Genomic DNA, 144,179 nt, shown 5'->3' on the forward strand with positions numbered 1-144,179 from the left:
GTGAAGAATAAAAATGCTCCATTAAATAATAGCAACTCTTGTATATACCACAAACAGAAGCCATATACTTGTATGCCATAAACTAAAACTCAGAGGGTTCTAGAACTAAGAAGAGGATGTGGAAAATGAATCCTGTGGGACAATCAGGGGTCTGTACCAGAGTCTGTACCAGACCCAATGTTTCCGGGAGTCCCCAACACCCTTTACATGTGTCCCCAGTTCTGGTGGACAAAGGCTGTCATGGCTAGAGGAGCTGGGATTCCACTGCTGAACCAACACTGGAGCCGAAGGTCTCAGCTGTGCATTCATATCAAAATTTCTCCACCATTTATGCTCCAAAAAAAAAAGGCACAGGGCGCTCCTTCCCTCTGTGTTTTTCTCAGCAGGAGAATGAACCTAGAGAAGGGCGCTTGGGCTGGGCAACACTGCAGTTAGTTCAGTTCATGCACGCAGGCTTTGTTCTCAGGGCAGAGCACACAGCCTTGGCGGCTCAGGCCGGGGCTGCTCTGGCACTGCCGTGCAACTGTATTATTCTCACAGTGGGGCAAAACCATCACCTCCTTTTAACCCTCAGCTGAGACTGGCTTACTGTACCAAGCTTCTCTTTCCCTTATGACAAAATCTCTCTCAGTGGTCCTGCTGTTTGTTCATAAAATATGACTTTTGTCAGTTCCCCTTCCCCATCCCCAGCAACCCTCTCCACTCATTGACCCAAGTATAGCAGACAGTCATTCAACCAAGTCTTTATTAAGCATTTATTATTTGCCAGGCAATGTGCACACTGTGTATACGTGTATATAAAACGTCACTGGGGACATGGCTTGAGTTTTTCTTTTGTCCTAAGTTGCTCCTCAGCAGTGTATAAATCAGGGGATGGAATTAGGTGGTAGAAATATGTTGCTTAAATCTACCTACCCAAAGAAGATTCAAGGCCCAGGCTCAAGTCAGCCAAAATGCTCAGTTACATTTCCTTATAAGAGAGAGAAAACCTAGAATGTTCCACATGGAAAGCCTGTCCTTTATCCAAAGGTAATATGTTCATAGCAATCCCAATAACTGGTTACCAGAAAACAAGCCAGAGTTCTAAAGCTAAGATTGAAAAGTAAGTGTGGTGGGGGAAGGAGAAGGGAGAGAAGGGGAGGGGGAGAGAGAAAGGGTAAAGGGGAGAGTGAGTGAGTTCTTTCCATTTGACTTTTTCTTGTGCCAAAATCAGCAGCACAAAATTTATCAGAATTGAAAAAGAGTTAATAATGTAAGGGTACTTCAGGCCAAATATATTTTGATGAGCATGTGATTCAACCTAATGTATGACTCACTTCCAATGAGGACACACTTAAAAGTCTCAGAGGGAAAGAGCCCCACTCCCACGGAATTGGCAAAGTCAAATTGTTGAGACAATTGCTTCATGCACAGAGAATCTCAGGTATTTCACTGAAGTAAGTGGTGTGTCACGACAAAATCCTAGTGCTCCGACATTTTAAACAGGCTAGTCTTGTCCAGTGTTTCTAATCCCTGGATGGAGATTAGAATTACCTAGGGAGTTTTGTTAAAAAATAATGACTCCTAGGTCTCACCATCCATAAATTCTGATTCAAGCAGACTAGGGTGAGGTCTGAGCAAGGTCTAATCCCATAGATCAGCCCTGTGCCTTAGAAGGTTGGGGAATAAATAATCTGTCGTCCACATTGGTTTAAAAAAATAATAAAGGGAATAAAACAACAATCCATCCATCAACTGAAATTCCATAACTCCAGGAATCCTAGGGGACCTTGACATCAGGTATCATGCTCCAGGCAAACATCCTTAAAGACCAAACCAAGGACAAAGGTCATCTGCTCAAAGCTGGGGTATAAAACTTAATCTCATCAAATTTCTACAGCTGAGATGGGCGAGTTCCATCCCATTGCTGGAGATGAGACAGGGGGCTCCCTCAGAGGAGACCTAGAGATCAGATACAGGCACATGCTTTTGTCAAAATCCCTGTTTGTGACAGTTACACTGAACTCAGGAACATAAAGAAGCAGTCCATTAGAGAGTCCTAACTTCACACAGTTGTGAACTTGTCTGCTGCCAAGCTCACCTAGTCCTCCTTCTGTAAACGATCATAATCAGTTTTAGCTTGGTTTTAAAACCATAGACTTTAGATCAATTTAGAACACTAAATCTTTTTTTTTTTTTTTTGGTGTAACAATTCAAAAGACCCTAAAAATTAGACGCGTTTTAAGTGGTGATAGCATTCGACATACACATGCACACACTTTTACACCTACCATACACATTGCTTCATTTATTTCATTTCAGCTCCCTGGGAGAGAATATGTGGAAGAATTAATTTCCAATTGGGGGAGTAAGGCATGGTCTGTAAGAACTTTCATCCGGGCACACACAATGATTCTGGGGAAAAATGGAAATCTAAGCAGACAGAGTCCATCTTTCTTGTGTCCTATATTTCTCTATGAATGGACAAAGATTCACATTTCCAACAGTAGAAGTATATGCAATTTTTTTTATTGAGGTATAATTGACATACAACATATTGGTTTCAGGTGTACAACATAATGATTCGATATATGTATATATTGCAAAATGATCACCACAATAAGTCTAGTTAATATCCATCACCATACGTAGTTACAGAATTTTTTTTCTTGTAATGAGAACTTTTAAGATCTACTCTCTTAGCAACTTTCAAATATGTAATACAATATTATAAACTATAGTCACCATGCTGCATATTACATCACCATGACTTATTTATTTTATTACCGGAAGTTTGTACCTTTTGACCCACTTCACCCATTTGGCCCACCCCTCAACCCCCACCTCTGGCAACTATCAATCTGTTCTCTGTATTTATGAGCATGGTTTTTTGTTTTCCTTAGATTCCACATATAAGTGAGATCATACATACATCAAACATAAGTTTTTCTCTGTCTGACTTATTTCACTTAACATAATGTCCTCAAGGTCCATCCATGTTGTCACAAGTGAAAAGATTTCATTTTTTTAATGGTCGAATAATATTCCATTGTGTGTGTGTATCACATTTCCTTTATCCATTCATCTGTTGATGGATATTTAGGTTGTTTACATATGTTGGCTATTGTAAATAATGCTGCAGTGAACATGGGGGTGCAGATATCTCTTCAAATTAGTTTTCATTTTCTTTGGATAAATACCCAGAAATGGAATAGCTGGAGCATATTTTTAATTTTTTGAGGAACTTCCATACTGTTTTCCATAGTGGCTGCACCAATTTACATTTCCACCAACAGTGCACAAGGGTTCTCTTTTTCTCTACATCCTCACCAACACTTGTTATTTCTTGTCTTTTGATAATAGCCATTCCAACAGGTGTAAGGTGTTATCTCACTATGGTTTTGATTTGCATTTCCCTGATAATTAGCAATGTTGAGCATCTTTTCGTGTACCTGTTGGCCATCTGTATGTCTTTGGGAAAATGTCGATTCAGATCCTCTGCCCACTTTTTAATTGGATTGTTTGGTTTTTTTTTCCCTATTGGGTTGTATGAGTTCTTTATATATTTTGGATATTAACCCCTAATCAGATATGATTTGCAAATATTTTCTCCCATTCAGTAGGTTGCCTTTTCATTTTGTTGATGGTTTTTTTTTTTGCTGTGCAGAAGCCTCTTAGTTTGATGTAGTCCCACTTCTTTATTTTTGCTTTTGTTGCCTTTGCTTTTAGTGTCAAATCCAAAAAATCATCACCAAACTGATATCAAGGAACTTATCATCTATGTTTTCTTCTAGGAGTTTTATGGTTTCAGGTCTTACATTCCAGTCTTTAATCCATTTTGACTTGATTTTTGTGTATGGTGTGAGATAGTGGTCCAGTTTGATTCTTTTGCATGTGGCTGTCCAATTTTCCCAACACCATTTATTGAAGAGACTATCCTTTCCCCACTGTATATTCTTGGCTCCCCTGTCATAAATTAATTGACCATATATGCGTGGGTTTATTTCTGGGCTCTCTATTCTGTTCCGTTGATCTGTGTGTCTGTTCTTATGCCAATACCATAGTGTTTTGATTACTATAGCTTTGTAATATAGTTTGAAATCAGGATGTAACAAAGATTCACAACCCCAACAGCACAAGTACGTGCAAATTTTAATGCCATCATTTTGTGGGGTTTTTAAATGCAGTAAACAGTGTTTTATTTATTTTTCTTTTACTTATTTTTTTATTGAAATACACTTGACATACAACACTGTGAAATTAAGGTGTACAACATATAAATTTGATAATTTATATATAGTAATATATTTGCTATTGTAGCAATAATTAGCACCTCTATCGTGTTACATAATTATCCTTTCTTTTTAGTGGTTGGATTAATGCAATAGTTTTAAAAAACTCTTATGACTGAGAAAGGAATAATGAAATAGTTACTTTTGGTATGTTGTTGAGGAAATCTCTATAATTATGTTTAAAAATCAAAGCGGAGGGCCGGCCCCGTGGCTTAGCAGTTAAGTGCGTGTGCTCCGCTACTGGCGGCCCCGGGTTCAGATCCTGGGCGCGCACTGACGCACCGCTTCTCTGGCCATGCTGAGGCCGCGTCCCACATACAGCAACTAGAAGGATGTGCAACTATGACATACAACTATCTACTGGGGCTTTGGGGGAAAAAAAAAAGGAGGAGGATTGGCAATAGATGTTAGCTCAGAGCTGGTCTTCCTCAGCAAAAAGAGGAGGATTAGAATGGATGTTAGCTCAGGGCTGACCTTCCTCACACACAAAAAATAAATAAATAAAAATAAAAATGGAAATTAGATTATGATTCCATTGTATTAACATGAGGTTCACTTGGGTCTAATTTAGATTTTTGAAAGTCAACATTACAGAGCACTCTTATAAATGAAGATTTGTAGCAACATTGTGAAAACTAGATCTGGTCTGGATGCAGCATTCGATGAATCAGTTTGGAGAGCAGGGTTAGGGTTGGGCACCTAAGATAATTTGATGTCTTTACAACCTTTAAACTTCTTTATTTGGAAATAATTGTAGACCCACAGGAAGTAGCAAAAGAGTACATAGAGTCCCATGAGCCCTTCATTCAGCTTCCCCCCAATGGTTATATCTTATATAACTGAAGTATAATACCATGATATCATTTTGTATTAATAATGGTTTTGGGTTCAGTCAAGATTTCCAGCAAAGAAAACAAACTGATTGACCAAATAATTTCATCTGGCTCCACTAAAGAAGACTGCATAAAAAAAGAGTTGGTGGCATGCTCTTTTAAGATAAATAACCTGTAATCTTATGAGAAGTGGTAATTCATGTATGCAAGAGAGCCCTTCACTAGTTAGAACATGTTTTGTTTGAGCTTCATCTCCTTTAAATTTAACACAGTGCATCATAATGGTTAGCTGATTAACCTTTGATTCTCTCTAAATTCATATATCCTCAAAATTTCAGTTAAACGTCTTAAACGTCTTCTATATTCAGTTGCCTATAATTAATGTGACAATCCTTAAGTCACATAATAAGACATTCAATTCTGTAGAATAAATTGTTCTAAGAGATGATATGGCAGTTTAAAATCTAATGATACTCCTACACATTAATATCTCAATATAAATAATCATTATATTCACTATTTGATATCTGCTTTATTGAAGTATATATAAATATTTTGGCAAAGCAGCTGTAGGGGAGGAAGAACTATTCCTCTACCCTCTAGGTCCTTCTGGCTTGTCCGAGAATTAAATTGACATGAGACAGAATAACAGGAAAAAATCAAACAAAGTTTAATAACACATATACATGGGAGAAACCCAGGAACACTGAGTAACTCACCAAATGATCAAAGCCACCACCTTAAATACCATCCTCAGCTAAAGACAAAGGAGGATGTTGGGGGTAGTAGTTTGGGACTTCAAAGGGGAGGAAGGCAATTCACAGGGAGATGGAAAAGCAAATGTTTGGTAAACGAATGTTTGCTGGGCCATCTATAGACAGTGTGACCCGAGAGAGGACTTGGATAAAAATGGTCTTGGCACGGATCCTCCCAGCCTGCCATACCCAGAGTTATCTATGGTGATGGCTCCTTCCTGGGACAGGCCTTCTATCTTAATTTTATTTATTTATTTATTTATTTTCCCCTCAAAGCCCCAGTAGATAGTTGTATGTCATAGTTGCACATCCTTCTAGTTGCTGTATGTGGGACGTGACCTCAGCGTGGCCGGACAAGCGGTGCGTCGGTGCGTCGGTGCGCGCCCGGATCCGAACCTGGGCTGCCAGCCGCGGAGCACGCGCACTTAACCGCTAAGCCATGGGGCCGGCCCCAGCTGTTGGAATTTTGATAGGAATTGTGTTGAATCTGTGGACCACTTTGGGTAGTACTGGCATGTTAACAATATTAAGACGTCTCATCCGTGAACATGGGATTTCTTTCCATTTATCTAGGTCTCCTTTAATTTCTTTCTGCAATATTTTGTAGTTTTCAGTGTACAAGTCTTTCTTTTAAATTTATTCCTAGGTGTTTTATTCTTTTAGATGTTATTGCAAATGGAATTGCTTTCTTAATTTCCTTTGCAAATTGTTCATTGCTGGGGTATAGAAACAATTGATTTTTGTATGCTGTTCTTCTACTCCCACAGCTTTGCTAAATTTGTTTACTAGTTTTAGTAGCTTTTATTTGAAATTTTTGAGATTGTCTACATATGGGATATGTTATCTGAGAATATAGTTTTACTTTTCTTTCCAACACGGATACCTTTTCTTTTTCTTGTCTATTGCTCTCGCTATAATGTCCAGTACAATATTGAATAGCAGTGGTAAAAGCAGGCATCCTTATCTTGTCCCTGGTCTTAGGGAGAAAGCTTTTAATCTTTCACCATTGACTATGATGTTAACTGTGGGTTTTTCATAAATACCCTTTATCATATTGAGGAAGTTCCCTTCTATGCATAGTTTTCTGAGTGTTTTTTTATCATGAAAGGGTGTTGGATTTTGTCAAATGCCTTTTCTGCATCAGTTGAGATGATCGTGTGGGTTTTTTTCTCCCCCTTTGTTCTATTAATGTGATATATTACATTGATTGATTTTTCTTATGTTGAACTACTCCTGCATTCCTGGGATAAATCCCACTTGGTCATGGAGTAATAATCCTCTTAATATGCTGTTGGATTCAGTTTGCTAGTATTTTGTTGAGGATTTTGCATCTGTTGCATAAGGGATATTGGTCTGTAATTTTCTTTTCTTTTGATGTCTTTATCTGGCTTTGGTATCAGTGTAATGCTAGCCTAATAGAATAAGTTAGGAAGTGTTCCCACCACTTCTAGCTTTTGGAAGGGTTTGAAAATAATTGATGTTAATTCTTCTTTAAATGTTTTATAGAATTCACCAGTGATGCCATCTGGTCCTAGACTTTTCTTTTTTGGGAGGTCTCTGATTACTGATTCCATGTCGTTGCTTGTTATTGGGTCTGTTAAGGGTTTCTATTTCTTTGTGAATGAGTTAGGTAACTTGTGTGTTTCTAGGAATTTGTCCATTTCATTTAGGTTATCTAATTTGTTGATTGCAGTCATTCACAGTATTCTCTTATAATCCTTTTTATTTCTGTAACATCAGTAATGTCACTTTTACTTTTGATTTTAGGTATTTGCATCACTTCTTTTTCACTTTGTCAATGTAGCTAAAGGTTTGTCAATTTTGTTTTTCTTTTCAAAGAGCCAACTTTTGGTTTTATTGTTTCTTATTTTTCTATTTCCTATTTTACTTATCTCTGCTCTAATATTTATTTCCTTCCTTCTGCTAGCTTTTGGTTTAGTTTGCTCTTCTTTTTCTAGTTCCTCAAGGTGTAAAGTTAGGTTATTGATTTGAGATCTTTGTGTATTTTTTTAATATAGGCATTTACAGATATAAATTACCCTCTGAGCACTGCCATCACTTCATCCCAAAAGTTTTGTTATGTTGTGTTTTCTTTTTCATTCATCTCTAAGTATTTTCTTATTTCCCTTGTGATTTTTTTTTGACCCGTTGGTTGGTTGCATATGTTGTTTAATTTCCACATATTTGTGAATTTCCCAGTTTTGCTTCTTTTATTGATTTCAAATTTCATTCCATTATGGTTGGAGAAGATACTTTGTATGATTTCAATCTTTGAAAATTTATTGAGACTTGTGTGGCCTAACATATGGGCTGTCCTGGAGAATGTTCCCTGTCATTCCACTGTTGTTGGATGCAGTGTTCTATGTGTCTGTTAGGTATAGATGGTATATAGTGTTGTTCCAGTTCTCTATTTCTTTATTGATCTTCTATCTAGATGTTCTATCCATTATTTAAAGTGTTGTATTGAAGTCTCTAATTGTTTGTATAACTATTTCTCCCTTCAATTCTGTCAGTTTGCTTCATATATTTTGTAATAATAACGATAGTTTTAAAATAGTAATAATAACATACTGATAATAATAGCTAACAGCTTTTGAGTATTTAAAATATGTTAGGAACTATTCTACATGCTTCAAATATAATAATTCACTTAATCATCTTCACAACAACCCAGTGAGGTAGAATGCTTTTATCATCCACATTTTACAGGTGAGGTGACTGAGTTGGAGAGAAATAAAGCAATTTGTAGAAGATCACACAATAAGAAAGTTGTAGATAGGACAGGTAGTCCACCTACACAGCTGGAACCTTAACCATTAATAGTCCAGGCACTTCTAACTCCTTAAACTAAGACAAAACACTGTAATAGGAATTTGTGTAGCATAAAAAAATGTAGTGAGTGAGTGTGTGTGCTTTTCATTGGAGGAATATGGTTATTTTAGAGAATAAACACAAATGGAGTGTTTCATTCATTGTGCTTCACTCACTGTGGCCATTCAGAAGATAAACGTTTGTTTTTTGTATGTAAATGTTAACCCTGAGAGTAATTCATATTTGCTATTGGAAACTAGCATATTGATGGGGTAGAAAGACACATTTGTTCTTTTGTTTATTTAGTTTAGTACAAATTCTTTAGTACAAGTTCTCCTTCTAAAATGAAAATATTTTGTGATACAATAGCAGAGATTCTAACTTTATGTCTGGCCCTCAAAAAACTTCTGTATAAAATTTTAAAAAACTGAATATGAATAAAATTGACAAGACTTGATAAGCTAGGGAAGCTACAATTTTCTTGATGATCTGTGGACATCCTGTAATTCTCTCTCACAGACTTCTAATTCAAGATGTTCCCATACAACATCACCTCTTCATTCTTTCTTAGACTTCTTGATACTTGTGATTATAAAATTATTACATGACCATCATAAATAATTATAATTCCAAAAATTCAGTCAAGGTATAGAAAATAAAGATTATCTATAATCCTGTCAATTGGATATTATTTAAACTAAACTATGACTTTTGAAAAAAATTAATAGTATCATGTAGATCTTTCACAATTTATTTAACCAACCCCATTAGTGATAAGTTGTTTCTAATCCTTCACTGCAGCAAACAGTACCTTGACCAGTTGATATATACTTCTTTGTACACCTGTCTAATGATCTCCTTAGGAAAAAATTTCTAGAACTGGAATTGCTAGAGTTGAGGGGTATCCACATTTAGACTTGGATACATGTTGCCAAATTGATCCCTAGCAGTGTGGATAGGTACGCAAGCACTGGGCAGTGCTCGGTTTTATGTTTTTCATATTTGTTACTCTAGTATTTATTCCAATAATGGAAACCAATACCAATAGAAAATACATAACCTTTATTACAGGTGTAGTTTAAAACTAGGAAACAACTAAACCACAACTAATGCAGGACAGAAATAAGAAATAATGATCAGCAGTATAGGAACTGAGTTTGTGGAACTGATTACATAATGGCCAAAGATCAGGCAGTGAAATAAGTCAATGTAAGGGAAAAGTATGCTGGGGAAGGGTAGTAGTTAATGTCAGATAATTCTACATTTTCTGTATCCATTAGCAAGGAAAAGGACCACTGTGAAACTACCACAATAACCAAATGCTGTGGTTTAGTACATGAAGGAACTTTAAAATCTAAAGCTTATAGATACTCAAGTATAAAATGATTAATACATTTGCCTTCTGATTGCTTAAAATATTTACTTATAATTGAAGTTAATTTCTTACCTTTTATGTAAAATAACACACCAAATTCAGAAAACAAGGGATTTACAGTATGCACTAAGTTTATATTTAGAAAATCCTTTTTAGAACATAATATTCATTTTTTAAAAGTACATAACAGGTATAGGATTCTCAAAAATTTTCAAAACTCAGTATATTTTCCTTATTTTCAGCAACTTAACAATCTATTAAAAATGAAACAAGTTGGATTGAATTTTGAAATTGTCTTTTGGCAAGATAGAAACACCAAATAGCTATTTAAAATCCATTTTGAAAATGTAGTCTCAAAACAAAAGCACTGCCCTTTGGTTTCCTCCAGAACACTGAATTCTTCTTTTTTTTTTTAAAGATTTTATTTATTCACTTTTTTCCCCCCAAAGCCCCAGTAGATAGCTGTATGTCATAGGTTCACATCCTTCTAGTTGCTGTACGTGGGACTCGGCTTTGGGTTGGACGGAGAAGTGGTGCCTTGGGGCGTGCCCGGGATCCGAACCCGGGCCGCCAGCATCAGAGCGCGCGCACTTAACCGCTAAGCCACGGAGCCGGCCCAGAACACTGAATTCTAAACAAACATATCAATTATACCTCAATAAAGCTGTTAAAAAATCATACACAGTTTTCTAGTTTTAATGAGAAGCTTTCCTTTTATCCTTCATTAGAAAAGTTACCTCCAATTGAATATGTTAAGAGAAAAATAGCACAAAAATCTTGGTCAGAAATGTGAAATTTCATTTTCTTCCCCATAGGTTATGTATTGGTCTATGGGCTATACAAAGAGCTACACTCTTGGGCTGACATTATTATAAATTTTGCTTAAATTTTGAGGAGAGAAGAATAACAAAAATCTCACATCAAAACTAAATCATATTAATAGATTATATGTTGAATGGATTATAACACAGACACTACCTAAATAAATGAAGGGCAATTCTAAATTACAAAATAAAAATAGAATTAAGGCAAAGTAAAAAATAAGTAAATAAATTTTAAAAATTGTGTGTAAATGGCAAGATTTCATCTTTTTTTATGACCATTTTATTTATATATATATATGTATATATATCACTTCTTTATTGGGCACTTAGGTTGCTTCCAAGTCTTTTGTGAATAATGCTGCAATGAACATGGGGTGCATATATCTTTTCAAATTAGTGTTTTCATGTTCTTTGGATAAATACCCAGAAGTTGAATAGGTGGATTATAGGGTATTTCTATTTTTAATTTTTTGAGGAATCTCCACACTGTTTTCCATAGTGGCTGCACCAGATTACATTGCCCCCAGCAGGGTATGAGGGCTCCCTTTTCTCCATATCCTCTCCAACACTTATTTCTTGTCTTGTTAATTATAGCCATTCTTATGGGTGTGAGGTGATATCTCATTGTAGTTTTGATTTGCATTTCCCTAATAATTAGTGATGTTGAGCAGCATCTTTTCATGTGCCTGTTGGCCATCTGTATATCTTCTTTGGAAAAATGTCTGTTCATATCCTCTGCCCATTTTTTGATCAAGTTGTTTCTTTTTTTGTTGTTAAGTTCTATGAGTTCTTTATATATTTTAGATATTAACTCCTTATCAGATATATGATTTGCAAATATCATCTCCTAATTGTTAGGTTGTCTTTTCTTTTTGTTGATGGTTTCCTTTGCTGTGCAGAACCTTTTGAGTTTGATGTCGTCCCATTTGTTTATTGGTGGCTACCAGAGGGGAAGGGGTGGAGGGAGGGCAAAAGGGGTAAAGAGGCACATGTGTACAGTGACAAATGGCAACTAGACTTGGTGGTGAACACGATGTAGTCTATACAGAAGCTGAAATATAATGATGTACACCTGAAATCTATACAATGTTATAAATTAATGTGACTTCAATAAAAAGAGATTATTAGAAAAACACTGAACTGTACACTTAAAATTTGTGCATTTCAATGTATGCAAATTTTATTCCCTCAAATAAAAAAAAAGAACTTTAATAAAGAAAAAAAAAGCTCTGTGGTATCTAGACTTGAAAGCCAAAAATCAAAACAATCATTGCACAGTTAAGATGCAGCACCAGGTGCTTTTACTTCAGTGAATGCAAGTTTTACCAGAGGTATTTATGTTTACTAACAGAGATATTTGAGCAATTCCGTATTCCTCACAAAGTCAGTATAACTGTTGCAAAACAAAAAATCAACTCTACTCCCCAGCTAACTACAACCAAGCATCTGATGTAGGAGACTGATAAGTGGTCAAGTCACTTCAGAAAGCTTCAAATCCCTAGTTTCTGATACAGGACGTTTCTGTACGGAATCTTGTTCACTCAAAGCACTGGAATCTAGAGTTGTGTCTGTTCCAGAATGGACTTTCATTTTATGCTTTACACTTTTAATAGCTTTGTAAGAATTTCTACATCATAAGTGGCCTTTCTCATTGAGATTGCAAGTTTTTGTTGAGCTAAAGTTCTCCCACAGATAACCACCTATGTATGTATGGTTTTCCCTTGTATGTTTCGAGTAAGTCTGATAGGAGAACTAGAGACAGCAAATGCCTTCTCGTGGGGATGATGCATGTAAGGCTTTCCTCTGGTATGCCTATGATGTGACAGGTCAGCGTGCTGGCTTGGGCAAATCTTGTCTGCTTCTGTCATAGACACACGGCTTCTCTCCACCATGGATCCTTGCATGAATCTTGAGATCGCTAGAAATCGTAAATTGTAAATCACATCCATCCCATTGATAGGGTTTTTTTCTCACCACAATGCATGTGGCTATGGATGAATAGCTGGCATTTTTGAGCAAAGTCTCTATTAGAAAGTTCACATTTGAATGGTTTCTCACCTGAATGACTTCTTATACGAGTTTTCAGCTGATTACACTGGGTATCTTTCCACACATGTGGCAGACATAGTGTTTGACTTCTTTATGTATACTCATTTACTTTCTTAAGGTGCTGGCTTTTAAAAACACTTTTCCATATGTATTACACATCAGCTTGGCCTTGAAATACCTCTGATCCAGCTCTTCCTTGGAGCTCTCCAGCTCGTAAGGATTCTTGACACTGGCCATATTAGACATAGCATGTTCTCTCAGAGTATAGTTGAGCTGTGATTTTCCACATTTCTGTTTCACTACTGGAATTTGCACAGACATCTTGTGCTGGAAATGTATTTTGTCAACTCAAGTTCAGAATTATCATTTCTTTGAGCAACTTGTTCTGATACAGGTGTGGACAATTTATTTGCATCTAGAAATAATTCAACAGATGCAGTCTCTAAAATGTCACTGAGATACTGCACTTTTATTCTGCCTTGTTTTCTGGGAATTGAAAGTCTTTATTTTAGTTCGAGATAATGTCTTTGCTCAAGCCCCTTGTTGAGGATTTGCCTGAACTAAATCTGACTTTATTTTTAATTCTAGTGTTTAATCGAGTTATTTAGAAGAGTTTTAAGTTTTCTTCCAGGTGGCTTGGTTTCAATATTTAGATTTAATGTCTTGCAATCAGAAAAATGTGGCCTATAGAATTGTTCTCAAAATTGAAGTTTTCTTGATTTTTTTTTTTGCAAATGTTTGGTGGACATTTGAAAGAACACAGTTCATGTGAGATACAAAATCTTATTATATGGAGATTTAACCAAGCTGATTTTAATCTTCACTTTGTTTTTTTTTTTTTTTGTGAGCAAGATCAGCCCTGAACTAACATCAATGCTAATCCTCCTCTTTTTGCTGAGGAAGACCGGCTCTGAGTTAACATCTATTGCCAATCCTCCTCCTTTTTCCCCCCAAAGCCCCAGTAGATAGTTGTATGTCATAGTTGCACAGCCTTCTAGTTGCTGTATGTGGGACGCGGCCTCAGCATGGCCGGAGAAGCGGTGCGTCGGTGCATGCCTGGGATCCGAACCCGGGCCGCCAGCAGCGGAGCGCTCACACTTAACCGCTAAGCCACGGGGCCGGCCCTATTGCTGATTTTTAATACAATCCTTAGCTTTTAAATATACATGCTGAAAACATTATCGATGAAATGAAATGATGTCTTGGATTTGTTTCAGAATAATGAGGGGGGAGGCAATACCTGGGGATGGATGCAGGTTTGGCCCTGAATTGATGGTTGTTGAGGTGGTACATGAAGACTCATCGTAACTTTGCCTACTAACTCTCCATAACAAAACATTTTACCAAAAATAAAAGATAATTGCTCCCTGTAATCCAAAGCTAGGCCAAGCCAAGTTTTTTCCTCCATGTTCATGTGGCAGCTTGAAGTTACGCCCCTCATCTATGTGCCAAACCACTCCCATTAAGTGCCTTCCTTATTTAATGAACCATGGTGCAAGTGACATAGACAGCAAATGTGGCCATCTCTGTGCTTCCTGTCTAGCAAACAGATTCTTCCATTTGCCTGCTGCTCAGAGTTTGGGGTCTTCATGGGCTCTTTGGGGAGTCCCATAGACCTACTTTGCAGGTTGACCTTCACTGGCAGCTGGAATTGTGGGCCGGCTGACACTGGTTGCTATAGCCCTCAGTACGTCCCCATCTGCACATTTCCGACTCCCTGAGAACACCCTTTCCTGTTCTCCAACACTTAAAAATGTTTCAGTGGAATTTGGGAAGACAAACTCAAACTGTAATCTTGAAATAGGAGTCCCCCTACCATGTGTGACCATTTGGTTCACTGTCAAAGTGTACAGGGATTGCAAGCTATTTCAATGTGCTAACCCCATTATTTCTTCCCCTCAAGCCCAAATGCCTTTCAAATAATTATCTTTTTTTGAATCATGCACACCCCAAACAGACTATTCTTAGTGATTTAAAAGAAATCAGAATTGGGGGATGGGATTTACAAATGGCTGTTAGTGGTTCTTGATCCAGGGAACAGAAAACCTGAAAACAGCCTCAGTCCCCAAGAGAATAAATGCACAAATAAGTCAAAAGAAAGCAAAGTAACACAGAATATAGTAACTAGCATTATGCTCCCAACCACAATGCAAAACTCTAGGAAGCTAGGCTGCATTACCTGACTTCCCACACTATATATTTCTCACCACCAGAATGTCATGAAAGGGTGGTCAAAAGCATCTCCACCACTGTTCAAGAGGCAGGACAGGTGAGATGATTTGACCGCTCTGAGAATCTGAAACCAGCAAACCAAACTCTCACCCACATATTACATACCCTTATTAGAACCTTTGAAACCTCCATAATGAAACATCACCTGGGCAATGACCTAGAAAAAGGCCAACAGGCCAAAGTCAAGTCAGGAAGTCTCTGGAGAAATGCAGGTGGGAGACAAACATTGGGTGTCCTATATGTAACAGTCTTCCACACTTTGTGTAGGAAACTGAGCTAATCAATTCTTAATGAGAAATCACTTTATGAATAGTGGGATTACAAATCGATAATGTAGTTCTCACAGATGCCTCTCTAATTACCAAAATGAGCACCATAATGAATCACTATTGTGGTAACCAAACAGATTTGAAGTAATTTTCTATTTCAAAATAAATCGTTTAAAAGGGACAACCCATGGGGCCAGCCCCGCGGCGTAGCAGTTAAGTGCGTGTGCTCTGCTGCTGGCGGCCCGGGTTCGGATCCCGGGCGCGCACCAACGCACTGCTTGTCCGGCCATGCTGTGGCGGTGTCCCATATAAAGTAGAGGAAGATGGGCACAGATGTTAGCCCAGGGCCAGCCTTCCTCAGCAAAAAGAGGAGGATTGGCATCGGATGTTAGCTCAGGGCTGATCTTCCTCACAAAAAAATAAAAAATAAAAGGGACAACCCAGGAGATGGGAAATGATAAGGGGAGGAGGGGAACACGAAAAATACTTCACGTACTAAGTTATCTTTGATGTTCTTTCTATGCATTACTTTACTGTAAGAGGTGAAGGGTAACCAAATAGGTGAGGGAAAGTTTCCTTATGATTTCTGATATAGAGGGAGAGAGGAAGGGAAAATATATATACAGATTAAAGATGTAAGAGACATAACAATCAATTTCAAGTATTCCAGTTGCATTGTAATTTAGATGTTTGCAAAAAAAATTTGTGAGACTCCTTGGTAAATTTAACACTGGATATTTGGTATTAAATTATTTTGTAAGGTGTGATATGAGTGTATGGTGCTTATGTTAAAAAAGTTTATACATGAATTGCTATGACGTCTGGGATTTGTTTCAAAATAATCAGGGAGTGGATGAAAATATGGATGAAATAAGACTACTTATATATGGATCATTTTGGAAGCTGGGTAATGAGTAAATGGGGGATCATTATATGACTCTTCTGCACTTGTGTATGTTTGCAAACTTTCATACACAGTCATGTGTCACTTAACGATGGGGATATGGTCTGAGAAATGAGTCATTAGGCAATTTCGTCATTGTGCGATCATCGAGTGTACTTACACAAACCTAGATGGAATAGCCTACTACATACCTAGGCTATATGGTACTAATCTAATGGAACCACTGTTGTATATGTGGTCCATCGTTGACCTAAACATCCTTTTGCAGTGCATGACTATTCAAAAAATGTAGTGGAAATGATTTTGACTTTAAATATGCTTAATCACTGAAAAGCCTATCCACTATAATTCATCTGTGGTGATTTCTGTGCAGGAGTAGGGAAGGTTGACTACAGACCCTAGCAAGATGAGGTCAGGGGGCCAGCCAGCGGCATAGTGGTTAAGTTCGTGCGCTCTGCTTTGGCGGCCTGGGGTTCATGGGTTTGCATCCCGGGCGCGAACCTACACACGGCTCATCAAGCCATGCTGTTGTGGCCTGCTACATACAAAAAACAGAGGAAGATTAGCATAGATGTCAGCTCAGTGGCAATCTTCCTCAAGCAAAAAGGCAGAAGGTCGGCAATGTTGGCTCAGCGGCAATCTTCCTCACCATAAAAACAATACAGAAAAAATTAAAAAAAAAAAGAGGGTCAGGCCCTCCATGATTATTTGTCTTTTTTGAAAAACTAGCTACAAATGACATAAAGATAAAAAAAGAAAATTACTCATTCTTCTGTAAATAACATATTCCACCTTTTATATAAAATTTGCTTATATATACTTTTGCCCAATTTTTAAATTAATGTACACTTAATAGCCCAAATCTAATATTAATGTTCTAATAGAGGAACAGAAAGGAAAGATTAGGTTTCTGAGACAGCATATTTCAGTTCATATTTCAGAAACTAGGACTAGTTTAATACTATAAATCATTTCTAACTACACAGAAAAGATGCAGAATGTAGTGTTTGCTTTTAGTTTATTAATTTATTTTGCAGGAATCTTTGACTTTCCGAATATGTACTGTTTGGAGGTACGATGCATGCATAGCCTTTTAAAATGCCTTTGTACAATTCCACCTCAAAATAATTTGATTCACAGCATACACAGAAATCTAAAAGAGACTGGTATTTACAAGATTTAATAAGTTCTTGCTGTTTTAATGAAGAAACTGATCAATTCTTTTACAGTAGAGAGACATGGACATTGGATGTCATTATAAATAAGAATTCAGAATTGTTCAGTCTCAAAGCAATGTTTCATGGCTTTAGAAACTAAAATTGAGTCATCATTCTATTCATCTCTGAATGCCCAAGCCATGCAAAATCTACTTGTATTAAATATTTGGGGATGCAAATAATACAGAAAAAAAATGCATGTCTGGTGAATGTGAAAATGTCATCAGAATTAACTTTTACAATAAGAAAATACTGTTAATTCTTTCAAAAAGATACAGTAGTGGTGCAACAAGACAGTGCCCAATTTATTCTGATTTTGTAAAGTAATATTTCAATTGTCATTTTTCTTTCCCTACAGATATACAGACACACTGTAACATGGACTCATTCAAAGTCTGAACAACAATTACAATATTAAAATAAATCAACTTTAACTATAAAGGGACATCTTCACATTCCAGGATACATCGTTTTTTATGCCTTATCTTCTTGCTTTTTGTTTATACTGTCAAAGACCTTAGAATTACCTTTCAAAGTACTATATAAAATTGAGTTGCCACAGAAAGTTGGATACAAACCCTAGATAACTGGGAAAAGCAATGACAAGATATAAGGAAACATTTATTTCTTTTAATAATTAAAAAGTACTAAAATTGAGACCAGCTCCTTAAAAATTATTAAACTGCTCATCACACTTTCCATTTCTTTCAGGGAAATAAACAAATTAACAACACTTTCCCCACCATCATTAATCTGCTCTAAAACTACCTTTTTTTTTTTTACAATGCATTTCTTTTGTTTCTTTAAAACTCCCCCCTCTAGACTCTCCCAAACAAGGTCACTACCAATTTGAAACATTTTACAATGCTTAGAAAGTTTCTGGCTCCTCTATTACCACTTTAAACTTTTAAGACCTACTCCAAAATTTAAGGGGCAATGTACTTCAACAAAATGGCAAATATGCTTTCTAAAAACCCAGTTTACAAAACAGTGAAATAATGTAAAATGTGGAGTCAGGTCTATGTGTTACCAAATACATCAAACTAGTCATATTTTAAGAAAAAAATTTTTTACTAGAAACAGGAAGTACAACAACTGATCCAAAGAGCATACGCACCTCAGCAGGCAGGCATCATCCAATTTATACCCTACCACTTAAATGCCAATTGTCTGTACTTATCAATCCGACTGGGAGATCCTTTTGAAAAGGCACCTTGAAAGGTGACTGAATTCTTATTCAAACTGGTCATAGGCAGGAAGTAGTCTATATATGAGACACAGTTAACTATATCAAATTTATCAGCTCCAAATAATTTTGCTTATTTTAAAAACTGAATATAGCCTCTGTTGGTGTATGAAACTTGTGCACAACCAGAAATGAACACATACAAAACTTCCTTAAAATCAGTCTCTGATGTCTCATACCCCACCCTCTACACCTATCAAATAGACTGGTTTCTCATTTTCCTGGCAGGTGAAAACAATGATTTACTAGATATATCACCAAAGGAGTGGAACCATGCATCTACTGTATGATAACAGCTTAGTAACCTGGATGGATGGTCATGCAATAGTTTAAAAGTCATCTACATGGTTTTAATAAAGCATCAAACTGTTTTCATACATGCTACTTTCATTCTCAACTGACAACTGCCAAGTTAATTGCTGCCACTTCAGCATATCACTAAGAATACTGGTAAACCTTTAGCTAGAACACCAAGCAGTATATATATTTTTCCCCTAAATTGTTACTTAATACCAAGTGGGGTTGACCATCACTAAAGAGATATGAAACCATACAAAGACAAAGGTATTGGCATATTATAGAATAGTAGGACTGACAGACTGTTACTGGAGACTGACAGACACCAGTGTTACAAAAGCCTTTAAAGAATGCTGTTTTCAGGGTAATGCTTTTAAGCCCATCTGCTTTCTCACCATTATTTTCAGTTTTGCCACAGTTGTTGCATGAGAGATGTTTTATCAGTGTAATTACATAGCCATGCTTACTCTGTGAGACAAGTGGATATTTTTGAGAATTTTCCACATATGATAAAATGTTTCAAGGTTGTAGGTAGAGTGTGAAATTATGATTTTGATGGAAAACTATGATGAGTTATTATGCCTTTGGTTTCGTTATGCTATTAAGTGCAGCTTGTTTTTCCAAGTCTGCCAGAGATTACTGCTAAATTAGAATACAATGACAGCTTGAAGAGTGTGTGTGTGTATAGCGGGGGCAGCTGGTATGGGAGAGTGGATATTCCTAAGGTCATATCAGGTAAAATCCTTTAGGATCAGAAAACCTACCAATTTTATTGCTGTTTGTATTCACCCAAATAAGGGGAAGATTCCAAAATCCAATTCTGAGCTAGAAAGGAAATTCAACCATGGTAGAGACCTTAATTAAATGTTCTATTAATAATTTTCCAGTGTTGCACCCTAGTGAGTCATACGATTTTATATCTCTTCAGTTATTCACACCCTAAAGTTCTGGTTTCGTAAATAAGGAGTGCTTTCTTATCACCTGAACTACTTGAAGGAACTCAGTATTATCTCTGAACACGGTATGTTAAATTTTAAAAGTTCTTAGTTTCAAAGTCCTTTGTAGTCACCTTTCTTTTTATTTCTTGACTAGCCTTCTCTTCCTCCCCAAATAACGCAGTGTGCAGCTTTATGATATTGGCCAACTGTAATTTCCCTCACACTGGCTTATTAACATACATGCAAATAAATCTTGATTGAACAGGTAACTTTTTTTTCAGCTAAGTTAGAATTATGGCACAAAGTATTATCTGTGCTGTAAACATCATGAATTTATCACAAAATTGGAAAGAGGGGAAAAAAGAGGCCCTATGGACTACACTATAGAACCACAGCTGAGCTCAAGATTTCCAAATGGATTTTGGAATAGATTTACATTTGGCATACATTCACTGTGCTATTGGCAAAGCGCAGTTTTACGAGAAGGTCCTTCATAAAATCATACTTTGTAAGGACTTGTTTGTTATTTTTAAAACCAATGGCCTAATAAAAGCATGCAGTAACTTAAAAAATATATCTATTATGTGGCGTAATTAGGTCTTAGTTACCAGTGTTGATATAGCTTGACGAATCATTGTACAAGCAAAAGGGATCTTATCACCTCTGATTGTACTTTCAAATAAAGGGCACCATATGCCTAATTCCTGACTGCTACAAATCACATTTTAAAACATCTTGTTTGTGTGTTTGAAATTACCCCTGAAAAAAGCAGCAATTACAAATACCCTTATAATTTTGCAGAAAAAAAAAAAAACACACCCATATCCTGGGTGCTTTCTCCTGTCCTTCTCTTCAGTAGGAAACAATGGGAAGAAGCAAGGGGAGCCTTTGTTTTCCAGAGAGCTGTGACCAGGTAAGTCTGCTCTGGGAATTCACAGCTTGTTTGCATCAATTGTAACATGTCACACTGTGATTCAGAGTTCTAGTTTAAAAAGTAAGGGTCACTCAGCAGTAACTTTAACATTTAGGATTCCACAGAAGAGCTCTTGGCTTCTCTGTGTACATTCTTTCAGGAGTGAATCCTTTCCCAGTTTCAAGTATCTCTCACTCTGCAATGAGTTAAGAAAGGAAAAAAAAACCCTCCCCATTTTTCCTTTAGTGAACGAACACAAGCGGCTACAGTGTCATTCCTCCTCCCCCCACCATGTAATCTGAAATGAAAAGGCCGAACAGATTCCCGGGGTTTCCTTTTCTTCTAACGGGTGCTCAAAGTTTCACTCTCAACCTGGTGCAGACTCTTCCGAATTCAAGTGTACCGTGGCATCTCACACTGCTCACAGCGATTTAGTGCTGGGTGGTTCAGAAAGGTGCAACTATCACAATTCCATGGAGCCCCTTCATAGTCTTCATCTCGAGGTTGTGTCCGAGGACTCTGTTTGGAGCCAGTTAGATGCTCTGAGGGAAGTTAGGATTAAAAGAGAGAGAGAGAAAATAGATTGAATTTTTTCCAGGTATAATCCAAACTGAAATTAAAAACTACCAAAAAGAAGCAAGGGAGGTAGTTTCCTACCTTACCTAATGTGAAAGCCAATTAGTATACAGAACTACTGGAAATGTAGAACTGAACAGGAAGTTCATGATATATACTTTGTTCTAAACAGTTTACTTTTTTGCTATAAGAAGATAGACAGAAGTCTAGCATAGATTACCCTCCTAGCTCATTATCCACAGATAGTGGAAAGTTATGCTATAATTCCAGCCAAATGAAAAAAATGAGAAATGTTATATTCTGCCTCCTCCCTAAGTTGTCCCTGACAAGTTCAGCCCGCCATGACTTCCCCACCATAGTACTAGCTACACTATATTAAATGTGTGCCTTTTTCCGTGAGATCTTCAGCTCCACAATATGCAAGTGTTTAATAATGGTTCATAAATGGCAGTGACATTTCATGAGTTTTTCCCAGAATGGTAAAAAGATAAAGACTCTACAGTCGGTTTCTCATAAAGCTAAATTAATTCAATATAAAAGATTATCTTTTATTCTCCGATTCTTTCCTACCTTTTTGGCATTAAAATATCCTTCAGATATTAGTTTTAAAAAATGTCTATACCTGGCAACCTTATGTTGGTTCTCAGGATTTTATTTAAAAAACCTGAAACTCATCTTATATTCCTCCTAGGTCCTCATTCTCTCTGGCCTTGTGCTCAAAAAGGCTCTTTGTTTCTAGTGTTAATTTGTAAATCCTCCTTTTAGGAACAGTCTCTACTGAAAGGGAGGTCAGTGACTAGAAGGCTAAAGATCTCCGGAAGGAATTCATCCTGGAATCTGGAGCAAGGTCAGGAGACCCAGAAAATCTACTTGTAAAAACACTGGAAATCCTCACTGTGAACTGTAAATGAGATTAAAATCTAAGGTAAGCAGCCTTCCTAAGCAGGTAACAAAAAACACTGAGATTCGGGGAAGCTTTAATCAGTTACCATTTGGGGTTAAGCATATCTTCCACTGGAAATTAATGAGCTGACCTGTGGTTTATCAACTTGTCTTTCATGACAAATGGCTGGTGTGAACATTCCCAAGAGGTAGAGAGAACTGAGTTTTAGACCCTTAACCTTACCGTAGGCATAATAAAGCTCAGGCTCAATCAGGAAGGTGATTTTAGCCTTACAACAGAACAGAAAACTACTGAGTTCCTCAGCCTATTCCTAGGACTTGTTTCTCTGGCCTCAACTGTCGCTTTTAACTGCCATTATCATCCACCTTGTATCTTTTGGCTCATGACTCCAAAATATGTAGATTTAATAGTTTTCCTTCTTGTCTCATATGGAGGAATAAAATGCATATTGTTAAAGCTTTCGGTTAGAGAAAAAATGTTCTGTGTGCCATTTCCAGTAAAGGTCCGCTCTCGTATAGTAGTCTTTACCTTTCAAAAGTACCAAATGCTCCAAAAATCGAACACTTAAAAAAAAACTTATCTTACTGCTGTTGGTTTTTAATAGACAGGCTCTAAAAACTCACTTTTATACTTTTCTAGGGCAGGCGACTTTTTATGTCATGAAGTATTTATCACAGAATGAGAAAATTTAAGATATTAAACCATTAAACTGTTACATTCTGTCTTTCTACGCTAACTCCAAACACAGCCTTCAATTTTAGATTGTGGCAATGCAAATGTTTAATACGAAAAGGTTTTTCAAACTCCTCTTTTTTCCAAACTACATAAATAACTGAAAAACTTTTTAACCTAACTAACTAATCCAGGATACCTAGTGATTCTCTTGATTGTTTAATACTGTAGGGAAGGAAAAATTTTTCCTTCTACCTTTCTGAGTTCTTGGCTGAGACTCTCCCTGTAATAAAAAGACATTAACAAGAGAAAAACAGTTTATTAACGTGTATACCTCACATATACATGGAAGAGACCCACGAAAACTGAGTAACTCCCCTAGACGGCCCAAGCCATCACCTTAAATACCATCTTCAGCTAAAGACAAAAGAAAGATGTTGGGGTGAAGGGAGCTAGTTATGGGAGGTTACCAGGCAAAGCACAGTAAATAAGGGTAAGGTTTGTTATGTAGATTTAAGCCAGTGCCTTTCTCCATTGATTAAGATTCTCTTGTGATCTCGAGTCACAAGACTCTCTCTAGTACAGAGAGAGACACTTAAAAATGGAGATTGCCTTTATAAATGTAAATGTTCCTTACAAAAGGTTAACTTTACTCTGTTTTCAGAGCTTCTCTTGAAGTTTCTCAAAATAGTCCTAATGCCAAAGGCATATTTTAGGGTGGCATATTCTGCTACCCTTCAGTACCATAACAATTTAATTTGGAATAATAAATTACTCTGAAGTAACTTAAAAAATGTATTTAAAAGGCATCTAATTGGTCCTAAAAAAAGATACTTCATTTCATCACAAGGAAGTACCGTTTAAACAGAAGCATCTAAAACCCAAAACACAGTTTAGATGTCTGCTTTCATTTGATTTACAGGTGTGAAACCTTTTCTTTTTTATGGAATATTTTAAAAATTAAGATATTTCAGGGGCCAGCCCGGTGGCGTAGCGGTTAAGTGCGCGCACTCCGCTGTGGCGACCCGGAGCTCAGCGTGCACCGACGCCACCGACGCACCGCTTTTCAAGCCATGCTGTGGCGGCATCCCATACAAAGTGGAGGAAGATGGGCATGGATGTTAGCCCACGCCCAGTCTTCCTCAGTAAAAGAGGAGGATTGGCAGATGTTAGCTCAGGGCTGATCTTCCTCACACACACACAAAAAAAGATATTTCAGCTCTCATGGAAAATAAAAACTCAAAAGAATATGCATATTTATATACAAATAAGAACTGAAGTAAATAGGTTTTTCCTTTAAGACTATTTTTAAATGGATTAATAGGCAAATTTCCATTAAAATGACTGTCCTCACAAATATCACAAATCAATTTATCAGTTTAATTAATATTGTTTATATTATATAGTAATTAGAACATAGAAGAAAAATTGCTCAAAAGGATGCAACTAAAATTTTCAAAAATTCTAAATATTTTCTACACAGTTTCAAAGATAAATGAAAAACTCATAGAAAAGCTGTTATTTTTCCAATAATGGGAAATACGCCAACAGTAAAGGAGGAAGGATTTGTTTTTTAATTATATGAAGTATAACATAGTTTCATGCTTGGTTTCTTTCCACCTTGTTATAAAATATTCTTTCTGCACTAAGGGGAATTTCAGAAATATCAAGTATAATACTTACACAAACTCAAAGATATACATTTTTAGAAACCTTATTTCAACTGAATCCCAGGATAAAGTTCAAGAAGCATTAGAAAGCTTCAGTGAGAAGTTATAAAGTCCAGAGCTTTCAAGTTTTTTTCATTATTTACTTGGCCTTGCTTTCTAGATACTGTTATATTAGAGCGATCTGTCCAATATGGTGTCCACTTGAAATGTGGCCACTCTGAATTGAGATGTGCTGTATATGTAAATATGTATCAGATTTCAAAGATTTAGTATGAAATAAAGAATGAAAATATCTCACTAACAATTTTATATTGACTTCTTATTGAAATGATAATACCTTGTATATACAGTCATGCACCACATAACAACGTTTCAGTCAACGATGGACCGAATATATGACAGTGGTCCGATAAGATTAGTACCACATAGCCTAGGTGTGTAATAGGCTATACCATCTAGGTTTGTGTGAGTACACCCTATGACGTTCATACAACAACGAAATTGCCTAATGACTAATGAATGCATTTCTCAGAACGCATCCCTGTCGTTAAACGACACATGACTGTACTAGATTAAATAAAACATATTAAAATTAATTTCACTTGTTTTCTTTTTTACTTTTTTAATGTGGCTACTAGAAAATTTTAAATAATGTATGTGGCTCGTATTATATGTCTATGGGACAATGCAGCCTTAGAAACTCAATAGAGTAATTTTTTAAAGGAAAAAAAAAAGTCAGCTTTTTCGTGTAACTCTGCATGGGTTAGCACGTGTCTTTGGATATTTTGCAAAAACTCTGGACACACAAGTACAAACCATCTGCAGCTACTGCCTGGGTGTCATGGACGTCCGCCTGTACTTTGGAGGTCACGCTAATTCTTCGGGCTTTCCTCTCAATTGTGCAGGGGTCTGACGAGTCTGCATAAGAAGCGAAGCCAGGAAGAAGGGATCAAGCCATTCATTAGAAGAGTGGACAAGCTCACAAGGATCTCTCATGGGACTCGCACAGTTGAGGGTTTACACTTTCTATTACTTCATGTTACTTTTAGTTCTCCTCTGAGGGCATATTTAATACTGCTTTTACAACCTATACAGAGCAGTGGCTCTTACAACTTTTTCCATCCTCTCCAATTACTTGGAATAAATGTCTTATTTCACCAGTTTCCCACTTTCTTGTGGGTTACGGGTGGAAACTTGGTGATAGTAATTAAATGTCAATGTGAAAGCAAAATTTAGGAGATTATACTTTAGCAATTCCCTGATTAAGCAAGTTACTAGAAAATTATCAGTTGAAAGTATACTATCCATATAAGGCTAACTAAAGAACCCACTACAGTAATGATTTAAACTACAACATTTTATAATTAAAGAGCAAGAATAGCAGTACTTGAAAAATCAGAACTAACTCAAAATAATACTATGTACTGATAACATGTGCTCCCCAATCATTTCATAAATTCCAATTACCTATGTGTGTAAAAGCCCAGTAGACACTTTACAACATGGACTGCAGGCATCCCAATTTCTTGCTAGAATACTGTTTCTATTAATTAATAGGTTATCAGTAAGTAGTCCTTTGTTTTAAGTAAAAACAAAAAATGGCAGACTTCATATTATTTGCCATTAAGAACCAAAAGAAGATCTGGGATTTTCTAATCAGTTCTGAGCCCAAAAGCAGCCCCCCAGGAAAACCCACCTTTGGAAATCAATGCTCCAGAATCCTAAACTGGTGCTCAGGCACTTAAAACACTCCATTATCAGAGCAAACAAAAGCAGAGGAAACATCTCCTTACGCTCCAAAGAATAAGGTGAAGTTCTATTTCTTAGATTTGTAAAGCACTTTTATAGCGTCAGACACCTCCTTTCACTGACTCTTACAACAACCCTATAAAATACACAAGCTAAGTATTTGGATTGATCACCTCTCTGGTGCACAGACTGGATCTGAACAAGGTCAGGTGGCCAAGACAACCAGGACGTGGGACACCAAGGTCAGTGCTCTCGCCACACGAGGTACCAGCGACAGGGTGGGGGTACTTTCTGAATCAGCTGAGGAGCTTACACGCACACTGTACTGCTTAACTACAAAGTCCAGTCCAAAAAGGTTTCTCTGTTTCCCTTTCTGTCTCTCTTTCTCTCTAATTGTCACACTTATTATTCAGATCAATATCTATATTCCTCTTGGATTTCTAGCATATATCTAATAACTCCAAGACATTTATTCTAACCAATAAACCAATTCTACTAGTTTACTTGCTTTTTAAACTTAAGTGGTACTGCAAGATGATCTGCATTAAACTAGATAAACTTTTAGAAAAGGCCAATTTAGTTTAAAAGAAAACAAATTTGACTTCATAGAGAAAACCAAATAGCTTTTATAAATCTGTGATAAAAGGCTTCCTAAAGAATTACAGAATTTAATCAAGTTCTAGCCTTTCCAAGTTTTAACAGAAAAAGGAAAAAAGGTTTGAAAACTATATGGTATATAACAGCACCATTTTATACTCTCACCAACAGTATATATTATATAGTAATTAAAGCTCAATTTGATTTCTAAAGAAATTCATAGCGAGGATATTACTTTAAATGGCTTTCTAGTCTACTTTTTATTAAAATTCTGTATATGCTACTTCGGGTAGGAGTCATGTTCTACCTTTGCAGCATCAAGCATCTATCTACATAATTCATCTACATATTGAGCATTTAATGCATATTTAAGAAATTGATTGAAATTGGAATCCCATTACAACTAACTCTAAGGGACTATCCAATAACAGTTTTAGCAAATTTTGTTAGAATTAAAAGTGCTATGGAAAAGAGCCTTTTTAGTGTAAAGGCACCTGGAGAGAGCGAGATGAAGCTTGATATTACTGGCATATTAATGCAAGCACTGCACAATTCCCCGCTGAGAAGTATACCAAACAGTAACCTCTCACCTCAAATACGTGGTGTTGGTCTCAAAGGCAGAAGGACATACCTGCAACACTAATATGACCACTGCTAGAGAACTCTTATGGGCTCCTGGCAGCTGATCTATCACATTACCTCAAGAAATTCTCCTTTTCTTTGTGAATTTTTGAGGTAAAATTTATACAATGAAATAAATACACAAAGCTTAAGTGTACCATTTGATGAGTTCTGACAAATGCAAATGCACCTGGATAGTCCAAATCCCCATCAAGACTTAGAACATTACTATCAGCCCAGAAAATCCTCCCATGCCCTTTCCTAGTTAATACCCAACCTCAACTCCCATGGAAAACCACTGTTCTGATTTTTCTTTTTTTTTTTTTTTACCATAATTTAGCTTGTTCTAGAATTTCATATAAACAGAATCATACAGTATGTATTCTTTTGTATTTGATTTCTTTTGCTCAGCATTATGTTGTTGAGATTCATCCATGCTGTTCATGTATCAATAGTTGAGTTTTACTGCTGAGTAGTATTCCATGGTATGAATATATCACAGTTTATTCATTCACCTGTTGATGGATACTTGGGCTATTTTCCATTTTTCATTATTATGAATAAAATTGCTATGAGTCTTCTAATATAAGTCATTTTGTGGACATATGCTTTAGAGTCTCTTGGATAAATCTTTAGAAGTAGAACTGATGGGGCTATAGGGCAGGTGAATATTTGGTTTTACAAAAAATGGCCAGACCATTTTCCAAAACGGTTACACCATTTATACTTCCATCAACAATGTATAAGAATTCTGATTGCTCTATATCCTCACTAACATTTCATACCTTTGGAATTTTAGCCATTCTGGTGGGTGTGAGGTGGTATCTTAGGATTTTAATTTGCATTTCCCTAATGTCTACTCAAGTTGGGCATTTTTCATGTGCTTATGGCCATTTATATATATTCTTTTGTGAAGTGTCTGCTCAAATGTTTTGCCCTTTTTTGGGGGAGGGTGGTCTTTCTATTATTGTGTTACAGAAGTTCCTTATATATGTTGGATACCAGTTCTTTACCAGATATGTTTTGCAAATATTTTTTCCCAGTCTGTGGCTTGGCTTGTCTTTTTTTTTTTTTTTGTGAGGAAGATCGGCCCTGAGCTAACATCTGCCAATCCTCCTCTTTTTGCTGAGGAAGACTGGCCCTGGCCTAACATCCATGCCCATCTTCCTCTACTTTATATGGGACGCCTCCACAGCATGGCTTGCCAAGCAGTGCGTCGGTGCGCGCCCGGAATCCGAACCAGCGAACCCCGGGCCACCACAGCGGAGCGCACACACTTAACCGCTTGCGCCACCAGGCTGGCCCCTGTGGCTTGCCTTTTCACTTTCTTAGTAGTGTCTCTTGATGAGAAGAAGTGTTGAATTTCTTTTTTTATTGATGTTTTAATAGTGTATAACACTGTGGAAATTTTGGGTTGTACATTTTTGTTTGTCCATCACCATACATATGTCTCCCTTCACCCCTTGTGCCCAACCCCTACCCCCAGTGCCCCTGGGAACCACAATACAGTTTTCTCTGTCCGTGTGTTGGTTTATATTCCACATATGACTGAGATCATACAGTGTTTGTCTTTCTCTTTCTGGCTTATTTCGCTTAACATAATACCCTCCAGGCCCATCCATGTTGTTGCAAATGGGACGATTTTGTCTTTTTTTATGGCTGAGTAGTATTCCATTGTATATAAATATACCACATCAAGAAGTGTTGAATTTTAATGAAGGTAATTACCAATTGTTTTTCTTTTCATTGCTTCCTCTGTCCTGTCTAAAAATTTTTCTCTACCCCTAAGTTGCAAAGATATTCTATGTTTTATTCTGGAAGCTTTATAGTTTAGCTCTTACACCTAGGTGTGTATGACCTATCTCAAATTTGTGTGTATAGTATGAGGTAAGGATCGAAATTTGTTTTTTTCCATATGGATATCCAGTTGTTCCAGCACTGGTTGTTGAAAAGACTTTCCTTTCTCCATTGGTTGCTCTGGTGCTTTTTGTCAAAAACCAATTGGCAGTGAAGTTCTACATCTGGGCTCTCTATTCTGTTCCAATTATCTATTTTTTTATCCCTATGCCAATACCATACGGTGATTACTGTGGCTTTATAGTAAGTCCTAAAGTTGGTTAGCATAAGAATTCCAACTTTGCTCTCCTTTTTTGAGATTGTTTTGGATATTCTAAGTTTTCTGCATTTTCATGTGAACTTCAGAATCAGCTTATTAATTTCTACCAAAAAAAGAAAAGCCTAGTGGGGTTAAAATTGGTATTGCATTGTATCTACGTATCTACAAATCAATATGGGAAGAATAGGTATCTTAACAATATTGATTTAATCACAAACTGGTATATTACTCTTTATTAGGTCTTCTTTAATTTCTTTCAGCAATGTTTTGTAGTTTTCAATGTACATATCTCTGGTTAAATTTGTTCATGTGTCATATTTTTTGATGGCATTGTATTTCATTTTCCAATTGTTTGCTAATATACAAAAATACGGTTTTTGTATACTGACCTTGCATTCCCAAGACCTTGTTAAATTGACTTAATATTTCTAATAGTTGTTTTTCAGTATTCTTAGATTTTCTTTGTAAATAATGTCATCTGGAATGGCTGTTGAATTCTGTCAGATGCTTCTTCTCCATGTAGTGAAACGATCATATGCTTTTCCTCCTTTACTTTAATATTGCATTCCTGAGCTAAACCCAACTTGGTCATGATGTATTATCTTTTTTATATTTTGTGAATATTTTATTAAGGATTTTTTTTACTTTTATGTTCATGAGGGGTACTGATCTGTAATTTTGTTTTCTTTTGGGGGAATGAGTAGGTAATGTCCTTCTGAGGTTTTGGAATCAGGGTTGTGCTGGCTCCATTTAAAAAAAAATGCGTTTTCCTTCCTCTTCTATTTTCTTGAAGAGATTGTATAAAATTGGTATTATCTCTTCCTTAAATGTTTGATAGAATTCAACCACTAGTGGAACCATCTGGGTTTGGAGTTTTCTTTGTGGAAAAATTTTTGATAATGGATTCAATTTCTTTAATAGATATATAGCTACTAATATTTCCTATTTCATCTTGTTTTCAGTTTTAGTAGGTTATATTTTTTGAGGAATCTGTCAATTTCATCTAAGGCATCGAGTTTATCGGCATAAAGATGTTAATCACATTCCTTTATTACTTTAATGGATAACCCATCTTCATTTCTGATTTTGGTAACTTGTGTTCTTTCTCTTTTTTTCTAGATCAGTCAAACTTAGGGTTTATCGATTTTGTTTATCTTTCAAAGATCAAATTTTTGGCTTTGTTTACTCTGTTATTTCTGTTTTCTATCTCACTGACTTATCTTTCTTTTACTTACTTTGTTCTTCTTTTCTAGCTTTTTAAGGTGGAATTTTAGGCCACTGATTTTAGACCTTGTCTTATATGAGCATGTAAAGCTATAAATTTCCTTCTAAACACAGCTTTAACTATTGTGTAGTAAAGAATTTGGCCTTGCCCAAAGAGAGGTGCCCCCAGCTCCTGGGAGATAACCTTTAAAATCTTGAAATTTCCAAGTGATAGGAGTGTCTTTGTTATTTATGGTGGGCCCTTCAGACTACACCTGAGAGTTTATGCTAATACAGTGGCTCCTGATGGACATACCGTCCACCATTTCTTATCAACTTAGTCCTCTGTTCCCAGGTTAACAACTTTTCAATGCACTCCCTTAAATCAATTAAGTGAAGTTTATCTGTTGGATTACCAGTAGGTAATACTTCTTGAGCAGACACTCAGGCAAAATCAAACTTAAAGACTCATATATTATTAATTCAAATGGTTAAGGTAATCAGTGATATATAACCCAATGACTTTCAGCTTGAAACTGCATATAATGTCACCACAGCACCAAATCTGGTGCTTGGCAGTCATCCACTAAGATTCTTCTTTGTACCATTTTTAGAAATCAGTAGGCTATTTTAAATGCAGATCAGATGAAACATCCATGGTAGTATTAAACAATAAAAAGAACAGATACTGCATTGCAACCTATAAATGAAACACTTAAAAACATTCTGTATTGAGCTTAAAATACACAGAAAGCTGTTCAACCAAAATTTAAGTAATTTAGGCTAGGTAACGTTATTTGGATAGAATTTATACATTCCCTGATTAAAAATAAGTCTGATGAGACTTTAAAATGTTACATCCTTAGGTAATTTTTTTAAAGTAAGGCATTCTCCACTATTCCATATGTCTTCATGATCAATCTATCTTGAGTTGCTTAAAGCAAAAAGGATTAAGATATGAAATGCATATACTTTAGCTCAGTCTTGAGAATTTATAAAACAAAATAGGCCATTAATAAGAATGGGGCAGAAGTTTATCTAAATTCAATGACTCAACATTTACTGAGAATTATTACTTAATTCAAATTAATTTTTTAAGGTATCGAAATGCCAATTAAACATTTGGTATGTAAAAACAAGGAGAACAGATTTGATACCTTTAATATTACATAGAAGTGATTTAATAATTATCCAAAAATGATTCCTCCAAATCTTGGTTATGTAGGATTTATTTTGTTTTTGATGAAAAAACACCTAGTCCCTATCTAATTGTTATGCTCACCTGTTGAGAACACAAGGATTCTTTTGTGGCCTGTCAATTAAATAATCTTAGATTTACTGCAGATCAAACTTTCCATTATAACATAAGACCTTTAAAATTCTCATTATTTTATAAGAATTATCTTTCAGGATTATAGTTTTTAGAGTGCTGAATAAATTTATAATGTTAACCATATAATACACTGTTTCCACTTCTTTTTTAAAAAATAGATTATATATCCTATTTAATTACCTTTGACAATAATTCCAGGAATTATTAATTTTAGTGCTTTTTAGAAATTTAAGTTTGGGGATATTTCATTATTGCCACAGTAACATCAATATGGTAACTTTTTTTATGCTGAACAAGTTTCTTCACCTATCTGTGAACTCCTAAAGAATTTTGATATTTATTTCTATGAAGTTGGTAACATTTCTCTACTCACCTTTTTTAGATGGCTTGGGTGGTACAACTGGGCCAGGTTCTATGTTGTCATAAAAATTATTCATGGCTTTTGGATCAAAGTTTCCTGTAAAGAAAATCAAATCACCAGGCATTTAGGACTCTCTCTCCTGCTATTTGAATTTTCTGTTATTTATGTAAGAAGAGAAACTGTTTTCTAGGGTTTCAAAACTCATTATTATCATCCTACCCTCCTCCCACTGAAATTGTTTTCCTTCTCATTGTGAGAAAAGATCCAAGCAAACTACCACACCAGTGTCCTGTCTACAACCTATCACCTAAGGAATATTTTTCTAACTGTAAAGCTAAGTCTCTTCAGGCAGGATTAAGCATGTGGCGCATGTAGGGAGGTAAATGAAGAAGAGAAATGAAAGGATGGCTGAACTGTTTTCTCTTTCTGTTTGTTTTGATTTTAATAAACAAACCATGAAAAAAATTTAAATAGTGAAAGCTCACTTGCACGTCTTTCATAATTTACCTTAAAATTTTATCCATTATGAATTCAACTAGGGAAGAAGCTAAATATATAAATTTACAAAGGTTAATCAAGTTGTAATGACAGCAGTAGCTCATGGATTTCTACCTTCAAGAAAAAGGAAATCTTAAATGCTGCTTACAGATTTATCAGTGATAAAAGATGATATGGTGCCAATTTCAGAATAATAGAACAATCCCTGAGAATTTTGTCTTGCCACAAAGTTTTCACCTCTCCTAAAATGTTCACTCCCTGACCTAGTGTCTATTTCAGCCCCAACTCCTGCCGTGACTCCTCTAAGGTCAGTTCTGGTCCAGTGTCAGCTTTGGGTCCTACCTTCACTTCTGTGAACCTATCATTGCGATCTGCTTGTTTGCACAATTCCAATTAAGCTTTATAACTGTACCCTTGCTTATTTACAGAAGATGCTATATTGTACTGATGGTTCAAAGACATTGGATCTCTTGATTTATAGACCTAAATTTTTCCCAACAAAAGTCTTCCTCACCAAAACCAACAATAAAGCTGCTTTTCATCAAATCATGCACTGATTTACATCTAGTCTAAATGTCCCCAAAAATGTCTAGATTCCTTCTCTCGCTTAAAAGTTTAGATTGGAAATTCAGAATAAAATTTTTCCAGAACATGAAAGAGTAGAGTTTAATATAAAATGGATATATTTGGACCCTTTATGAAAGGAGATTTAGAAACGCTTAAGCACCAAAAAGAGCTCTTCGTTGCCCAATGGAGACCAAAAACACAGCTTTTCGCTTATAAAACCTTAATAGTGGTTTCCGTTGCAGGTACTATTTATTACAAATGCTTTTATCCATTTGGATATGCTATTTTAAGATAATTTTCTGAAAGTAATTCCTATCATGGCTCATGAAAGCCACAATGCTATTTGATATATTAATTGGATCTTTTTATACTTTAAGATGCTACATATGTATTTCTTCAATTACTTAAGTTATAGCTGATGTTCTAATTTCTAGATCCCATAAGGCTTACTATAAATATCCTAACCAAATGTTTGAGTGTCTCTTTGCTTCAAAGAACACAGAGCAAAAAAGAAAAATTGATGAAATCTTCTAATATAGTAGCAATAGTTTGTATAACCCCCACATTATGCATACTAATTCTTTCATTGCTTAAAACTAGTAGGCTGTAGAGTGACTAGGCTTCTGAAAATGACTTTAAGGGTACCTGACTAGATTGCTCAACTTTCACATTCAAATTGGCTTCTGCCTATTGTTCAGATAGTTCCATATCTTTCAGGTTCCCCTGCTTCTACTGTTTAATCTTGCCTAAAAATGGCGATGGGGTACTTTGTTATATACTCTTAGAATATAGTAGAAGCTCTCTTAGCTGCCATGGTAAGGGGGGGCCTGATTAAAACAAGGAATTGTTAAGAAAAATTACATGTCAACTTTAATCTAACAAAACATATAAACATAGCAATATTTTAATGCTGGACCAAGACCTTTTCCTTACGTGTCTGTTGACTGAAGTTCTTTATTGTCTTTCTTACATAAACTACACCTATGATGACCTAAAATGGGAGCGGGCAAACTTTTTCTGTAAAGGGGCAGATGATAAACATTTTAGGTTTTGTGGACCTGTAATACAGTCTCTGTTGCAAGCCCTCAACTGTGCTGTTGAAGCACAAAAGCAGCCCAGACAATATGTGAACAAATGGGCATGGCTATGTTCCACTAAAACTTTATTTACAAAAACAGGCAGCAGGCTAATTTGCTTAACTCTGATCTATAATTTCCTGTTTTGATTTCTTTAGAATGGAGCAAGAAAGATACTTTAAGAACATTTAATTTGAGGACAGAATCCTCTTAGATTTTTATGATTTTCCCCCTTAACCTTTTTCAGTTGTTTTCATCCATATCTAATTCAGTCCCTATTTTTCTTAGTGATTTGCCTTTGATTCTTTAAAAAGCATTTGCTTTTGGTTTTTATAGAAAGAACTTCTCCTATATTCATGTCACTTTAAGAGACTTTAAATTAAATTACGAAAGTACAGTAACTGGCATAAACAGGTTTGGGAAGAGGCACAACTGACTCTTGCTAAGTAGACAATTCAACTGATGGGAGCGAAAGCACATGGACACGTCAGAATACAGCCTCCTAGTCAGGAGTGTGCAGTGGCTGTGGACTCAGCCAGTTTATTTTACAGAGGAAATGAACATCTCTAACCTGGTGAGCTGGGTAAATGGAGTCAGTTAAGAGAGCTTCTACTTACTGTGTAGTACACTTCTATAAGAAATCCAAAAAACAAAAACTCTTTAAGATATAGTTGGATGTTTTCATGCAACAGATAACATACTAAAAAGTGGCATATGGAATTTATTTTAAAACTGAGAAATCTGATATTCTGATTTGGGATCCCTATTTTTACAGATATTTTAGATGAATATCACATACTATGAATCTACTAAGTTTTAGATTTAAAACCCATGAATTTATAAAATATTCACAGTAAATGACCAGGGAGGATAAATGCAGAGTAACAATACAGAACAATCTTAATGATAAGAACTTAAGAATGAAACTGCCAAAGTAAAACTATTTTTTGATCCCTCAAATCTGATCTATTGACCATGGGGTGGAGGGATCTCTTTACCAGGGCTGTAATCTTATAATGGATAAAAACTATCTCTTAAACTTGTAAAACAAAAATGATTGCTATTTAAGCAGCTTAAAACACCACACTATTACTTATGGTTTACCAAATAATCAAGTCTATACCTCTAGATTGAAGGAGGTCAACTTCTTTCAGTGTACAGTCAACATTTATCTGGAGTTGTCTGTTCATGCTTCTCAATCTTGTCATTTCCTCAGGCTAGTAAGAAAGGACCCAAAATAGCAATTGTGGGAAAGTCATTATCAAGCCCAACATTTAAGAACTGCTATTCATGTTAATCGTTCTGATTGGTTATTACCAAGAATATGGCCTTAGTCCACAAGAGGGCATGTTTAAGAAATCCTATATGTTACGTTTTTCAAGGAATAGTCAGGTATAAAGGGGACATCAATATGGCCACATATAAACAAAATCTGCATATAATGTGGCAGACTATAATACTAGACTATGTTCTATCATACAAAATACTACCATTTTAATCACAGAGCACTGAGAATATTTTATTTCTGTTTTCATGATAAGGGAAAACTGTAAGAATCAATCTTTTAAACAAGCAATATCCATGATTTTAGTCTTGTCCAGGCTGGTAAAAATTACAATAGTACTAATTTTAATTAGCACTTACTAAGTGCCAGGCACTGTGTTCACCAGAATTCTCTCACTCCTTTCCTCAAAACAATATTTCGAGGTAAATACTAATATCACTCCCAATTTATAGATAAGGAAACTAAGGCACAATGAGGTTATATGATTTTCCCAAAGTTATAAAAGCTAGTAATTGGTAGAGCCAGGATTTACACAGAAGTTTTCTATATAAATTTATATAAGAAATCATTTTGTCTTCTTTTTTTCTAGATTGAAGTAAGCAATTAACGTAGTACATGAAAATTTCAGGAACAAATGGACTCTATTCTTTCTCCAACTGTGTTTCCTTCTGCCTCGACCTTTCCAGCCTAGCCTACTCCTTAGGCCTCTCAGGGACATACATGAGACACTGAAATGTGAAGAGAGCCCTACTCTTCAGTTAAATAAAGCTTTTTGGAAGACTTTATTTCCCCTGACATTCTGAATTTCTTTACTATTTACATATATATAGTTATTTTAAGTTGGGTTTAGACTCCAGAGGCATGGGTACTGAAGTCTTCAGCACAGGCCAGGTGTTAACTCAGTTACTAAGTTGATTTCGACTATATATAGTAAAAAGTAAATATCTGCTATGATAGGAAGACAATAAAATCCTATTCTGTTAAAAATATGTATTTTGCTAAAAACTAAATATATTAATATAACAGTGAAGAAACATGTGCAAAAAGGCTATCTTAATCAACAATACTGCAAGATCTTATGCTATGTTAGGAGGTATCATCAAATACCTGGGAATGCCCATTACATTAACAGGTATCAAAAGTTTATAATAAGTGATATAACAGGCAGCATATAATAAGAGCTATATGCCAGGGGAACACAAAAGTCATTTAGAAGTATTTGTTAGGGATTGCTTTTCTTTTCTCATTCCTACGGGCAAATTTTATGTGACATTAACCTGTAAAATGTATATACCCTGTCTGTCAAGTAATATTAAACGAGTTTAAAACATAACTGAGCATTTATATTAAAGATAAAACACTTGTTCAGGGGTTTCAAAGAGTTATGCTGTCTTCCTAGGCATTTGTGAAAGAACCTATTTTCTTTACAGAATCATATTGGGGAAGTCAACTACCTGAAGGAGCTTATCCTTACTACATATTTTGGGGTTGGGGGGGGATGTTGCGGCCATGGTGGTCCCAAATAGCGAAGCTCAATAACTAAGTACAGAAATACAATAATACACTTTATAGTCAAGAGGCTATTGCATATTTGCTTATAACAACAACAACAAAACGCTCTTGTCAACAGGCTCATTTCGAAAGACAGCAGAAGCACTGGAACTTACTAAATGAACAGTTTATCTGTAAGATTCCTATGTCCGGGCCGGCCCCGTGGCTTAGTGGTTAAGTGCGCGCGCTCCGCTGCTGGCGGCCCGGGTTCGGATCCCAGGCGCGCACCGACGCACCGCTTGTCCAGCCATGCTGAGGCTGCGTCCCACATACAGCAACTAGAAGGATGTGCAACTATGACATACAACTATCTACTGGGGCTTTCGGGGAAAAATAAAAAAAAATAAAAAAAATAAAAAGATTCCTATGTCCTTTTTCATAGCTTCTGATTAAATTGAGGGGGGAAAAAAGCTGTTTCTGAAAAGTTACTACCATTTGTCAAAAAATACACTGTATTTTCATGGAGGAAGGGTTTCAAGATTGGCTGTGTGTAATTTATTAGAGTTGTTGTAAAATACCAGGATGTTTATACCTGACATCTCAAAGTAAAAAATTCTAAGTTTTTTTCAAAAGGTGGCCAGAAATACCTTAAGTCAACTGTTTCAGCACTTTAAGAAGTTGTCTCACAGAGACCAAGGCCGAAGACCAGTGATATTTTTTGGTGGCTTGGCCCCAAAAAACTGGGGACTCAAAGCTGTGGGTTAGTCTAAAAACCAAATTAGAACAAAATGATTGGGGGGAAAAACTTGGGGCAGGGGGTAATTGGCAGCTCTCTGCTTATTAAAATCTTATTTCCCCTTCAAAGTATAAGTTAAATTTCCCCCCTCCTCCATGAAACTGTCTCATCTTTGAACCCTATTAGCAAAAAGCTACTTCTATCTCAGAACTCTGAAAGTACATAACATCATTACCATTTAGCTAGCCAGCACTTCTGATTTACTGTCTTGCATTATCTTCTCTCTCTCTCTCACATACACACAAATACATATCTTTTCACATACAGATCTCTTTAAGAGATGACATCTTCCACAGCATCTAATACAATGCTTTGCAAATACCAGATTGAGAAAAATGATGGCCCTCATGCATCTTGCACTTCTGCCCTCCTTGGAAAGATTATTTTAAATTCCTCTAAGTTTCTGCAACTGCACATGTCACTGGTCACAAATGTGCATTCCAGTCTCATTAGGCACACACGTTTCTAACCAATTTTTTATACACTGCTTGATAAGAAATTAATTTGTTTGAAAACCTGAAGGTAGCAATATGTGCTAAGTAGCAAAAAAAGTCAATTCTCTATTGCATAATCCTATATGAGTGGGACAATAATAAGGATAGCCATTTACTGGGCACCTACTCCACACCAGGCGCTTTACATACATTGTCTCTTTATTTTGACAAGATTAAAATGTACTTGTTAGAATTCTCTTTTATAGATAAGGAAAATCAAATGCAGAGAAGTTAGATATAGCCAGCGAATGCCAGAGCTATTCTGGCTCCACAGCCTATGTGGAAACACTTTCAACTACGTCATTGTGCCTCACGTGAGCCTCTATGAACAAAAGGGGAATTCGAACTAAATATTTATTTCTTGATTAATTTCCTACATAATCTACCCTTATGCTTATACATGCTCCTAAAGCTAAAGGAAATCAAAGATTTGCAAAATGCTTCAGATTTGTGTATATATATAGATATCTCAAGTAGATTTTTCAACATTTATAAGACTTACTATTTGTTGGGCATTGTATAAATTGTTTACTGTATATTATCTTATTTAATCCTAATAAAAATCCATGAGATGGGTACTCACGTACTATAGATAAGAAAACAAGCACAGAGAAAGTTACTTATCCAAAGATACGAGTGACACATAAGTAGCAGAAGTAGGATTCAAATTCACACCTGAATTGAAAGCCCACTGTCTTCACCACCACATATAACTGTCCCTCAGCCATGCACTCCTAATAGTCCTCCATTTTACTTTAGGCCTGGCAGCAGAAACACATGGGAATCACACACTCAAATTTCTCATCTGTCAAATATTATCACCCACATGAGCTACCAATTTCTGAAGCTGGGTGATGGCTACAGGGGGGCTCACTATATTATTCTGCCTATTTTATATATCTTTGAAATGCTCTATAATAAAAAGTTAAAAATAAATTACAGCCCAGGGCAGCAGTTGCACCAACTTCCCTCTTTTTCTAAAGAAGTCTCATCAATATAAGCTCTCATCTAAAAGCCATGTTTTTTTGAAGCACTAACCTATACTACACTAGACAGCTCTCCACTTCTAATAACAACAAAATCAACAGGGCTTTATTTAGTAGGGATTATCACACAGCAAGAGGTCATTAAACAAAGCTTATATGATTATTCTAGAGAAGATGACTTCCATGCTAAAAAGAATTTGTTTATGCCTAAAGGACTCCAAAGTGCCCAACCACCATAGGTGGATTCCCATATGGGTTATGTTCTTCAGTATCACCCCCAATCAGGGGATTCAGTTAAGGTTTCAAGTGAAGAAAAAATGAGGCAGAAATTTGATTTACACTAATATCACCTTTCAGTTAAAGATAGTTTTGTAATTTTCCAAGTGTTTTAAGTAACTAGAACCCTCCCTCCTTCTAATACAGACTATACTTAGGAATTTAGTCAATATTAGAAAAAATTTCATTAAAAATATTAAATACGCCTATTTCTCAATAATCTCCTCAAAAACTTTCACTGGTTCTCCATTACCAGCAGAAAAAAGTTCAAACACCTTAAGCTTAAGGTCTAAGCCCCACTCTACCTATGCACATTAACCTGTTAAGACATCAGAAATCTTAGCTTAAGTGAGAGAACTGTATTTGCTGCCTCCCTAAAGTCAGTCTCTGTCTTGACTTCATTACCTGATGTTCTTTTTCCCTTCTAAAATGCCTTCTCCTTTCCTCTCTGCCTATATAGCAATATTATATCACTTAGGGAGTGGTTCCTCATCTTTTTTTCCTTCAACCTAATAACCTTATGAAAATCAGATGAAAGCTACAGACTCGCTTCCATATAAACACACGTATGAAACTCTGCATATAATTTCAGGGATTCACAGATCTCCTTTGAAGCCATGAACCTCAGTTAAAAACTTCTCTAAAAACTTCTCAGACATGCTGTCTGCAAGCAGCCTGACATATATGCCTACTTCTCTAAACTTGCAAATTCTGAGAGAGGGATTACTCTCCGTTTAGAGAAGGTAGAAAAATAAAGAATGGCTCTGTGGAAAAAGTAGAGGTTAAGGTGAGCCCTGAAGAACAGAGAGGATTTATACACGCAGAGCTTTAGAAGGGCATTCCAACAGGAGGATAATGTGAGAGAGCGGAGAAGTGCATTGAGTATATACAGAAACTACTTGATGTATGAGTTCTCTCATTACCTGTAAGCATACACAGCACTTACCACTGTATTATAGTTATCTGTTGATGGATCTATTTCTCCCACTAGCAGGTATGCAGTAAGTACCTAGCATAGGACCACATTCATAAACTGTACAAAATGCTTGTTGGATGAATGAATGTTGAAAGGTGAAATGATAGGTTGGCTCATAGAAAGCTTGTGATGTCACAAGATTTTATAAGACTGGTTTCAAAATTTTCAGAATTGTTTAAGATATTAAGAATTCATAAATATTAATCAACATGTTAAAAATATATTATCCGAATCTTTTCATTAGAGCAGTTCCTGTTAGGACTGCCATCAATACTGTTATCTTAGTCTTAGTTTCTATGATTATCTACACTTAACAAAATTGCTCTGCCTTAAAGTATTCTATAGTCAACACTTTTCCAAAATTCATATTAATCTCATTCTAACTAATTTGAATTAATATACTTAGAAAAATAATTTTTAAATGTTTGAAAAAAATATATAATGTGCTTAGAAGAATAAATGAATACATGAGAACAATTTATAAAATATGTGGTCAGGGTGCACTTTTCATTTCTATTTTGACAAAGCAATTTATTGTAAACGAGATGCTATACCTTGATTATAATTGTCAGTATTTAAAAATACTAATGAGCCTATGGAATTTATACATGTGAAAAAAAATAAAGCATCAATTTATTTTGATGAGAACTACCAGAGGCAAAGTCCTTCATCTATTGTTTAAAAAACGGAAACAAAACTCTGCCAGCAACAGAACCTAAAAGAAAAACAAACGGCCTGGACAGCCAACTTGCTCACCTTCTTATCCACACATCCCAACAGATCACTTACCGTTGGGATTGCAGTGGTGCAGCTGACCCTTCTGAGCCGTCTCTGCATCAAGTCATGCTCCATACCGTTCACTTCAGCCTTCAATCGCTCTAGCTCCTCTTTCTCAAGTTTCAATTGCTTTGCTAACCTCTCCATCCTTGCTCGCTGATGTAACAGCAAGGCTATAGCATTACAGATAAAGTCATTGCAGAGAATAACATTGAACAAGTGACCGGGAAATTTTTATATGCATTGCTAATTATAAAATACCCACAAGGAACCCTGTCATCCAACTTGAGTTGGCATTTATTCTCATGTCTTCCTAATGCTATTCTGCCTCCATATCTGCTTTAACTTAGCTCTTGTAACTGCTGCCAAAATGACATCATCTATACATCCCTCTTGTTCTGTAGTCCTTAGTTTCCCTAAGATTCTCTTTAACTATACCTGTGTGTATTTTAAACAGGCTCAATACCAGGCATATTGAATTACAATCATAATCACTTCCCTTCTTATATACTGAAAGAATACTAAATTCTCAGATATCTTGAAATAGACTTCTAACATACTCTATTCTTTATATTTAGTTAAGTCCACTATTAACTAATTCAACAGTGTTTTTCATTACTAATCCCACTTCTTATAAATATATATTACTAATAAATATCATTATACCCTTCAGGCCATCTCTTTAGAAAAGATTCAAATTCTTTCACCTTGATGAACATTAGTCCACTCTCTATGAATCTCTTTTTCCCATTGTGTATTTTGTATTTTTGACAATACTGATTTCACTTGTCTATATTCTTCTCCCAATGAATGTTTTTCCTAAAATAAAGTCGTATTTTGTCACTATTATCATGTCTACGTTTTCATATTTTAAAACAAAGTCTATAGAGGACTCTGAAGCACTAACCCTATTCTTAATAGTAATGCTATTGCCCAACATTTAATAAATACTAAATGTTTAATTTAAACTATTTTATTTTGAATAGGAGATTGCTGCCTCACCACAAAGATTAAATTTCATAAAAGGGCAAAAATTACCTTGTGTATAGGCATAGTCATCTGATCCAGAACTAGAACTCCTCTGATATTTATGGCTTCCCTTTTCTCCCCCAGAGCCTGGTATCACTGAAATGGGCTGAATAGGTTCTGGGGCCGCAGAACGCTCTTCTTGGTCCACTAAATTTAAAAGATTTTCAGTCGTTGCTCGACCTACAGTAATTTTAAAAACTGTAGTTGGGTTTGGCATCACCCGAGGAGATGGTGATGGAGCGCATGAAGGTCCAGTTGGCTGTGTATATGTAATATACACAGGATTAACACTAAATGGAGGTTTTGGTTGAGTGGATATCCCTCTTGAAGGAGAACTTGAAGGTGGCGTGGTGGCTGTGTACAGAGAGTGCTGATTCCGTGGAGACGGTTGATTACTGATAGGTGAAGGACTCCTATTAATTGCTGTCCCAGGTCTTTGAGAAGGTTCAACAGTAATTTCTATCTTCTTCATGGATCCTTTGGGTAAGCTAGATGTTGTGTATGGCAGATAGGCTACTGAATGGCTTCCCTGTTTCTGATAGCTAGGAGGTCCTTGTTGATACGGATGGGGTGGAGTAGTTGAAGGACTAGGTGGCATAAAGACATGGGAACTTGGGTGGCCCAACTGGGAAGGTTGCACTTGATGCTGTGGAGAGCTGAAGGGTGAAGGACATTGAGAAGGAGGTGGTGAATGGTAAGCAGCTTGAGGAATCTGCTGTTGTTTGGGAGAATACTGAGGAGGCTGATAGTTCTGTTGATGCGGATAAACAGGTAAAGGACGTTGGCTATAATGAGTCACTGGGCCCTGTGGTGAGGACTGCCATGGTGTACTCTGAGGAGTTTGTCTTCCTGGTGAACTCTGAGATGTCTGTCTAATGTAAATAGAACCAGGAGACCCATAGAGACTGCTTGGAATTTGTGGAAGAATTTGTAAAGCTCTTGGCACAGTCTGTCCAGAAGGTAGGTTTTGGGATACTGTAACAGTAATTGGATTTGTACTATACGGAGGTATGTGCATGTATGAAGGAGGTGGAGGCGGTGGTGGTGAAGGCCCTTGCATAGCAGATGGAGTCATTCCTGTTTGCATGGAAGATGGCTGTTGAGGTGGCTGTGAAGGAGGAGTAGCTGCACTTCTGTTCTGTTCATTCATAAAAAATGGATTGTAATTGGGAGTAGCAGCCACAACAGCTGGAGCTGAGTGTGGTTCCTGAACTAAACATATCAGCTGTTTACCCGCTGCATGCTGTGGATCAATATGTCCATCACTTGAGCTATGTACCAGTGTTCGACCACCATTAAGTTGAGCTCCATCTCCTGGGTGGTAGCTACTAGGAGAATGGATACCCAGGTTAATATGCAAAAGGCGATTTCTATTCATCCTGTTGTCATCTGGACTATGGTATTCCATATATAAGTATTTGCTACTCTCCTGTGAAAGGGCTCGGCAACAGGCTTCAAGATTGTTGTTATTCTAGGGAGAAAAATGGCAAAAATAACATTGGCAAAATTAACAAATCCTAATAGTGGAAGTCAAGCTTTGACAGAGAGTTATGCAAATACGACTGTCATAGACTAAGTAGAGAACAGCATTTTAAGAACAAAAAGCTTCATGGTCATCTATCCTGAAAAGGAGATTCCAAACAATTCATATTATTTCACAGACATTTAGCTCACATGACTAGTACTACCGCTACTGCTACTGCTACAGAAATGTAAAGTACCTACTAATGAACATTGTGACTCAACCCCAACTTTTCTGATTCCAAATCCAGGACTCATTTTATACTGTTGCATCTCAACAAATTAAAATGTTGGGCTAATCTTGGATTCACCACAATTGCTGTAATATACAAGTATAAGTAATATCCATCATTAATATTTAAACTGATAAACATGAAAATAACCATGCTTTAGTTTTCAAAAGGCCACAAAAGGTAAAACCACAATAGGAGAAAAAAATTATAATAAAATTCCTAAAGAGTCAAAACAATAAAAATTCTAAAGCAGCCTTCACTTTTCTTTTAAGCAAAGTTATAACTGTCTGTATCATTATGAAAAATTAAGCTAAACAAAGAAATCAGTAAAAGAACAAGTCCACTTTTTGAACTATGGTTCCATAACTTTACCAAAGCTATGGTAATTTAACACAAAACCAGGTCTTGACTGCCTTAATGAAATTCATTCACACTCCCAGAGTCTCAAAAGTTTTTACCCACTGAAAGGTAGCCTGGTAAACTTTCAAAATCATTTAAGGATTTGAATTTTTTGAGTTATACACACACACAAAGATGGTAATAGCAAACTAACATTTTAGATGTTCCAATCAACAGTAGTCAAACTAATAAAAGGTTCCCTCTTTTTTAAATTTTAGGATATTATAGGGTAGCTTTCCATTAAAATACAGAATTCGGAGCTATTTTATTAGCCTAAAACACTATTATTCATTGCCTTGGAAATAACCTATGAAAGTTTCTCAATCATTGTTACCTTCTCTGTAGTTCATAAATATACATAGATACGCACATACATACATACTACTATATATTTATTTTAGGGAAAAATACATTTTATATAACAACGAAACACTTCACTTCTCCTGAGAATCAAATAAGGTTAAACCTAAAACAGGAGATACAATGCCACAACCTGAGAGTGAGGAGAACGCTTAGGGTTCATTTACTCCAACTCAAGTCATTTACAGATGAGGAAAGAGATGCCTGGGAAGTTACATGGCTTGACAACAAGCACTTAACTAGTTAACTGGAACGCCAGTTCTACATTCTTGGTCTTCTGACTCCCACTGCTCTTTCCATTATGACAGTAATTTCAAAGGAGAGGATGTTAGGCCAAAAGCACATTACTATACTGAAGCTTTAGGAAGTAGAAGAGATTCAGTCACCAAACCTTTGCAAAATGAATTCTCAGAAATTTAAACAATTGGCTTTATCAAAACTCAATAGATAACTTTTATCCTTTTCCTTACATAAAAGTCTTTGATACTAAAATTCAAATACTTCTAAAAATACTTTCCGAGCCACAGAAAAAAATGTAATTGTTGAAACTTAAGAAAAAACATAATGAGAACTCAGTTTGGGCTTTTTCTTATCCTTCTTGAAAATCATGCTGATCAAGGGAGAGAAGCTAGATATTAAGCAAATTTGGAGCCAAAGGATTCAAACTGATTGCCAACTAGAAAATGCCACTGACAAATATCTGAAGAAAAAAATATAAAAAGTGAAAATAAAAGTATCTCCTTCCAGTTGTTTATAAACCTATAGGTTAAGGGGAGAACAAAAACTAGAGTTTTATTTGAAACCTGAAGCAGTCATGGACACTTCGACATTTTTATTAATGATCCTGAAATTTCATGTTTTCTACACTGAATTAGGCAGCCTAACAAGTATCATCACAAAAAGGATCCAAATTCAAAATGATACAAAGCTGGATTTCTCAGCCTATTCAAGTGCACGTCTACAGTGACAAGTTGAATAAATTTTATGAAAAAAAATTTAAAACCACAAATATAAGATATTTAAGTATAATCTTTACAGAAGTATTTTAAAAAGAATACCACCAGAATAGATTTAAATGTCATATTTGACCTGCTAAATGTCTTTAAAAGAATGGATAAATAATTTATCAAACAATAAATATGAAGAATAAAGAAATCAAAATTGTTTAGTTGGATAAAGAGGTCAGAATTTTTAAGAAGACATATGAACACTCTTGAAAGGACTGAGGCAAATAAGCATCATACTCCTAAAAAGTGATCCTCAATTGAGGGATGATAGCCCAGAGAGGCTTTAAGGCCTGTGTATGAAAGGCAAACTAGTGAGTCTCATATTTTAATGCAAACAGAAACTTTCCAGAGCCAGCAGGTGGTAAGTCTCCATATCAATAAACTCTATTAATCCCAAAGGAACAAAAAAAGTAAAAGACTTAGGATAACGTAAGTTATCAACAGATGTTCACTGAGTTGAATTTAAAGTTCCATTCTTTCAGTTTACTAAGTGAGATGAAGACAATAAGCCATGAAAAAATACAGGTAATAAAGGGCTAAATAAAATTAAGTTAAAAAAAAAAAACAAGGTTAGAGCTAGGTGGGGCTCTAGGATAGGTGAGGAAAGTGCCTGCTAGGAAGTGGTTTTAACTAGAAGCCTCACTCATGCTTGGTTTCACATCAATGGGAAGCACCTTTGCTCTACCAGAGACCAAAATGGGGCTAAAATAAAGAACGTACATTCAGACTGGGAATGTGTGTTAGAAAAACCAAAAGCAAGCTACAGCACAAAAACCATAAGCCCAAAGGTCTAGACCTAGTAGAAGGGCTTGCAAATAAAGGAAGCACCTCTGTTACTACCACTGTTCGGCGAGTATCTATTTCTGATTAATCTCAACTGTATATAGACTTAGGTTATATCTTGAGCCACTCACACTGCAATAAGGTACAGTTTGCATATTATGCAGTAAGGGAGAATTTGAACTGATTGTGTGTGTGAGGAAGGCCAGTGGGCAGGATAGAAGTGCTGCTCCCAAAATCAACCAAATAGGGAAATGCTATAACCCCAAACATACTGAGATCCTGTGAAGGATGATACAAAACTCAACAGGGGGAGTGTTAGGCCTGTTTCTCTGCTGCCCCTTGAGTGGGAAGACATATTCTATCAGAGATGAAAGACTTATTTCAATAAAAAACAAGACAAAAAGAATGTGATGAAACTAAAGAAAGTGGCCTTACACTTAAAATTAGATATTAGTAAGCATTTACCAACTAGAAAACAGTAAGAAAAGGAGTGGACTCTCTACAAATTTTTAAAAATAAGCTCAAAAGAATATAGTCTAAGAAGTTATAATGATAAATTTGAGATTCAAAATTCAATTCTAAGGACTTGGGAACTGATGACACAGCCCCAAAAATTTAAGGAGTGAAATGTGAGGAGAGGAGAATCTTTTTTTTTTTTTTTTTTTGCTACATGCCTCTACTCTTTTCTCGCAATCAGTGGTTCTCAATGGGGGAGATTTTGTCTCCCATGGGACACTTGACAACGTCTGGAGACATTTCTGGTTGTCATAACTGAGAGGACACTATTGGCATCTAGTGGGTGGAGGCCAGGGATGCTGCTAAACATCCTATAATGCACAAGTGAGACTCCAACAACCAAGATTATCCAGCCCAAGATGTTGACAGTGCCAAGGTTGAGAAATCCTGCTCAAATGCCGCCCCTCCCACAACACACAAGGAAACTTAACTGAGCTCTAATCACAACACAAAGCCAGCTCTAATAAAGAAAACTGTAACTTAACATCACTATCATTGGTGGGCAATCTACCTGTAACATGCATTGAGACACCACACCCTCTGGAATCTCAGGGAAACGTTGTCGGAGGTCAAGGAGAACCTGCATATCAAGCTGTGGACTGCTTTGCGCCATGCCAGAGCAAATGGTGGTCAAGTTTCTCTTAGGAAATGGATGCTAACCGGCCTTCCAATAGTAATGATCTTCCAACACTGCAGTCATTTTCTATTAAAAGAAATTAAAGTATGGTTAAATTTAATTACATATTTCACTTTATTCAAATAGAAACCATCAATATGTTAAAATGGAGAGAACTAAAATAAGTAGACCTAATTCCAAAGTTGGAAAATTGACAAATTTAGCCAAAGACTTTTCTGATGTAATATAGCCAATCACTGGTATATAAAAAAAAAAAAGCCAAAAAAAAATTTCCCGAAACTTCAGTTTCATTTTAATGTTTAAAGAAACAAAAGCAGCAGCTAGATTAAAAATACAGAGTATTATTCTTCTGCAACCATATTTTTCTAGGCTTGAGAAATCCTACCTGTGTATAATCACTCATGTTTTCCCAAAGGCTACCACATCCCTCTAAAGCAGAGTAATCCTTTTGTCATCTAAAATAATAAAATAAGGAAACAAGGACTTGATAATAATACCACAAAGCACACTTGTCCTGTATGCCTTATAATCTCCCTATACTTTGAAGCCAAAAGGTTTGAATTTGAAGTCTGAGTAAAGGAAACTCAATGTCTAAATGAAACAACTGGGCAAAGAAAAATGAAAATGGAGAATCCTCTGTTTTCAAAGATGATACTGGTAGCCCATTATCAGCCAGACCTGCCTAGCTAAGCTTTCACCTAGTTCTAGTACAACTGGCACAGGTGCTAAGATGGCAGGATTTGGGGGTAGTTTAAGCAGAGGTAACTGACTCCCAATCTCACTGGTACTCGTCGAATTGAGCACCCATGTAAGTAAGGCAACTACAGTCATGTGCTGTATAACGACGTTTCAGTCAACAACAGACCTCATATACAGACGGCATATATAAGGCTGGTCCTGTAAGATTAGTATCATATAGCCTACGTGTGTAGTAGGCCATACCATCTAGGTTTGTGTAAGTACACTCTATGATGTTCGCACAACGACGAAATTGCTTAACGACGCATTTCTCAGAATGTATCCCCATTGTTAAGCCACACATGACTGTAGTGAAGTAATAACGAAATGATAAATCAACTGGCAGCATCGAGGGTCAATTAACCGATCCACTTTTTAATCTATATTTCCCATTTCTAAAAGGGGAAAAAACATACAGCGTATACCATACAATCTCATAATATTTCTGCTGTGTTCACTCACTAGATAGTCAAATATCTTTAAGAATGAGAAGTAAACACCTGCATATACATAGGATGCATGGAAACCATGATAATAAGATAACATGTCTAAACCACACACATAAGGGAGGATCATCCCACACCAAATCTTCTATTTCCTGCAAATAGGCCCCAAAACTTTAAATCATACCATTACTTGGGGCAATGTAGAGAACTAGAGAGAATATTCTAAAAATAAAAAATGTTTAAGGAAAATGTTGAATTACTTCTGCTGATTTATAATTAAGTAGATAATTAAAAAATAAAAACCATGTAATCTCAAACTTGACTTTCATTATAGGCAGGGAATTTCATGTGGCACGCAATCTACTGACTTCTACTGGGCATCTAGCTCTCTCTCTTCTTCCTTCCAAGCCAAGGCTGTCAAGAGTTATGTACACTCTGTGTCTACAAGGTGGCCACAAAGCCCCTATGTATAAGACTCTGTCTAACCACAGGTAAAAAGAGCTATTAGGGACTGCTTTAATGACTTCCAACCATCAGATGTCTAAGAAACATAAGGAAAAATTAAAATGTGGGAAAATACAGATAACTTTCAATTTGCACATATAAGGACTTTCCGCTCACCTTGTTATTCTCCCTGCAATTCATTCCTCAGTCTGCTCTAATCTGGCTCATATCACTGTTCCACTGAAATACTCTCTCCATCATCTATCTGCTGCTAAAACCAGAGGATATATCTTCTGGTCCCTATGCCCTTTGACCTCTGCAGCATCTGACACTACTGATCATTTCTTCATTTTTTCAGCCTCTGTGACATCACACTAGCCTCGTTTCTTCCCACCTCTCGTCACGTTACTGTTTCCCTGGTTTTTGTCCTAAGCTTCCTCCTCTTCTCATTCTACATCCTTTTGCCCAGTGATCACATCCACTACGCAAGTTTCAATAACATTTACAGGCTGATGATTCCCAAATTGGTATCTTAAGCATCATGCTCTCTCCAAGACTCCAGACATATAGCCAACTGCCTACTACAGAGCACCATCTGGATATGCCCAAAGATATTAGTCAATATGTCCAAAAAGGAACTCCTCACCACAACCCTTCCCCATATGCTCTCTGTTCTCTCCATGAATGTTACCACTATTCACTCAGTTAACAAAACTAGAATCCAGGGTGTGATCCTTGACTTTCCATTCTTGCACAACCAACTAAACAGAGTGTGAAAACAAGTAGGTCATGGTTCGCACCCTGGTGCTGCCATTTAGTAGTCTCTAGGAAAGATACTCAATCCTTATGCCTTTGAAGCTTCATCTATAAAACGGAAATAATAGTAGGGTTGTAGTAAAATTTAAATGGCAAACACTAATAAGTCAGAAACCATTAGTTATTATTTACAGCATGTCTGAACATTCTCATCAACATATAGTAGCAACCTCCTGCTGCTCTTCCTGCCTATGGTCTTGCCTTCTTCCACATCACAGCTAAAGTATTTGTTTTCTAAGATGCAAATCTGATCACGTCCCCTTCAATCTCTGCATCCCAGCCAAATAGAACCATGTGTGATCCTGTGCATGGATGTCCTGTGCTGCCTCCTCTCAGGGCCCATGATCATCCATCTGCCTGAGGTACTTTTCTATCTTCCTCCTTCCCTCCTGTTTCTCCAAGCCACATTGATCCTGTACATGTCGGTATTGGTGGCACCTCCTCTGAGGAGACTTCCACTGACATCCCCTCTTAGTCCTGCTACCTGCCATGCCTCTCCCTCTACCTATGCTGGGCTAGAGGATCTTCCACTACGCTGCCAAAGCAGGCTGTGCTTATGCTCACAGGAGCACCAAACATACTATACTGAAGCCACTTATGTATCCAAAGGTCTCTCATATAAAACTGTAGCTCCATGTGGAATGTGCTGTTATGCCAGAGAGTGAGGAAGTACTCAAAAACTGATAGGAGAGTCAGAGGCTCCCACTGGCTAAATCTGTGACAATTTGAGCACCAAAATAATTAAAGACAGTAATGAATTATAGGCCTGTAGAAAAGAAAAGCCATGAGTCCATATCAATAATAAGTAGACAGTTAAATATACACATACATAAACGGAGAAGGGAGGGCTTTTGCTTACACTGGAATCCAACTTGTAAATGTGCAGAAAGTGCTGGAGCTGGAAAAATCATTTTGCAGCCATCACAGTACAGACTACTTCAAGCAAGAATCATCAACGGATGCTAAATCTAGGGGAAAATCTGGATGAAGAGTAGAATATATTAATGGTCTTAAAGTGTCTCCCCAAAGAATGGCTTATTAGTTGCAAGGGGGAAAAATTTAACTATACAGTGGATAAATCGAACAATATCTTGACTGGGTAATCCAAACATCACCAATGAGGGACAAATGGACAGCATACACCTCCCGATGTGATACTCTGAGAAGAATATATCACTATACAGTATTCTGGCCAGAAATGCATAACCCGAAACTACTCATGAGGAAACAGATAAACCCAAAATTAGAAATGTCCTATTAAAAAGAAAGCAGGGAATAAGGTGGTGAGAATGTCATCTTAAAATTGCCAATGTCATAAAAGGCAAAGGCTAGAAAAATATCACAGATTAAAGGAGACAGAGCCATATAACAACTAGATCCTACACTAAATGGAGAAAATACTATAAAAAAATTAATGGGTCAACTGACAAAATTGAAATGTGGACGGTAGATTAGGAAAAGTATTCTATCAATGTTAAATTTATTGAATTTACTAAGCTTACTGACTTGATAACTGTGCTGTGGTTATATATGAGAATATCCCTACTTTCAGGAATTAGACAATGAAGAAGCATTTAGAGGTAAAGGGCGTGACATATGCAACTTACTCGCAAATTGTTCAGGGAAAAATATATATGTACATGTGTGCATGTACACAAACACGCATGCACACACATGCACATAGAGAGAGGGAACAAATTATAAAGCAAATAGGGAAAAATGTTAACAACAGGTGAATCCGAGTAAAGGATATATACAGTGTTCTTTCTACTATTTTTATTCTTGTAACTTCTGTAAGTTTGGAATTATTTCCAAATAAGAAGTCAAAAAAAAACAAAAACCAAACAGAAAGCCTGTAATTCTATTCAGGGGCTATGCCTTGTTCACCACTGCATTTCCAGAGCCTGACCTAGTACCTGCTCAAATGTTTGTTAAATGATGAAGAATCAATTTTACAATACTAAACCAATCTAGCTAGTAAGATTTAAAAATATATAGAGGAACCTTGCCCCCTACCTCCTGCACACACCCTCAATAAAAATTTGGGAGGATCAGGGATCACCTACGTAGAGTGATTTGTGAATGCTTAGGAAAGAAGAAAAACAGGTTTAGGCTATGGATAATGAGTATATTTTTCCAGTTTGCCCCTTTTAAAACATCCCAAATCTGAAATGCTAAGAGATTCTACCAGATTAACAATCTAGGCTTTAATTTAAAATGTAAATTATTTCAAAGTCCTTAATGTTAGCTTGACTTTTTTCTCAAACAAGGTTTGAATTATTCACCTTTTTGATCAAAGCAAACATTACCTGCCATTTTCACAGTAAGGTGATCTATAATTTGCACTAGCCACTGGAGTCCTAACTAAATGAGTAACCTCGCCAAGTCACTGAAGCTCTAAGGCAGCACTGTCCTGTAAAAACAACGCAAATTATTTAAATGTTCTAGTAGCCACATTAAGAAAGTAAAAAGAAATGGGTGAAACTAATTTTAATCTCTTATTTAACCCAATATATAAACAATACTGTTTACTGTTTTAACATGTAATCAATACAAAAATCATTGATAAGATATTTTACATATTTTTTTCAAATTAAGTCCTTGAAATCCAGTGCGTATTTTATAATTAGAGCACATCTCAATTCAGACTAGCCACATTTCAAGTACTCAGCAGCCAACTGTAGTTAGCCGTGGCTACCTTATTGGACAGCACAGCTCTAAGGCTTTAGGATTTTCATTTAAATGACAGGCTAAGACATACAACTCTTAGATTCTAATTCAATATCTCTTTTAAGGGTATACAACTGACTAAGACAGGGCCTAGCACAGACCAGGTATTTAACGAATATTTGTTAGGTGAAATGAAAAAAAAATGGAATTCGTTGAATATTTAATGATAGGAATGGCCTTAGGTAATCAAATCTGCTTGTGTTTACAGAAATGATAACAGCTTTCCTACCAGGAATGATTCCTCAATATTTGAGGGGCTAACCACATTCAGAACACTTGATGACTATTTAATCATTGTCAATAAAGAGCTTCTGAAGCACCCAAAGGCTTAACTTGAGCTTTCCTAGTGGCTTCAAAGAACAGTTTTATTCATTTCTCAACCTTAATTTCAAGTCTTTAAAATATAAGGGCAATATAGTTGCCTTTTTATGAGGAAAAAGAAAAGGCAACAAGGGTCAACAAGAACAAAGAGGCTTCGGCTGTCAAGAGCTTGGGCTTCATATAGCTCAGAGACCCTGGGAGCCGCTAGCTCTCAGACAGCTTTGTCAGCCATCAGAACCTCAAGTGCTACCCAGGCCAAAGTTACCATTAATTTTATCACTATTAGTGTCAGCTACCATTTACTAAACAACTATGCCCTGAAAGGTAGCTATTATTATCTCCATTTTACAAATAAGAAAAAAACCTCAGAGAATGGGCATATGGCAGAAACATGACTCAAATACAAGCCTGCCTTCTCAAAATCTGTGTTATTTCCACTATGTCATTGGTAGGTATCAAGGACATTCCCAGTAGAGTGACGATGAGTGCCCTTCTTTGACTGGCTGGGAAAAAAAGACAGCAAACCCTCATCAGTTTATCATCCAAATAGGAGGTTACAGGTATATGGGAGGTGGAGGGCTGAGGGGGAAGGAAAGAATCCTTGTAGAAATAAGCTGTTTTAGGACATACAAGAAGCAGAGCTAAAGGTAAGAAGTTGCCATTTTTTAAAAATGGTTACAAATACTTGCCTTTGAAAAAACATATTAAGAAGCATCTTTAAAATCGAAGCCAACAACTTACACACTCACAAGGATGGCTATCATCTGAAAAAATGATTAATAGTAGACCTACTTTTCACAAGTAGGAATCTAAACTGATAAAAATGTAATCTCCCTAAGGGATTATGTCTGTAATCTTAACAGTGGTTAGCACTCTGCCCTGTACAAACATTCACTCACATAAGCACTAACTGACATGGATAATCATTAAGTATTTCAAAATATATAACACTCTCAAATAAACTTAATAATTTCTTGATGATTATTAAAATGTTAAAATACTTCTTTTAAAAAAGCAATTTCCTTTCTCCTCACTGGGAGATTAAGCCAACAGATAGTTAACAAATAGAATATATTCCAGCCAATGAGATGGGCCTGTTTCCTTAAAAAACACTTGAAGTTTTACAGTAAAGTACTACACTATATTTTTGCATTTAACTCCATAGAATACAACTAAAATAGAACATTGTCATATAGGATACTATAGATTTGGATATGGTGCAGATCAAAATACATCTATTCTAGTCCATATATATCAACGTATGCAACAACTATGCAAGATACATATGGACTTTGTTTCTTAACAACTTTATAATAAAATGATGGGTGATGAGTTGACACCTTAAAACCAGGCAGAGGACTCCAGCAGTATCTGAACTGTACTGGCTAGGCTAGGATGTGACCAAACTCCTGGAACACCCTTGAAACACCTCCAGTAAAGTATAGATGGCCACAGCTGTGGAATGTGGAGCTATGTAGGCAGTAACCCTAGATCAAGAAAGCAGAAACATGGAAGGCATAAATTCCATGATCGTCACACAGTTCTGAAGCCACCTAAACCAGGAGACTGTAGGGCGGAGCCTTTACTGCCCGTCAGCTTTGTAGGGACTCTTTTAATTTCTGAAGGCAGGAAGGAGAAGGGGGTCCAGGATGGTATGCTTAGCGGTAGAATCACTCCGAGGCTTCCTCCAGTGATGCAGCTACCCACCTAATTCAGGACTGCCAGCACCACAAGGCACAGGGGGTTCTGTTCCTCAAAAAGCAAGTGCTGGGATTTCTCCCAACAGAATTCTTCCTCCCAGTCGGAGAGGAAGCCCCCCCTCCAGAGCTCTGCTCCAATGCCGCAATTCTCCACACTCTAGAAAATGACCTCAACACCAAGTGCTTTGTTTCCACAGCCTTTTCTGAGCTCAGCAAATGTGCAGGGCAGTGCTGTTGTGACCCTGACTGTTTACCTCTGCCAGAATTTTACCTCACTTCCTAAAATAATTATACCACAGGTTACAAACCAATGGTCTGTGGGCCGCATCCAGCTCACTGATCTGCTTGGTTTGGCTTTGGCAGTGTTAAAAATAAAAAAGTTGAGCCACACTTTAAAATAGGGAAATTTTACATAAAAATGTGGATATCTAGCCTTTCTCTGAAAAATCAGAAGATGTAGCAACAGTAGGCAACAACTGGCTGAAGCTGACACGTTGCTCCCCTGTTTAGAAAGGACATGCTCTCCAGCTTGCCTAGTTCCTCCACTCCCTAGGATGTCCTAGACACTGAGGCCTGGTCTTGCTTCACTCATTGATATACTTGCTGGGTCTGTGACACCTGAAATGTGTTCGACAGAGAGGTTTAAAGATAATACTTTATCAGTCTAGTCTAACTGTGTCTCAACAGTATGTTATTGATGAGGTAATTTGGGGTGCAATAATTCTTCATCATGCAAACTTGTTTCATGTGTTGCAAGGTTCTTAGCATCCTGGCCTCTCCTATAAAATCCCAGTAGCACCCCCAAGTGGCCCCTAGAGAAGCAACAGTATCTCGGGCTGACAACCACTACCAGCATGTTAAGTTTGGTGAGGTGAGCATTTCCCAGGTTTGAAGAAAAGTTAGCTTTGTCTTGAGAGGATTTTCAAGATTAAAAATAAACAAATCATTCATTTTTCTGATTGGTCTGGTCCAAGTAACAACTGTTGAACAAAAACATGTATACTTTATAAATCTTTGGAACTTTCATCCATCTTCTTGCTGCATTAGAGGTTCTAATTTTAGATAGTATTTGTTGAGCCATATCTATGTACCAGACGCTGTGCTAAGTGCTTTATCTCATTTAATCTCTGTTATCATCCCATGGGAGATGTAATAATATCATCCACTTTTTACAAATGAGGAAATGTGAGGCTCAGAGAGGGCAAATAATTTGTTGTGGTCACACAGTTAACAAGCAGCAAAGCTAGGATACGAACTTGAAGTCTATGCTTTATTCTCCTGTACTGTTGGCTACATGATAAGACTTTGATGATATCACAAGTCTTAAAGACAGTGTCAAGTTTAAACCAAAACCTGCTTTTAGAACAGAACAGTTTTTGTACCAAGTTGTGAATTCTTCAAGGTAAACAGCAACAAGAAGTAGCTTACACAGGAGCATAACAAATGATCTTTTACTGACAGAGGTAAGGGTTCCAATTTCAGGATTTTTCATGTATACATGTAAAGGTGCTACCAAAATAACAACAGCGAGATAGGAATATGATAGTTATTATTTCCCCTAAATGAACTTTCCAAATAATTTCTAAAACAATCGTCCTATATGATCATTACAGTGGAAACCATTTTGAAATAGTCACATATTCACTGCATCTATCTCATATTGTTATATTCTCAAAAGAGATATACTATGGATCAAAATAATGTTCATATTAAAAGAATCATCAAAAGCATTTTCAAGTTAAATATAGCCCCCAGAAACAAACAGAAACATATTCAAATTAAATTTAAGCTTAACACCCCCCCCTCAAGTGAATATCTGTTTGCCAGCTGTCACCTATACAGGACATATCATACATGCCACTCCCTGCCTTCCTCCACCAACCTCTCCAACGAAAATAAAAATAAAGATACTTGAGATCTCCTCCCAACTCGGAGGTTGGTAACAAAGAGGTAAAATATTAAAAAATAAAGTTTAATAACCTTATATAGTGGTATATGAAAAAAGAAATGGGAAAGCCTTGATTCTTATTAGAAATATTTTGTTCAATTAAGAATACTGAATTGGTGGTTGGGAAAAAATGGTATCTAGGTTAGAGAAATCAAAGGTTTCCTTCATAAAGTGACTAAAAATATCTCTAGAACATTCTGGAAAAGTAAAACTACAGAGAAAGTAAAAAGACCAGTGGTTGTGGGGAGGAAGAGAGGGTTCATGGGTGAAGCATAGGAGATTCTTAGGGCAGTGAAATTATTCTGTACAATACTATAATGGTAGATATATGACATTAGACACTTGTCAAAACCCACAGAACTTTGTAACACCAAGAGTGAACCTTAAAGTATGCAAATTTTGAAAAATATTTTAGGAGGTCAGATGATCCCAGAAAGGAATGGAGACTGTATGACAGAATCTAACTGTATTATAAATGTATGAAACAATATCACTGTAGGCGATGAGGGAGGAAAATGCTGATCTAAATAACTTTGGAAACGAGTGGAGTCTATACGACTAAAAGCAAAAGGAACTGTACATAAGCATTGTATTCTAGTAACGAACTACAGAAATGATCCCTGAAAGAATAGTCTATAAGCATTGTACTCTAGTTGATAAAATTGTATCCCATGGGGGTACAGGTTAACAATTCTGATATATATCTATACATGTATACTAGGATTGAACAACTAAGTAAATGAATGGTGAATGGTAGGAGCCAGGTTTCTCACTGTTGTAGTGGGAGGTTACAGACAAGCAAGGGGAGAAGGCTAGAATGATAATGGATTAGAGTTGGAGACATCAGTATGAACTCATGTTTAGTTTAACATTGATACAAACAGATATATAGAAATGGATACAGAGAAATATTTATAGATATGCATAAATGTACGGATAGTATATACACAGGATTTCAGCTAAGAGGGCCTAAAAGCAGCAACACTCCACTAGTCATGAGCACACCTAACACCTAGATCTTGATTTCCAATAGCATTCTCTAATAAAAGGAACCCGGGCTTTGTGGAGAAATTGCTGATTCTAGAACTGGGATAAGGGATATACAGGATGAGCCTGGACTACCTTGTAGTGCCAGAAAGTATGGACGTGCTCAAAAAAGAGCCCCATTACAACTGGGGCATGTCTAAGTGACACAGGAGCCAAAAGAAAGAGCTTCTAATGGCCAAAGCTGGAAACATTTTGAGCCAAAAAATAAAGTAGTATTGGATTAGGACTCAAAGGATAAAATAAATATCCATGAGCCCATACTGATATAAATAAATAATTGAATGAATGAATGAATGAATGAATAAATAAATAAATGCAGGAGAAGAGACAATCTCCCATGCAGAAGAATTCCCAATAATCTATGTATTAACACCCTTCAGGAGATGGAGCATAACTTCCCACTCCTTAAGTGTAGACTACACATAATGACTTCTTTCCAAACAGCACAGTACAAAAAGAGGTTTTAAAAAAAAAAAAGTAACTTTACAGTGGAGAAACCTGACAAGCACCTTCTCAGCCAGGTGACCAAAGTCAACATTAACAGTGATAAATCATGTTGATGGTAAGTACTCTTGATATGATGTGATGAGAATGTGAGAACGGCACTTTACCTGTGGTCATCCTCCCAAAAACCCATAAGCCCAGTCTAACCACGAGAAGAACATTCGACAAATCCCAACTGAGGGACATTCTACAAAATACCTGATCAGTTCTCCTCAAAACTGACAAGGTCATCAACCCAAGGAAAGTCTGAGAAACTGTCACAGCCAAGAGGAGCCTAAGGAGACATGACGACTAAACATAATATGGTATCCTGGTGGGATCCTGAAACAGAAAAAATAGATTAGGTAAAAACTAAGGAAATCTGAATAAAGCATAGACTTTAGTTAATAACAATGTTTTAATACTGGTTAATTAATTGTAACAAATGTACTATGCTAATGAAAACTGTTAATAATAGAGGAAACTGGGTGTAGGATATATGGGAACTCTGTATTATCTTCTCAATTTTTCTGTAAAAATTAAAACTGTTCTAAAAAAATAAAGTCTATTTAAAAGCTTTTTTTAAATTACCTCAAGATGGTTTATGAGCCCTGGCACAGGAGTCTTACACACATCTCCAGCTCTGAAAGCACCTTCTTTTCAGTAATCTGGAAAACTGACAAAATGAGGAGACAGTCATCCTTTTGTTAACTTCCCAACTCAATATGGAAAAATGACAAAAACTCATAGACTTCTGGTGCCTTAAAGTAATAACAGAAGACAGGATGCTAGACCATACTTTTAGGGCAGGTAGTTCTTTCCCAAGTATCATCATAAGCTGAATTTTCTTCTTTTCCTTTAGGTCACAAATATCTTCTACAGTAATTAAACTCTACATTATCCCACAGTAGAGAGCAGTTCAAAAAGACAAAAAGATAGTCCATCGCTTTTTTTCTTAAGGCTTTTGTAGCACACCTGGTTGTGACTTACCATCCTGAGCCCCCCGTTCTATTCAGAAAAGAAAAGATGAAGCCTGGTCCTATCAAGCATCTATAAAATTTTCAACTGCATAGCCAAAATAGTACATAACTTTTTAAAAAATATTATATAACCCATTTCTGTTCCATGAAAAGCAATTTATATCTAGAATAGTAACCTTAATAGCTTATTTTGACAGACAAGCATTCTCTCTCCACATCATTTAGAAATTATCTTCACTCTGAATAAACCTAGTAATTCAAGGTTAACTTTATCATTTTAGGGCAAATACTGGCTTATATCAAAAGCCATCACGCGTATAACTTTCTAACTAATCTCCTGACTCAACCTCCTTTTATAACCACAGTAGAGCTAAAATGACATACCCTGTTTATATACTGTACATTTTCAGTGCTTTACCATACTTTCTATTTTTTAATTTCTGTTACTTTATCTTAAACATTATCCAAAAAATAAACTTCAACTATGAATAAGCAGTACTGTGCACCTACAGGAATGCTGTTTTCTACCGTGCATAATAGCTTTTTCTAATCTCTGATATGACAACGCAAACTCTAGCCCACATTCATGTTAGCCTTCTCCCATCAACTTGAATCAACACAACTTTCTTCCCTTCCTAAATGTCTACAGAAGTCACTGTGTGTTATTACTACTTTCAGCACTTGAAATAATGTTTATTAACTTTTTATTCTCCTCTAGGCTTTATCACCATAAATCTTGAGAACGAAAGCCAAACATGCTCTTTGAGCTACAGTGCCTTGTGCACACTAAATACTTAGTATAAATGACAAAATATAGGACTTTAAAATAACTGGAAATCTAACTTGCTCTGGTTGAGGTGTTCCAAGGTCTTTGTTCAGGTCAACTCTTAAATGACATTATTTAAAAAGAAAGACAGGACAACCTACTGGTAACATATGCCAGAGGCAGATCATCTCCACATTTTATTACTTAAGGAGATTACTTAGAACAGAGTTTTTCAAATGGTGGACTGTGACCTATTAGTGAATTGTATAATAAATTTACTGGGTGATAACAAGTATTTAAGAAAAAAAAAAAAGAAACAAATATAATAGAAAATATCAGAGTGCTTTACACATAGTATGGTAAATATTGTTTCAAAAAACTTGTTTGAGGTGTTTACCTACTAGATCATGATTAAAATGTATTTCTTACTGTGGGTTGCTTTGAGAAATAGTGACAGAATATGGTGAGGTGTTCTAGGTTACGTAAGAAAAATATTCGCTACCTTTCCTTTTTTACTTTTATCTGAATAGATGGCAGCTTTCTAATTAACAAAATGAAGTTATTTGAGAAATGTCTGGATATGAAAGCTGAAACAACTTAATTCTTTATGTTATGAATTTTTGTGTGACTTTATTTTCCTCAAATGCAGCCTTGATGTGTTTTTTGTAGCTCTCACATAGTATTGGAGGCTCCTGCCTTCTAAAAGATTAAAAAAATGAGTAACCAGTCTCATTAACCCAGAAATTCAAAATCACAAACTGTGGGAATTTCCTACTGGAAGAGTTGGAAAGATTAACAAAAATGCCATTTATAATCATTTATTTAACAATGTCTAACTTGATAATACTCCTGAATTCACTGTTCTTTCATTTAATAAAATATGAGCATTTAGCTTGGAGATACAGGAGGCCCATGCCCTTGAAGTGAGAGAAACACACTGATAGTTATAATAGAGTGGGATTAAGTCCTAAATTGTAAGAAAAAGAAATAATTAAGTTAGGACAAGGAAAAAGAGCACCAAGGAAAGCTTCATGGAAGAGAGAACATTTAAGATGGGTTGCAAAGAACAGGATTTTTAAAAATAAAAACAATAGAATTATAAAGCTAGAAGGAACTCTACACATCATCTAATCCAGTCATTCTCAACTGAGGGCAATTTTGCCCCGCAAGGCAAATTTGGCAATGTTTGGAAACATTTTTGGTTGTCATACTGGGGAGAGGTGCTATTGGCACTTGGTAGACAAAGACCAGGGATACTACTAAACATCCTACAGTACACAGGACAGCCCCTGACAACAACTATCCAGCCCAAAATGTCAACAGTGCCAAAGCTGAGAAACCCTGAACCCAACGTCAGTACAATCCCCTTGTTTTACACAAGATAACTGAAGGCCAGACGGATTTAAAAACTTGCTAAAAAGCTAAGATTATAAAACAGGCCTCAGAACATCTTGTCCACTGTTTAATTCACAACACACACCCACATATGTTATTATACTAGGAAACAGATGTTAAAAAGAGTGGGAACATTTTTATAAGGTGGAAAAACAAACTATCTAGAAATCAAAGCTGATATCGTTATATAGTCTTTCTTGATATAAATCTACCAATGGCTCAAAGCAAGAATTATACTACAATATCATTTTAAAAATTATATCATTTGTTCATTAATACTAGATTTATCATCTATACAACTGAGTTATTGAATATAGATCTGAGAGTAAGAAAAATTACAATAAATACTAGAAAGTTGGAAGATCAGCATATGCACACACACCCAGTTACTCCTTGGGGCAGGTCTTTCAAGCTCCACCAGCTTTAGGCACTGAGTGTCTGGGACCTGGATGGGATTAGCCCCTTTCATTCCAAATCAACTGCTAAATTACCATTCCATTTGCTGGTGAGGTTTCTAGTAGCAAATAAATTGTAGAAAGAACTTGCTTAGGGTCCTGATTTAGGGCCTAAATCTAAACATGAAATCACCTGGACATCTTTTATTTTCTCATCCTTGCTCTTAAATGTACAAAAGGGATGGGGATGAGGGGGTGGGGTAAACAAACATGTTAACAGCAATACAGATTAGTTTTCAAAAAGTTTTTTGCTCTAATATGACTACAAAAATACACAGACACAGATATATACTCCTTACCTCTAATTTTTCACTTGGTGAAACTTCAACTAGGATACCTTGTCCAGTTTGACACGCAACAATTCACCGTGAAAAACTTGAAGAAAAGCTAAAGACACTGTCCTAAAAAAATGAAAGACCAAAGAGGTAAGATTCAAACTGAAAGGTTTCAAGAAGACAGCGTGACCAAGTGATATAGTATACGAATAAAAGGTCATGAAAAAGAAAGCCATGTGTACACCTATACTAACTGAAATGTTAGTGAATGAAGTTTATGTTCGACAGATACTACAAGAAAGTTCACCTGACTGCCTGAGTCACCTTGCTCCCCTTTCCAGTCAGTGACTTCTTCTTCTTATTATTTTTTTTTAATAATTTTATTTATTTATTTATTTTTTCCCCCAAAGCCCCAGTAGATAGTTGTATGTCACAGTTGCACATCCTTCTAGTTGCTGTATGTGGGACGCGGCCTCAGCATGGCCGGAGAAGCGGTACGTCGGTGCGCGCCTGGGATCCAAACTTGGGCCACCAGCAGCGCAGCGCAAGCACTTAACCGCTAAGCCACTGGGGCCGGCCCCCGGTCAGTCACTTCTAGTGCCTAAGGCACAGCTGGCAAAGCAGAGGGGACGGCCAAAGCTTTTCTGAGATTTTGGTTTCAGAGAAAGCTAGCAAGAGGAATTTTAGTTGCATCCCTGGCAAACCATCAGAGGTCCCTGCAGCTCCCTATAATATACTAGTCATTAAATTTTAATAAGTTTGATTACAAAACTGTCCTAAGGCCCTTTAAGGGCCAGAGGTCTTTAAATTTAAACAACTCCATACTGAGTCTGATTTATTCTCTGGTAGAGTAGAGGAACTTTTAAAACTTACACACCCCAAGTGAGCACCACAGCCTCACTGCAAGGCCCAACAGCAAAGAGGGTGCATGGTTTTTTTCTTTGTCACCTCACTACACCTCAATAGAATCGGAACTGCTCACTCAGGACTGGGAGGCCCTCCATAACCCAAGCTATGAAATCATTCATCTACCATTTAAGAATAACTTTAACTTCCTCAAGAAGGAACAAAAGTACTTATCATAAGCCTTAGTGAATTAATAGTCTTAGCTAAAGAAGAAAGCAGAGTCTTCAGTTCCTCAAGAACTGACTAGATATTTCAGGTTAACCAAACAGCCCTAATGAATGAGGAAAAGTTCTTCCATAGAGAAAAATTTCAGCTAATAATGGCAGAACTGACCAAATTAGAACAATCACAATTTTGCAACTTTTAATTGAACAGCTAATCCATGCAATGGTAATCAATGGATGGTAAAAGCATTAGGTGAAAAGTGGACCTTTATGAAGGGAGCAGGCTGTCACCCTCTGATGAATCAAACAAACCGACTATAAAAAAAATTTCTTTTAGGGGCTGGCCCCATGGCGGAGCGGTTAAGTGCGTGGGCTCTGCTGCTGGCGGCCCGGGTTCAGATCCCGGGTGCACACCAACGCACCGCTTGTCAGGCCATGCTGTGGTGGCGTCCCATATAAAGTGGAGGAAGATGGGCACAGATGTTAGCCCAGGGCCAGTCTTCCTCAGCAAAAAGAGGAGGATTGGCATGGATGTTAGCTCAGGGCTGATCTTCCTCACAAAAAAAAAAAACAAACAAATATTTTTTTAGACAACTGGAAAAACTTGAACATGGACTAAGTATCATATATGCTATCAAGGAATCATTATGAAGTGTGTTGTATATAACACTGCATTGCAGTTATGTAAGAAAATGTGTTGTTTTAGAGACATTATTTAGAGATTAAATAATGTCTTGGATATGCTATAAATTCTCAACAAAAAAAGGGGTGGTGGAAGATGAAACAAGTATGGTGAAATGTTGACGACTGCAGTATCAGAGGCTCACTGAACTTTTTATTTGTATACATTTGGAAACGTTCATGAATAAATGTTAAAAATAAAAACAGGGGCCGGCCCGGTGGCGCAAGCGGTTAAGTGCGCGCGCTCCGCTGCGGCGGCCCGGGGTTCGCTGGTTCGGATCCCGGGCGCGCACCGACGCACTGCTTGGTAAGCCATGCTGTGGCGGCGTCCCATATAAAGTGGAGGAAGATAGGCACCGATGTTAGCCCAGGGCCGTCTTCCTCAGCAAAAAAAAAAAGAGAGGAGGATTGGCGGATGTTAGCTCAGGGCTGATCTCCTCACAAAAAAAAAAAAATAAAAAAAAATAAAAAAAATAAAAACAATCAACTAGGGGTCACTCTAGAGTCCTTTAAGGAGAAAAAAGCAATGTATTCAAAATAATACTTAAAAGCTGATGATTTTCATTATTTTGTACAAAGACTGCAGAAAAAGAAGCTAGAAATATAAAACTACTAGGAGGGTTCTTAAAGTAGTCCAGAGATAAAATCCTTAAAAAGGCAAAATCATTATATTTCAATATTAATTTAATATTATTATTATATTAATTAATAACTATAAATGTCAACATATTTTGTAATTAATTATATTAATAATAAATATAAATTTAAATATTTATTGAAAATATTACATGCAAGGCCCTGCAATAAGTGATAAAGCAAAAGTGTTAATGGACTAAAGCCTCCAATCAAAAGACACCGAGTGGCCAAATAGATAAAAAAAAAAAGACCCATCTATATGCTGCCTGGAAGAGACTCACCTCAAAAGTAAGGATTCACACAGACTGAAAAGAGAAAAGATGGAAAAAGATATTCTATGCAAATGGAAATGAAAGAAAGCTGGTGTAGCTATACTCATATCAGACAAAACAGACTTTAAAACAAAGACTGTAGTAAAGGACAAAGAAGGGCATTACATAATGATAAAAGAGTCAATCCAGCAAGAAGACATAACATTTATAAATATATACTCACCCAACATAGGAGCACCAAAATATATAAAGTAAATATTAATGGAACTAAAGGGAAAAAGTGATAGTAATACAATAATACTAGGGGACTTTAATACCCCACTTACATCAACAGATAGATCATCCAGGCAGAAAATCAATAAGATCATCCAGGCAGAAAAATCAATAAGGAAACACTGGCCTTAAAGGACACATTAGACCAGACAGATTTAATAGATATATACAGAATATTGCACCCAAAAGTAGCAGAATACACATTCTTCTCAAGTGCACATGGAACATTCTCCAGGACAGATCACATGTCAGGCCACAACACAAGTTGCAATAAATTCAAGAAGACTAAAATCACAACAAGCATCTTCTCTGACCACAATAGTATGAAACTAGAAATCAACTACAGGAAGAAAACTGGAAAAATCACAAAAATGTAGAGATTAAACAACATGCTACTGAACAACCAATGGATCATTGAAGAAATCCAAGAAGGAATCAAAAAATGCCTAGAGGCAAATGAAAACAGATACAACACAGCAAAGTCTATGTGATGCAGCAAAGGTAGTTCTAAGAGGGAAGTTCATAGCAATGCAGGTCTATCTCAAAAAAAAACAAGAAAAATCCCAAATAATCTTTACACCTAAAGGAACTAGAAAAAGAAAAGCAAATGAAGCCCAAGGTCAGTAGAAGGAAGAAAATAATGGGTTAGAGCAGAAATAGATAAAATAGAGAATAAAAAAATAGAAAAAAGGTCAATGAAACTAAGAGCTGGTTCTTTAAAAAGATAAACAAAATTGACAAACCTTTAGCTAGACCAAAGAGGAACAAAAGAGGGCTCAAATAAACAAAATCAGAAATGAAAGAGAAGTTACAGCTTATACCACAGAAATAGAAAGGATCATAGAGACTACTACGAAAAATTATATGCCGACAACCTAGAAGAAATAGATAAATTCCTAGAATCACACAATCTTCCAATATTGAATCATAAAGAAATAGAAAATCAGAATAGACCAATTACTAGGTAAGGAGATTGAACTAGTAATCAAAACCCTTCCAACAAATAAAAGTCCAGGACCAGACAGCTTCACTGGTGAATTCTGCCAGACATTCAAAGATTTAATGCCTACCCTTCTCAAACTCTTCCCAAAAACTGAAAAGGAGGGAACACTTTCAAACTCATTTTATGAGGTCAGCATTACTCTGATAGCAAAACCAGACGAGGACATCACAAGAAAAGAAAATTACAAGCCAATATCTTTAATGAATATAGATGTAAAAATCCTCAACAAAATATTAGCAAACTGAATTCAACAATACCTTTAAAGGATCATACACCATGATCAAACGGGATTTATTCCAGGGACACAAAGATGGTTCAATGTCTGCAAATCAGTCAATGTGATACACTACATTAACAATATGAAGGATAAAAATCATATGATCATCTCAATAGATGCAGAAAAAGCATCTGACAAAATTCAACATCCATTTATAACAAAAACTCTCAACAAAGGAGGTATAGAGGGAACACACCTCAACATAACAAAGGCCATATATGACAAGCCCACAGCTAACATCATACTAAGATCAGGAACAACACCAGGATGTCCACTCTTGCCACTTTAATTTAACATAGTATTGAAAGTCTAGGCCAGACTAACTAGGCAAGAAAAAGAAATAAAAGGCATCCAAATAGGAAAGGAAGAAGTAAAACTGTCACTATTTGCAGATGACATGATACTATATATAGAAAACTCTAGGGCCAGCCCGGTGGCTTAGCGGTTAAGTGCGCACACTCTGCTACTGGTGGCCCGGGTTCGGATCCCAGGTGCGCACTGACGCACCGCTTCTCCGGCCATGCTGAGGCCGCGTCCCACGTACAGCAACTAGAAGGATGTGCAACTATGACATACAACTATCTACTGGGGCTTTGGGGAAGAAAAAAAGGAGGAGGATTGGCAATAGATGTTAGCTCAGAGCCGGTCTTCCTCAGCAAAAAGAGGAGGATTAGCGTGGATGTTAGCTCAGGGCTGACCTTCCTCAAAAGAAAAAAAAAAGAAAACTCGAAAGACTCCATCAAAAAACTGTTAGAATTCAGTAAAGTTGCAGGATAGAAATTCAATACACAAAAATCTGTTGCATTTCGATACACTAATAATGAACTATCAGAAAGAGAAATTAAGAAAACAATCCTATTTACAACTGCATCAAAAATAATAAAATACCTAGGAATAAATTTAATCAAGGAGGTGACAGACTTGGGCATTGAAAACTATAAGACACTGATGAAAGAAATTAAAAATGACATAAATAAATGGAAAGATAGTCCATGGTCATGGACTGGAAAAATATTGTTAAAATGTCCATACTACCCAAAGCAATCTCAAGATTCAATGCAATCCCTACCCAAAATTCCAATGATATTTTTCATAGAAAGAGAACGAACCATACTAAAATTTGTATGGAACCACCAAGACCCCAAACAGCCAAAGCAATCTTGAGAAAGAAGAACTAAACTGGAAGCATCATGCTCCCTGATTTCAAACTTTATTACAAAGCTAAAGTAATTAAAACAGTAGGGTACTGGCATAAAAACAGACACATAAATCAATGGAACAGAATAGAGAGCCCAGAAATAAACCTACGCATATGATCAATTAATTTACGACAAAGGAGCCAAGAATATACAGTGGGGAAGACAGTCTCTTCAATAAATGGTGCTGGGAATTGGACAGCCACATGCAAAAAGTGAAACTGGACCACTATCTGATATCATACCCCAAAATTAATTCAAAATGGATTAAAGACTTGAATGTAAAACGTGAAACCATAAAACTGCTAGAAGAAAACACAGGCGGTAAGCTCCTTGACATACATCTTGGTAATGATTTTTTGGATCTGATACCAAAAGTAAACGTAACAAAAGCAAAAATAAACAAGTGGGCCTACATCAAACTAAAAAGCTTCTGTGCGGCAAAGAAAATCATCAACAGAATGAAAAGGCAACCTACTGAATGGGAGAAAATATTTGCAAATCATATATCCGATACGGGAATATTATACAAAATATACAAAAAACTCATACAACTCAATAGCAGAAAAAACAATCTGATTAAAAAATAGGCAAAGATATGAATAGACCTTTTTCCAAAAAGGACATACAGATGGCCAACAGGTACATGAAAAAATGCTTAACATCATTAATTATCAGGGAAATGCAAATCAAAACCACAATGAGACACCATCTCACACCTGTTAGGATGGCTATTATCAAAAAGACAAGAAGTAAGTGTTGGCAAGGATGTGGAGAAAAGGGAACCCTTGTGCACTGTTGCTGGGAACGTAAATTGATGCAGCCACTAAGGAAAACAGTATGCAAGTTAATAAAAAAATTAAAAATAGAATTACCATATGATCCAGCAATTCTCCTTCTGGGTATTTATCTGAAGAAAATCAAAACACTAATTCAGAAAGATATATGCATCCCTGTGTCAATGCAGCATTATTTACAGTAGTCAAGACATGGAAACAACCTAAGTGTCCATCGATGGATGAACGGAGAAAGAAATTGTGGTATATATACATACACAATGGAATACTACACAGCCATAAAAGGAATGAAATCTTGTCATTTGTGACAACAGGGATGGGCCTTGAGGGCATTACGCTAAGTGAAATAAGTCAGATAGAGAAAGACAAACGCCGAGTGAGCTCTCTTACATGCGGACTCTAAAAAACAAAAACAAACTCATAAATACACAGAACAGAATGGTGGTTGTAAGAGATGGGGAGTGAGGGTGGGAGAAATGGATGAACTGAGGTTTTTTTAGTTTAAATAAATTCAACAAAAAAATTTTTTTTAAAAAGAAAGAGCAGGGGCCGGCCCCGTGGTGTAGTGGTTAAGTGCACGCGCTCCGCTGCTGGCGGCCCGGGTTGAGATCCTGGGCGTGCACTGATGCACCACTTGTCAGGCCATGCTGTGGTGGTGTCCCACATAAAGTGGAGGAAGATCGGCATGGATGTTAGCTCAGGGCCAGTTTTCCTCACCAAAAAAAAAAAAAAAAAAAGAGGAGGATCGGCATGGATGTTAGCTCAGGCCTGAATCTTCCTCAGCAAAAAAAAAAAAAAAAAAAAAGCGAGCAGGTATATTCCTTAACTCATTTTACAAGGCCACCAAAACCTCACAAGGACAGTAACAGAAAACAAAACTAGAGGCCAATCTTACTTAAAAACAAAGATCCAAAATTCCTAAGAAAAATAAAAAGAAAATGTGATAATGACCAAACTGGGTTTATTTCTGGAATGCAAAGTTGATTTAGCAGTAGGAAATCAATTGATATAATTTGATTCAAGGAGCAACGTCATATGATTATATTAAGAGTAGGGAAAGCATTTGATAAAATCCAGCATCATTCATGATATAAGCTCTTACCAAGAACAGAAACTTCCTTAATCTAATAGAGTAACTGGGAAAAAATTAAAGCAAATATCATATTTAGTGGAGAAATGTTGAAAGTTTTCCCTTTGAGAAAGGGAACAAAACAATGGTGCCCTCTATCACCATTTCTATTCAATATTATAATCTAAGTACTAGTTAGCACAGTAATAAACAAAAGTATTACAATTTGAAAGGAAGAAACAAAAACTATAGAAAAACTACTAAAAGCAACAAACGTTTAGCACAATTGCTAGACTTTAGTCGATATACAAAAGTCAATTGTATTTTTATAAACAACAAAATGAAATTTATAAAAATTTACAATATCAAAAAATATCAAATATCCAGGAATAAAACTCTCAAAAGTTGTGAATGACTTTCTGGAGAAAATTATAAAACATTATTGAGAGAAATTAAAAAGGATCTAAATAAATGGAGCAGCATTTCATGTTCATGAATTAGAAAACAATATGATAAAGATGTCAATTCTTCCTAAATTGCTCTATAGATTCCATACAAATACAATCAAAATCACAACAAGTTTTTTTTGTGCGTGCATGTGTGGTCTGTGGAAAGTGACAAGATGATACTAAAATTCATATTAATGTGCAAAAAGGGGCCAAGAATAGCCAAGATGCTCTCAAAGGACAACCAGGTGGAAGAACTTGTTCTAGTGAACATCAAGACTTATCATAAAGCTACAGTAAAGAAGACAGTGTGGTATCAGTGCAAGGACCAATGGAACAGAATAGACTGCCAAGAAACAGAACCCTAAACATAGGGATATTTGATTACTGACAATAGTAGGGAAAGATAGTGTGCTGGGACAATTAGCCATCCATGTGGAAAAAAATAATATTGTCCCCTTCCTCACACGATGCACAAAAACCAATTTCAGGCAGATGCTAGACCTATACGTGAAAGCCAAAACAATAAAGCTTCTGGAGGATGGGAGAGAATAGGGAAGGATATTTTAAATTGAACCTGATCTGATGTCTAGTTTAAACATAAAGGAAAATAATGATAAATCAGACTACATTAAAACTAAGAACACTGGTTTATCAAAAGACACATTAAAAATATAAAAGCAGGGGCGGCCCCGTGGCTTAGCGGTTAAGTGCACACGCTCCGCTACTGGCGGCCTGGGTTCGGATCCCGGGCGCACACCGACGCACCGCTTCTCTGGCCATGCGTCGTGGCCACCGCGTCCCACGTACAGCAACTCGAAGGATGTGCAGCTATGACATACAACTATCTACTGGGGCTTTGGGGGAAAAAATAAATAAATAAAATTAAAAAATATATATATATAAAAGCATGCCCTTGCAACCAGTAAGGGCTCATTTCTAGCATATAATAAAGAACTTCTACAAATCAGCAAGTCAAAATAGGCAAGGAAGTACATGACACATTTTTGAAGCAATTCCACCCAAAACAGCTATGAAAGCACAAACCTCAGTCAGCTAGATTTAGTTATAAATACTGACACTTTCCTTGAGATTTACAGAGTAAAAGGTTTTATTATATATTAACTCAAAATTTTTTTAGATGCCCATATTAAAATAAACCAGTTCTCCCATTCTTTCTCTAGTCAGAATTCCAAAAGAAATACTTATAACTGAAAAAGTCCTTTTTTTTTTTTTTGTGAGGAAGATCAGCCCTGAGCTAACATCCATGCTAATCCTCCTCTTTTTGCTGAGGAAGACCGGCTCTGAGCTAACATCTACTGCCAATCCTCCTCCTTTTTTTTTTTTTTTTTCCTCCCCAATGCCCCAGTAGATAGTTGTATGTCGTAGTTGCACATGCTTCTAGTTGCTGTACGTGGGACGCGGCCTCAGCGTGGCCGGAGAAGCGGTGCGTCGGTGCGCGCCCGGGATCCGAACCCGGGCCGCCAGCAGCGGAGCGCGTGCACTTTACCGCTAAGCCACGGGGCCAGCCCCCTGAAAAAGTCCTTTTAAGAAATCTGGCTACTCCAAGGTCAGAAAGACATGCTCCAAAAACTGAAACCTACCTACATATCCGTCAACAACAGAATAATATATAGTGTTATATTTACACGATAGAATACACAGTAATGAGAGAACAGTCTACAAGTACACACAATGTAGATAAATCTCACATTCATAATGTTGCACAAGAGATCACAGTAAGATTCCATTTATATAAAGTACAAAAGTAGGCAAAACTAATCTGTGATGATAAAAATCAGGGAAATAATTGGGGGATAGGGTGGTAAGTGACCAGAAGGGCACATAAAGGGGCTTCTAAGTGGCTGGTAACGTTCACTTTCTTCATCTGGGTGCTGGTACACAAGTGGGCTCAGCAGTGAGCTGTTCACTACTGATGTGGACTTCTGCACATATATTAAACTTTAATAAATTATTTTTTTTAAAGATTTTATTTATTTATTTTTTCCCTCCAAAGCCCCAGCAGATTGTTGTATGTCATAGCTGCACATCCTTCTAGTTGCTGTACGTGGGACGAGGCCTCAGCATGGCCGGAGAAGCGGTGTGTCGGTGCGCGCCCGGGATCCGGGCCGCCAGCAGCGGAGCGCGCGCACTCAACCGCCAAGCCACAGGGCCGGCCCTAATAAATTATTTTTTAAGTGTGAAGGAGTACCTATTTTTCAAAATTGCTTAGGGGGCATGACAGCAAAAATGTGTGAAGTCCACTGCTTCAGGTCAAAGCCCAGAAATCAAATAACTAACAAAAACTAAAAAAGCAGGTATTGGACAACATGCTAATTACCAAAAAATATTCATAGAGGTGTCAAACCAACTAGTGACTCTCAAACTTACAGTAACATTGGTTAGAAACTATTTCAACTCAAAAAGATAAATTGACTTATATCTAGATTTAGTGACTAGTGTTGATTCATAAAGATCTAAGACAAGCAACTTGATCTTACAGGTTTTTATTAAATAGGAGGGTCTTTCAAATCTCAGAAATTAACTAATAAATTCACACATCTAGTCAAATCTCCTAATTTTACAAATGAAGAAACCAAGGTCCTTTGAAGTTGAGTGATTTGTTCAAGGTCATAAGCAGCTCTTGATAAGTAGAAACAATAGAAGTTATTTAAGTTCACACCTCTCCCAATTTTCTGTCAGTTCTAGGGGATTTCCACCCACCAAGAGCATTTATTTACTGGCAGTGTGCCTCAATACATACCATACTCAATTGAAATATTTTTATCCAAATGTTACCAATTCAAAATTAATTTCTTTGCCATCCATGACTAATAGCCAAAAGCTATTTCTGAGGCAGAAAAGATAAGACTTATTGGAAGTAAAGTTCATGATGTGCAACCCAACAGATAACTTTCTGTTTACACTAAATGATGACTTGGACATCAAACTTAAGGCATATGTGATAATTTAGAATGACAATGGCACCTACAGCATATGGTACTCCTGAAAAAGACTTAAAAGAATCAATCATGACCACAAACTGAAACCAGTATATATAAACAAACAAATGTGCTAAATTATTGACATTAAATTATTGTACTAACTTAATATTAATTTCTTATTAAATCAATCATAATTATAAGTACAAAAAATTAATTTCTCCCATTCATTCCAATTAGCTAGTATATCCAATATGAAGAAAGTATGCTTTCTATCCAACTTTAACATTTTTAAAAGGAAGGATGAGTTGTCATTTTGAAGCTAAATTCATTAAAAGTGAACAGTACATAAAAGAACTCATTTAGGGCCAGCCCCGAGGCTTGGCGGTTAAGTGCGCATGCTCCGCTGCTGGCGGCCCGGGTTCGGATCCCGGGCGAGCACCGACGCACCGCTTCTCCGGCCATGCTGAGGCCGGATCCCGCGTACACCAACTAGAAGGATGTGCAGCTATAACATACAACTATCTAATGGGGCTTTGGGGGGAAAAAAATAAATAAAATTAAAAAAAAAAAAAGAACTCATTTAGTCCTGTGAAAACATATTTTTAAATTATAAAAATGCTTTAGTCTCCACCTTATCCCTATAGCATTCTTTCCACTATCATAGGTCTCTCTACTTTTATTTCAAACTATAAAGTTCAGTGCTAAGACAAATCCCTGCATGTGCCATCACCAGCGGAAACCCCTGGCCTTTTGAGGACCTGCAGAAAACTTAAATCAGAAAATGGCTTTATGTCCACAGAAACTCATTCACTAAAGAACAGGAGATCTCAATGATATAAATGCAAACAATTAAAAATGACTTAACAACTTAATGCAACATGGTATCCCACATTAGCAAGAAAACTGGTGAAATCGAATAAAACTGCAGTTTAGCTAATCTTAATATACCAATGACCGTGTTTTAGTTTTGACAAAGGTACCACAGTTATGTATACCTGGGTGAAGGATATATGAGAACTCTGTATTATCTTTGCAACTTTTCTGTAAATCTAAAATTATTCCAAAATAAAAAGCTTACTTAAAAAGAAACGATTTAGCGAAAACTACCAAAAGTTGAGAAGTTTGTACCTCTATTCTGACCCAATCAAACGTCCACAGTCAGTATCTTCAAGTAATGTGTCTCCATTCCCACAAGGCCTAAATAGGAGATGGGGGTGGGTTCACAGAAGAAATGCTACCTATTTCTCCAATATTACTAAATAAAATAAACCCCAGAAAAGCCTCTCAAAAAAAGGTGCTTACTTTTGGCAGGGATGAAAAAAAAAAGCTATGAAACCATTTCTCAGTGGATAAGGGAGAACAATCCTATTTAAGTACAATAGATATGGGCGTGGAGAGCCAAGTAAAGGGGGGTAATTCCAGAGGTCCTAAAACAGTAAAGCTTAATAATAAATATATAACATTTCTTATGCATTCACCTATAGGCCAGGTGCTGTTTTAAGTGCTTTATATATATTAACACATTTAACCCTTCCAAGAGCCCTGTAAGAGAGGCAGTTCTTTTTTTTTTTGGTGAGGAAGATCGGCCTTGAGCTAACATCTGCCAATCCTCCTCTTTTTTTTTTTGCTGAGGAAGACTGGCTCTGGCCTAACATACATGCCCATCTTCCTCCACTTTATATGGGACACCGCCACAGCATGGCCTGACAAGCGGTGCGTCAGTGCGCGCCCGGATCCGAACCAGTGAACCTCGGGACGCTGCAGCGGAGCGCGCGCACTTAACTGCTTGCGCCACCGGGCTGGCCCTATTTTTTTTTCCTTTCTTTTTTCTTTTTTTTTGTGAGGAAGATCAGCCCTGAGGTAACATCTATGCCAATCCTCCTCTTTTTGCTGAGGAAGACTGGCCCTGGGCTAACATCTGTGCCCATCTTCCTCCACTCTATATGGGACGCCACCACAACATGGCTTGACAAGTGATGCCTCAGTGCGAGCCCGGGATCCGAACCCGGGCCGCCAGCAGCAGAGTGTGCGCACTTAACCGGTATGCCACGGGGCCAGCTCAGAGAGGCAGTTCTTATACCTGCATTTTACAGATGAGAAGTTCTGTAAGCGATGGAACAGAGATTTGAGGGCAACCACTATACTATACACCCTGTTGAGGAGCCAAGACAGGAAAAAGCTCCTGCCTTCTAGAGATCAGGTCCCACTACTCACCCTCTCCTCAGCCTCCACCAGAGAAGAAAGCCCTTCTGCCCAATGCTTGAGAGTCCTTGCTAAGATTGTGAAGGAATGTGACTCCACTGCCCCATCTTCAAGATTGTTTTCATAATCTTTCAGTACCTGATGCTCTCAGCGCATGTTCTTGTTGAGACACTTATACACAGAAGTTAGTTTTTAGTACTACCAGTCTTCAAATTCAGATACGTTGGGCTGGACTGCGAATCTGAAGGCCACATATGACATTATTTCTGTGGGAAAATGGTGCTGATTTCCAAAAAGAAAGTCTTATAAATGGACCACTTAAAAATTGAGACTCTCTCTACAGACTCTGGTCTTATAGATGCCAAGATAATAAAACAAATTTTAATAAAAACACTATGGTTACTCAAATAATCCAGTTTTGCTCATACATCAAAGTGGCATAGTTCCTCATACCTAACATAATAGGAATGGTGGGGGGCCAGCCCCTTGGCTTAGCGGTTAAGTGCACGCACTCCGCTACTGGCGGCCTGGGTTCGGATCCCGGGCGTGCACCGATGCACCGCTTCTCTGGCCATGCTGAGGCGGCGTCCCACATACAGCAACTAGAAGGATGTGCAACTATGACATACAACTATCTACTGGGGCTTTGGGGGGAAAAAAAGGAGGATTGGCAATAGATGTTAGCTCAGGGCTGGTCTTCCTCAGCAAAAAGAGGAGGATTGGCGTGGATGTTAGCTCAGGGCTGATCTTCCTCACAAAAAAAAAAAAAAAAGGAATGGTGTTACTGAAAAAAGTCAGCTTAATATTTTACGGATTTCCTGCACTATTGCCAATTTTGGATATACCCAATAGTTAATATACTGCTCTCCTTGGCCCCCCATAAGCTTTGCACTAAAAAATTACTACTGAATAAACAAATATATCTTTCACACACACACACATCCAAGAACAGAAGGGGTGTCATTTCAGAAGGTAGCTAAAGTAGTAATAGCAGCAGTAATAATGCCAATGACAATGTAATAATAACAAGAACTAACTCTTTTTGAGCATTTACCATTGCTAGGCATGTTTTAAATACTAGACATCCTCTGGCTCATTTAATCCTCACAAAAGTCCTGTGAGGTAGATATCACATTATCCCAATTTCAAACATGAGGAAACAGGACAGAGATTAAGCAACTTGCCGAAGATCATCACAAAGCTAGCTAAGCGTCAAAAGTAAGATCTGAACATTTGAACATTTTACCTCTAGAGATCATATTTTTAACCACGGCACTCTGTAATTAAATAATTTGGTAAACTCTTTTTTTTTAATTGAGGTAACACTGATTTTCATAAACTCTTAAACAAAGGGTGCTTACTCAAATTCATTTTTAAAACAAGAGTGGTTTGGAGACACAAAAAATATGCCCATCTTGCCTTTTATTAGGAATGTTCTTCAACCAAGCTAAAAACTGAACACATTTATGGAGAACAAATTTAAGATGTATTTTACTTCACTTTTACCACTTTGAAATCCATCACTTAATTGTTTGAACACTACAAACGGTGGTAACAGTATGTAACTTCAACAACACTAATAAAACTTTATTTCAAAATCTTCAGGTAAAACACACTGTCCACATTTATCATTAAGTAAACTAGTGTAAAATAACTGCACAAGTTCCAATACCCTTGAAAAGTTTCAAAACAGCAGCAAGAAAAAGTAGGAACAAGATATTCCTTTCATGACAAAGCAAAACTGTTCTTTCCACAACACTGTAACATCTGCTTTAATGACAAACATTAACCTGAGATGGACTGAACTTCAACTGTTATTTCAAAACATGTGCTTAAATGCAGAAATTCCTCACTGACAATTTAAAAAGGCTATCAACGTCTATCTCCTAGAGGAGCCATCTGATCCACATAACACATCTAATTTTGAATAGCTCAAGGTGCACTCCCTACCATCCCGCTGAGTAATTAACAAAAGCACACAACCTCCAAGAACTTCTGGAGCACAAGCTGATTTTTTTAAATCGTCTATTTGAATCTCAGAACTGGCCTTCCCAGGAAACAAAGGTCTATGTGCCAGGTTTCCAAATCAGCCCACAAAAGCTTAAACACCCATAAGGTTACAGAAGGATAATAAAATACCAAACCTGCATGGGCAGTGTTTCTACAGGAAAACCCATTTAGCATTCAACTTAAAATAAAAGCAACTACCCCACCCCACTCAATCCTGGAAGTAGAAAAGAATTCTTCCCTCCCCTAACTAGGAGTCTGAGCTCCCCTAGGACCACAGGCCTAGGCTTCCATGATCAAGGGAGAGCAGGAGGAAAGGCAGCAAGTTAGGACAAAAAGGCAGAACTTCGGTGGGAGGAGATCCTGAGATAAGGAAGGCAAAACCTACTTGGGACAGACGGATGAAGGGTGGGATGGCAGCTAAAATGAGAGAGGAAGAAGTGTGGGGGTCACGGTGGGCTGCAGAAGAGGACAGGGGAACAGTGCCCGCTCCCGCAGCAGTGAGTTTTCACAAACTCTCCTCCTTATCGCTTAGGAGAGGAAAGGAAAAGAAAAGGAGAAACCATAGCAAGGGTCCTAACACTGCCTCCCTCACTCTGGCTACTCTCATTCTCCTTTTCGGAGAACTGAGTGGGTTAAGGGGTCTTGTCCAAGTCCCTCTTGACCTTCTAGAGCACAGGGATTCAGAGAAAGGGAGTAGACTTAGAGGAGTTTCGTTGCCCTCCTTGTCAGCATCCACTCTGCCCAAAGACTTCAGTGTCAACTGAGAACTATGGGAAGGCTCCAGGTACCAGCAGGAACAGTGTCAGAAAGAGGGGAAGGAAAATTAAGGTGAGAAACTTGAAGCAGGAGGGAAGTGGGATGTTGAAGGGTCAGACAAACAAATTAACAGAACTGCCAATGAGTTAAACTATAATAAATGTTCTTAAATATTTAGGATTAATTCATTTTGACAGTTCCAAACACTTCATCAGGTCCATTTCACTTTTAGACAAACGACTATTTGTGGCCATGATAATAAATTGAGGTTTATTATGGGGAAGGTATAAAAATAAACTTCTAAAGACATATGAGACAATTTCCTGGTGTCTTTTCTTTATATACTGGCAATATAAGTCATTTCAGAGAGGCTTTTTTATTTACTTGGTGAGCACTCAGTTACATTATCATTTGTCAATTTTTTCACCCCAATAGCCCAAATACCATGAGTAATTACCTTCACAAATAAGTATATTTAACTCTTTCTTGGGCATATAACTATAATGAAAAATTTGCTCATTCAGACCAAACACTGCCTGTCAGGACTCTAAGGTATTACTTCAAGCAAAGCTCCAAACTCCATATAACATATACACACGCAGATGTATCCTGGGGAGCAGAGGACTTCTTTTTCCTCTAATGCCCACTGTTTCCAGGAGACATGGTTACTTAACTGAAGGCTCCCAAACAACTTACTTCTTATAAGATGAAGCAGCAAATCCCAAATTCCATAATAACTTTTCTAGAACTTCCAGCCAGGGATAATTGATTCGACAGGCAAACCTAACCAAATAACCTGCTGAAGGATGAGTGCCAGACACTTAACCACCTTTCCTTTCTTTAAATTTCAGCAGCTACTCTTGCAGTTGAACTCTCTCTTGAGCAGAGATAATGGCAAGGATGGCAAGCTCGGCAGCACATCAAAGACGCAAGAGCAGAGACTAGTGGGGGACAAAAGTGACCAACGGCCGTGCACTAGCAAGATGTTCTTCCTGTTTCCCCAACACCTCAGATACTGCCTGGGAAACTGGAAGGTGTTTTACTCCCTAGCCCCATAGAAGATTATGCTGGATCCCAGAATAGCTGCCATTATTTTCTGCAAACCGCGAACCGGGTCCGAAACCCCTGTACTAAATTAAAGAGAAGGAAAACTGTCTGTTATCAAGTACTCTACTCGTTGGAGAAGGCAGGTGGGTGGGTGAGTAGGTGGGTGGGTGAGTAGGTGGGTGGGTATGTTTGTGTGTACCTCCAAGCTATGATAAAACAAATTCAAACCCCTCTAAATAGTTGGTATTTTATTTTAGTAATATAATTTGGAAAACTATACAGGACCAGAATAAACAAAACATTTCATCTTTGAATTATCTTGGGCATACTGAAACTGGATGCAAAATTACTAAAAACATCTGAATTTCAGATAGCTCACTAGCGGCTACTAGGAATCCCTAGTAATCAGCAGACTTCTGCTAAAATGTTACCTCTGGCTAGAAAATGGACATAGCTGAAAAGAAAAAAAACGACATTATCTTCAGTCAAGGACACTGAAAGCTTTCTAGATTACCAAAAGAACTGAAAGGTTTCTTTGAAACAAAAATTTCCATTTTCATAAAATTTGTATTAATCAGCACGTACACTTACGCAGAGCATAGTAGAAAAAGCACATATTCTAGAATCAGACACACATGAGTTTGAGTTCTAGCTCTGCAACTTAGCAGCTATACGACCTCCTCAGAAAAGTTAGTGAAAAATACCGGGGTTAGTGTCGATATCTGTACAACAGGGATAACATTATCTTTAGCACAGGGTAGCTATGAGGATTAAATGCAAACATACGTAACTCACCGAGCCCAGTGCCTGAATATTCTCAATGTTAGCTCCCTTTGCTCCACCACAAACTGTAGAGTGTGGTATCTATAATTGAGAAGACTGTGTCAAATAAATGTGAAAGAAAATTCTGAGTGACAGAACATTGATTATTATGTTCTGTCAAATGTAAAGATGAAAATCACATATCTAATATTTACCTTCATTAAAGTCTTTCCCTTGATTAAGCTAGTTGTAGGCAAATGGGGGTTGGGGCTAAAGTTGAAAAACTTCATATCGCACACTGATTTAAAATTATGTATGTGTATGCTTGCATTCTTCCAGTGTTCATAAAAAGACACCATCACAAAACTTACCATGGGTGATGATGCCCTTTATAATTTAATACTGTGACAAATTAAACTCTCATCTCAAAAGCCCTTTCTTGATCGAAATGTTTCTTTCTTCTTACAAATGTTCTTGTATACTACTGCAAAACATTTGCAAAACAAAGAAAAAAAGTAAATCCCCTTATCCTTCCAAAATGAAAAAGTGTGCAAAAGAAGCTAAGTTCGTCAAATTCTTCTTCTTCCCCATCAATTCTTGTTCTTTTACAAACCAGAAGTAAATACATCACAAGCGAAAATTACTGTCTGACAAACCACTAAAGAACATATGGAACTGACAATCCCTGTCTGGACCAAAGATGACAAGTTTTCTTAAGCAATTTAAAAAAATCACGTTTCAGTAAGGAGAGAAATGCTTTTCACCAACAATAAGAAATTCTGACCTCATATGCAGCTTACTTTATAACTCACCTTGTCCCCCCTTCCATCCCCCCAAATCCTGCTTTTATGCACTTTAATGAGCTGGTACACAGTACTAAACTATGTAACTCCAACTGGGAATAACTGTAATCTGTTATTGGACCTCAGGGAACTGCTTATATGATCTTTAAAAGAAGGGAGACAATGTTTTCTCCTTAGTCCACACCTGCCAACAGTCATCTGCAAATCTCTTTTAGAACAATTATTACTATTACTACTAATCTTCCCCATGTCTCTCAAAACCTCAACAGCCCCAACCTTGGTGCTTTTAGTCCTCATCCCGAAACGCCTTGCTGGGGCTTGAAGCCCGTCCACAGAGGTTCACTCTTGGCAATGTCTGGGGTCCGATGAGGAAGGACATCATCCCCTCCGTTTGAGGAGCCAAGGCCAACCCAGGCCCCCGGCCACTCCCTCTCTCCTCGGCCTCCCGGGGCGTCCGGGGCGGCGCGGGCGCGCGAGGCCCTGCGCAGACCTCCCGCAGCCCCGCAGTTCCCGGTGTCTGCCGCAGCCTCAGGCCGGGCGGAGCCCCGAACCACCCGCAGTCGCACACACGCCCACCGCCCGGGCGCGGGGTCACCGGGACGACCCCAGGGCCACCCCCGACGCGCCGGGCAGGTGCCGGGCCTCCTCGAGGACACTCACCCGGCACCCGCTGCTCCCCGTCCGCCGCTGCCGCCGCCTCGCCCTCACGCCCGCCGCCTGTTCCCGCGGGGGGTCCGGGCCGGCGCCGCTTCCCCGCCCGACCCCCCCTCGGGTGCGCGCCGCGCGGGGCCCGGACCTGGTGAGAGCCGCCGCCGCCGCTGCCGCCGCCCCCTTTCCTCCCTCCTCCCTCAGTGCGTCCCTCCCACCGAGGCCCGCCTCGTAGTTCCTGGATCCGGTCTCAGCGAGAGCTTGGCAAGAGAACCGCCTGCTTCAGGGTTCCCGTCGTGCGCCGTCGGCTCGCCAGGCACAAAGATGGCACCGCCGGGGACTGCCGAAGGCGATCTCGCGATGCTTCCTCCACAGCAATCGGAGGGCGGGGGCCCGTGGGAAGGTGGTCAATTAGGGTAGCCCGAGCTGGCTTCGGAGCAAACGCTCCCATGTATCGGAAATGGGCGGCATGGATTACTGCGGAAGTTATTGCGCCTGCGCGCGGCCAGGCAGTGACGCATGCCCAGAACGGTCCTTGGAATAAAACCCAGTTCTCCGTGTTTTACCTGTTTCCTCTAGAGGCGCCGGGCGGAGGAGCAGGGGGCGGAGAAACCAGGAATGAAACCGGGGAAAGGGCTGGGCAGGAGCTGGCGGCGAAGTGAGAGGCGTCCCTTAAAGGCACGGACATCCCTCTAGAGCCCGAACGGCGAACACGCTTGGGCGTCCCCGGGAGTCCTCCAACCCTCTCCGTCTCCCTACCCTCCCTGTCAGCGAGTATTCTTTGCAGAGTCTTAGCTGCCCCTTCATCCTCTTGTCGATTCGTGTTATTTATTGAGAGCTTGCTGTGTGGTCGGAGCTGAGCGTGCAACTGGCAGCCACAGCCCTCCCATTTCTCACATCACCGTCTAACTTTCTCTTTCATTTTGGCGCTCCATGAGCCTTCCACATCTCATACTATTAACTACTTCTGTTCCTGTTTTATTTTTCCTCGCTCATTCATTTATTCATTCATTCAAACGTGTGTTGTTCAGCGTTTCCTACGTGCCAAGTGCTGAGGAAACAGATGTGCTCTGACCTCAGGGAGCTATTGGCCTGGGATGGAGGTGGCTGAGAAAAAAACAATGATGACAGTTCAGCACAGTAAATTCTTCGATAAAATTGAGTACAGAGAGGAGTGACAGACAGTGGGGGCAGGGTGTTATGAAGTATATCACAGAGAAAATTCTTGAGGGCAGTCTCACAGGTATAGAATTTAGTCCAGTGAATTAGTCAGGATGATGTCAGGAAACAAACAACCTCAATTATTTTAACAGAGAATTTAATATAAAGCATTAGAAATTAGATAACTGAAAAAGCGAGAAGAGCACTCAATATATCACAGAGATAGCATCTGCAGGAAGCAGCTGCTATGCCTAGAGCTAGGAGGACCAAGGAATGAGGTTGGGATTATTAGAATTTAGACATTTAAAGGAGGGGTCTTGCGGAGCTGAAACTCAGACCTCTGAGGAGGGAGCAGCATCTGCTGGTGCTGGTGTCTTTGAGGGGGGGCTCAAGATGCCTGTCTGCTAGTATAGGGAAAACAGTGCTGGATCCAACTGCTGCTATGGGAGGGAACTGCTACTGTCTTTTTGTTTGTTTGTTTTTTAAGTATTTTTTTTTATTGAGGTAACATTGATTTATAACATTATATAAATTTCAGGGGCACATCATTATATTTCAATTTCTGTATAGATTACATAATGTTCACCACCCAAAGACTAATTACCATCCATCCCCATACACATATGCAAATCACCCCTTTTGCCCTCCCTCCCCCTCTGGTAACCACTAATCCAATCTCTGTCTCTATGTGTTTGTTTGTTGTTGTTGTTATCTTCTATTTATGAGTGAGAGCATACGGTATTTGACTTTCTCCCTCTGACTTATTTCACTTAGCATAGTACCCTCAAGGTCCATCCATGTTGTCACAAATGGCCATATTTCATCCTTTTTTATGCTAAGTGTGTATAGTGTGTATATATACCACATCTTCTTTATCCATTCATCCCTTGATGGGCACCTGGGTTGCTTCCAAGTCTTGGCTATTGTGAATAATGCCACAATTAACATAGGGGTGCATATGTCTTTATGTGTTTGTGTTTTCATGTTTGGATAAATACCCAGCAGTGGAATAGCTGGATGGTATGGTAGTTCTATTAATTTTTTGAGGAATCTCCATACTGTTTTCCATAGTGGCTGCACCAGTTTGCACTCCCACCAGCAGTGTATGAGAGTTCCCTTTTCTCCACATCCTCTCCAACACTTGTTATTTCTTGTCTTGTTAATTATAGCCATTCTGGGGGCCTGAGGTGATATCTCATTGTAGTTTTGATTTGCATTTCCCTGCTAGTTAATGATGGTGAACATCTTTTCATGTGCCTGTTGGCCATCTGTAGATCTTTGGGAAAATGTCTATTCAGATCTTTTGTGCATTTTTTAATTAGGTTGTTAGTTTTTTTGTTGTTGAGATGTATGAGTTCTTTATATATTTTGGATATTAACCCCTTATCAAATATATGGTTTGCAATATCTTCTCCCAATTGTTAGGTTGTCTTTTTGTTTTGTTGATGGTTTCCTTTGCTGTGCAGAAACTTTTTAGTTTGATGTGGTCCCATTTGTTTATTTTTCCTTGCCTGGTCAGACATGGTATTTGAAAATATGCTGCTAAGACCAATGTCAAGGAGTGTACTGCCTATGTTTTCTTCTAGAATTTTTATGGTTTCAGGTCTTACATTCAAGTCTTTACTCCATTTTGAGTTAATTTTTGTGTATGGTGTAAGATAACGGTCTACTTTCATTCTTTTGCATGTGGCTGTCCAGTTTTCCCAACACCATTTGTTGAAGAGACTTTCCTTTCTCCATTGTATGTTCTTGGCTCCCTTGTCGAAAATTAGCTGTCCATAGATGTGCGGGTTTATTTCTGGGTTCTCCATTCTGTTCCATTGATCTGTGTGTCTGCTTCTGTGCCAGTACCATGCTGTTTTGGTTACTATAGCTTTGTAGTGTATTTTGAAGTCAGGGAGTGTGATACCTCCAGCTTTATTCTTTTTTCTCAGGATTCCTTTGGCTATTTGGGGTCTTTTGTTGTTCCATATAAATTTTAGGATTCTTTATTCTATTTCTGTGAAAAATGTCATTGGAACTTTGATAGGGATTGCATTGAATCTGTAGATTGCTTTAGGAAGTATGGACATTTTAACCATGTTAATTCTTCCAATCCAAGATCATGGAATATCTTTCCATTTCTTTGTATCTTTTTCAGTTTCTTTAAACAATGTTTTATAGTTTTTGCCACTGTCCTTCTGAGAACTTCTAATCTCTCTCCAGCCTGGAGATGAGAATGAGACACCTAGAGCAGAGCTGAACTTGACCCACATCCTTAAGCAAAGCAGCTTTGGTGTTGAGAGCCACTCATTTTGGAAGGTGGATGTGGTCAGAAAGGGGGCCATTGACTCCTGTCACACATCCCGCTTAGTGGGGACCATCGTGTTAAAACATTCATATAAAACCTGTTCAAGGTCAGGGTTTTATACCAAGCAGAGCTGCCCCAGCCAACTCACAAACCCATGAGTGAGAAATACGTGTACATCACAGTATGGCACTGAGACTTTTTGCTGACTAAATGCAAAAGTGGACTAATACAGCAGCTCTGTTCCACAAAGTGAGCAGGAGTTAGTCTCCTTCTGTCTTCTTGCTCCACCATCTCTAGAGGGTTCTCCTGGTATATTTGGTCCAGAATGGCTCAGCACCATATCACATTCCAGTCATCAGGAAAGGGAAGGCTTACCCATTTCCTTTAAGGGCATGACCCAGAAGTTGTTAACATCACCTATGTTCACAATCCATTGGCCAGAACTTAATCACATTACTATATCTACCTGCAAGAGAGACTGGGAAATGTGGTCTTATTCTAAGCAATCTTGAACCTAGCTAAAAATTCTATGACTTTAGTAAAAGGCTGGGGGGATAACCAGCAGTCCCATAAAATAATTAAAACTTTAAATCTGATTTAAAGTTATATCTTGTTTTCTCTCCCAGTTGGGTCCTGCCACCAGTGGGGGGCTTGAAGTCAAAGAAGAGGGTATGATCCTTCTCGTTCTGTTACTTAGGCTTCTATTTCTCCTCTCTCATTTTGCTAACCATAGTTTCTTCTCCTCCAAAGATGAAGAGGGTGGGAATGGAGGTGGGCAAGTTATTGCTTTATTGCTTTAAGATGGCTTTGTCCTCTCTGGACGTGGAAGATACCTAAAATTGGCCCTTTCTTGGTTTCTTTTGGGGATTCTTCTTAGGCTCCCACTGGGAAGATTTGATAGTACATCTTAGCACACAAATGATGCTCTTTCCTCTGTCTGGCCTCTCTCTCCTCAGCCCCTGGTGTCTTTTACTTTTTGATGTTGCTATAAGTCCTCTCTTGGTTGTCCATGCCTTCTATGTGACTGGCATCCAAATGCTGGCTCTCCTAAGGGGTGTGATTCTTCAGCACCCTCCTCACATCACAGTTCTTTGAAATAGATTCAACTTCTTCTAACTTTTTCTCAACCTCTGCCTCTTGTGGAATACCCAGACTTCTTACTGCCAGGATCCCCTCACCAACTGGCAGGGCCTTTGGCAGGGCACGAGCAAGAGGCTCAAGTTTTTTTGCTTTCTGTGATAGTCACTTGATCCATGGGACACTCACATATCCTTGCCATGCTGAACAACAGGCATACTGCCCTGTCATTGCTGTTCCAGCAAGCTTCCTGTCTTCTGAATTCTTCTGGCAAGAGGCAGGCAGCAGTGTCTATGCTGACTCCAATCTCTAAACTCCAAGTGTATGTGGTTGGCTCTCCCTAAAATCCTCTGTGTGAGTTGGACCTATAGATAGCTGCAGTTCAGTAACCAAGCAGCTGAAGGGTGATACATCTGGAAGACACTCCTAACTCAGCTCTCAGAGGCCCCTTGCTGGGCTTGGCCTTCCCCAATGGAAGAGAAAATCTGCAACACTCTCTCAAAGATGATAACTAATAAAAATCTCCCTTCTAGTCTTCTCTTCTTTAGGCTGGAGGAAGTGTTTGGATGATAGTCATAGAACCAGTTTTGCTGCCTCTTGGTGAGCCTTTAGGGAAGGGCCTAGAAGCTCTCTTTAGTATGTGATAGAACTTTGCATATATATTCCTCAGCTGTATCAGATACATCTTATGTACCATTTCAGATATTTTTGGCCTCACTTGTTGTATCAATAATCTATTGCCATGTAACAAACCACTCCAAAACATAATAGTCTAAAATTATAACCTTTTTATTTGCTCATTATGCAGTAGGTCAGCAATTTGGGTTGGGCTCAGCTGGTCAGCTCTTCTTCTAGTCTTACCCAGTGTCACTCACGGTGACAAGTATAGTGGCTACTCATGGACTAACAAGGGCTGCCTCTCACCAAGTCACCCCAACTCCACAGGGTATGGTCTAAAAGCTAAAAAGTTAGCTTTAGCTAATGGCCATAGCTTTAATGGTCCATTTCATTAGGCTGTCAGCTTCTGAGTGATAACGTATATGATGAGACCCGTGTTTCTCATGGTCATGTGCAACTCCTTTGCGGTAACACGGGTCCATTGGTTTTAGGCAATACTGTATGGGATACCACGTCAATAGATGACCATTTTGTAATCTCTTGAATGGTAGTGCTGCTAGGGGAACTGTGTATGGGAAAGGCAAACATAACAAGAGTATGAATCAGTTCTGGAAAGAATGAATTTCTGCTCCACAGTCATGCACACCCCGTGTGGAAGGGATCCAAAGTAATCAATTTGTCCAAGTGACTGGCTAGTCTCCTTGAGAAATGGTGCCATACTGTGGCTCAGTGTTGATTCCTGCAGGTGGTGGGTTGGGCCAATAGTAGCTAATTGAGCCTTGGTGAGAGGAGACCCTTGTTGGACCTGAAGGGTAGGCCTGGGTTCCGTTGATAGGATCCCTTGCTCTTCCTTCTTATAGAGCAAGCCTACGAGGAACCTTGTCAGTGATAGACTACTCAGGCTGCTTGGTGCCAGGCAATCTGGATCCTGGGTGCCAGCTGTTTATAGGCATTGTCTGGGACCTTGGGGTTGATGGGATATTACAGTCCTCCTGTGAGAGGAGGAAGTCCCGTGGGAAGCTGAGCTTGGGTGCAGCCCATCCCTCTGGGAGAAGGGCAGATCTCTGGTTTTAGTGCGCTTTTTGCCTGCAACCCAGCATCATGAGTTCTCAGGATCACTTTAAGACAAATGTACTCTTCGTACTAAAATACTCTATTTAAATTATGTTAATTTTCACCTCTGTGTAGACCCTTGATTGATTTTTACCTTGTGATTTGGTGATTCTCAATGGTAAAGGGGTTCCTTGTAATCTAAATTTTTCCCTATTATTCTATCCTCTACTTTGCTTCCTAGCTAACCTTCCTTTAGCACTTGCCCCTGTACTGGCCAGTACCCTAAATAATGAGTGTGTTGGAATGCCTTCTGAACTTGCTGGAAGAACTAAAGGCAGCCTATTCTAATTTTCCTTATCATAACCACAAGGAACAATGGAATTGAGTCCTCTTATACCAAAACACTTAAAAGGGGAAAATAAAATTATTAATTAAGTGCAAAGGACAAAGAAGGAAAAGACATCAGTTGCCTATCACCCACACCCTTTCACTCCTGGTCCCAGGGCAGGTCAGGCTCATTGGCTGACATTTCAGTATTCTCTGACTTGAGAGTTGTATATCTGGTGATGGATAATGGGTTAGTGCTTCTTCTGGAGCATAACTCACCTATCCTCAGCAAGACTCTTTTTGGAACAAGCTAGAGAAATAGGGTTGTATCTCAGGCCATCACCTGAACTGGATGGATATAGTACACCAACCTCAGCAACTCCAGCTGGTGACAAGAATCAACCCTGTCACATCCCTACTTTTCCCTGCCAGTCCCTGTTCCTAAACACCAGAGCCCCCATCCAGTAGTCCACTCCCCATTGGGTCATCTCTATCAAGGCTGTCATTTCAGAAGTGATAACCTATCTCTCAGAAGAAAGAGAGGTTATCTGTTTTTTCATTTCTTCGCATTTTTCTTCAGTCTCAGAAGAAAGAGCTTAATTAAAATTGGTTCAACATATTTTTCTTGTTTGGAGTCAAAGTTTAATTAATAATAGGAATAAAAACATTTAGGGGCCAGTTCTCTTGATCCGTACAAAGTAATCTCTAATTCCTTTTTCCAAAAAGTACATTTAAAGTGGAAAACATGCTCAATGTCTACTTCCAAATAAACTCACTGTGACTCTCAATTTTCTTTCCTCAATGCTAGATAAGCTCAACGATGCTCTGAGAGAATCCTCACACACAAGCTCACAGTTGCCCACCTTCTTCAACTCTCAAGTTGAGAGAATCACAAATAGATTTCTTTAAAAAAAAAATCTCTTCTCTAACGAGCCAGCAAGGTAGGTTTGCTACAGATCCAGTGGGTGGATAACGGAGATAGGAGAAGACAGGAGAGGAAAACACTTGTTGTGTATTGGTTTGATATGATTTCAAATCCACTTATTTATGACTTAAATGAAGTTGTTTTAGTTCACTTGTTTATGACAAAGAAAAAAAAGTTGTTGTTTTAATATAAGAATGAAGTAAATTGTGTCAGGATGTCATCATCTCATCTGTTGTCATTAAGAACTCAGTAGCCTAGCTGCTGAGGGGCCTCGATTGGGGCTTATCAGTAAGAGCACACAGAGAAGCAACTATTGCAAGAGGACATTTAGACTATAAACACCAAGAGTTGGTGAAAATTATTCGAGAATTTTTGTCTGGGCAAGACACTCTTTGCTCACCTAAATAAACTCTCCAAAAACCGTGGGGCATTAGCTCCTTTTGTGGTAAGGATGACTCCCTTATCAGTAGTGGTGACAAGCGGCCCCATGGAGAAGATTAGCCTGCCCCTCAACACCAGTGCCATCATTCCCTAGCAATGTGCTCTAGCAACGGGGGAGTTTTCACTTTCGTCTTGCACTGGCAGCTGGACATCAGCTTTTGGTTGGTCAAGCCAACTCTCCCGAGTACCTACTCATATAAAAAGGTACACCTCAATTTAATTTGGACTTGATTCCTTTCATCTCCCCTTGCCTGGAACAATAGGGTGATTAATCTATCATTGGTTTGGAGTATGTTATGTTATTTCTTTATTGGCTTATTAAGAGACATGGTCCTGTATGCTATTGGCTTGTGAAACTATTATAAATCCCACAGCAAACTTGAGTTAAATAAACTATTGGCAAAGACAGTCTTAGTCTCTGAGCATAATTTTGCCCCCCAAAACAAAACAACACCGTTTTTGGCTAGGCAGGTACAAGAGAATGAGTGGGTAGGTGAATTAGGAAGAGTTCATATGGAGTGACCTCGCTAAGATTATAGCAATGGTAGAGCATTTGTAGTGGATATTGGGTGCTCCACCGAGATCCCCTCTTCAGGGCAATATACCTATCCCCAAGTTGCTAGGGCTATCAGTTCCTGACAGCTGACATCGATGTCCCTCACTGGGAATTGCCTTTGCTTCAAGGATCTACCTCACAAAAGTTGTGCACTTTCCCAGTGGGTGGCCCACAGCCAATGACTGCTGATGGGGAAATACAAAGACTTGGCATTCTTGCATTAATTTGGGTCAACTCTGAAGGACAATTCCAGCTTCAGAGCTCCATATAAGACAGGCTGAAGCCTTGGTCGAAACCTCATCATGGGTCAATGTCTCCCTCTGTCCAATCTTACTTCCTTACAGGTATATTTCCCAAGAGACTTTCTCAATAAACATTCTGCACTCAGCTATTCATCTCAAAATCTGTTTCCAGGGAACCTAATCTAAGACCTCTGTATAGTAAACCTATGTATACTGGACTGAGTTGTTTTATTGTCTAGCACCTACCAACCCTACTTCTAGTAATTGTTCCAGATTTCCCTTGGTGGGGGATGGAGGAGACTACTCCCCTTTTTAAGTGTATGTGCCTCTAGTGAAGTTGCCTTCATCTCTGGCTCCAAGGGTAATCAATATTATTCAGTCCTGGCCAATCAGAGCCTCACAATCCTCAGGCCACAGTAATTGGTTCAGGGGTGCGCACATGACTTAGGCAGAGCCAATCAGATGCAATGAGACTTTTGCTGAGACATCTAGGAAAAACATTCTCACTTTTTTCTAGAGGATGGAAGATCTAGAGTTCCTACAGCCATCTCATGACTACAGTGAGAACTGTAAAACTGTTCTAGACAGAGAACTGTCTAAAAATGGTACCAATCCAAAAGAAGTGAACTGCAAGATGAAAGAGAGAGAGAGAAAGAGAGAGGAACTAGATTTGGAGGATATCATTTCAACTCCTGCATCAGTACTTAAAACCAGTCCTGGGGCCGGCCCGTGGCTTAGCGGTTAAGTGTGGGCGCTCCGCTACTGGTGGCCCTGGTTCAGATCCCGGGCACACAATGACGCACCGCTTGTCCAGCCATGCTGAGGCGGTGTCCCACATACAGCAACTAGAAGGATGTGCAACTATGAAATACAACTATCTACTGGGGCTTTGGGGAGAAAAAGGAGAAGGATTGGCAATAGATGTTAGCTCAGGGCCAGTCTTCCTCAGCAAAACAAAAAAAAAGAGGAGGATTGGCATGGATCTTAGCTCAGGGCTGATCTTCCTCACACACAAAAAAAACAAAAACCAGTCCTATCCCCTATACTATTCAGTTACATGAACTAATACATTTTCCTTTGAGTAAGCCTGTTTAGAATAAATTTTCTGTTGCTTGCAAACAAAAGATTCTAAACTGATATACCATGAATGAATGAGTATAAGAAATAAATGGTTTGAACACTGAAGACCATGATTGAGTGTAGGGAAGGCAAAGTGAAGAAAAATATTTATATTCTGTGTTAATAAAATGCATCCTATCTTTGCCTAGTGCTTAGTGCTCAACATATAATAAGTGCTCAAGACCTAAGTGCTCTATAAGCATCTGCTAAATTAATGTAATTCTACAAAAGGAAACAAACCTGGAGAACCTAAGTTGACACAGTAAGTTTGGACAGAGGCAGGATTTAAATCCTTCCTTACCAAAGTCAGTGACATATGGATTAATACTGCTTACAAAATATTGTCACTGAGAGTCTTCTTTGCTCTTGGGAAGACTAGAGCCAACTCCTCAATACATATAAAAAATGGCTTCTGGGGCCGGCCCGTGGCTTAGCAGTTAAGTGCGCACGCTCTGCTACTGGCAGCCCGGGTTCGGATCCCGGGTGCTCACCAACGCACCCTTTCTCCGGCCATGCTGGGGCCGCGTCCCATGTACAGCAACTAGAAGGATGTGCAACTATGACATACAACTATCTACTGGGGCTTTGGGGGAAAAAATAAATAAATAAAATAAAATAAAAAAATGGCTTCTGTTTCAACCACTTTCTCACCCAGGTAGTCTTAAGGTCTTTCTGGACCACAGAGTTTCCTTTTCACAGTAAACATGGAATAGTACAAAGAGACATTTAACAGATGAAAATTGAGGTTAAGAGAATTGCCCAAGGTAATAGGTAACTGTCCAGCCAAAATGGGAATTCGGCCCTTGCCTTCCCAAATGGAATGAACTCTCTGTCAGGAACACTAGAAACAGCAAGTGTCATTTACTCATAGCCTTAGGAATTCATTCATTGCTCAATATACATTTACTGAGCCAGGTTTTGAAGATACAGAGATGAATAAAACAAAGTCCTTGGCTTCAAGGTATAACCAGTCCGTTGGAGAAAAATGCCACATAAACAAATAAGCATAATGGAATGAAGTAAATGAAGCTATAGTTCATACCTTTGGTGTTCTAGAAACTATGGGTCTCAAGGAAGTCTTTGGGAGGGTTGGGGTTGGGAAAAGTTATAGGAAGGAGAAATTTGTCTAGGGAGATTATCCTTAAAGAGGTCATGTGTAAACTCATAACAGAAATGAGTAAATATATGTTTAGTTGTTATTAATGAAAGAATAAATATTTAAAATCAAATTTTATCATTATTTCAGTTTTACCAAGGAGAAATTATGTAGAGAGTTTTTAAAAACTTCTCCTTTTGGTACCTAAAAAGAATTTGTTGGGGCTGGCCCAGTGGCGTAGCACTTAAGTGTGTGCGCTCCACTTCAGCGGCCCGGGGTTCACAGGTTCGGATCCTGGGCAGGCATCAATGCACTGCTTGTCAAGCCACGCTGTGGTGGTGTCCCACATAAAGTAGAGGAGGATGGGCATGGATGTTAGCACAGGGCCAATCTTCCTCAGCAAAAAGTGGAGGATTGACATTGGATGTTAGGTCAGGGCTAATCTTCCTAAAAAAAAAATCATTTGTTTACGCTCAAACCTCATGCTCCCAATCAGAGATTGGTGACATCACAAGAATTCTTTCTTAACTTCTTATTCTATAATTTTCTGACCCATTGTCATGAGCCTAAAGATGTGGGAGGGAATAGCTGGGAGGTGGTAAATCACAGTGCATGAGAGTGGGTCCTTGTGATATTCCGATTTATAGTAAGAAATATATATTTGGTCCTTGTCCCCATTCCTGGCACAGAGCATCTAAAACCTTTGGAATTTCCTACATGATAAGAACTATAAAAGTGCCTTTTGTTATTCATCACAAGTCCCTTTCAACCACACCTGATATTATGTTAATGAGGTGACTTTTGGAAAGCCCCTAAGGATGGGGGCTGCTTGCCAAGGGAACCAACCTTGTATTTAGAGGGTTGGAGCTTTCAGCCACACCCCCAAACCTCTGGGGAAGGGAGATGGGCTAGAGGTTGAATTAATCAGCAATGACCAATGATTTAATCAATCATGCCAACTTAATGAACCCTCCATAAAAACCCAAAAGTACAGGGTTCAGGGAGCTTCCTGTTTGGTAAACATGTAGAGGTGCCAGGAGGGTGGCATGCCAGAGAGAGTTCTTTCATCTGGCTGTTTCTGAGTTATATCCTCTTATAATAAACTGGTAATCTAGTAAGTAAATTGTTTTCCTAAATTCTGTGAGTTGTGCTAGCAAATTAATTGAGCCTGGGGAGGGGGTCATGAGAACCTCCAATTTACAGCTGGTTGACCAGAAGCACAAGTGACCACCTAGACTTGCAATTGATGTCCGAAGTGGGGAGGGAGGGGGCAGTCCTTTGGGACTGAGCCCTTAACCTGTGGGATTTGACACTATCTCTAGGTAGATAGTGTTATTGACTAGAATCTTAGCCATATGACTACATCTAACTTCATATGCCTAGGAAACAGATTAGAAAGGATTTTGGTGGACAGCTAGTAGACTCCACCACAATAGTGTATGTAAAATCTTTTGCTCTTATCTTTATATTCTTACTTGCCTTATCATTATATCAAACATTTTCCATGTTTCTTCATAGTCTTCATTATTGTGGTAGATTTTATTGTTGTTGAAAATATTTTCTGCCCCTTTCCTCTGGGGCCGTATTTACAGAGCCAGTCCCTGGTGGTCCTCCCTGTAAGAGCAGTATCTGCTTCATTGATATCAGGCTTGGTCATATGACTTGCTTTGGCCAGTGGAATTTGAACAGAAATGACATATCCCACATCTGAGCATAAGCTTTAAGAGCTATTGTATTATTCTGTTCCTGCTTTTTCCACTGCCTTGAGACCAGCATGGGCCTGGTCCTTCCAACTGGGTCCTGGAATGAAGCAGAGCTGCAGCTAACCTGCAAAGGATAAATAACTGAGTAAGAAATAAACCTGTGATAAATCAGAGATGTGGGGATCATCTGCAACTGCAGCATAATCTAGCAAAAGCTGACAATAATTATACAGCTTTTGTATATTTGATACAAATATTGTATCAGCAAAAGCTGATACAATAATTATAATGGCTGCATTTTATTCCATTGTGTTATGTACTCTGATTTTTTAGTCCATTCTCCTAATATTGAACATTTAGGTGATTTCCAATTTTCTGCTGTTATAAATAATGCTGAAATGAACATCTACGTGCACATTTTTTTGTGGTTGTTTTCGTTAAATTATTTTCTTAGGCTACATTTTCAGGGGTAGAAAACTGGATCAATGTGTATAATCATCATTATTGCTCTTATTCCCAAAAGGAGTGTATTGTCTGTGTATTAGGTCAGGTTCCAGCAAACCCCACAGAAACCACTGTAGTACTTCTAACAAAGCAAAAATAAAACAGGAAATTGACTTTACAGGTAATGGAGAAGCTGAGAAGTCAGTGGTGAAATAACTCAGAGATTGGCAACAGCAGAAAGTTGCTGCCACCCTAGGGATGGAGGGACACTTGGATGAAGTGGTATTAGCAGAGCCCAGAAACCAGAGCCATCCAAAGGGAACTAGAAGCATGACTGGGTCTGCCTGGTCAGAACTGTCCAGTAGTTGCTGGGATCATCAAGGGAGGTTTGGTCTAGCAAAATTTGGACCCATGGATGAGATGCTCTAAGAAGCAGAAAGAGAGAGAGAGAAAAGAACTTTGAACTCTCCTCTTCTTGCTCTCCAATCTTCTGCAAGTACTGTCCATTGGGCAAAACTACCCAGAAACCAGAGAACAAAGGAATTTGGAAAATTTAGTTTCTTGTGATACAGAACAGAGCAAGAGAAGGGCAGCAAGTTATCTGAGAGCAAACTGGACAGTAATGAATGAGTAAACCACTTTACCAGTCTTTCCAGTAGTGTGTGTTATCATCATTATAAATGTGACTCTTTTGGCATGGGAGGTAATATAGTTTAGCAGTTGAGAGTACTGACTCTGAAGTCAGACACCACTGGGTTTAAAATTCTGCTCTAAGTACTTCCTAACTATGTGACCTTTGGTGAGTTGCTTAACCTCTTCAAGCCTCAGATTCTCATATATAAAATGCTGTGAAGATTAAATGATATAAAACACTTAGCATAGTGCCTAGCATGAAATAGGTCCTCAATAAGCATTAGCTAGTATAGTTATTAGGTGTAACATGAACTCTCTAGATTAGTTTAATTTTCACTCCTTTGTTATCTATATAGGATAAACATTTTCCAAGTGATTTTCCTTCACCATATGTATTTCCTCAAGAATCAATTGACTGTTCATTCTCTTAACTATAGGATTTAGGTGTCTTTCGTATGAATTTAAATGACTTGTTAATATAGTATAGTTATTAATCCTTCGTCTATCACATTTTACATTTCATATTGCTCAAAGCAAAAGAAGTAGTCGTTCTTATGCAAAGCTGAAAAATACTCTATTTTGTTCTGGGTTTCTAAAATTTGATTATGATATATAATTACTTATTAATTAAGATGTAAGTTTGTGCATAACAGATAAATAAAATTTTTCCTATAAAAGTCTAGGCTAGTATGATGCTCTATAGTGTCAGAAAACCAGGTTCCTTCTATCTTATTCTGCCGTTCATACAGTGCTGCCCTGATTTCCTGATCCCAGATGGCTCTCTTCCACCTCAATATTCCAACTAGCGGGAAGGCAGAAAGGGAAAGACATGTGTCTTCCCTTTAAGGGCATAACGTGGAAGTTGCACATGTGCCCTCTCAAATGCCATTGGCTAGAACTTAGTCCCATGACCACATCCAATTACAAAGTAGTCTGGGAAATCAAGTTTTTATTTTAGGTGGCCACACACTCAGCTCAAAATTCTATTATGATAGAAGAGGCGAACAGATATTAGGGGAAAAGCATTGCCTCTGCCACTCTGCTATTCTGGCCACACAGACATCTATGCATGCCCTTCTTCCCACACATAGAACATACCCGTCGCCAAGGGAGAGAACTCCCAAGTACAATCCCATCACTACTGAGGGAGCGCAGAATATGCCACCCCCAAAAATACCTATTTGGCATATTGATTATCTTGAGCTGGTCATCTTTAATAAACAGTAGATGCAGAAGAAGCTCTGAAAACTGAGTATAAGTTATCCTCTTGTAAGAGACAATGACATTTATAAGGGAAATCTCCGTTTGTAAGCGTGTCTCCCTCTGTAGCAGGAAGGGGAGGGTGACTAAAACTCTAGAAACTCTTATCAGTGAAGAAGATAAGGACTTAAATTTGCATAACAATCTTACCCTTGTTTACTATGCTTTTCCTCATCACCTCCAATAACTGGCACCCCAACATCTTTCTTTTATCTTTAGCTGGAGACGGTATTTAAGGTGGTGTCTTGGGCCATTTTGGGAAGTTACACAGTTTTCCTGGGTCTCTCCCATGTATACAGGAGGTATACATGTTATTAAACTTCTCTTTTTCTCCTGTTAATCTGTTTTTTATTACAGGAGGGTCTCAGCCAAGAACCTAGAAGGGTAGAGGGAAATTTATTTTTCCTCCCCTACACTACGTACATCTCAAAGTCCGAGATCTCTGAGTGATGTGTGATCCCCTATGTCAGGTTCAGATGTGTCTCCTTGTGATCCTGCAATCTATAAAAAATAAGAGAAGTGATATGTCCCATCCAAAACATAATGGCAGAGTAGGAGCAAGGTGACAAGAACAGAAACACTGATATTAGAAAGGGAAAAGTGGAACCACTCAGCAGTCATCAGTTCACAGCAATTATTGAGTCCTACTGGCTTGGAAATGCAAAAGCTCCTTGTCCTAGCATTGGATTAAATTCCTTAGTTAACTTATCTGACAGCCCTTAGCTCTGCTCTCTTAAAGGAACCATTTGTCCATTGTCCCTTATGTTCCTATTCTCTGCCTTCTGGAAGGTTCATTTCCTTTGATTATTATGGTCACATCTACAGTAGGCCTTTCTTGGGGATTGCTCAGCTTTCACAGCCTGTTTCCTGCTGAGCATTTTGAGGGTCCTAAACTGCTTGGAGGTGAAGGCGATGAGAATTTGCAACCCCAAAATATGTCTCTTTGGCATAAGGGTTATTTGGAGCTAATTATTTTTAAGAAACAGTAGACACAGAAGAAGCTCTGAAAACCAAGTAGAAGTTACCTTTTTGTAAGAGACATTTACATTTATAAGGGAAATCTCCATTTGTAAAGGTGTCTCCCTCTCTGCACCAGGAAGAGGAGGAAGGCTCTAAATCTCTGGAAACTCTTATCAATGGAAGACCAGGACTTAAATCTGCATAACAACCATGGCCTTGTTTACTGTGCTTTTCCTGATAACCTCCCATAACAGGCTCCCCACCTCCAACCTCTTCTTTTGTCCTTAGCTGGAGATGGTAATTAAGACTGTAGCTTGGGCCATTTCGGGGAGTCACTCAGTTTTCCTGGGTCTCTCCCATGTATACAGAAGGTATACATGTTATTAAACTTCTGTTTGTTTTTCTCCTGTTAATCTGTCTTTTATTACAGGGGGGTCTCAGCCAAGAACCTGGAAGGGTAGAGAGAAAATTATTTTTCCTGCCCTACAGAGGCTTTAATCATCATAGGCATTTGCTAGGCTTTTGGTTGCTTTGGCTTTCAGATTCCCTGTAACACTTAATAGGCTTCTGGTCTATTTGCTGCTTGTCAATTAGATATAGAAGTAACCATCCTGCGCAGTCAGCTGCCCAGCAACGGAGTCTGTCTTGGCCATGATCTCATCTGGAGGAAGGAGGCAGGAAGCAGGAGGGCCTAGAGCTAGAAGGGCTCACAGACCCCAGGAACCAGATGTGCAACTGTCCAAGGCTCTGCCCTATGCCCTGTGCCACAGGGCCCTGAAGCTGGGACTTCCCATGGGGGCCAACAGTTTCGTGCCCCTGGGCGCCCTCTTGCAGCTGCCCCAGTTCCACAGCTTTTCAACTAAAGATGTGCAACGTGTGGTGGACACCCATGGTAAGCAGAGGTTTGCCCTGTAACTGGGGGACCCCAGCACTGACCTTCCCATCCACGCCAATCAGGGTCACTCTCTGCAGGTACCTTAGTTGGAGCTGATGCCCCTGAGACCCCGCAGGCCCTGCCCCGATGCTCATCCATGGCACATTCTGGCAGCACTGGCCATCCATCCTGCTCAAGGATCTGTCCTACTGGGGAAGGACATACATTCACCTGGCCCTAGGACTGTCTGGGGATCCTGGTGTCGTCAGTGGCATGTGGTCAAATTGCGAAGGGGCCATGTTCATCAATGGGCCCCTGGCCCTGGCAGATGGAATCCTCTTCTGCTCTGCCAATGGAGTGATTCTGACTCCAGGGAATGCTGATGGCTTCCTGCTTCCCAAGTACTTCAAGGAGGTCCTGCAGCTGTGCCCTACCAGAGATCCTCTCTCCTTGGCTGGTAATGAAGAGACAGAGTGTCAGAGTGGCCCCAAGCACAGCTCCAAGGAATAAGGATGATCCAACAATAAAATATATATTAAAAAAAAAAATGTAAAAAGATAACAAAAAAGAAACTCTAGTTTGAAAAATAAAAAATAAAATAGAAGTGACCATAGCCCAAGATCTTTTCCAGGCAAATTTTCTTGCTGTTTCACTGTTCTCTGTGCCGACTCATCACCCTCTCATTTAATTTGGTAGCTGCTTCTTTAAGCTCTTCTTAATAGGTTTGGGTGGGAAGTTGATATCCTTAATATGCTCTTTACCTCTGCTCTGGCTCTCATTCGCTGGTCAAGAAGGAAGGTGCTTGAGGAGCCAAAGTATTATCTTTTGCCGAGTCTTGCCCTTTTTGCAGCCTCTTTAAACCGCTTCACTGTGGAGTTGCAGAAAGCAGTTGACTTTCTCAATTGTATGGGGCTCTGAAATCACAGGCCACAGGCAGAGAATGACTCTTGACAGAGCTATGTTCTCTTCCATTTTTGGTTGCTGTCTGGCTACCTCCGAGTAGGGTCCATCCCTCTGTAGGATGTTGCTAAAAGTAGCAAGAAACAGCAGACAATGCTCAACATTATAAATCTTTCTTATTTACGCCAATGCTATTGCTGCCGATGCCTGTGTGCTGCTTTCCAAGATCTTGTTGACCTTTGTTAATGCTGTGCCTAGCTAAAATTTCTATTTCCTTAGAAGAAAGAGAAAATGGATGTTGAGGGAGAATTAGCATTCTCTGTCACAAATGCCTATTGATTCAGACACGTTCTTAATTCCACTCCATAAAGTGAGTCAGCAACTTGTAGAAGGCACGGGGCCAGCGAAACAGAAAACTGGCACCCTCAGATTGCCATATCGTGCAGTATCAAAGGGCTCACTATGAAAAAGGAAGCTCAGACAGCTCTCCCCCCACACAGCTAAAGTTGCAGCTAAACTTTAGCTAGTTTTGATATGATTGGTCTAAATGCTCAAAGATTATCTCGTAACTAGCAATGAAGCTGACTTTCTGGGCCCTGTCAAAAACTTGATGTTGAAAGTCTAGCAAAACAGCTACACAGTCACTTTAAAAACTGTAAAAATGAGAAAACCTATGCACCGTTAGAATTTTTCAATATGGTTGTCAGATTGTTGAAGTTACTTCTAAAATTTTTTAATTCTCTTTTAGATATGTTGAATGTAGATTTAGAGCTTGTAATATATCCTAAATACCTCACGATGTTTCCTCCTTTCTTACATTATGAAATAAACCTTTAAAGAGAATGAAAAATTAATGATTGCCACAAAGAGATTTTTCTTTCTCTTCTCAGCACGTTTATTTTCTTTATTATATGGCATTTTCTTGATGTTCAATTCATCTGATAAATCTACTCCAGATTCCTTCATCTCTAACACCAAAGATACCTTCACCACTTTGCACTGTCAAAATACAAATTAAATAACAATTTTATTTGAGAATGGAGGCAATGACCTTTCTAAACAGAAGTTCTAGAACAAAGTCAAAAGACTTTAAGAAGTTTATATTATTATATTTATTAATATGGGTATGAAACATAAGGGACTTTGGTCTATTTTGTTTACTGCTATTTACCTGGTACGTAGAACAGAACTTGGTGGACACTCAATAAACATTTATTGAGTTAATGAATTAATGGATTTTTCTTTTTAATAATCACAAAATACACTGGAAAATATTTAACCAAAGTAGTTGGAAGAGCGTTGGGTCTTCTTGATTCTAATAAGGAGAAGGCATGATGGGATTATATAATTCAGACTATTAAAATTCATGAAAGCATTCAGACTGGGTGAAAAGGCATTGAACCTCAGTTTAATGTCTCTGAGTATTCATACCAGGAGATAAGAGGAGGGGTACAAACTGTGGAAACACAATTATGTGATACAGTGTCTCAGATGTGTGTCTCTGGTGGGAGATAATGGGTGAGAAGACACTGATTCAAATGATTGGCAACATTAATGTTGAAATAAACATTTTCAAGTGCTCTTCATATAGTCTCCTGGCCTCAAAACGAATTTGAGAAGTGGTTTCTATTACTATTCTCACTTTAAAAATGTGAAAATTGAGCTCTGGAGAGATAAGTAACTTGTCCAAAGTCTCACAGCTGAAGATTGGTAGAGCCAAGACCTGAAAGTCTTTGATAATCAAGGTCACGTCAGGTAAGAAGTCATGCTTTTGCTTCCTTGGCATTCAGCTACTCTGTGGTTCTCCTGCTGCCCCCTCACCCTCTTCTGCAGCATAATTCCCTTTCTTTTTGTTAAGGATATTGTACTAATATTGTAATGTCTTTATGCGTCCTGAGTTAATAAAGGGCTTCTTTTCTCTTCTAGTGTCCAAAGTGATGCACAATATTTGCTGGGTCTTCAAGAAGGAAATAATGATGACTGGAACCAAAGTCCCAGAATTCTTCACAAGTAACCTGCCATGCTACAAATTTCTGGAAGAGCTATTTAGTAGGAACACTCTATTACGGACTGAATGTTTGTGTCCCCCCCAAATTCATATGTTAACCCCCAACGTGATGGTATTTGGAGATAGGGTCTTTGGGCAGTGATTAGGGTTAGATGAGGTCATGAGGGTAGGGCCCTCATGGTGGGATTAGCGGCTTTATAAGTAGAGGAAGAGAGAGAGATCTCTTTCTCTCTCCACACACATGCACTGAGGAAAGGCCATGTGAGGACACAGCGAGAAGTTGACCATTTGCAATCCAAGAAGAGAGCTCTCACCAGGAACTGAGTTGGCTGGCACCTTGATCTTGGACCTCCCATTCCCCAGAACTGTGAGAAAACAAATTTCTGCTGTTTAGATCACCCAGTCTAAGGTATTTTGTTATGGCAGCCCAAGCTGATTAATATACACTCTAGTGCTTTGGCCCCCAAACCTCTATGTGCACCTCTCAGCCCAGGTGAGGTGGACTGGATCACTAATGAGGAGTGAGCACTGTTTTTGCCTAGACTGGAAACTAGCCTAAATGGCCTTCTCATGTGTTCTTTCTCCTGAGCCTGAACCTGGCTTCTGCTCAAGTTTTTAAGAGGATGCAAATAGGCGTGGGGAGCTTCTTCCTAGCTGAGAAGGGAATGAGAGAAAGAAGGGATGTGGCCCATCGTCATTACTAGTCACCAAAAGAGGCCAAGAGTAAGAATCTCAAAAAAGAGAATCCAGAGGAAGAGAATCCATGTACAGACAATCTCTGTACATGGCTTGTAGAGTCATTTAACTTCCCAGCTAATCACGGAAGCTGAGGTCATTGATTTCAAGCCTTTATTCTTTTGTAATATAGGTGTTTAGTGCTATAACTTTTCCTCTAAGCATTGCTTTAGGTGCATCCCACAAATTTTAATATGTCATATTTCACTTTCCTACAGTTTAAAATACTTTCTAATCTCTCTTTTGATTTCTTCTTTGCCCATGCATTATTTTTTATTTTTTATTTTAAATTTTACTTATTTATTTATTTATCCCCCAAAGCCCCAGTAGATAGTTGTATGTCATAGCTGCACGTCCTTCTAGTTGCTGTATGTGGGACACGGCCTCAGTGTGGCCGGAGAAGTAGTGAGTCGGTATGCGCCCGGGATCTGACCCTGGCCGCCAGCAGCAGAGCGCGCGAACTTAACCGCTAAGCCATGGAGCCGGCCCACCATGCATTATTTAGAGTTGTGTTAATTGAGGATTTTTCCAGAGATATTTACGTTATTGATTTCTAATTTAATTCCACTGTGGTCATATAACACACTTTGCATAATTTGAATCCTTTTAAATTTATTGAGACTTGTTTTATGGCCGCGAGTATGATCTATCTTGGTAAATATTCCACATGTACTTGAAAAGAATGCATACTCTGCTCTCAGTGGATGGAATATTTTATAAATGTTAATTAGGTCACATTAGTTGGTAGGGTTTTCCAAGTCTCCTATATACTTGCTGATTTTCTGTTTACTTGCTCTATTAATTATTGAGAGCAGGGTATTTAAATCTCTGACTGTAGTTACAGAATTGTCTACTTTAGCTTTCAGTTCTATCAGTTTTTGCTTCAGGTATTTTGAAGCTCTATTATTAGCACATAAACATTTATGACTGTTATATACTATTGATGAATTAATTCCTTAATCATTGCAAAATGACCCTCTTTATCCTTGGTGTTATTTTTTGCTCTGAAATTTACTTTCATATTAATATAACCACTCCAGCTTTATTTTGATTAGTGTTAGCATGATATATATTTTTCCATGCTCTTACTTTTTTTTTTTTTTTAGTGAGGAAGATTGGCCCTGAGCTAACAACTGTTGCCAATCTTCCTCTTTTTGCTTGAGGAAGATAGTCCCTGAGCTAACTTCCGTGCCGACCTTCCTCCATTTCGCATGTGGGACCCCACCACAGCATGGCTTGATGAGTGGTGTGTAGGTCTGCACCCGGGATCTGAATCCACGAACTCCTGGCTGCTGAAGCAGAGCACGCGAACTCAACCACCACGCCACCGGGCCGGCCCCCCCATGCTTTTACTTTTAACTTATTTGCATCTTTAAATTCAAGTGGGTTTCTTGTAGGCAGCATATTTGGATCTTGCTTTTTCATCCAATATGATGATCTTAAAAATTATTAGAAGTTCTATACATATTTAGTTTGTATTTCAAACTTTAAAAAATTCCTTATTGTATGTTTGCATGTGTGTGTGTGTTGGCACATGTGTATATTTTATAAATATAAGTATGTACAGTTGTTCCTCAGTGTCCAAGGGGCATTGGTTCCAGGAACCCCCCAGGATACCAAAATCCACAGATGCTTAAGACCCTTATATATAATGGCATTGTACAGTGAATACAGTCAGCCCTCTGTATCCATGGGTTTCACATCTGCAGATATGGAGGGCCAGCTGTATATATATTAGAGAGTGCAATCAAAAAATCTTTTTACTGATGGGGCAATCAACCAAAAAAGTGTGGAGACCATGGTTTTAAGGGCAATGTGAACAAGTGACCAATACTCATTTCAGGTGAACAGAAATAGAACTGGAGGGTGAGACAGGGCCTAGGCATCACACGACTCTAGCTGGGTGGCACCCCTTGGATTACATATGTGGATGGTGTTCCCTGGAACTGTGTTAAGCTATGGCTATTGCTGCAGGATCCATTTGGAGGGAAGAATTAGAGTCACGTGTGAAAAAGGCTGTGAAGGGTCTGTTTCCAAGCAGACACAAAGCCAAGCAAACTTTGCCAATGCACATCATTGCCCATGTAGGGAAGGAAAAACAATTTTCCCTTTACCCTTCTAGGTTCTTGGCTGAGACCCCCCTGTAATAAAAGACAGATTAATAGGAGAAAAACAAGCAGAGGTTTAATAACATGTACACCTCCTGTACACATTGGAGATACCCAGGAAAACTGAGTAACTCCTTGAAATGGCCCAAGCTACCGCCTTAAATACCATCTCCAGCTAAAGACAAAAGAAGATGTTGGGGGTAGGGGGAGCCAGTTATGGGAGGTTTCCAGGAAAAGCACAGTAAACAAGGGTAAGGGTGTTATGCAGATTTAAGTCCTTGCCTTCTCCATTGATCAGTTTCTAGGGATTTAGTCATCCTCTTCCTGGTACAGAGAGGAAGATATCCTTACAAATAGAGATTTCCCTTATAAACGTAAATGTCCCTTACAAAAGGGCAACTTCTACTCTGCTTTCAGAGATTCTCCTGAGTCTGAAGCCTCTCAAAAACAATAAGCCCAAAATAATCAAGATGCCAAAGAGGCATATTTTACGATGGCAAATTCTGCTGCCCTTCATCCACGTGTCCAGAAAGATTGTCTGATGGAGGGAGATGTGTATGCTGGGCAAAGTACTGGAGGGGAGAGGACTAGACAGAAAAGATACAGAAACTTGCGTAGGGGTCCCTTTGAGGTCTGTGGCTGAATACAAAGCTGTGCACATGCAGGGTTTAAATACATAGAGTGTCCAAATGACATGAAGGCAAAAGTTTAAAGTATTGTCTCTGAAAAGGAGATATTTTACAAAAGTTAATGCTTACAAAACATGCTACTCAAATTGTTTATTTGGGTAAACAAGTACATTCTGCTGAAGGATATTGGTAATCACCTATTTTAGAATGATAGTTTTGTAACCACGGGCCCATTTAGAGCCAGTTCGAACAGAACCCATCTCTTATCAACACAGTGATTAAGAACTGTCTTTCAGAAAATTTGCAAAGTCATGTAGTCAGAGCATGCACAGAAGAAGAAATCTTGACTGAAATGACCGCGAAACCAAAGATTCTCCTCCCCATGGAACCAAAGGACCGGGACACAACCAGAACTTAAAAGTCAGATTCTTGGGGCTGGCCCAGTGGCATAGTGCTTGGGTTCGTGCACTCCGCTTCAGCGGCCCGGGGTACGTGGGTTTGGATCCTGGGCGTGGACCTGCACGCTGCTCCTCAAGCCATGCTGTGGTGGTGTCCCACATACAAAATAGAGGAAGATTGGCAACAGATGTTAGCTCAGGGCCAATCTTCCTCACCAAAAAAAAAAAAAAAAGACTCTTATCAGAAATGAGGGATCTGTCATTCAGGAAGATCCAGTGTTCAAATTCCTTCCCCACTTTACCATAAATGTTTAGAACCTCATTATAAATGTTTAGAACCCCATCATAAATGTTTAGAACCTTACCATAAATGCTTGAAGCCCACCAATCAAAACCTGTTCTGCCAGTGTTTCCATGTGCCAGCCTGTTCTCCCTAACTTCTTAAATTTCACCCCAAATCCTGAGTGAGGGAGACAGATCTCAGGGCACACACTCCATGTCTCCCTGCAGATTGATCTTGCAGAATAAAGCTGATTTGTCTCCCAAAAGCTGTTGCCATAATTAATTGGCTTGTTTATGTGCATCGGGTAAGAGAACCCCATTTTTGTTCAGTAACAGTTTTAAAGACTAAATTGTGTATACAGATTGTCTAAAGATTACCTCACTCAATATCAGGCTTCTTGAATTTATTTTGTGAACTTCCAAAAGCAATCTGAAGCCTGATACTTTCCGAGTTGTGGATTGAAGGTGTGAATTTCCCTCAGCCCTTGTAGGGAAGCACTTTTGAATTCATTTCCCTAACATGAGATTGCTCTCCCCAAAGCAGTTTTGGAGGGAACATTAAGTGCTATAGAACTAGAATTGGAGAAATAGGCCCCAGAAAATGTTTTTTTTTTTTTTTTTTTTTTTTTTTTGTGAGGAGATCAGCCCTGTGCTAACATCCGCCAATCTTCCTCTTTTTTTTTTTTTTGCTGAGGAAGACGGCCCTGGGCTAACATCTGTGCCCATCTTCCTCCACTTTATATGGGACGCCGCCACAGCATGGCTTGCCAAGCAGTGCGTTGGTGCGCGCCCGGGATCCGAACCAGCGAACCCCGGGCCGCCGCAGCGGAGCGCGCGCACTTAACCGCTTGCGCCACCGGGCCGGCCCCCCCAGAAAATGTTTTTAATCAGAGCTGTGTGGGAGCCCATTTAATCACTGTGTAATAGAAGACAAAGTGTTAAAGGAACAACGCTTTGTTTAAGGGACTTATTGACTGAGAAGTTCATTTAAACTGGGTCTTCTCGTCTCTGGCTTCCCATTTTGGAAATGTTTGGCCAAGACTGAACTCAATATATCTGTTTGGTAGCTATTCTGCAGCCCACCCGTACCACCTGCCCACAGCTTCTTCATCCTTTGAACTATAAATGGAAATTCTCATGTTTTGGTTTTTGTCCTTGCAAGTTATAGTTCTCTCTGACAATTCCCTTTTTGTTTGAGAAAAGCCAGAGTGGTGCTGTGTATTTTCAGTCATATTCTCTTTGGTATCAAATGTCACAGCTGGGTTGCATGAAGGTTTATTTGTATTATAATAGCATTTCCTTTAGATCTCAAGGGGCCTCTATCTCTAAAATCACTTGTCTACAGGAACTTCAGGGAGAATAACTTGACCTTTTTAAAAGTAAACTTTCCAACCAAATATCTCCCTCTGGATCTAAGTTCAGATGGTTCTGTGTGTGTGCGCGCATGTGTGACTTGAGCTTTTAGGTTAATGTAGATTCTGACTTTTCAAAGTGATATAGTGTGTCTTTGATTTCCCAAACAGAGAGATCTTTTGTTAATTGTGATGATGAGTAAACTATAAGTATTGTAGTGGGATAATTTATTGAGATCATAATTTATGCTCTTCCTCCTCCCATTCCAGAAAGTTAGTTAATTCCTTTTGTGCTCCTTCCCTAATTTATATTATATTTGTAGGCAGAAATAGGGTGACCAGCTGTCCCAGTTTGCCCAGGATTTGGGAAGAAGGAGTTTCTGGTGCGTGGAACTTTCCACACAAAAACTGGGAAAGTCCCAGGCAAATTGGGACAAGTTGGTCACGCTGAGCAGAAGTCCTGTACAAGATACCACCCATCTTGGAATTTTTTCTAAACCCTGAGTTCACTGAAGAGAAATGCCCCTAAGGGCAAAAGGAGAGTGGGATACCATATTAATGTAAACTTTTAATTAAAATATAACATATATATAAGGCACAAATCATAAGTGTTTAGCTCTACAAAATTTCACCAACACACATGTCACTAGTACCCGGATCAAGAAAGAGAATATTTCCAGAATCCCAGAAGCTCCCTTGTGCATCCTTTCAAGTCGCTATCCCCTTGAATAACCATGTAAAGGAGGAAAAATAATTTTCCCTCTACCCTTCTGAGCTCTTGACTGAGACACTCCTGTAATAAAAGACAGGTTAACAGGAGGAAAAAAACAAGTTTAATAACATGTATACTTCCTGTATACATAGGGGTTACCAGCAAAACTGAGTAAAACTCTCCAAAACGGCCCAAGACACTGCCTTAAATACTATCCTCAGCTAAAGACAAAAAAAAAAAAAAGATGGGATGTGAGGGGAAGGAGGCCACTTATGGTAAGTCATCAAGAAAAACACAATTAGACTGTTATGAGATTTAAGTTGGGCACCTTCTCCGTTGATAAGAGTTTCTTATGATTTAGAGTCATCCTTCTCTTCCTGGTACAGAAAGGGAGACAACCTTGTAAATGGAGATTAACCTTATAAATGTAAATGTCCCTCACAAAAGGGTAAATTCTTTTAGAGCTTCTCTTGTGTCTGCTTTTTCTCAAAAATATGCTACCTCAAAATAATCCTTATTCTAAAGAGGCATATTTTGGCATGGCATATCCTGCTACTCTTCAACTATTATCCTTGTAACCACGGGACCTCCAGGACCAGTTCAACAGACTCCATCTCTTACCAACAGAGTGATTAAGAAATTGTCTTTCAGAAAATTTGCAAAGTCATGTAGCCAGAGCATGTGCAGAAGAAGAAATTTTGACCTGAAATGACTGCAGAACCAAAGATTCTCCTCCCGACAGAACCAAAGGACGGGGACATGACCAGAATTTAAAAGTTGGACTCTTATCAGAAGTGAGGGGTGGATCATTCAGGGAGATCCCGTGTTAAAATTCCTTTCTCACTTTACCATAAATGTTTAAAACCTTACCATAAAAGTTTAGAACCTTACCATAAATGTTTAGAACCTCATCATAAATGTTTAGAACCTTACCACAAATGCTTGAAGCCCACCAATCAAAACCTATGTTGCCATCATTTCCGTGTGCCTGCCTGTTCTCCCTAACCTCTTAAATTTTGCCCCAAATCCTGAATGGGGGAGGCAGATCTGAGGGCACACGCCCCTATCTCCCTGCAGATCGATCTCACAGAATAAAGCTGATCTTTTTTCCCAAAAGCTGATGCTGTAACTAATAGGCTTGTTTACGTGCATCAGGTAGGAGAACACCAATTTTGTGTGGTAACATCCTTACTTAGAATACTTTAGATTAGTTTTACTTGTTTTTAAAATTTATATATATGGAACCATACAGTTTGTACTCTTGTTTCTAGTTTCATTCAACATTAAGTTTGTAAGATTCATCCATGTTGTTGTGTGCCATTTAGTTCATTCTTGTTGTATAATATGTTGTTATATAATATGTATAATATCCTATTGTCTGACTAGACCACAATTGACTTATCCATTCTACTTTTGATGGACATTTTGATTGTTTCCAGTTTGGGGCTATTATGAACAGTGTTACTATGAATACTTTTGACGGTAGGGAGAGAAAGGGGGCAGTGATTTGGCAGAATATCAGGGAGGCAGCAAACCCTCAAAGGGGTTGGTGCAAGGTGGACATTGACCCTAGGCATGGGAGTTGTCACCTGTGCAAATTCTGTAACCCATGCAGGGCACAAAAGCAGGGGATTGCTGTACCTCAAGGGAAACTCAGTTCTTGACAACAGAACAATCAGCCACAATGGAATGAAAGTTAGGGGCCTACATGGATTTAGCCAAACTGCAAAGTTAAGGGCACAGTCCTCCAGACTGCCAAGTCTGCCGAAGAATTCTGACACCAACTACAAGTGCAGGTGTTTCTTTTTTTTTTTTTTCAGTTTTATTGAGAGATAATTGACATATAGTACTGTATAAGTTTAAGGTATACAGCATAATGACTTGTCATGCTTATATTGCAAAATGATTACCACAATAAGTTTAGTTAACATCCATTACCTCATATAGTTACATAAAAAATTTTTTTAGTGATAAGAACTTTTAGGATTTTCTCTCTTAGCCACTTTAAAATATACCTGTCGATGCAAATAATCAATAATCAATCGATAATTCAAAATTGGGGTGAGTTTATTATATGAGCCAGTTTTGAGGACTATATAGCCTGAGAGAGCACCTTCACCAAGGAAGGAAGCACTCTGAAGAAGCAAGGGGTACAGCGTGGTTATATACCTTCTTTGAACAAGGAACATATACCAAGTATGATAGGAATATCTCTTTTACTATAGTCACAAGATGTTTTGCTAGCACAGCATGTCAGTGGTCACAAGATGAGCACAGCAGGTTAGTGGTCAGCAGGTCAGTGGTCACGAGATGAGCATAGTAGGTCAGTTTGACCCTTAGTTTCTGGGAAGAAATGCTTATCTTTAAAGAAATGCTGATCTGAGGGGAGGCAACATCCCTATCTTTAAGGGCATCATTCTTGGCTTTGGGATATTGTAAATGTTTAAAGCAGATGTACAGTGTATGCTAGATAGGCCACCTCAGGCCTTTCTGGAAAAACAAGGTCAGGCTGAATTAGTTTTAAACCAAAGGGCTTCCTTATATATATATACTTTTCTTATTGCTTTTCGTTTATTAATCATACCATACAGCAGCGTTAACTACAGTCACCATGCTGTACATTACATCCCCAGTGCTTATTTATCTTATAACTGGAAGTTTGTGCCTTTTGACCACTTTCCTCCAATTCCCCCACCCTCTACCCTTTGCCTTTGCAACCACAAATCTGATCTCTTTTTCTGTGAGTTTGGTTTAATTTTTTTTTTAGATTTCACATATAAGTGAGATCATACAGTATTAGACTTTCTCTGCCTGATTTATTTCACTTAGCATAATGTGCTCAAGGTCCATGCATGTTGTTACAAATGGCAGGATTTCCTCCTTTTTTATGGCTGCATAATATTTCATTAAATATATATCAGAATATATATATCACATTTTCTTTATCCATTCATCCATTGATGGACACTTAGCTTGTTTCCATACCTTGGCTATTGTGTATAATGCTGCAATGAACATGGGGGTGCAGATATTTCTTCAACATAGTGATTTTGTTTCCTTTAGATACATAACCAGAAGTATATATATATATACGTAGATAGATAGATAGAGATAGATAGAGATATAGAAGTATATATATTTATATATATATACTACTGGATCATATGGTAGTTCTATTTTTAATTTTTTGACAAATCTCCATACTGTTTTTCATAGTGGCTGTACCAATTTACATTCCCACCAACAGTGCACAAGCAGGGGTTTCTCAAAACCATCTTCAGGTTGGATAATTCCCTAGAAAGACTCACTGAAAACTATTATACTCACAATTACATTTATTACAGGAAAAGTATACATTAAAATCAGCCAAAGATGCATAGGGCATAGTCTGAAGGGTTCCAAAGGGTTCCAAACTCAAAGCTCCCATTGTCCTCAGGATACATTACCCTCCTGGCATCAGTATGTAACAACGTGCACAGAGTATTGCCAACAATATTCCATGTGTATTGTCAATCCAGGAAGCTCATGCAAAGATGAGTGTTCAGAGTTTTTATTGGGGCTAAATTATGTTGGTATGATTGATTGAACTGTGGTTGAATTCAATTTCCAGCCTGACCCCCAATCACATGGTTAGTCTTTCTAGTGTGGCCGGTCCACACAGAAAGACCATCTAGTGTGGCTGGCCCCACCCTGAGTCATCTTCTTAGCATAAACTATCAGGTGTGGTCCAAGGAGCTCACTATGAAAAACAAAGACACTCCTATCACATGGAAATTTCCAAGGGTTTAGAAGTTACCTCCAAGAGCCAGGACAAAGGCCAGACCACTCTTCCAGCAAGGCCAAACTCCTTACTACACAGGACCCTTTCCCCTTTTCTCTATAAGACTCCTGGATTCTGATGTAAAAATGAGAGGAGAGTGGTTCCAATATTGATTGAGATCATCTGCCCAGTGGGAATGGAGCCTCAAAACAGAATTTAAGGTGATTTATAGAAAACAAAGCAATGTCAAATTTCCTGTAGCAGAATAGTATTTTGAAATATAAATCAAGGTGTTTTTCATTATTGATAATTTCTTTATACCCCCACATCCCCTCCCTGATTAAAATGAGCAGAAAGACAGAAAAGAGAATCATTTATTTTTGTGCTACAAAATAGGCTTTTGAAGCTCTTTGCAGAGCTGATATTTATGAGAGAAAAGGTTTTTGGATTGCAAGACCTTGAGTGGTTTGGGTATCAAAAGCCAAGGCCCTGAAGGCTTCTGGGTATACACAGAAAGATCGGGAAGAAGACCAGATCAATCAGAACCACCTAAAGCTATATAAGGCTCCCCAGGACTAGAAGAGAGGAGAGTCAGAGGGGAAAAAGAAACTTACAAATGCGCTCCTGAGAAGGAGCTCTGTACTCTACCTGCATTCTCTCCACTCCCACCTAGGCAAAGAGAATGAAAGAGCTGAGACACTGTTAAAAGTTGCTTATAGCCAACACTCTCAGTGCCCCATCCAGGGCCCTCCCATCTTAATCATTTCAGTGTGCTCTCTCTGACTCCAGTGTGCTCTGTCTGGCCAGTAGCTGCATCTCTGTGTCTAAAGGGTTTTTTTCCCAGAACTTCTCTGCTTGGTGCAGTAGGACAGAAGTGCCAGGGAATCAACTCGCTGAGAACAGCCCTCAGCCAAAACTCTCATTACAATTATTATCCCTCATTATAAATTATACTGTATCTCATTATTAACACCCCAGCTCTGGCCCCCCTTGGGTGGGATAATTCTGAGGTGTGTGTTTTATACCATTTCTCTGAGTTGCCTCATGGGGTCAAGCTCCACGTGTCCACCATAGTAGTTGGCTTAATAATGCACCTTATCTGTTTTGCCCTTCTGTGCATCACCCCCATCCCCCAGGTGATTTCTGTACAGTTCAAATGAATTAGTTGCCCTTGAATTCTTGTCACGGAGACGGCTTCTAGAGGTACCCAAACTAAGGCACAGTTCTTCCCATTGCTTAAAGAGGCAAATGATCCTTGCTAACAGGCTCATTAAGAATAAGGGAAAAGGAGAGGATGGTTCCCCTACACCTATTATATTTCTCTGTGGTTCCCTGCAACAGTTTCTCTGATTAATTGCATCACTCAGTGCAGACCTTCAGGGCAGAGAGTGTTCTCATGTACTTTGTAATTTTTTTGCTGCAGGCTCATTTTCAGTAGGAATTATCTTGCATTAGAGTCCTCTGTGTGCCCGGGGTTAAGGAGGTCTCTCAACTAGATGGCTTAACATTTGCTTCTGTTCTGGTCTTACAAAATTCATAGATTCAAGATCATTTTCAAGTAAGTTTCTCAGGAGAGGAAACTCATACTCTACGGTAGTGCAAACTTGTACACACCCCAGGCAGAGATCATGCTTGGGGTTCCAGTTTCTTGCAGGCAGCTCTCTTTCCTCCATTGGCCCAAGGAGGGCACGCTGCTTGTGAATATTCTACTTCTACTCTCTAAGGACAAGGAAACCCCTTCCTAGTGCCTACCTCTATATAGAGAGACTAGGCCTGGTTTCCTGATTTGACTTGCTCTTTTAGCCTGCATTCCAGTCCTGTTCTTGCATCAAAAACATAAACCCTGAGTTGTATCTCCAGGCCCAATACTCCAAAAATTGCCCGGCTTCAATTCTTCCTCACTGCTTTGATTCTAACATCCTGTGCTCTTCTGACAACTGAGGATTTGCTTTTGAGCTCAACTATGTTTTAAAAATATTTGTTCATACATTTTCTAGCATTTCTATGTGTTAGGAATAGAAGAAGGGACTCCAGCATCTTGCCAGGCAACAACAGTTACCATGACGCTGTAGGGGAGCAGAATTTGCTACTCCAAAATGTGTCTCTTTCATTTGATTATTTTTAAGAACAAAAGGCTCAGGAAGAAACTTTGACCTTCCCCCTAACTGCCTAAAAGAATTTAAGATAGAAGATCTGTTTCAGGAAGAAGCTATCACCATAGATAACTATAGTATAATATGAACTAGGTGTGGTAGACAGGGAGGAACTTAGCAAGGCCCATTTGATCCAAGTCCTCTCCATGTCCCATTGTCTTTGCAAGGCATGGCAAACATTTATTTACCAGACATTTGCTTTTCCATCTCCGTGTGAATTGCTTTCCTCTCCTTCAAAGTCCCAAACCACTACCCCAATATCCTCTTTTATCTTTAGCTGAAGATGATATTTATGGTGGTGGCTTTGGCTATTTGGTGAGTTACTTGGTTTTCCTGGGTTTCTTCCATGTATACATGTTATTAAACTGTGTTTGATTTACTCCTGTTATTCTGTCTCATGTCAATTTAATTCTTAGACCAGCCAGAAGAACCTAGAAGAGTAGAGGAAAATTTCTTCCTCCCCTACAATGCAAAGCAGCATAAACTCTCAACATGTCACCCTGCCCACAATGAAGACAATTTTTTGCATTATACAGAGTAAATTAGCTCTTCATAGTCCATTCCGGAATAGGATCTTGGCTTTACTTTTATATATCCCAAAGCCTTCCCAAAGCAAAAGAGCCCTCAAAGAGGAATGTAAGCCTCTGCTTCAAGCACTTAGGCTTTGTTTCAAGATTTCAATTATCTCGGGAACAATACTTTAGGAAGATCTCATGGTCAGTGTACCTGAGATATTCCTTTCCCCAGAAATCTCTGCAAGAGGAAAGCTCTTCTCAAACACATGGCACAAGATGGGGGCCTATCCATGACACGAGCAGAGATAAACAGCATAAGATATCTCTCTCAATTCTAGAGAAAATTAACCTCAGGGGGTCACAGCTCTTTTTCTCTTCCAACGTATATTGGCATGCCCATCTTGAAAGGTCATCTAGTAGAGGGAAAGACCAAGGACTTTGAATCAAACATCATGGTGTCAAAGAGTGATTGTCAAAAGTTAAAAACATGGCTCTCATACAAATATAGAATGGGCATATGTCAAAGATTTTATTTAACTCGTTAGTGTGGGGATTAATAAGATGGTAATCTGGTTCAAACAGCATTTTGAGGACTTGTATATTTATAGTCCACCAGAAAAGGCAGTTTGAAATAAATTTACTAAGTTAGAGACAAAATTGGTTAATGTCCGAAGGGCAATGAAACTGTAATTTTGGGGCTATATTCTTTATTGGACAGAAAAATGACCATATAACTTCAGAATCTGAGCCCTTATTTAATAGCAAATGCCAATTGCACACAGATATATCCCCTAGATAATTAAATAATCCTTGGGTGATCCTGTCAACATCCTAAGCTGGCATTGAAAGGATACGCAACCCAATTTTCCCCTTATTTCCCAAGTTTTAAATAATGTCTCAACAGTAGCTAGGACATCTAGCTATGGAATATACTAGCTTTGGAGCAATTACCTAAATTCTCTGGGACTCAGTTTTTTCATCTGTAAAATTGAGGTAATAATATCTATCTTGCCTGATTATTTTTTCCTGTTCCTCAACTAATGGAGTCCAAGCAGAGATGACCCCTAGGTAGGCAGAAGGTGGAGTTGGGTGCCTTTTATACTCATGACAGGGAGCAGAGACCTGAGGGTACCAGGGTGTGGGTCAGGAAATGGACCAAAGCAAGGATCACTGTATCTGAGGGATGGAAGCCTAGAAGGCCAAGCAAGTGAAAATGAGCAGCAAATCTAAGGAGTAGTCAAAAGGAGAAGAAACCCAGAGATAAAGCCAGGAATGTGTGTCAGCCAAAGTCACACACAAATTTGGAGTTCAAAAAATAAAGTGATGGGAGAAAGGGGACCAGAGTGAATCTGAACCTGAGCCAGGTAAGGTGGCGGCTTATATTCTATCCAGTTTTGCCAATAGTGTGAGATGGCCTATCCTTGGAGATTAGGGTTACCCTTGGACAATGCATAGGGTAAAGGTTAAAAAGAATTTATACTAGGCACCTCGTTTAGCATCTAAAAATAGCAGGTGCTCAATAAACAGTAGTGATTATACTCTTTACCTACTTTTCTCTCCATGGAGGTTGTAGGTGAGGCAGTTTTCTTTAAAAAGGAACCATAAGAATAAAAGTCTTGGGCTGCCCCATGGCTTAGCGGTTAAGTGCACGCGCTCCACTACTGGCGGCCCGGGTTTGGATCCAGGCGCGCACCGACGCACCGCTTCTCCGGCCATGCTGAGGCCACGTCCCACATACAGCAACTAGAAGGATGTGCAACTATGACATACAACTATCTACTGGGGCTTTGGGGGAAAAAAGGAAAAAAAAAACTATAAAAGTCTCTATGACTTACTTGTCTAGTATAGAAGGTATTCATACTACTGATGCAAATGAGGTAGACATCTGTCGTTATCACCCGCTGAGGCAAAACAAAGATGTGCCGCTTGCATCTTCCTTCAAGAAAGAAATTGTTCACCAGCTGCAAGGAGAGTAGTTAGCTAACATCCTCCAACTGCAGTGTCTTCAGGATCCACCTCAGCACATAATTGTGAGGCTCTGCTCTTCCGGGGCAAGCCCTAGCCAATGACTGAGCATAATGTGCCTATAAAGGCCCAGCCCTTTCCGCCCAACATAGGTATTCACCAATGGGCAATCTTTGTTCAGAGCTCCCCACCGGGTTGGCTGAGATTTTGTCATATCTGCACTGCAGTCGGAGGCTCTTGCTGCCCAACTCTACTCTCTCCTGCATTTTTTCATAGGTGACAGATCTGCATCACGGTTTGAAGGCTTTCTCTGTTGATTGTGCTTCCTCTTTCTGCATTTTTCCCAAGTGTTAACCCCCACCCAATAAACTCTTTGCACTTTTCACTCTGTCTCACTGTTTGCTTCCCAGAGGACCTGAACTGATGTAGTTGGTACTGGAAGTGGTCTGAGAAGCCGGAGAAAAGATGGGGATTGGTGACTGGGTCACTTGCCAACTGTCCGGCAATGAGGACCCCATCCTGGGTAGTATGTAGGACATGCAGAGTCCCTGACCTATTGTTGCGGTCTAATGGCTAAAACTTGCACTGGTGGTGATTGGGAGAAGGTTCTGATGGAGTGGAATGCTTTGGCTGCTGCAAGGATTTGAAAAGTCCAGAGGAGGGGAGTAGGGGTGGGGAAGGGAGGGAGGTGGCAAAGCATATAAGAACAATGGAATTGTCTGGTTGCTATTAAGTTTCAATGACACCCTACAGAGAGATAATGAAAAACTGAGGGCGGTTAGTAAACAATTGAAAAACAGGTGTGGAGGCCAGAAGACCTCTTTGGTAGTTTACAAAGAGGCCCTTGTCTCCCGCAGTGGGAGAGCAGAAAAAGCTGAAAACAAAACTCAAGATTTAATAGTTATATTCACTGACCTTCAAAGATGATTGAATGCTCAGCTGAGGCAGTTTATTATGCCAAGGTCAGAGCCCTGTTTGGGGTAACCTGGGACTCTGTTACATGGGATGAGGACATGTGGGTGAATGTCCCTGAAGATTTTGGCTTCCCAGTGTTAAAGAAACCAGATTAGGCTCAAGATGGAGTCACTCACACTAAGCCTCACATCAGCAAAGCAAAACTTTACTAAATTTCTATGCTCAGCTCTCCCAGAAAAGGAAGGCCTAGGTCAACCAATCAGCACTTGCCTGCTCGGCAAAAGTTACCTGACCTGGCTCCAAGACTTCCCTTTGCTCCATATAAGGAAAATCACCCTGGTTTAACCAACCAGTGAGTGCCCAGCATAACTTCCTTATTCCTACTCGTCTTGGTCTATAAAACCCTCTCAAACTGTGCAACTCTTTGGAGCTCCTTTCCATCTGTTAGATTAGATGTTGCCTGATTCACAAATCACTGAATAAAGCCAATAAGATGTTTAAAATTTACTCAGTTGGGTTTTGTTCTTTAACACCAGACTCCTTTGAACACTGAGAGCCTTCAGAGGCAGCCCATTCCTCTCTATTAAGAGCTAGTGTAACCGTGGGCCCTCCAGGACCAGTTCAACTGACCCTATCTCTTGTCAACAGAGTGATTAAGAATTGTCTTTCATAAAAACTGCAAAGTCATGTAGCCAGAGCATGCGTAAAGGAAGAAATCGTGACCTGAAATGACCTCAGAACTAAAGATCCTCCTCCCCACAGAACCTAAGGACCGGGACATGACCAGAACTTGAAAGTCGCACTCTTAGCAGAAGCAAAGGGTTCCTCATTCAGGAAGATCTGGTGTTAAAATTCTTTCCCCACCTCATCAAAAATGTTTAGAACCCCATCATACAACTTTAGAACCCTGTCATAAATGTTTAAAACCTTACCATAAATGCTTGAAGCCCACCAATCAAAACCTGTCCTGCCAGTATTTCTGCATGCCAGCCTGTTCTCCCTAACCTCTTAAATTTCACCCCAAATCCTGAATGGGGGAGACAGATCTGAGGGCACACACACCCTGTCTCCCTGCAGATCTATCTCACAGAATAAATGCTGATTTCTCCTCCAAAGGCTGATGCCATAATTAATTGGCTTGTTTATGTGCATCAGGCAGAGAACACCAATTTTGTGCAGTAACACTAGCATGCTCCCTACCTCCAGTGTAGAAAGATATTGCAGAGTCTTCTCCCCCACAAGGCAACAGGGGCCACCCTCAGGATCTGCCCTACTTTATCTCCTGGTTGCCAGGCCAAAAACTAGAATCACGTGGCAGCATAACTCAGCTGGGAAGTGCCAGGTCTGATAAAGGAGGAAAGGGCTCATACCCCAATGGAGCTGCAAGACCTGTCAAGCATGTACAAGCAAGAGCTGAGGGGTACCAATGAACTGGGTTTTGAGGGTGATTGATCAATGGGGCTGAAAACTATGACTGGATAAGGGAAAGTTTATTGACTTAACACCCTGGCAAGGACCCCAGGGGATGAGGCAAACTCACTTTTAGGGTGGCTTCTAGATTCCTGGAGAAAGTGATGGCCCAAGCTGAGCAAAACTGAAATGCCTAAATTGCCATAACAAATTGTAGAGCAAGGTATAAAGAGTCTAAGAGAAGTGGGCAGACAGGAGTGCATATATTATATGAGACCAGATGACTCCCAGTGGATTATATCCCATAGAAAAGCCCAGAGGATATACCATTCACCACGACCATCAGAAATGCACTGGGGAGCCAGGTAGCAGCATTACTAAGACGTTTAGTGGTGGCTTCCTCTGCACGAAGGCCAGGATTAAGTCAGAGAGACTGTCACATAGCTTGGCTTATTGATAGCAAGGGAGGTGATGGGATGGGACTCAAAAGCAATAGAGGCCAGGTGGTGGTGCTTAACCATCACAAGCTATAGGGGTGCAATTTTTATCATTATGACCAGAAGGTTGGAGAAGCCATGAAGGGGCCTTAACTAGGAGAAAATTGTGAAGATGGTTAAAAAATTGTAGCTCCCTATGCGCAAAACTATAGCTCCCTAGGGAAAAACTGAGGGGCATACAAGAGTACTACTTAATATACATAATCAAAAGGAAGCAAACGTGCATGTGTAGAAGGCTTAAAGTGTTGCTCCAATAAAAAATCATGACCCATTGCCCATTTCATTGTCCATTGAGCCAGTTTTCAGAATTGGAGCCCATTGAATGAAGGGGTGGCCAGGGAGCCATGTCCTCAGGTCCCCAGGTGGAAGGAGCCTGCAACATTATGGCAAATATAGACCACAATGATTCCCTCAGTGTTTTCCCAAAGGGACCAGCTGTCGTTTACTAAGGTGACTGTACACTTGTGAAAGGGAGCAGAATTTGCCACCCCAAAATATGCCTCTTTGGATAAGGATTATTTTAGGCTGGTTATTTTTAAGAAACTGCAGGCGCAGACGTTCTGAAAATCAAATAAAAATTATTATTTTTGTAAGAGATATTACATTTAGAAGGGAAATCTCCATTTGTAAGGGTGTCTCCCTCTCTGTACCAGGGAAGAGAAGGATGATTCTAAATCTCTAAAAACTCTATAAATGGGGAAGGCAAAGACCTAAATCTGCATGACAACCTTACCCTTGTTTACTGTGTTTTTCCTGGCCGCCTCCCATAACTGCCACCCTACCCCAACATCTTTTGTCTTTAGCTGAAGATGGTATTCAAGGTGATGGCTTGAGCCATTTTGGGGAGTTACTCAGTTTTCCTGGGTCTCTCCCATGTATACAGGAGGTATGCATGTTATTAAACTTCAGTTTTTCTCCTGCTAATCTGTCTTTTATTACGGGGGGGAGGGGATCTCAGCCAAGAACCCAGAAGAGTAGAGGGAAAATTATTTTTGCCCCCCTACAGTTGGGAAAGGGAATTATGCAGACATTTTGAGGACTATTGGACATAGTTGAGTTGACATTGATATACAGAGACTCAGAGCATCATCATGGACCCCTGTTAGAATGGAGGCATATGGGGGCCAAAGTGTAGCTTACTGTGTCTCTACTTTTTTTATGGATCCACCTGGTAGTCATTTTCCCAGTCTTTGAATGTATAATTGGGATGGACATACTTGGCAATTAATTTAACCCCCACATTGTGCTCGGCCTGTGTGTGGGGTAAGAGCCATCGTAGTGGGGAAGACCAAGTGCATGAAACACAACTCTTCCTCTACCCTCTACTCCCTCACTCTCACCCCCAGTAGCCAAGGTAGTAACTCAAAAACAATATTGTATTCCAGGGGATGGTAGAGATTATTGCTACCCTTTAGGATCTGAAAGGATCTCATGAATCCTTTAATTTGCTAGTTTGGCCCCTGTAGAACTGGATGGATCCTGGGGAATGATCATGGACTGCTGCATGATAGGCCCATCCACACCTATGGGTAACTATGTTACAGCAGATTAACATGGCATCAGATACATGATATGCAGCCATCGATTTGGCAAATGTGTTCTTTTCTATCCCAGTCAGTAGGATCAGAAACAGTTCTCATTTACCTGGAATGGACAAACATACATTGATAGTTTTGCCACAAGGCTATGTTAACTTGCCTGTCCTCTGTCATCACATAGTCCAAAGAGATCTGAGCAGTCCCACAGAATATCACACCGATCCATTACATTGGTGATATTATGCCGATTGGGAAGGATGAGGAAGAAAGTGGTTAGTAAGCTGGAGGTCAAGGCAAGTCTCATGCACTCCAGAGTGTGGGAGATAAACCCTATACTTCAGTATATGAGAGAGAAATAAACTTCAGTTGGGTTTAAGCTAATGTTTTTTGAGTTGCTGGCACTCACGGCCAATCCTAATTGTGATACAGGATCATTTGCCCAAAGTAATGATGTTTTAGAGTAATTGATCTTAAGAAGTATTTCTGATGATAATTAGATAACAGAACTAATTGCCTATCCATGTTGCTGCAAGTTCACGTCAATAAAGAAACATACTGATTTTTCTATTCTACAACGGGATTTAAAGCGAGAGGGTATGATTCTAGGTTATCTAAGAGAAGTTTACATATAGTCAAGATTAAAGTGAGGGGAGGAGGGTAGAATGCAGATCTATAAAATTAAAATTATTGACATCTATCAGGAGGCCATTTGAACAGACCCTAACTCACACGATGGTGCTGAGGCAGGAGCCCTAATAAGTATGAATAATCATGAGTCAATGTTTAAGGAACAGTCAATTAAATTAAACCTGCAAATAACTTGTTATTCTTAACAGATGTCCCCAAAACTTGTAAAAGAGTAAATTAGCGGCTATTTAGGCCCATGTAAAATATTGTCTAAACAATCTCATACATGAAATTTGTTAAGTAGGAGTGGATATTGAATTTAAATTGAGTGATCAGCAGACCAACATGTCTGTAGTTTGGAGTGAATTAGAGGATTGCCCATAAAAATAATTTGATACTATATGAAGAAGCCTTGCCAGGAACACAATTTAAGAGGGCTTAATACAAATATAGGTAGTTGTCCTTGGATCATAAAAGCTGAGTCAAGGAAGCTGTCTAGGTGTCAACTGAAATCTCAGCATGCTTCTCCAATTTCATTTACCAGATTCAAAATATGGATTTATTATGTCCTCTAAACTGTGTTCATTAGTGCTTACAGAGGCCTAACGTAGGACGATCATATAATTTAACAAGGACATACTTTACCTATGCAATTTTTTTTGACTTAAAACATTTTAAAACATTATTATTTTACTTAAGCAATTTCTTAGGCAGTAAGATGTTTGCAATAAGGGTTAACTGTAATAAGATCCATTGAGGTGACTTCTTCTGTATCTCATTTCATATGGCACCACATTAACCTGGTTAAGGTTTTGTTTTGTTTTGTTGCATCCCAACTAGTACTTGTCAAACCAGAAACTGGAAGGGCGAGGCTCACATTTACCAAAACCTGACACATCATTTAAATTTTCATTGGTCTGTTAGAAATGAAAGGGGAAGTGTCACTCAGGGATTGAGGGAAGTTTCAAGAAACGGCAGGAAATTGCCAATGGAATTTAAAAAACCTCACTCTGGATTACTTTTCTCAACTTTTTAATCTCCCCATCCAATAAGATTAATTAGACTTCAGGACAAGTTAAGTCACCAGTTGAAGTGAAAGAGAATTGTATACTTTCTACAGAGTTCAAAATACCTATAATAAAATATATATAACACTGGCCTCAAAAGAATAGACAATATTTTCCCAAGATTTGTCACACTTCCTATGACTCAGCAAAATGCAATTTATAGTTGTAGATGGTTTGTTGAGAAATTTTACATTTAGGCAAACACAGCTCTCTCAGGGCAGCTAGTTATGGAGAAGCAGCCTGGCTGCTCTCTGTCAGTTGGGAAGTTCAGGTTTCCAGAGACCCATAAATAAAGATTATTAAAACTGATAAAGACTAAAATAAAGAAAAACACAATCTCAGATACACTTGAAGTGTAAATTGGAATATATATTTCTGAAGGGCAACTTGGCAATATACATTGAAGCTTTTTTTTTTGGTGAGGAAGATTAGCCCTGAGCTAACATCTGTTGCCAATCCTCTTCCTTTTGCTGAGGAAGACTGGCCCTGGGCTAACATCCATGCCCATCTTCCTCTACTTTATATGTGGGACCCTGCCACAGCATGGCTTGATAAGTGATGCATAGGTCTGCACCCGGGATCCCAACATGTGAACCCCGGGCCACTGAAGCAGAGTGCATGAACTTAACCACTACACCACCAGGCTGGCCCCTATATTGAAGCTTTAAAAAGTGAATTTCTTTTATCTAAGCATCTTCACTCTAAGGAATTTTTTTTTTTTTTTGAGGAAGATCAGCTCTGCACTAACGTCCGTACCAATCCTCCTCTTTTTGCTGAGGAAGACTGGCCCTGAGCTAACATTCGTGCTGACGTTCCTCCACTTTATGTGGGACGCCACCACAGCATGGCCTGACAAGTGGTGTATCAGTGCGTGCCTGGGATCCGAACCCGGGCAGCCAGCAGCAGAGCACAGGCACTTAACCACTACGTCACGGGGCCAAGCCCCTCTAAGGAATTTTTTTGTAAGAATATAATCACATAATTGAACAAAGACATTTATAAAATAATATTTATTTTAGTTTTGATTATGACAATGAGACAATGGAAACAAATGTATGACAACACAGGACTGGTTAAAAATTATGATATAAAGGTATAATGAAATATTATAAGCCATTAAGATATTTTAAATATATAATCATTAACATAAAAGATATTCATGATACTGTGGAGTGAAAATAGCATATAACAAAATACTATGAATTCTATGAGCTCAATATTGTTTAAAACCTGAACTTTTTGCATATATATATGCATAAAAGATGTTTGGGAGTTTACAGTAGAAAACGTTAATCAACTATTGCTAGGTGCTAGAAATATTTTATTATTAAACGTTGCAAGCACACAAAGTTATGGAAAATAACAAATACTTGTGTCCCTAACACTTGGTTTTATCAAATGTTGACATTTTGTACTATTTGCTTCAGATACCTTCTAAGTAATGAAACATTTCAGGGACAAACGAAACCCTCTGTATTGCCCCCTCCAACCCACTCCTCTCTCTCCCTCCTCAAGTTCACCACTATCCCGAATTTGCCAAAATGTTATATTTTCCAGAATTATGTATTTAATATAATTGAGAATACAAATATTTTAACTCCATATGTGTATATACACAAATTACATAGTTATTATATATATTACATGTATGTAACATACAACATTGCTTGTATTTTTAAAACTTTATATAAACGTTATTATAAAGTATGGTCCTGAAACATCCTTCTTTCTAATAATAGTATGTTTTTAAAATTTATACATATTGATACATTGCTACATAGCTCTGGGTCATTTAAACAGTTAATATAGCATTCTACTTTTCAATGTACCACAAATTATTTATTCATTTAACTATTGATGCACATATAGGTTATTTCCAATTTTATGCAATTGCGAACAGTGCAATTCAAATCACAGATAAAAATCCTTTTGCATCTTTTTGTAACCATCCATGTAATAATATCTTTACACTATATTCCTGGAAATGGAATTGCTGAGTTTATTTCTCTCCCGATGTCCCAATCTCATAGTTTATATAGCTTTATAATGAGGAGGGATATTTCATAAAGGAAATCTCCCCTCCTTAATTGTCTCCTTTAAAATGGCTTTGACAACTCTTGGTACTGTGTACTGCTATAAGAATTTTAGAATCAGCTTTGCAGATTCTGCAAAAACAAAACAGATGACAGAAACAAAAGCTAAATCAGTCAACCAATTAATCAATCAACCACCACCCCATAATAACAATAAACAGGCTGGGAATTTTTTGGAATTACATCAAACTAATCACTTTATTTTGAAAGAATTGAGGTCTTTCCAATGTTGAGTTTTCATATCTGTTGTAGATTACGTAATTATTCAAAATATTCACTTCCCCTTTCTGGGACGCGTCATATATCCATGTCCTTTTGAAGTAAGGTTTGGCCATATGACTTGCTGTAACCAAATTGATGTGAGAAGTAACCTGTATCACTTTTGCATGAAACTTGAAGACCCATCCCATGTCTCCTTTCCCTCTGCAATGCCGCAGATAGAGGCCACCCCTTTAGCCAGCATGCCAGAGTGAAGGCAAACTAGAGCAGAGCCACAACTGTCCTGTGATAGAAATGTCACAAAAACAAAAATCAATTTTGTTGTTGTAAGGCACTGAGCTCTTTGTGTGTTCTTTGTTACTGCTTTATAAGTCAGCCTAAACTGACTGAAGGAGATAATTAGTATCAAAAGTGGGGTGCTGCCATAAAAAAACCCATAAAACTATGCGGCATTGGCTCTGAGGTTAAGTGGTGTTTGGAAAAGAAACAGTTGTTAAAGGCTGGGAAGAAGGCAATCATATTATGAAATGGTGAACATTTGGTAAAACATCACCAGTGATACCTTGGAAAGGCAGATATTGTGCTGAACGAGCCTGTAGGTTTAGGGAGAGAGGGCGAGAAACAATATTAGTAATGTGCCTTCGCTCCTATTGGCTGCATTTGGAGAGATACTGCAAGAGATATGCACAGGCAAGATTTGGCCACTTTGTAAGCAAGAATGAGAGGGAGTAGTGTGAGCCCTGAATTCAAGGACTTCGTAGGAATAGACAAAGCAGCAGATTCTTAACTTCAAAGTCAGCACAATTTAACCTAAGCTGACTAATGTGCCATCCATGAATACCATCTCTCTCTTCTTTTCTTTTTATTTTGTGAGGAAGATTGGCTCTGAGCTAACATCTATTGCCAATCCTCCACTTTTTGCTGAAGAAGATTAGCTCTGAGCTAACATCTGTGCCCATCTTCCTCTATTATGTATATGGGACCCTGCCACACATGGCGTGATGAGTGGTGCATCAGTCCGAGCACGGGATCTGAACCTGCGAACCCCAGGGCAGCCTAAGCGGAGCGTGTGCACTTAATGGCTCCGCCACCGGCTGGTCCCTCTCTCTTATTTTCTTTAGATATTCTTTTATGTCCTTTAATAACACTTAAACTAATTTGTAGGTACCCAAGCATTTTTGTGATTGTTGCAAATGGAATCTCTCTTCTTAAATACTTCTTAGTTTATGGTTAAAAAAATATATAACTTTTTTTCTCATATAACAGATCTTCACCTTTACCAAAATATTAACGAGTTCCATGATCACTGTTGTTTTTCTTTTCCTACTTCTTCCTTTTAGTTTCATTTTCTTGTTGCTGAAGTTTTTCCTTTAATATTTATTTTAGGGGCAGTCTGCAAGCCTGTGTTAAACTGTCCCTCACTCTTGAATTATAGTTTTGCAGTCTGTTGGCAGACTGTGGTTCTGGTATAGATAATCTGTTTGTTTTTTCTCTCTCTCTTTAGTAGCTGTGGCAGAGACTAACCGTATAATTAACAATCCAGTTTTCCTTTCTTAGACACAAAGCTAAACTGCATTTCCCAGTCCCCTTGCATCGAAGTAGAGCCATGTGACTAGTAGTTCTTGCCAATGTAATGTGACTGGGAGGGTATGTCACTTCTGATATGAGGCAGTCAGGAGCTGGTGTGTGTCTTAGCCACACACTTTCTCTTTCCTTATCTCCTGGCTGGTTACAGCAGTTCCAGTGGAAGGACCGCAGGGATCCCAAGGACATAGAAAATAGAAAGAGACTGGATCTTTGGAAGGTCGTGTGGAAGACTTTTCTTTTTTTCTCCCCCCAGCTTTTTTGAGATATAATTGACGTATAACATTGTGTAATTTTAAGGTGTACAACGTGTTGATTTGATAAATTTACAGATTGCACAATGATTACCACCATAGCCTTAGCTAACACCTCCATCCTGTCACATAATTACCATTTTTTTGCGTGTGGTGAGAACATTTAAGATCTACTCTCTTAGCAACTTCCAAGTATATAACACAGTATTGTTAGCTATAATCACCATGCTGTACATTAGATCCCCAGAACTTGTTAATCTTATAGCTGGAAGTTTGTACTCTTTGCCCAGCATCTCCCCGTTTCCCCCAACCCCAAGCCCCTGGTAAACATTATTCTACTTTCTGTTTCTATGAGTTTGGATTTTTTAGATTCCACATATAGCATTTGCCTTTCTCTGTCTGACTTATTTCACTTAGAATAATGTCCTCAAGGTCCATCCATGTTGTCACAAATGGCAGGATTTCCTTCTTTTTCAGGGCTGAAAAATATTCCACTGTGTATATATGTATACCACATCTACAAGGCTTTTCTTAAATACCCAATAGATCTTTTTTTTTTTATAATTTTATTTATTTTTTCCCCCAAAGCCCCAGTAGATAGTTGTATGTCATAGCTGCACATCTTCTAGTTGCTGTATGTGGGACGCGGCCTCAGCGTGGCCGGAGAAGCGGTGCATGGGTGCGTGCACGGGATCCGAACCCGGGCCGCCAGCAGCGGAGCGCGCGCACCTAACTGCTAAGCCACGGGGCCGGCCCCCAATAGATCTTTGATATGAACAAGAAATACACCTTTTATTTTGTTAAGCCACTGAGATTTGAAACTTGTTTCTTACAGCATCTAACTTTACTTACCCTGAATAGTAGATAACTAAGATTTTCTTTCAATTTTTGATATTTTGCAGTTTCACCACAATATATCTGATTGTGGATTTATGTTTATTCTGTTGACACTCAGCATGCACTTTTTAAAAAGTGAGAACTCAATTCTTTAATACAGAAAAATTCTCAAATAGTATTTCTTCAAATATTACTGTTTTTGCTATTTCCCTCTTTCTCTTCTTCTCTAACCCTATCAGACATATTATGTAACTTCACAATGTATTTTCCATGTCTTTTGTCTTCTCTCTGATGCTTTTTTTTACTGTGGTAAAATATACATAACATAAAGTTTACCATTTTAACTACTTTTAAGTGTACAATTCAGTGGCATTAAGTGCATTCACAATATTGCACAACCATCACCACTATCCATTTCCAGAACTTTTTCATCAACCCAAACAGAAACTCTGTACCCATTGAACAATAACTTCCCATTACTCCCTCCTCATAGCCCCTAGTAACCTCTACTCTACTTTCTGTCTATGAATTTGCCTATCGTAAGTACTTCATATAAGTGGAATCATACAATATTTGTTCTTTTGTGTCTGGCTTATTTCACTTAACACAATGTTTTCAACGTTCAGCCACGCAGCATGTATCAGAATTTCCTTTTTAAGGCTGAATAATATTCCATTGTATGTATATACTACATTTTGTTTATCCATTATCTGTTGATGCATACTTGGGTTGTTTCCACCTTTTGGCTATTGTGAATATGCTGCTATGAACATTGGTATACAGGTATCTGTTTTCATCCCTGCTTTCATTTCTTTTGGGTATATACTGAGAAGTGGAATTGTTGGAACACATGGCAATTCTATATTTAATTTTTGAGAAACCGTCAAAGTGTTTTCCACAGAGGTTGTACCATTTTGCATTTTCACCAGTAATGCACAAGGGTTTCAATTTCTCCACATTCTCAACAACACTTAGTTTCTAGTTTTTTCTTTTTTTTTGATGGTAGCTATCCTAATCAGTGTAAAGTGGTATCTTACTGTGGTTTTGATTTGCATTTTCCTAATGACTAATTACGTTGATCATCTTTTCACATACTTATTGGCCATCTGTATATCTTCTTTGGAGAAATGTCTAAGTCTTTTTCCCATTTTTGAATTAGGTTGTTTGGTTTTTTGCTGCTGAGTTGTAGGAGTCTTTATATATTCTCTCTGACACATTTTGTCTCTTTCAGTGTTGCATTTTGTGTGAACTCTTTAGCACCATCTTTCAATGAACCAGTCCTTTTGTTAGAGTTCAGCCTATTCTGCTCCATTTGTTGAGTTTCATTTCAGTAGCTATAGTGTTTCATTTCAGATAGTGTACTTTTCATACATAGAAGTTCTATTTTCTTATTTATCTTATCTTTCATTTCTCTTCTTACTATACTCATGTTTTCCTTTAAATAGTTGAACATAGTTATAATAGCTCTTTTAGAGCCCTTTCCCAGTAAATCTACCATCTCTGTCATTTCTGATTCTGTTTTTCTGGTGACCAATTTTTTCCTCCTGGTTATAGATCACATCTTCCTGCTTCTTTGCATGTCTAATAATTTCTGATTGGACGCTGAACATTGTGATTTTACATTGTGGGGTTCTAGGTCTTGTCTTTCCTTAAAAAGTGTTGGGCATTGTACTGACAGGCATTTAAATTACAGATCAATTAGATCCCTCTGAGGCTTGTTTTTAGTTTTATTAGGGTGGATTTAGAATAGCCTTTACTCTAGGCCTGTTTAGCCTCTCTACTGAAGCATGATCCTCTGAGCTCTCTACTGAAGGCCTGGACTCCAACAAAAAATTTCTCTAGCTGGTCAGAACTAAACATCTCACAGTCCTGTGTGATCTCTGGGAATTGTTCAGATTATAGCTCCAATTTCTCTTTTGCCCCAAATCAGGTATTTTCATCCTATACATGTGTAGCTTAGTATTCAGCAACAGATTCAATAAACCCCCTAAGTTTACTTTTGGAGCTATTTCTCTGCACATCTCCCTCTTCGCTGGTACTCTGCTCCACAAATTCTAGCCATCTAAGTCTTCCTGAACACTATCTGTCTCTTCAATTTGGCCACTGCTGTGCCTGGGATTCTGCACCACAGTCTGGAAATTCAACATCCCTGCTGTGCCTGGGATTCTGCACCACAGTCTGGAAATTGCCTCTAGGCAGATAACTGGGGTGATTGTATGACTCACCTCATCTGTTTGTTTTTCTTATGTCCTTGTGGTCCTGTACTGCCTGTTGTCCAATGTCCAAAAATCATTGTCTCACATATTTTGATCAGTTTTGTAGTTGTTTATGGTGGGAAGGTATGTTGAGTTCCAGTTATTCTGCAATGACTGGGGGTAGAAACTTCAATCTTTGAGTTTTTAAAGCCACACTTCCTCATGAAGAGAGGGGATATAAAGAAAGATACTTTTCCAGTAATTCAGGTGTGATGTCTACCTGGAGAAAGTCATGGTTAACTGTAGCTCTCCTGAGTTGCTGAGAAAGATAAGTTTGGAGAAATTAAATTTAGTAGTGATGAGAGATTTCTTGGAGTCCTTGGAATAGTTCCAGGAGCCACTAGGAGAGAGAGGGTATCTAATATAATACATGCTATTGATATTCTGCCCCATATCCTCTTGGCTTGCCTGAGTCTCTTGAAGCTACGGACATTCCCAGCAAGTTAGTAGCTTTCCACTGAAAAATATCTGTATATCTCTATTCTTTCACCAAGGGCTTTCTCTGGCACTGCAAAAGCTTGCTCAGCTTCATGTGCGCACAACCTGTGCAGGGCAGTTGATGGCCTTGGGGACAACTCCCAACCAAGGCGGGGGATAGGAGCTGTTGGATAAATTCCTCAGTGTCCGCAACCTCCATTGGGATCATTTTGAGGGGTGTTTCATACCATATCTTAGAGGATCCCCAGCAGAATTGAGCCTTAGTCACTTACAATGATGATCTTATTATTAATACATCCTTTGTAGGCTTTTCTTCCTCTTTTTTCTCACCTTCCCCAATTCCTCACATGTACTTCCTAGGACCATCTTCCAAATAAACCATCTGCATCAAAGTCCTTGTTTTAGGGTCTGCTTTTAGGAAAATCCAAGCTAAGACATCTAATTTACCCTATTTATGGTATAGGCTCTTACCATGATGGACTCTCTCCAAAGATTGTGTTTCTTGCCTACAATTACAAAAGTAAATGCCAAGATTAAATTTATGGGTTCAAAGCCATGTTTTTTCTTACCCATTCAGTGGGTCTCTTCTATCTAGATCCTAAATGTGTGGTCCATCCTTGCAGTTGATGGAACTGGGCCTATACTTAGGTAGAAAAGCAAGAAGGGGAAGCACGGTATTAGTTTGGTTGCAAATTTCAGAAACCTACTCAAAGTAGCTGTCTTAGTCTCTTCTGGTTGCTATAACAAAATACCACAGACTGGGTAGCTTATAACTTATAACAGAAAGTTATCTCTCACAGTTCTGGAGGCTAGGAAGTCCAAGATCATGGTGCCAGCAGATTCAGTGTGGTGGCTGGTGAGGATCCACTTTCTCTTTTATAAGGGCACTAATGCCATTCCTGAGGTCTTCTCCCTCATGACCTAATTACCTCCCAAAGTCCCCACGTCCTAAAACCCTCCCCTTTGGGGGTTAGGATTCAACATATGAATTTTGGGGGGGCACATTCAGACCATAACAGTAGCTTAATTAGAAGGAGCATTTATTGACTTATAGAGTTCCAAGATGTACCTGGGCCTCAGGAATATTTGGAACCAGAGGTATGATTGCCAATATTTCTTTTTTTCTCTCCGAATCCTATCTTTGCTTCTCCCATTGCTTTTACTGGATTTTCTCTCATTGCAGATCAGTTCTCCTCTCTTCATCTTTCTCATCCTAATGGCTAATGTTTATTAAGCTTCTATAATATTCTAATTACTTTACATGAAATATTTCATTTTGTGCTCAAACAACCTTATGATATAGGTGCTCTCATTATCCCAATATTTCATCTCTGTGATTGATCATGAGTAAGTCACTTAAATCCTCTGGGTCTTATTTTTCTAATTTATAAAATGGAGATAATGAGAGTACCTACCTCATGGAGTTGTTGTGATGATTAAATCAGATAATGTAAGTGCAAGATCTAGCACAGTGCCTTGCTCACCGTAAGTGCTCAATAAATATTGGCTGCCATTGTTATTATAGGGAGTCATCATCAAAGTAAGTCGGGTATATGCAACCAGCTCTCCTCCCTTCCATGCACTCTCTTTACAGTAACATTTTTTTTCTTTAAGACTGCATCTGGTTTTTAAAAATCAGATTATACCAGGGTAAAGTTGTTCAAAGTAGAAGGAAGAAACATAAAATATCAAGCATTGTGGGTCCAACTGCCCTAGGGATAGCCTGAAACACCATCAAGAGTGAGAAAGGATTATGAAAAGCTCCCTCAACTTATAGAACCCCTCTGATACTTCCTGGAGAACTTATTTCAGATTTCAAGTTGAATGTCACACATTTTCCTCTTCATTTTAATTCAAGACCATGGACTGTTTGGGCTGACTGTGACCTGAATATATTGAGAGTGCGGTCAGTGTTTTTTGAGGAAGTCGTCTTATAATTAATTGTGTGCGACACAAGAAGAAAAATGAAGCCTGAAACTAGTTTTGATGCCTAAAAGAAAAATCAGCTGCTATTATAGCTAATGCAAGTTTCTGCAAAAGGGAGTCAGGCCCTGGAGAAATAAGGTATTTTGTTAAAGAATATCATGTCCAAAGAACTTTGTAAATTCAGATTTTAAGATCATCAACTGTGAACTGCTTTGTTTTTCCTTTTCTCCCCCCAAAGTGTGAAGAACTGCTAAGTTCAAACTAAGAAGATATTATCCATTATGAAGACATTAGTTGAAATGTCACCTTATGTTTTTAAAGAACTTTAGAGTTTTTCAAAGAGCATTTTTTCCATTTCATTGTCTTTACAACCTCCTAAGTGAAGTAGAACATGAGGATTATCCATAAACAACAAAGTGAGTAAGAATGCATGATGATGTAAGAGTAGTTCTTGCCCCATACCAGGTAAATATTCTATTAGGGTGAGGAAGTGGCAGAATTTGGAGGGGAAATGAGAAAGTTAGAAATCAGTGAGTGTCCCTAAAAGAGTACTGGGGCCTAGCCCCCACTCTCTGGGGTCTGGGGTGGGAGAGGGTGATGCAAGCCTCCGATGGGATCTGAGGGTGGAATTGGAAATGTGCTACACATCTCAGGTGTAGTCAGGAGACTGCAAGCCTCTAAGAGAAGCCTCTCATTTAGCAAGGCACCAGAACAGAGGATATTGACGCTGAGAGATGTCCCCCAACAGAGGTACTTGATGTCAGCCTCACAGGGGCCCATGCACATCAGCCTGGTGTGGGGAAAGCAGCTGAGTGCTCCTAAACCTTTGAGAATCTGAGAAAGCACCAGTGGGCCTGAGGGTCCCTGGAATCAGGATGGAGAAGAATCAGAATTGTATCCTGATGACCACAGGCCATGATGGCATTATGAACTCCAGCAATGAATGCCAGAACTCGATGACAAAGACCAGATGAGCAAGTTAAATTCCCATTAATTCTGGTAAAACACGAGAACTCTACCTAGAAATCCTCTTCGTACTGAAGCCTGGTTTGTAGTAAGTCACCCAGAAAGAACCTAGCTTATTTCTGAGGAGAAGAAGGAGTGAGGAGTACTAAGTTATTCAAAAGAATTCAAGTTTCAAGCTGGAAATGGCTGAGTTACCTTGAATTGGCAAGATTAAGTTTTATACTGCTGACTGCCTTGGGGGCTCAATAGCTAAATTAAATATAGTTAAGGAGAACGGAAGAAAGTTATATTTTTTAGGTTATTTGAAAGTTTAATTATTTTAAATAAAATATATTTAGAACACAATTATTTAAAGGATTTCTCGGGCCGGCCCCGTGGCTTAGTGGTTAAGTGCACGCGCTCCGCTGCTGGCGGCCCGGGTTCGGATCCCGGGTGCACACCGATGCACCACTTCTTCGGCCATGCTGAGGCCGCGTCCCACATACAGCAATTAGAAGGATGTGCAGCTATGACATACAACTATCTACTGGGGCTTTTGGGGGAAAATAAATAAATAAATAAAATCTTTAAAAAAAAATAAAGGATTTCTATAGTGATTACACTAAACAGTAAAAAATTGTCTCATAGTTAATGTTTTCTAATTTCCAGTAAAACATTTGCACACCAGATTTAAAAGTTACATTTTTACACACTCAAATTTTGGGATTATGAATTCAATATCCATTACCTTTGTGCAGATAAGTCACACATTTCCCTATCTCATGGAAGAAGGTCTTCTGCTCTTGGAAGGATTGCAGGAAGGCTATATCTATATATATCTCCATCTCTGTCTCTGTCTCTATCTCTATTTCTATCTCTATCATCCCTATCTCTCTCTCAGGAGTTCCTGGGGTCTTTCAATTAGCTTCATCCCTGGCTCAATATCTGAGCCACTGCATTTTATTTTTTCTTTTAGCTCATCTGTTCTGGTTCCTGTCATTTGCAACGGAGATTCTTGACTAATTAGAAAAATCTAACAAAAACATGCAAGTCTTATATGAATAAAACTACAACACATTATGTTCTAGAAGAAGACCTGAATAAATGGAAAGATACAACAAGTGAGCATCCAAGAAGACACCTTTCTACTTGGGAGGGATCCTCTATTTTGTTGGTGGAACCACTATGGAAAATAGAGGAGGGAAATACCACCTCCTATTATTTATCTGAGGAGAGGATGAGGGAGCTCATGACAAAGGTTCGGCCAATGAATGCTACACAACTTGAATCTTGAAGGAATGATATCAAGATTCAGGGAAGTTTAGAAATGATTCACAAGCATGACGATCATAAGAACCCAGCACCAGCAGTATGTGGTGCTGGTGCTAGCAGCTATAGTCTAACTATAGTGGACATGCCCTAAGATGACCCTCCAATGAGTCATACTCTTGAATAATCCCTTCCCTTTGAGTGTGGGTGGAACCTGTGACTTGCTCCGAGCAAATAGAATAATGCAAATGTGAGGAAACAGTCACTTCCTCGATTATGCTACATTATATAAAACTCTGTCTCAGAAGACTGGATAAAGATATTCTCCTGCTAGCTTGAATAAACAAGCTGCTATATTGTGAGAGGGCCACATGGCAAGAAACTCTAGGGGGTGGGAGCAGCCCCTGGTCAACAGCCAGCAAGAAGGCGGGGACCTCAGTCCTACAACCACAAGGCACTGAATTCTGCCAACAACCATGTGATCTTGGACAAGGACTTGGAGACTCAGATGAGATCACTGCCTTGGCCAACACCTTGATCAAAGTCTTGTGAGACCGGAGCAGAGGACCCAGTTATGCCATGCTGGGTGTCCTGACCTGTGGAAACTATGAGATGATAAATGTATGTTGTTTAAAGGTGCTACATCTGTGATAATTTGTTACACAGCAGTAGAAAACTAACAAGCTAGCTGTACTCTTCCTATGCCAGATGATGTCCATTGTCTCTCAGCTGTGCATTCACTGTTCATTTCTCTCTTGTGTACTGCTGGGATTAAAACTCTGCAAACTACATTCCCCAGACTCTCTTATTAGCTGGCTTTCTGTTAGATTCTGCTGATGGAAAGTAATGTTGGAAGATTTGAAGGCAGGGGAGAAGTCTTTTTTTCCCACTTTTGGAGGAGGTCTCTGACAACACCAATGTCAGAGAAATTAACTGAAGGTAACTGTAGAAAGCTCTGGACCCCAGTAGCATTAGTGAGAGTGTGGGATATTGGTTTTCTGCTGAGCAGTAGTGGTGCAGTTTCAATAGTGGTAGTGGCAAAGCAGCGTCTCTAGAAGCTCAATGATGAGTGCAGGCTCGTGGGCTCTGGCCCAGAGGCAGTAGTATCATACTGGTCTCTGACTAACACTCCTACCCATAGTAACTCCTTCTCCCTCTTTCTTTGATCCCCTTTTCCATTTTGCTCTTTAAGCACTTCCAACATCCATGTAACCAATTCCCTGTATTGAATTCCCTCTGCTTGAATACCCAGAGTGGTTTGTGATTTTTCAATTGAACACTGACTGATGCAAAAGCTTTAGTTATGCATCTTGCTGTCTGGCCTCCCTCAGTCCTTGCTTTACTTCCAGACTCTGATTTCCAAAGTTTTGTGGGTTCTATAAGATCTCTAATATCATTGCAATAAATTTCTTTCATATTTAAATTATCCAGAGTCTATTTTTGTTGCTTGCAACCAAATATCCCAACTGTTACAGAAATTTCAATATTGTAGATTGCATTAGTTTTCTTTTCTCTTTTGTTTTTTTTGTGAGGAAGACTGGCCCTGAGCTAACATCTCTTGCCAGTCCTCCTCGTTTTGCTGAGGAAGATTGGCCCTGAGCTAACATCTGTGCCCATCTTCCTCCATTTTGCATGTGGGAGGCTGCCACAGCATGGTTTGATGAGCGGTGCATCGGTCTGTGCCTCGGATTCGAACCTATGAGCCCCGGGGCTGCTGAAGCAGAGTGCGCAAACTCAACCACTATGCCACTGGGCCGGCCCCTGCATTAGTTTTCTATTACTGCTGTAAAAATTCCTACAAATTTAGTGGCTTAAAACAACCAAATTTATTATCTTACAGCTCTGCGGGTTACAAGGTCAATATGGGTTTCACTGGGCTGAAATCAAGGTGCCAGCAGGGCTGCATTCCTTTTAGGAGGCTCTAGGGGAGAATCCATTTCCTTGCCTTTTCCAGCTTCTGCATTCCTCGGCTTCTGGTATCCTTCCTGTATCTTCAAAGCCAGCAACTTCTTCCGTAGTCATATCCCTCACTAACTTGATTCTTTTGCCTCCTTCGGTCACTTTTAAGGACCCTTATGATTACATTTGGCCCACCAAGGTAATTGAGAATAATCTCCCTATTTTAAGGTCCGCTGATTAGCAACTTCAATTCCACCTGCAACCTTAATTCCTCTTTGCCATGTAACAACATATTCACAGGTTCCAATCATTAGGACATGGACATCTTTGGGGAGACATTAATCTGCCTACCACATAGAACTGTCATTTTCCCCCAGAATTAACTTATAAATTTAATGCAATGTCAATTAGAATCTCGATAAGGTGATTCTTAACTTAATGTAAAAGAGATAGTGTATAGGAATAATAAAGAAGTTTTTGAAAAATATGAATAATGATGGGATATTTGCTCTACTAGACATAAAACATGCTATAAAGCTAAAGTAATAAAAATACTTTGACATTGCTAGGTGATAGAAGATGGTATTATGAAAACTGGCAATTCATTGGGTTAAAAGTAGAGCCCTTCTGTACATCAAATACAAAAATAAATTCCAGGTGAATTAAATATCTAAATGTTAAAAAACCTTAGGAAGTACTAGATGTACACACACACACACACACACACACACACACACACATGCACACACACACAATCTCAGAGTGGGGAAAATTATTTTTAAAAACCTGAAAGCCATAAAGAAAAATATTGACATATTTGAATACACGCAAATTTAACATTTCTGTACATTGAAACATAACATAAACCAAGATCAAAGACGAGTGACAGGCTAGGACTATATTTTAAATATTTATATATTAAAGGATCAATATCCATCTTGTATACATATATGCAAAAGAAAGAAAATCCAAGTGAAATAGAATACAGGGACCAAGTTAATAACTTATTAAAGAAGAAAATTAAATGTCTAATAAACAAAAGAACTAATGCTTGGTTGAAATCAGGAAAATGTAAATTAAGCAATAATAATCTGTCTCTGATCAGATTAGGAAAAATAAAAAGTGTGTATAATATCAAATATTCACTAAGATGGTGGAAATGGACTCTCAAAACTTATTTGGAATAGTATTTTTTGGAGAGTAAATTTGGGAGTATTTTTGAAAATTAAAACATGTTTACAACACCATATGTATAATTACATTCGTTGCAAAAGTTTTTTTAAAAAATATGTGCATAATTATGTTGTTGCAGTAAAATATTGGAAACAACCTAAGTGACCCTGGATGAGAGGAGGGTTAAATAAAATATGGTACATGCACTCTTTGCATAGTTTTAAAAGATGTGGCAGATCTGTATGTCCTGATACGGAAAGATTTCCAAGTCATATTGATAAGTGAAAAAAGAAAGTTGCAATAAATATGTCTAGAATTATCCCATTTATGTAAAACAATATCTGCGTATACATAAGACATTATTATAATATAATACAATATTTTATGTAATATATGTTTGGAAGAGTACACACCAAATTAATACCTTTTTTTGTCTTATAAGCCTTTTGATTCTTTGACTTTTTATAATAAACATGTGTTTATATATTACATGCATGATTTAAAAAATAATAATTAGAATGGTTTTTTACTTGATTAAAGAAAAGCCCAGGGTAGAGAAAATAGATTGGAAAAAATGTTCCAAAATTTAACAGTAGATGTTTTGAGACAATAAGATCTTGGATGTTTGGATAATACTTTTATGCCAATTTTTCCCATAGGCATGAATATCTGTCAGAAGAGAAAATAATACTCAAAAATGAAAAGAAAGAAAAATGTTTAATGATAACTAATTTAAATTTGACTCTGCTAGGTGGCAACAGCTAAGGTAGTGAAAGGAAAGAAATACTTCAGGCTTTGAAGTCCAAAGGCCTGTGTCCATATCCTAGTTATTATATCTTATTCTCTTTGAACTTGGGCAAATTATTTACCATCTCCAAACCTTAGTTTCCTCATCTGTAAGATGGATTGATAATAACACTACTTTATAGGATTGTTTTGAGGGTTAAATGGGCTAATGTACATAAATAACCAGGAACATGTAGGTGCTCAACAACCATTCATTTCTTCTTCACCAATTTGCCCTGGAGATAGAGCACCCCTCCATAGTTTTGCATTGGTCTTCATTTATTTTTCTCAGACCAACATACACTCTTGATTTGTGTGTAATTACGTCAGCTTAATTTTGTCTAATGCTTTAACGTTTACAAACATTTTCACATACTACACCATACACCTTGAATCCTCGTATACAATTGTGAAAATCTCATTTTAGCTTCCTTCCACTTGGGTGCTCAGGAATAAACAGAGTGGTAACCGTATTACTAAGAATGTTTTTATAATGAGAAAATTCTAGTGCTACTTCAATCCCCCTCGTTTTACAGATCCCTGAGAGCTTAAGTGTTCTGCTTAAGGGGTACTATATCAGTTAGCTTTTGCTGTGTAACAAATACTGTAAAATGTAGTGGCTTAAAATAACAACCATTTATTTGGCTCATCATTCTGATGGCAGTCCTTATGGTCTGAATCGGGCTCAACTTTTCTTGACTGGGCTCACTTCTATGTCTGGGACCTTGGCTGGGATGGCTGGAGTAGCTAGAGCACCTCTCCACATGGCCTCTTAACCTCCAGTAGACTGGCCCAGGTCTATTCACATAGTGGTGTCAGGTTCCAAGAGTAGCAAGAGTGAAAGCTGCAAGGCCCCTTGTGGCCTAGAGTTACAACTCACACATCACTTTTGCTGCATTCTTGTGGCCAAAACAAATCATGAGAACAGTTATAATTCCAAGTGCAGGGCAATAGACTTCACTTCTTGATGGTAGAAGCTGTAACAGGGAAAGGCGAAGGATTGGGGAGATTTTTTGCAATCTATCCCTGATACATAGCTAATTAGTGGGTATGCTTTGATGAGAAGTCAAACCTGATGACTGTTGATCCAGCAATTCTACTTTTGGTTATATATCCAAAGGAAACAAAAATGCAATGTTGAAGAGATATCTGCACCCCCACGTTCATAGCAGCATTATTTACAATAGCCAGGACATGGAAACAACTTACGTGTCCATCAACAGATGAATGGGTAAAGAAAATGTGGTATATACATACAATGGAATATTATACAGCCACAAAAAAGAAGGAAATTCTGCCATTTGTTACATAGATAGAACTTGAGGACATTATGCTAAGTGAAATAAGTCAAACAGAGAAAGACAAATACTATATGATCTCATTTATATGTGAAATTTAAAAACAAAAAACCAAACTCATAGAAAAAGAGATCAAATTTGTGGTTACCAGAGGTAGGGGGTGGTGGAATTGGATGAAGGTGGTCAAAAAGCACAAACTTTCAGTTAGAAGATAAATAGGGACTGGGAGTGTAAAAAAAACAAAACCAAGCAAAATAAACAAAAAACCTGATGACTGTTGGGTCCAGACCCACTGCAATATATTTTTGTAATAAAAAAATATGCTATAATCTGAATACATTCTTAATTTGCTCTTCTTCTCTTAATGTCCTTAGAAATGCATGACATTCAGTCAAAAGACTAAACTGGAGATTTTTTTTTCATATGATCTGCTAATCATGGCATTAGTTATCTCAGAAAAGTAGAATGACTTCTTAGTGACATTCTTAAAGAGTGACAGTAAAACTTGTCTTCTATAGGCTGAATCTAGGACAAAATTGTTGAAAAAGATGAGGGAGTGATGACAGTATACTTAAGGACTTTAATGTCCCTGAATCAGTCACAAATGGAAAGTTAAAAAAAAAAAACAAAAACCACAACACTAAAAAGTCTGCCTCAGGCAATCTCAAAACGTTTGACATTTCATTTATTGGCAAAATGTAGCTTTTTGTAATTAAAAAAGTTTTGACAACTGAAAGTGACTTTAAGACCTGTTAAAATCAGGTCAGTAAAGCTGTCGATGATCTCGAAGTTTTTATCTTAACATTGAGATTGGAGGCTGTGGAGTTTTAGCTGTGCGTGTAATGGGTACTGCAGAGAGAAAATACATCCCAAGGAAACGTTTTTAGATTGCAATGAGGCATAGGCTTGCAGAAGCCTAGGGAATTCAAAACAAGTTTTAATCATGTCCTGCTTTTACATGGTAACTATAAAAGAAATGAGCCCTGCTAAGGTAGCGTTCGTTGGAAGTAATTTTATTTGATTTGTCAACTCTATCAACGATATCTTGACTGCAGTGATCACTAGTGTCCACTGGATCGAGATAGCTGCTGACAGCAGTACATGAGGACAATAAAAGGATTAATCATGCCAGTGGGGTCCCGTGTTGTCTTCACCTCCCGTGTTGTCTAGGTTCAACGCATCCCTTATTGTTTGTGTCCACACTAGTGGATGCTCGGATGGTTGAATCATTGCTCATAGTTCACTCTAGATACGTAGTCTATGCGACAGTAATTGCCAAGGAAATATCGTCTACTTTTCAAACTGCCTCTGAATGATTATCGGACTGGAGCTTCATTTTATTTGCATGGCTATGCAGTCTTCAGCCTCCTTCACTAGAGCTCTGCCTACTCTCTTCTCAGCTTCCTGTGTTCTGCCTGTTGCAGGGCTAGGAGAGGAGCGTTCCAGCCTCTTTTCACGTGGTGGGAAAGGCAATTCCCAGTTTGGGTTCTTTGCAAATAAGAAGTCTCTTGAATGCTCCGGTTCAGTTAAGGTTTTTTGTTTGGAAGGAAAGTAACAGACTCTTGTACACTTAAATGAAAAAAGATTTTATTGGAAGGAAAAGAGGTTGCCTACTAAATCGGAGAAAAAGCCAAACACCCTGGCTTTAGAAAAGACTAGAATCAGGAGTAGGAATTAAGGCGAATCTCTCCGAGATTCAAATTCCCGAGGTGGGAAGGGTAGGGAATTGTATTGGTCTGGCTTGTTTGCGCATTGGCCAGGGCAAGGGCGGGGCATCTTGATTGACAGTCCACGGAGACTGTGCAATGGTTGGAGGGGGTGATTGCCCAAGGAAACTTGAGATATTACTTTCCAAATGAGGTGGCAGGAATGCTGGGTGGGCAAAAATAGCAGACGTCCCTACAGTTGGAAACATGGAAGCCTTATGGTCAAGCATCCTCTTTGGGTATAGAAGTCCAGGGTTTTGCTTTTTGAACATTCTACCCCTGAACTTCATAGAACTGCTCTGGGTGGCATTCATTTGGGTTCTGGAGACTGCCTGGATTTGAAGCCTTAGTGCTGCCGTTTCCTAGCTGTGTGTTCTTGGAGTTGTTATTTAACCTCTTTGGAGCTCAGTTTCCTCATCAGAAAAATGGGGATAATAAAAGTATTTTCATAATAGTGTTATTATGAGGATTAAATGAATTAATACACCTAAAACCCTTAGACTAGCGTCTAACACCTAAGAGCTGTATACTTCTTAGCTATTATTGGGGAAAGATAATGCATCATTGTATTGTCTAAGATCTTTAACTATGGTTTAAAATATTAATTATGCTTATTAAAATTAAGAAATGGCCTCCCTTTCCAGGATTCACAGGCCACAATATTCCTGTTGGATTTTCCCCATGATGGTGCTGTGCCCATAGGCTGTCACTATATTAGTTTTATTTGCTGCTGTAACAAATTACTGCAAATTTAGTGGCTTAAATATGCAAATTCATTATCTTGCAGTTCTGGAGGTCAGAGTCTCATTCCTTCTGGAAGCTCTAGGAGAGAATCTGTTCCTTGCCTTTTCAGTTTCTAGAGGCTGTGCATTCCTTGGCTCATGGCCCTTTCTTCCATCTTCAAAGCTAGCAATCACATTGGTCTGACCTCTGCTTCTGTTATCACATCTCTGCCTCCCTCTTTCCCTTATAAGGACTCTTATCATTAAGTGTGGCCCACCTGAATGATCCAGGATAATCTCTCCATCTCTAGATCATTAACTTAATCACATCTGCAAAGTCTGTTTTGCTTTACATGTTCTGGAGATTAGGACGTGGATATCTTTGGCGGGGGTGGGGCATTATTCTGTCTACCATAGGCACTTAATAATTAGTTGCTACATTTAAAATGTCTAATTATTTCTTATAAAAAATGGTTAAACTTGTTCCCTGAGGTCAACACAGCTCCTTTGTTGTTCTTGGGTAGTATTTTGTTAGAAAACAAAATTGAAGGGTCAGTTTTTTGAGTGAAAGAATATATTAATTATTGAAAGATAGACTTCCTCTGTTAGATATCTCTTGGTGAGATCTTGAAATGACATTAAGAAAAGGATTTGCTCCCAAATATAGTATTGGCAAGTTTGACACCTTTGAATTAAGAAAATTCAATCCTTGGGGTTTGGATTAGGGAAAGGCCTGTGTATTCTGTTTCGTGTTCTAATTTGCACACTCCATCTTATCTGTGAATGGCTCTGTGTCTACCTCTAGTACAGTGGTTCTCAAGGGGGGGAGTGTGTGGTTTTCCTCCCCTCTCCCACCCAGAGGATATTTTGGTTGTTGATGATTGGGGGGTAGGTGGGTGCTACTGGCATCTAGTGGGTAGAGGCCAGGGATGCTGCTCAACATCCTACAGTGCACAGGACAGACCCCACCCCCACAAGAAAGAATGATCCCACCCAAAATGTCAATAGTGCTAAGGCTGAGAAATCCTGCTCTAGTGAGTATCCCAATATTTCACCTTGATTATTTGACTAATCTGAGATAGTACCTTACAGATTATAGGAAAGGGTTTTCTAGTCAATTGAATTTAGATTTTACCAAACCATGTTTTCTTAACATTAAACAAGTATAATTTGTTCTGTTAAAAAAAATTAACCAAAACATATGATGATTCGTTTAGAAATGTAATGATATAGAACTGAAGAAAATTCTGGAAATAAGAGACAAATTCATTTTAGACTCAGTGTTTCAGCATTTTTGTTTTTAAGTCTTACATAACATTGATTTAAATAAAACGTTTATTTTCCCTTCTGTGGGAGAGGAGCATGACTATAACTGCAAATGTTTTTCTCAATGGAGGGTTTGTGAATCTTTTAAGACATGAACTTTCCAATTTTCTACATCCATCCGGCACGCAACTCCCTGGTTTTGTAAAGGCAGTCTATATGCTGGGAGTTTTCTTCTGAGGCTATAAATTCAGAAATTATTTGATATAGATGAGAAGACAGTGTAAAATGGTCTTCTGGTCTCTACCTGACTGGAAGACACAGGGTATGAACACCTCTCTCAGAGACCTGAAAGAGAAAAGGAAAGAATGAGCTATCTTTCAGTTCATTGATGAAGGTGATTTTAATTCAGAGCTGTGACTTTCTCCTGGCAGCTGGAAGCCTGCAGCTGGGTGAAAATCAACCAGTGCCCTGGAGATGGCAGTAGCAGGCAGGGATGGAGATCTTTTGCCAACCAGCCACAGCCAGAACTGCAGGCTCCTGCTTCGGATCTTGGTCTGTGCAGATGGGCAGCCATGATGGATCCTTGTGGCTGCGGAGGGCTGATTTTGCTGATGGTTGTTACAGTGAAATTCCACCTTCTCCCTGTCTGAAGTTTAGTTCTCAAGTGCTGCCTAAGTCCTTTCTGAACAAGGTCTTGTGTAAGTGAGTGAATACATAAATAATATTCCTAGTGCCTGTTAAGCCCTACCACATCTGCTTTGTGGTTAAGCCCTACCACATTTGAATACCTATTGAATTGCAGGTACAATACTGACAGGCAGTGAGGTAGAAAAGGTGATAAGAGCGAGTCTTTGCGCTGGAAAGGTTTAAAAACACACAAATCAATGATTTCAGTATAATACACTATGACCAAATAACCCAATGTTGTGAAAGCCAATGGGTCAACTTAGCCCAGCCAGAGGGGTCAGAAACACTTTCCTGATGAGACGGCACCTGAGCGGAGTTGAAAAAACGAAATGAGAGTGAGCCAGGTGAAGAAAGACAAAAAGAGTGTGTTCCGGGCAGGAGACACAGCATAAATGAAGATCTGAGGGTAGGAAACATCCTGACATTTACTATATTACGGATTGCAAACGTTAAGACAGGGTGACTGGAAAGATAAGTAATGCCAAATCATGGAAGTGCCAAAAAGTAAAAATGCTTTGGAATTCTAGATGTCGGTGGTGCGCAGAAGAATCATCCAGGGCTTTTGTTTTCAATGGATTTCCTGACTCCATCC

At 38.6% G+C, this 144,179-nt stretch overlaps 1 protein-coding gene and 2 pseudogenes across 7 annotated transcripts; 1 reads left to right on the plus strand and 2 right to left on the minus strand.

The window, feature by feature from the left end:
- Positions 1–11,195: 11,195 nt before the first annotated feature.
- LOC131401014 (myoneurin-like) lies at positions 11,196–14,747 on the minus strand (annotated as a pseudogene).
- A 2,577-nt stretch (positions 14,748–17,324) lies between these two features.
- Positions 17,325–82,011, minus strand: TAB3 (TGF-beta activated kinase 1 (MAP3K7) binding protein 3). 7 transcript variants are annotated; one of them, XM_058535604.1, is made up of 13 exons: positions 81,893–82,010; positions 80,463–80,531; positions 63,012–63,113; positions 59,708–59,792; positions 59,336–59,458; positions 51,747–51,867; positions 48,318–48,509; positions 42,997–44,458; positions 41,971–42,131; positions 36,001–36,094; positions 32,749–32,832; positions 25,573–25,674; positions 17,325–21,476 (listed from the first exon to the last, which is right to left on the minus strand). In XM_058535604.1, exons 7-13 carry the CDS (start codon positions 48,417–48,419, stop codon positions 21,328–21,330), a joined length of 2,154 nt encoding a protein of 717 aa, XP_058391587.1. In that variant the 5' UTR covers positions 48,420–48,509; positions 51,747–51,867; positions 59,336–59,458; positions 59,708–59,792; positions 63,012–63,113; positions 80,463–80,531; positions 81,893–82,010; the 3' UTR covers positions 17,325–21,327. The 7 variants fall into 7 exon arrangements, with proteins under 7 accessions (XP_058391587.1, XP_058391588.1, XP_058391593.1 ...); XM_058535605.1 differs by lacking the exon at positions 81,893–82,010 and adding an exon at positions 80,645–81,229; XM_058535610.1 differs by lacking the exon at positions 25,573–25,674 and having other exon boundaries at positions 81,893–82,011.
- Positions 82,012–98,176: 16,165 nt separating this feature from the next.
- LOC131400472 (tRNA 2'-phosphotransferase 1-like) lies at positions 98,177–99,169 on the plus strand (annotated as a pseudogene).
- Positions 99,170–144,179: the final 45,010 nt, after the last annotated feature.

This window comes from Diceros bicornis, chromosome X (genome assembly GCF_020826845.1).
Source record: "Diceros bicornis minor isolate mBicDic1 chromosome X, mDicBic1.mat.cur, whole genome shotgun sequence".
Classification (NCBI taxonomy): Eukaryota; Metazoa; Chordata; class Mammalia; order Perissodactyla; family Rhinocerotidae; genus Diceros; species Diceros bicornis.

Bases quoted from the DNA above. Each gene is read 5' to 3' on its own strand.
- TAB3 (XM_058535609.1), bottom strand. From the start codon at position 48,419: ATGGCGCAAAGCAGTCCACAGCTTGATATGCAGGTTCTCCTTGACCTC. The intron at 32,833-36,000 runs GTATAGACTTGA...TTTTCTTTACAG, and splicing joins TGACCTCCTTCAATCTAGAG to GAAACTTTGATCCAAAAGCC. The intron at 25,675-32,748 runs GTGAGTAGAGAA...CTTCTTATGCAG, and splicing joins ACCCAAGCCATCTAAAAAAG to ACTCGTCAGACCCCTGCACA.